We start from the raw sequence: 144,179 nt of genomic DNA, 5'->3' as shown, positions 1-144,179 counted from the left end.
TTCTCTTCCTTTAAGTACAGTACAAATGAACTCTCTTTCCTCAATTTTCTGATCTGTGAGCAACTCCTATCTTATTCACCCCCTGCCCAAAAGTCCAAGAAAGGGGGGGGTGGGGGGAAACCAGCTGCCTTCCAAGTTTCACAAGATCCATATAAAGGGAAAGAAGAAGAAAACGGGAGTAGACCCATTCTAGATACTCATGTACCTAAGAGGTCATATGCTCATGACAAGAGGAGGATGTTCCTTTGAGGGGCAGGAATTGCACTTTTAGTTGATTCCTTAGAATTTCAGTTTAGCAGTCAATTAAAAGAATATCCATAAGTGGCAGAATGCCTTCTCAGAAGCATGAATTTAGGACTCCTTAAAGGAATACTACCAAAAAAATATACATGTTTGCTGAGCTTTCAAATTCCAAATCTTTGAACTTTTAAATTCAGAATTTAAGTTTTAAAAAAAGAGAAGAAAAACTACATAGAATCATGCAGTAAGAAAATTGCGGATTCCAAAGACTAATCAAAAAAACAAAAATTATGGAAAATGCAGCCTTCAAGGACATAAGTAATTTTTGTCTAAGAAAAGCAGAAATAGAATTATTAAAACTCAGAGACAACTGGTATTTTCAACAGATTTTCAGGAAAAAAAATTCTTAACTGTTTTTGTTAGCATCCAGAAGAGTTGTGCAGTTGAGATGCAGGGGGAGAAGCAGACAGGGTTGTTTTGATGACCAAAGGCAATGACATTTCCACCCACACCAAAACATTGGGTCTACTATATTTAAAGAATGAGAGGCAGTGCAATCATTGCTGGAGTGTGTGAGATTGGCTCTTCAGAATCTTGCTACATAACACTGCAGTATAAGGAGAAAGGGGATAGAGGGCAGAGAGGGCTATATCTGTAGAGCCAAACTGTGCAGCTGCAGAGAGCTTGGTCGCCACCCCCCACCCCCTTAGCAACTGCCTTTCTTTGCATGGATCAGTATGCTCTGCTGGTTCACTGACCCTGATAGTAAAGTAAATATGGAAAATGTTGCCAAATATCAATAGGCAAATCCTACCAATTTTGCAGAAGAAAAATGGAGAAGAAAATGAGATGAATTCAACCCAAAAGAAAAAGCAATGACTGGGGCAGCTAGGTGGCACAGTGGATAAAGCACCGGCCCTGGAGTCAGGAGTACCTGGGTTCAAATCCAGTCTCAGACACTTAATAATTACCTAGCTGTGTGGCCTTGGGCAAGCCACTTAACCCCATTTGCCTTGCAAAAAAACAAAAACCTAAGAAAAAAAAGAAAAAGCAATGATCTACACTAATTAATACTTTTAAAGAAGATATTGGAGGAGTGTGGTTCAGATAGGAGAGTTTAGAGCTATTTGACAAAGTTAACTATTCCCACCTCCTTCCCCTCCCATCATTTATTTACTTTCCAAATAGCCAACCTTTAGTCCCTCTACTCATATTCCAAGGGGAAGCAGCCCAAGCAGTATAATTACAGGGGTGCTCTGTCTAGAAGTTGCCTGTTCCTTTCAAGCAATTAGTAGAGTGATAAGTAATTAACAATCCACCTGAGGAAACAATTTCCAGCATTCACTAAGGTCCTAGATCTACTGGACATAGTGAATCCAAGTTATCCATAAGGTTTCCAAATTTTTGGTGGTGGCTAGGCATGTTGTTTCAAAAATCACGCCTAATATCTTCAAAAACATTCCATTCCCAGATAAAGATCTGTTGGGCTCTTTTCATAATATTTTAGTAGTCTTTTCTTTTATTTGAGTCTCAAGGTAACTATCTAATAATATTTTTATGGTGCTTTAAGACTTGCAAAGTATCTTACAAACATTATCTTATTTCATAAGAATAATGGGAAAGAGACTTCTTTAAGAATTACAAGGAATATAGTAGAACATAAGCTCTTTTATGGCAAAGTCTATTTTAATTTTATTCATATTCCCCAGCACCTAGCTTCTGACACATGCATAGCAGAAGCTCAATGGATACTTGTTAAATTGAATTGAATTTTCCTAAGGCTACTAAATCCCGTCATCAGGGGCACCTTTAAACAACTACCATCCAATATGAGATAGACTTCCCCAGCACTCAGCAATCCTTGCTTCTTAGAAGAAATCAGTAAGAATCCTTTTCAAAGAACATTTTCAGAAGTCACCTAAAATGAGCAATATATCAAAAATGCCTCGCCCCCAAACACTTCAGTTTTCTCTCCCTCTTTCTATTTTGCTCACTCTTGTAATTTATGCATTATAGAGCCACTTGCAGGATGACCTCAAGAACAAAACAAGGACATAACTGTCCACTTCAAGGATTAAGTGATATTGGCCTTGAGTTCAGTCCCTATAGCCTCTTTAATAAACTAGTCCAAAGATTCCTCTATAGCTCATTGAGTTTTGTGAGGCTTTAACAGAAAATTGCTTTCCTATATATCACTCTGGGGTGCTTTGATTATGGTATTCTATTTGATTTGACATTCAATAAATATCCTTTAATCAAAAAATTAAAAGTTCTTTACAAAGCCCATAGTACTAGAACAAAAACTATATGACTTATTTGTGTCTTTCCAATATTATCCTAATACCTTGTAATATGCTTTAACCAAATCTGAAATATATATACTTATTTTAAAAATAAGTTAATGGGGACCGCTAGGTGGCACAGTGGATAAAGCACCAGCCCTGGAGTCAGAAGTACCTGGGTTCAAATCCAGTCTCAAACACTTAATAATTACCTAGCTGTGTGGCCTTAGGCAAGCCACTTGATAGATAGATAGATGATAGATAGATAGATAGATAGATAATAAGTTATTGATATTTTATATCTCCATCATTTCTTCCACTATCGCTTTCTTCTTCCTCTCCCAGAAAGACATCCTATATAATAAATAGCATATTTTTAAATATTAAAAAGAGAGAAAGGGAGAATAAGAGAGAGAGAGAAGAGGAAGAGAGAGGAGGAAGTAGCATAACTGTTCAAAATACATATATATATATATATATATATATATATATATATATGTATTTGGGTTTTTGCAAAGCAATAGGGTTAAGTGGCTTGCCCAAGGCCACACAGCTAGGTAATTATTAAGTATCTGAGGTCACATTTGAACTCAGGTCCTCCTGACTCCAGGGCTGGTGCTCTATCTACTGCACCACCTAACTGCCCCCTAAAATATATTTTTTTAAAAAGACTGAAAATATGTACAAAATCTGTGGATACATCCCACCTCTGCCAAGGGATGGAATGGGTATGTCTTCTCACATTTTTTTTTCTTTCAAATCATGCTTGTTATTTGTAATTTCACAGTATTCACTTGATTTTTTTCTTTTCTTTCTTTTTACATTGCATGTATCATTTTATTAATTCTGCTTATGAAGCATTTACATTAAAGTTATCCTGCCATCAGATAATGAGACTGTTTCCATTTCGATCCATATTCTGGTCTTTTTTATAAGCACAAAAGATATACAGGTTCTTTGGAGATGTCTTGACTTGGTCCATTTCTCATTTTGCTTTCAAAGTCAAGGCCTTAATTCTCAGGGCACTATATCTGTTCCTACTGTATTCCTTTGACCTTGTATTTCTTCTCTGCAAATTGATCTCAAGTGACATGTAATAAAAAAAGTGTCCTGTAAGGAAAAGAAACCTATTAACATTAGACCATTTTGCCATTTTCATCTCTGAGCTATAACACCTCAAAAATAAAACTTGAATAAGTCCAACTCATGTATAATCTCTATTATCACCCACCCTCAACAGGCAGCAAATGAGTTTGTCTTCTTAAATGACAAATTTGGAGACTATTATGAAACAAGACAGACCTTAAAGATTCAAATTGTAAAAATGATTTCTAGATCTAAGGACAATTGAAGTTTCAGACTTTCCATTTGAAAGACAAACTGTCCTTGATACACCCTTTGCAAAGAAACAACCAGAGAGCGAGTTCCGTTAGAACATGTGTGGGTGGGTCCATTATGTAAGTATGATATCACAGTGTGAAATTCTTCCAGAGTTTCATCCACAAAGAAAAAAGACTGATAGGAAAAAAGTCTATGTTTTTCTCTATCACTGATCACATATTAGTTGAAAGCTTTATTGAATTTAAGGCAAAATGGGGGATCTGGAGTTATTTTGTTGTTCAGCATCTCAGCTTTGTCTGATTCTTCTTGACCCCATTTGGAATTTTCTTGGCAAAGATACCAAAGTGGTTTCATTTTATCAGATGAGGAAACAGGCAAAAAGGTAAAATGACTTGGTCAGGGTCACATAGCTAGGAAGTGTCTGAGGTCAGATTTGAACTAATCTTCCTGACTTTAGGTCCAATGCTTTATCCAATGTGTCACCCTCCTACCCTATATTACTAACTAGGTGCAGAGAAGATATATAAAGAGTAGCTAGACTAAGTCTATATGCCAAAGAGATCAACAAAAAGGTTAAAAAAATCCATATGTACAAAAATATTTATAGAAATTCTTTTCATAATGGCAAATAATTGGAAATTGAAGGGACGCCCATCAATTAGGTAATGGCAGAACAAATTGTGGCATATGAATGTGATGGAATACTGTTGGTCTATAAGAAACCATGGGGAACAGAACTTCAGAAAAGCCTGAAAAAACCTGCATGAGGCAATACTGAGTGAAGTGAGCAGAACCAGAACAACACTGTACACACTAATAACATGGGGCAATGATCAACCATGATGGACTTGTTCATTTCAGCAGTACAATAATCAAAGACAATTCTAAAAGACTTATCATAGAAAATATCATCCATATACAGATAAGGAACTGTGGAATTTAAATGCAGATCAAAGCTTACTATCTTCAATTTTTTAAAGTTGTCTTATCTATTATGTTTTTTCTCTCTCTGCTGTTTTTTTCCATTTTGATTTGATTTTTTCCTTCACAACATGACTAATATGGATCTATGGCATGGTTATACATTTATAGCCTATATTAGATGCTTTATGTTGGGGGAGTCTGGAGGGAAGGGAGGGAAGGAGAAAAATGTGAAACTCAAAATCATGCAAAAAATGATTGTTGAAAACTATCATTTCATGTAGTTGAAAAAATAAATAAATAAAATTATTAAAAGAAAAAAAAGAGTAGATGGAAATATGGAAGAGAAAGGCAGTTGGTAGATCCTAGAAAGGCTTTCTATGGAAGTCTTCTATGAAAGTTGGATTTTGAGTCCTGTAGGAAGCCAGGGAAATTAAGAGGTAGAAGTGGTATTCTAAGCATGGGGACAGATGGACCAAAGACACAAAATCAGTGGATGAAGCATGGTGTTCCAGATGAGTCCTTCAGTCTAAATAATCTGCCATTGGTTCTTCCTCACAACCTATCAGCTATGACTTGTAAACTTGATGAGATTATTTCTCCTCTGAATACCACAAATGTGTATTGAATATTCCTGTTTTAGATTATTCTGCTATTTGCAATGCTATTCTAAACACTAGAAGGAAAAAAAAACTTTAAAATAAGAAGTAGGCTACTGACCTGAAAGAACTTAGAATTTATCTATACTATCTATAATACATGTGATATTTCTCAAGTCTAGATAATCAATAAAACAATAAATCAAGACTTGATCTGTAGTATTTGTTGATTTCTAAGGCTCACTCTAAAAAATTTAACAATTAGTTCTCTAAAGTAAGTTAAAACTGACTCCACTACACCCCTAGAAGACACCCAGGGAGTTCACAGGACCATGTCCTAGAGTGTGGGGGGAACTGAGAAGAGCATATTGGCTATTCTGAATACTTGAATTCAACACCTGCCTCTCACTGATTCTCTTCCTCCTCATCCAACAATGTGGGTTGTGCTGGAGGATCAGAAGTATGCTCTCCTCCTATGCTGGCCAGCACAAGTGGGTAGGAATTCCCTGCCCAGGTCCCCAAAGAGAAAGTGAGCTCTTTGAGAGCAAGATTGTACTAATAAATGCTTCTTCATTCACTCAGAGAGTTACTTCTTTACACAACTTTATACACATCACACTGTTCTAAGGTTATTGCTGGAGCAACCTATGAATTGATAAATTTCCAGCATGAGAATTTAAACCTCAGAAATTAGCTAATGATCATCTCTCAAATATATAGGGAACTGAAACAAATTTATAAAAATAAGAGTCATTCCCCAGTTAATAAATGATCAAAGGATATCAACAGTTTTCAGAAGAAATCAGAGCTAACAATAGACGCATTTAAAAAATGCTCTAAATTACTGAGTAGAGAAATGCAAATTAAAACAGCTCTGAGATATCACCTCACAGCTAACAGATTGACTAACATAACTGAAAAAGAAAATGACAAATGTGAGATGTGAAAAAATTGGGACACTCATGCACTGTTTGTAGGTGGAGTTGTAACCTAATCTAACCATTCTAGAAAACAATTTGGAACTATACCCAATAAACTGTAACATCATCTATAATCTTTGATCCAGCAATACAACTACTAGGTCTGTATTGCAAAGAAATCAAAGAAAAAGAAAAAAAGAGCAAAGAAAAAGAAAAAAAGAGCCTATTGGTACAAAAATATTTATAGCAGTCCTTTTTGTAGTGGCAAAGAATTGAAAATCAAGGCAATGCTTCACATTGGGAGATGGCTGAATGAGATATGGTTGCAATGGAATCCTATTGTGCTATTTTAAAAAATGATAAGCAAGATGCTTTCAGAAAAACTGAAGAAGATTTACATGAATTCATGCAAAGTGAAGCAAACAGAGCCAGGAGAACATTGTACACAATATTATAAGAATGATCAACTGTGGAAGACTTGACAATGAATGAAAGACTTGATAATGAAAAATGTTATCACTTCCAGAGAGAAAGAACTAATAAACTCTGAATGAAGATTGAAACATACTTTTAACTTTATTTTTATTGTTTTATTTTGCTTGTGTTTTCTTTTACAATATAGTTAATATGTAAGTATATTTTTCATGACTACATATGTATAATCTATATCAAATTGCTTGCTTTCTCAAAGAGGTAGAAGGAGTGGGAGAGAGGTTGATAATTTAGAACTTAAAATTTGTTTAAATTATTGTTAAAAATATTTTACATGTCATTGGGAAATATTTATCAAAATAAGTAAAAACAGAAAAAAGTCAAAGCTAAAAGTCAGGACTTGATTAATCATTTTGATTGTTTAGACTTAAGAAAATGATGAAGAAAATATTAATACTACAGATCATATTTTAAAATGTACTATAAATATTTTTCCAGCTAATCAGTTGTTAAGGATTACCATCCCTGATTCCATGTATTTAACTGGAATAATAATAATAATAATAATAATAATAATAATAATAATAATAATAAAGTTATCCATTATTATCAATGATAAAGGTAATGCCTATTAGATTAAGAGCTTTATGAGGATAGGGAATGTATCCTAGTTCATTTTTGTCTCTATGGTGCCTCACAGAGTAAGTTTAAATGCATGTGTGTTGAACTGAAAATTTCAGTGCTCTGTAGTAAGAGACCACAAGGTTTAAAATCAGAGAATTGGGAGTCAACATCCAGCTCCATGTTGCATGAGTCTTGGGACCTTTAGCAAGTCTTTATAGGTTTCCTCACTTACAAATAAGGGGGTGGGACTAAAGGATCTCTAAGGTATTTGCATTGAGGAAGAGGGATAGGGAGATTAGGAATACTGATTTCTTGAGTTTTCTGCCTGGCAAAGTTCCAAATCACACAGTTTTTACAATAAGTGGGCAGTTGTGAATAAGTTGCAAAATAAGCAGTTGTGAAAAAAAGAAAAGTGACCAGTGGCAAGGGTTCTTAATCTTCATTTGATCATGGACTTTTAAGTCCATGAAAAGAACCTACTATGTGCTAGTTCTTGCTGTGCTAAGTGCTTTACAAATTTCTCATTTGATCTTCACAACAATCCTGGGAGATATGTGCTATTTTTATCCCCAAGTGCTCTACCTACTTTGCCACCTAACTGCCTCTGAACCTCCTCTCAGAATAAGATTTTTAAATAACTGATGGAAATGCTAAATTTCAGATAAAGACTAGTGAAAATAAAGATGTCACTTTTTTCCCATTCAGATTTACAGACTCCCTAAACTCTATCCATGAAGGATGGGGAAGTCTATGTACTCCAGATTCAGAACCTCTATTTTATAGGTTTCACATAGTTGAAGGGAATTACATCAGTTGATCCTGTGACAAAGTAGTGATTTCCTCTGTTCCACAATGTCTGATGTAGTAATCTGAAAAACCTCTTGATTTTAGAGATGATTCCTGTGCTAGGTCATCTCTACAATAAACATGTGCCTTCCACCTACCCAATAATTCCCAGTTTTCTCTTTCTCTTCCAGGCTAGAAAAGACTAGCTTCCCAGATAATTAGCACCAACCTGTCTATGACAAAAGGAGTGAGAATCTCTTTATGTCTAAGTATAAGATATGTCTGAGGAAGATCCCCTGCCCTCTTAGATCTCTTCCACATCCCATGTCTTATTGTTTGGGACATCCCAGATATGTTTGTATTGAAGTCATTAAGAGTCTTTAATAGGAACCACAAAGGGGTAGAGAAGGATAGTCCTGAGCCACATTTTTAGAAGTATAAGTAGCCACAAAGTTTAGGAAACAATCACCTTCTGGGGATCCAATCTGTAAGTGCTGATGCAAGTTGAGAGAGAGAGAGAGAGAGAGAGAGAGAGAGAGAGAGAGAGAGAGAGAGATATATATATATATATAAATGCATTTACATATACAAATATATACATATATATGCATATAAATATATAATGAGGGAAGAATAAATTTAGAACTTTAAAAATAAAAGAAATGGAAGAAAATTTTATAGTTCATGCTTTAGGCATAAGCTGCCAAAATTAATTTTGATGAATTTTGGTTACTCTAATCTAATCATTTGTCTTAGAGACAGCAAAAGACCTCATGACTCTGAAAATCTAACAAGTCATTTTTGAGGATATAATTTATAGTATCCCCAACAAGGAAAATACAGGAGTATAAACATAGTTACAGAACTCAGGGTGAGATAAAAGATGAGATAACTTGCTTCGTCAAACAGAATAATAGTCACTTATCTTTCAGTATGTCCTTGGAGAATCATTTTCCTGAAACCATTCCACTCCTCTTTGAAGAATTTTCTTTTAAAGGTTCTCCTTTCCAACCTGTCAAAGGTAAACTTACATTTCCTGAGGCAATCAAAGAGATGTCTTCCTTTTCTTCGTTTTCTGATTATCCTAAATCTAGTCAAGGTGGATCTATCAGGGGCCTTTATTTACCCTTGTCCAGTTACCATCCTAATTGCTTCAAGGAGTCCTTCCTGGGCTCTCTGGAGAAGGATCCAGGATAATTCAAGAAATCCATGCTTTTATCAGTGAGAGAACTTCCTCAGCAAATTCCTATTACAACCGAGTTTGTATTCTGTCCTCTCCTCCTTATCTCCATCACCTAGTGACTAGCCTTTTTCTGTAACAAGTCTCTCTGAAGGTAACTTGACCTGTCCTCAGGCAAAAAACCCATGGTTACTTGTTCACTAGCACCATTCTTAAAACATTTACTTCTTGGTGGGGGCAACTAGATGGCACAGTGGAGAGAGCACTGACCCTGGAGTCAGGAGAACCCAAGTTCAAATCCAACCTCAGACACTTAATAATTACCTAGCTGTGTGACCTTGGGCAAGCCACTTAACCCCCACTGCCTTGCAAAACCAAAAAAAAAAAAAACCTTTGAGAACACACCATTGCCTCTAGGCCATTTACTTTTTGGTAGAACCTTCCAGACATTGCTTTTCATAACCTTTTTGGAACCCAGGTTCACTTGCCTAGAGACAGTTAGGTAACCCAGTGAATAGAATACTGGGCCTAGAAGTAGGAAAATATGAGTTCAAATCCAGCCTTAGACTCTAGCTGTATGAAGCTAGAAAAATCACTCAACCTGATTCCTCAACTATAAAAATGGGAGCAATTACAGCTTTGACTCCACAGAGTTACTGTGAAGATTAAATGAGATATTTATAAAGTACTTAGCACAGAGCCCCTCTTCCCCACCTCAACATCACAGGAGTAGGTAAAGGACATTAGATCTAGAGCTGAAATGGACCTTGGATGATTTATTCTTCTGATTCCTTCATTTTCAGGTGAAGAAACTAGGTCCTAAAGAGGGAAGGGATTCAGTGATTCAGAGGGGAAGCCCACTGTAAAATGGTAAAGTAAAATAGCTCAGAATTTGATTAGGATGATGTTTGTCCTTCATTCTTGAAAAAGTCCATGACATCAGGGAGATGATGCCATGACATGAAGTCTTTGCCCAGCCAGGAAGTGTCTAAGGCCAAATTTGATCACAGGTCTTCTTGACACCAGGCCAGGCATGCCATCCATATCACCACCTCATTGCCCTTACAACTATTAGGAAAGCATATTGGTGCCCACATTTAACCTGAAGTTCCTTTTCTTGGCAAAGTTATAAAATTTGGAGAATTTCGCTTATCACTGAAACACACTGACAGTTTAATTACAACAGGGAAAATGAGACTCTGGAGTAGAAAGGCCTATTATTACAGATCCTGTGTTTGCATTTCCAACAGCTTTCTTTTTGTTATTTTTTTGTTGTGGTAAAACGACACATTCATTATGGTCCTATTTCTTCTATTATTTTGTTAAATTGGCTTTATTTTCAAACACCTTAAATGCCTGCCAAGAAGGAACTCTGTGCACTTGTTCTCCCATTATTAAACCCTATTTATTTTAAGCAGTCTGTACTTAAATTGATTCCTAAATTTTTCTCTTTTCTTATCATATATACAATTAGTTCCATTGCTATTTTAAGATAATCACTTTTTCACTTGGTGGGTTTTCCCTTCATTCGGCCTCCTCTGTCTTTTTCCTACTAATTCTAATTTACCTCTGGTTCATATTCATCTTCTGTCACGTATAGGCTAATATGTCACTTAATGTAGATAATGAAACAGAGTTTAAGGGGTGACCAAACAACTTGTCAAGTGTAAATTGGGAACTGAGTTTTTTTAAAAGGTGTATGTTCATATGTGTGTAGTATGTATGTAGGTTAAATGTATGTACATGTGTAAATATATGTGTATGTAAATGTGTTAAGATGTCATATTCTTTAAGAAATATTTTTTATTTTATTAATATATTAATTTATATATTCTGTATAAAATTAACCTTTTTATCCATAGTTAATACATTTGATGAAAGCTTTAATTTCATAATAGTTCCTGGGGTGTTTTAATTACATTGACACAGAGAAAAAAAGTATTGGATGTGGAGTTCTGAGATCAGAGAACTGCCACTCAGTTCATTTAGCTCATTTATTAATTGTATGGAGAATCCAGGACCCAGAGTCAAGTCATGACTTGAGTTCAAGTCTAACCATGTGACCATGGTCAAGTGTCTGTCTCCCTCAGCTTCTTCAGCTTCTACCTAAAAGATTATTTAACAACAAAATACAATTATATTTATTAAGGGGGTTGTAAACCTTAAAGTGCTATATAAATTTTCATTATGATTGTTATTGTTATGCACGAATCTGTACTAAGTGATAAAGATACAAAAACAAAACAAAACCCAGCTCTTCTCTGCCTTTGAGGAACTTTCCTTATCCTGGAGGAATGAAATCTGAAGCATTGGTTCTGGAGTCAGATGATCTCAGGGGCAGCTAGGTGGATCAATAAATAAAGTTCCAGGTCTAAAGTCAGAAAGACTTCATCTGAGTTCAAATCCAGCTTCAGATACTTACTAGCTGTGTGATCCTGGGCAAATCACTTAACCCTGTTTGCCTCAGTTTCCTCATTTGTAAAATGAGCTGGAGAATAAAATGACAAACCATTCCTGTATCTTTGCCAAGAAAATCCCAAATGAGGTCACAAAGAGTGGGACATGGCTAAACAACAATAATAACAAATGATCTGAGTTCAAATACTACCTGTGACACTTATTGCTTAGGTGATCTTGAGCAAGGAATTTCAGCTTCCCTAATTTTTCATTTCTGTAAAATGATGGAGAATTTACTAAATGGTCTCCAAAATCCCTTCCCACTCTAATTATAACTTACATTCTATAGTACTACTCAGGCACTGTGCTAAATATTTTACAATTATTATCTCATACATCATAATAATCCTGAGAGAGGTGTTATAATTATCCCCATCTTCAGATAAGAAAACTAAGGCAGATAGGAACAAAGTGACTTGTCCAGGGTCACACAGCTGGTCTGAGGCCAGATTTGAATTAAGGTTGTCCTGACTCCAGATCTGGCACTTTATCTACTACCATCAGTTGCCTAGATTTAGGATACTAAAGGAAACAAGTAAGTAAATTTGAGATAAATTGAGGCAGGAGAGGGCATGATCTAGGTTTTTTGAAAGATAAGAAAGATAATTAGCTAACTATTTTTTTTTCATTTATTTATTCTAAAATGCAGAAGAGGGGAATGAACATGTAAGAACTTTGCAAAGAGAGTTTCCAGTTCATGCAGTACCAAAGAGTTCTGAGTTACGTTTACATGTATCCAAGCATGGGTGCCTCCCTATCATCATATACTAAGTTTGAAGATACTATATGTATTTCTGGAAGAGTCTGCCCCAACTTTTGGCAGGGAAACATTTTGTAACTACTGTTCATGCAGTACTTCTTAGCAAATGCCTTTTTTGAGAGTTAATTTTATCTACTGGATAACTGTTATAGGATTGGGGGTTTCAAGGGGAAGGAAATGGTTCATAAGTCACAGTTTTAAAAGTAGAAGTAGCCACAAACAAGTTACTCTGAAAGCTTAGGAAGGAACCACCTTCTGGGGATCCAATCTGTGAGCAAGCCTGGTGGAGAAATATAGAGAGGATATTATTAAATGTGGGCATATGTATAAGTACATACCTATATATATGTGCATAAATGCCTACATATGTGTGTGCACATACATATGTTTGTGCATAAGTAATCAAGAAGGAATAGATTCAGTGCTTTGGAACTGAAATACATTGCATAAGAAAATTTCTTACCCCATATTTTAGACACAAGTCTGCCAAAACTAATTTAGATGAATTTTGATTATTCCAATTTGTTCATTCCTATTAGAGAAAGAGAAAAACCAAGGACCGAGCCACCCTTTGACACTAAAAATCTCTCTACAAACCATTTTTGAGGATATAATTTATAGTGTCCCCAACTAGGAAAATTCACAATAGGATAAACATAGTTACAGAGCTCAGAATGAGATAAAAGATCAGATAACAACTTGCTTCATCAAACAGAATAATAGTCACTTATCTTTTAGCATGTCCTTGGAGAATCATTTTCCTAAAACAATTCAACTCCTCCCATACCTTTTAAGAATTCTCCATTCCAACTAGTCAAAGGTGAACTCAAGGGAAACTTCCATTTCCTGAAGTAATCAAAGAGATGTCTTCCTTCTCTTGGTTTTCTGATTACCCTAATCCAGTCAAGGTGGTTCTATCAAGGGCCCTTTGCCCTTTAGTCACCATCCTAATTGCTTCTAGGAGTTCTTCCTGGGCTTGATATGGAGAGGGGAACATGACATTGTTTCAATAGAGATGATTAAAGAAAGACTCTTAGATTAGTTTCAAGATTCTAGACTAGAATAATATTTAAGTGCTTTCTTAATAATTTTAAAAGAAGGATTACGGTAGGAGTGGAGAAGTAGAGAAGGAAGAAGGAGGACTTAGTCTGCTTCAGTATCTTCCAAGTAGTAAAACATTTGCAACATATCTTAAATGGTGCTGTAAACTCAAGTTTACATTTTCTTAGGAATCCATCTCTATTGTGCTAACTTAGGAATTTAGTTATTAATTCATTCATTCAAGAAGGATTTTCTGAAGTGTCTACTATGCTCCTATGTTGGAGTTACAAAGCCAAAAGAAAAGAATTCATTTTCTCAAAAAGCTTGTATTCAATTTGGCAAAACAATGTATAGAAACATAATATATATATGTATGTACAGTATGTATTATATATATATATATATATATTACTATTATGAGTTGGAAGAAAGATTTTATATAGAAGGAATGGCATCTGAACTGAATTTTAAAGGAAGTTTGAGCTTTGAAGAGAAAAAAGTGAGAAAAACCTATAATAAGCATGGGGGCAGCCTGTTCAAAGGCAGAAACCAGAGATGAATTGTCATTCACAAAGAATGCTATCTAGAAGTATAAAATAAAAGTTGGAAAAAATAATAAAAGAAAAAGCACTGAATCTATTCCTTCTTGATTACATATGTACAAACATATGTATGTGCATACACACATATATAGGCATTTATGCACACATTATACATGTATACACTTATATATATGCCCACATATTTATAACCAATCCTCAGTAACATTATTGGGAATATGCCCTGAGAGAGTCTTATCAAATTTATATCTTGATCTGGTCCCCCTCCTTTCAGATAGTATAAAGGGGGAAGGAGGACCTTGAAGTTGTGCTCAAACCATCCCAAAGTTCAAAAGAGCATAATTTACAGATTTTTGTTATATATTAATCCCAATTCACATCCTGGTAATATGTGCTGAATCAGAGAATGATTACTGACAGCTGCTACAAAGTCTGAATTCTAGACAAAATTCACACCTCCAAAGTTCAAGACCTGCTGGTTCAAGACCATCAATGAGATGTTGATAACTGTAAGAGGTAACTTTGAAGCTTTACCAATAACTTTGAGAAGAGTTGGATATATTAATAAAATAATGCTTAGGTGGGGTGGGGATAGGGTGATATTGTCAGACCTTCACCTTAGACATACCATTTTGTCAACAGAGTAGAATATGAATTGAAGTGAAAATAAATTTTAGATGGGGGAAAACAAATAGAAGGCAAGAGCCTGTTCTAGTGTGGGAGCTATGTGAACTGAGAGAAGAGATGTTAAGATTGAAATCTGTGATAAAAATGAACTGAGGCAGCAATGTTCTGAGCACAATCAATTTATTAGCAAAGTTAACAAGTGTCAATAAATGGAATCCAAGGCTCCTTGGTAGTCAAGGACACCTACTAAGGGTTAACAGAGAATCTTAAATAAATAATATAGCAAATTTTCATAATCTTGGACAATATAGGTGTTGCTTCTTTCTGACTGACAGATTCAGAACAATGATACTGGGGTTGGAATAAAGAAATTGCAGTTTGAAATATTTACATAGAGGAAGTTGTGGTTGGGACAAAAAACCTTGAAACATTCTGGACATGTTCTGCTTACAAGAATGCACATGATTTATTAGGAATTTAGTTCAAATGAAGAACAATAATTGATTTGGTTCATAAATGGAATCCAATTATAATTATAGTTCAAAGGGACAGATTGAACACATGGCATGAGTGAAAGGCAAGTGTCAAGGATGATGGTGAGGCTGTAAACCTTGAAGATTGAGAGGATCATGGTCCTGAGTAATTCTTGGGGAGATCCTCCTATAAATCCTCCACAGTAGAGCTAAAGCTATCTTTTTAATCTCTTGATATTGCATCGATATGGTATAAAAACAACATTTAAGTAGTGACTGGGGGTATCCCTCAGATTTTCCAGGTTCAAGATGTTTTATAAGCCCATACTACTAAATGATAGCTCACAAGCCCCCATCAGCTTGTCACTAAGATGAGGACACAAATTGTTGGAAGCAAAGATATTTAATATAATAGCACAGTAAGAAAAGTAGACACAAAACATGTCCCCCCATAAGCCTTGGACACAGTCATCCACAAATATAGATAGCATCAATGAGACACAAATGAAGAGGCATTTCACATAAGAACCATGTGTAGAGAGTCAACTCATTCCATCAAGCTATAGGAACACTAACAACTTCTAGTGTTGTCATTACTCTTCTTCCACAGACTCATATTCTCTGATAAATGAACCTACTCCACCTGAAAGGACACATTGTCTCTTCAGGATGTTTCTCCTTTGATTTTCACAGGATGATGATCTGCTTGACATACATGATTTCTACTTGCTCTAAGATAAAATCCTCAACTATCTCTCCCTCACATACACCAAAAAAAAAAGGCTACTACTTATTCTTTCAAGCTTAGAGTTTGCACAAAGATTTTTCCCAGTTCTTTTTTAAAAAGGCAGGGAAAAACCCTGACCCTAGGATGAGCAGAATTACTTCCTTGTTTTATTTCCTTGGCCCTTCAGTTGCTTCTGAGCCTTTCTTCTCCCTAGCAATTAATGATGTCCAGGTGCAAGACATTTTTGAGCAAAAAAGCATGATCAACCTATATAGCTAACATCTTTCTTTGGGTTTTTGACTTCTCTGTCATACTTACCCTAGCCCATAGTGAAGATACAATATACTACTCAAACCGAGTCTCAGATGGCAAAGTTATAAGCTAGGTCACTGTTATTTGTTTAATAACTTACCATTAGGGCTTTGCCATTCACAGTTTTTTCAAATTGTAAACATCTATTCTCCTATATACATGAAAGGGTAAAGCTTCAAATATCTAAAAGGCCATGAGATAATCTTTGTTACATTTCAGAAAGGGAAGGAAAAAGACCACATGGGAAAAAGAAAGCAAAGTCATGACTCTGCAACTAAGATCTTAAATAACTTTCTAAGCATAGCCCATAAAACACATTCCAAGTAACAAGGTAAAAGTTGCCCCAGCATCTATGTTTCCCTCTCAGTTCTCCGTTTCAATCAGTGACTTCCAGGAAAAGTAAATTGGAAACAACCATGTTACTAGACTTGCACATATTATCAAACCACTTTCAGATAATTTGTATAAAAGATCCAATTTTGTCAGCATTTTACTTACCTGGAAAATTTATTAGTGAATAGGGTAGTCATTCTATCTGGCAGTAAAAGATTTTTAAAAATTAGGTTCAACTACATATGAAATTCTTTAGATCTTTCACAAGGGATAGCACCAGTTTCTAAACCACTGTTCTATTCAAGTACTAACATTTCTTCAAATTTTCCTTCATAACCTAGAGAGCTAAAGGTTATCTTCCTGAGAAAGAGGGGGGGAAGAGCCTGGGAAGTGAAGAGTATATCAACCTTTTTTTTGCAAAGCTGTTAACTTCAAGATTCAATTCAATAAACATTTATTGAACTGCACTAAGCAGCCACAAGGAATATATAGACAAAACTTAGTTTGTCCTAATCAGAGACAAGTATTACATTTAATCCTCAAGAAAAAACAAAACAATTAGGTTAATAAGCATATTTATTGATATTTCTCTAAGTTGTGGAGTTAGATTCCTAAGACCCTAAGTTTATTACAATCTCCGGAGGACAATGATCAGAATGCTAGAAGACTTGCCCTGCCAGGAAGAGGCAACAAGAGACCAGATAATGTTATATAAGGATGATGGGCTTTGAGGAGCAGTTTTAGGCAAAAAAATATTGTACACCTTTCATGGTTAGACCTCAAAGGAGGTTAATGATTTTCCCTATTCTCTGCTTTTGCATAAAAGTCCAATTTTTTCCCAGTTCAGTGTGGTCACTTTATTAATGGCCTCCACCTTAAGATTTAAAGGTAAAATCTTAAGAGAATAAAACTTAAAAATATCTAATATATTTTCTTTCATTTTATCTTAACCCTTTATTTTTAAGAATTTTACAGTTTTAGGTTTAACAGTTTTAAGAATCAGTTCTCTTCTCCTTAATGTTAGCTCTATGTAATCTGATTGAATCACTTTTCTAATCCTTTCTCTTAAATCTTACTTAATATGGATTTCCCAGTCTGTAGTCTTATTAAATCCATTAAGGTTCAATGTAGCAAAAGAACACCAAGCAGTCAGGAAACCATAATTCTGAGTTATGCCACTAACTAAATGTGTGACTTTAGGCAAGTCATTTTACTTCTCTTAATCTCAGTTTTCTAATCTGTAAATTGGAGAAAGGATAGAGTAGTTGACCTTCTAATGTTCAATAGCAATTCTATGGTTCTGCACCCAGAACTAAATTTAAAAGCTTTTAAAGGCTTATGACTGCACTGAAACTTTTGGGACACTCTGTTTAGTTTTTACTGATTTCATCTGCTAGAGAATAACTATTTAACCTAGTATTTTGTGCAGAAAGAATGTATTATAAAAATGGAAGCAAATCATTTTGCAAACTGGTGAAGAAAACATACCACGAACCCATATGGCTAGATATCCCCCCACCCCTGTTCAAAGAAGAAAAAAGCCTGATTCTAAACCTAGTTAATGAAAATTATGTTGCCCACTTGAAATGGGTTCAGATATTTTCAGGTTTTAGGTTGGTTTTTGAGGTAAGAAGAAAATTGAGCTTAATATTTTAGTAACTGATGTGAGAAATATGATGTGTTTGGGTTCCACAAGAATGTGAAAGGAGAATTGTTAGTTTATAATACAAAGCCTGGGATCTGCCAAGTATGTGACTTAAGACAAAAGATTTAGCCTCAATCTGATTAAAATCTGAGATTTGTCCAGGTTTGCCCCACCTATTCTGAGTTAACCTAGGGTCTGCAACCTTCTCCTTTGCCTATCTCAGGGAGGTAACTGTTCTTGCTTGTCCCTTCAAGGCAGGGAAAAACATATGGAGACAAATGTATCAATTAGATTTGTGATCCCAGCCAAAGCTTGGCATGAAGAGACAGGAGCAAAACTTTCAAACTGCAAATAAGACCTAACATTCCTGGGATTCCTCGCCCCTTTCCCCCTTTGCCATTTATTAAAATATCTTACTAGTATCTAACATAATCTGAGTTTCTTTTTTTTTTTAATTTTTGCAAGGCAATGGGGTTAAGTGGCTTGCCCAAAGCCACACAGCTAGGTAATTATTAAGTGTCTGAGGATGGATTTGAACTCAGGTACTCCTGACTCCAGGGCCAGTGCTCTATCCACTGCACCAACTAGCCATCCATAATCTGAGATTCTTAAGAAAAAAGTGTTAGTGGTAAGCTTCCAACTAAATCGTCAAACTCTCTTCAGGCAGTTAGGTGACAAAGTACATAGAGCACTAGGCTTGGATCAGAAAGACATATATGTCTGTATTCAAATCTGGCCTCAGACATTTGTTAGTTGTATGATCCTAGGCAAGTCACTTAACACTAAGTTCCTTATCTGTAATATGAGCTGGAGAAGGAAATGGCAAGCCATTCCAATTTCTTTGCTAAGAAAACCCCAAATTCCGTCATGAAGAGTGAAACAATTGAAGCAACTGAACAATGGCAAGAGCTCTTTTCAAAAAAGCTAAGTCATTTTAGCCAATTCTAGTCATAATCATTGGGGAAAGGGAAAGAGACTATAACAACTGAAATTCTTTCAGAGAAATCTTTTCTTCATATATATGATCTTATGACATCTCATCCCTTTGACAAAATAATATGACTAAATACTACTATTTAAAGAATCATTTGGGATAATGAGCTGCAATAAATGTCTGCCTCTCTAGAGGAAGCCAGAAGTATGAGCAATTTTTATCTGTAGTTATATCATTATTAGTTTCAAATATCCAAAAGGTCACAAGGTAATCTTTGATACATATCAGAAAGGGAGGAAAAAACACCACATGGAAAAAAGAAAGTAAAGCAAAGTCATGCAACTATGCACCTAAGATCTTAAATAACTACCTAAGCATAGCCCATAAAACACACTCCAAGTAACAAGGTAAAAGTTGTTCCAGCATTTATGTTCCTCTCAGGTCTCCCTTTCATTCAGTATCTTCCAGGAGAAGTGAATTGGTAACAACCATGTTACTAGACTTGCACATATTATCAAACCACTTTCAGATAATTTGTATAAAGGGTCCATCTTATTCAGCATTTTATTTGCTTAAAAAGCTTATTTAGTGAATAGGGCAGTCATTCTATCTGGCAGTAAAATATTCAAAAAAGAAATTAGGTACAACTATATACGAAATTCTTTAGATCTTTCACAAGGGATCTCACCAGTTTCTAAACCACTCTTCAATCTAATAACTTCTACTTCAAAGTTTCCTTCATAACCTTGAGAACTAAAGGCTATCTTCCTGAGAAAGAGGGGGGAAATGAAAAGGCTAGGAGGTGAAGGGGAAAAGGGATGGATATCAACATTTGTTTGCAAAGATTAACTTCAAGATTCAATTCAATAAAAATTTATTAGATAACTATTTTGTAGGAAACCTCACTAGGAATGCACATGCAATACATAGAAAAAAAGGAAATAATTCCTGCTTTCCAAGGAGCTAAGGTTTACATAGAAGCAAGTAATTTAAGGGTTTGGGGTTGGTTTTTATTTTTGTTATTGCTGTTGATCTAGAACTATTGGAAAATTTCCAGTGAGGAAAATAGGCATAGCAGAATTTGGTCTCCAGCTCAGTTCATAGAGAGGCCATGAAAACTTGAAGAGACTTGCTCAGTCACAAAGAAAGTCCATATCATTCAGGATTTCAAATTCAGTCTTTCAGATTCTGAGACCAGCTCAGTCTACATCATGTCAACAGTTTCCACAGGAGGCTCAACTCACACTTACCTTAGGACTAGTTATCAGGGACAGATTCAGAGACTCTAGGTTGGTCCAAATCTGAAAAAATCTTTTTTTTTTAGGGTTTTTTTGCAAGGCAAATGGGGTTAAGTGGCTTGCCCAAGGCCACACAGCTAGGTAATTATTAAGTGTCTGAGACCGGATTTGAACCCAGGTACTACTGACTCCAGGGCCAGTGCTTTATCCACTGCGCCACCTAGCCGCCCCTAATCTGAAAAAATCTAATAGAGATAAATTAAATTGTTGATATTTGGATTTAAAGAATCAAGCTCATAAATATAAAACTGGAAAGGAGTTTTTACCACACTGCAAGTTCCATAAATCAACTGTATGATATGGTAATCAAAATAGCTAGGATTATATTAAACTGCAATAAGACATAATGTCCAAAGTTAGGGAGATGATAATTCTAACATGTATTGTCTTAGTCAGATCACAGTTCAAATGTTGTATTCTGTTCTAGGTGGCACAGATTAGAAAAAATTTGTTTTTTAATTTTTTTCAATTTATAAGCAATTTTTCTCTTCTTCCCACTGTGATAATAATATTTCTTCTCTGATTTCTTTTTGTTAATTTTTATTATTTGGGAAAAGGTTAATGCTTTTCCTCAGGTGGTAGGTTATTGAGCTGGCTGAAACTATCTCATGGGAGGTCTCAGGTAAGAAATCAAAAAGGGAGTCAAAGCTTCCTTTAATTCAACCTGCCTTATTTGAGAAAGGGATTCTACTGAAGAAGACTCTACAGAAATGTAAATAAATCTCTTCCTCATCCAAACCAGGTAATCCCTGGAAATGGAGTTTAATCTGTAGCCTGACTTAGTTTACCAGTCTGTTTAACTAGGTTTATTTCCTTAAGAGATGTACAAGATAATAATCCTGTTTAAATTTATTAAACTTTTATTGAAAGAAGCATGGAATTATGAACTTGTCTTTTTTCTTAATTTTTATAGCCTAAAAGAATGTACAAGAGCATAGTATTAAAAATGAACTATTTTTCTGTCACTCCGACATAATTAATCATGATTCAGATGTTATTTTTCTACAGAAACACCCAATCCACCCCCAAACCTGTGCTTAACATAATAAAACCTAGGTTTTTAACTCCTATAATTTCTGAGTTGTGGGAGATTTATTTCAACAACAGTAACCTATCATGTAAATTCAAAGAGGAGGTAATTCTCCTGTACCACCACTTACCTGACCTCCCCCCTCAAAAAAGAAAAAAATATTTGCAACAAATGTGTAACATGGGACTCTAGACCATTTGCATAAGACTCTCCTTATTGCTAGAGAACGTTTACTCAATGCTTCTTGCTTAAGGATAGAATTGACACCTTCAAAGAGGAGAGTTCTTGTTCTTGCTTTGGGAGAGGCTCTTTTCTGGAAAAATTCCCCCCCGAAGGAGAGGAAACACTCTAAGAAAAATCTTCTCTGTTGAAGAGCCAGAACCTGAAGCATATCTCTGGTATTAACTTTACGTTGTAGAAATTCAGAAATTTGGGGAAAGTGCCCTTTGGTTGAGATCAAATACTCTGTCTCTCTCTCCCAGTCTCTTGACTTTCTCTATCTGCCTCTGTTTCTGTTTCTTTCTGTTTTTTTTCTGTCTCTGTCTCTGTCTCTGTCACTCTGCCTTTGTCTTTCTTGTCTCTGTCTCCCTCCTTTCCTAAAATATCTTAGTCCCAGTAGGTAGAAAGAGTTCATTCACTTTACATGTCTGGTATAGCCTTATTTGTATAACCTCTTCTATTTGATATCATTTTGAATAACTGTGTTTATTTACTATTGTGAAAAATCCCAGAGTGCTCGGTTTCCATAAGGAGGAGGCTGTCTAAAATATACATCACAAAACTGGTGACTATTACGCAGGTTTGTCAGAATAAAACAAAAGGGGAAATAAAAGAATAGACCCTAAATCTGCTCCCACTTATGCTGGTCTAACTCAGGGTCTCTGACCTCTGCAAGTGTCCTTGTTTTGGGGGATTTTTTTTGTTTTGTTTTTAGATTTTTACAAGGCAAATGGCGTTAAGTGGCTTGCCCAAGGCCACACAGCTAGGTAATTATTAAGTGTCTGAGACCAGATTTGAACCCAGGTACTCCTGACTCCAAGGCGGGTACTCTATCTACTGTACCACCTAGCCACCCTCAAGTGTCCTTGCTTAATGAGATCCATACACTTACTATATACTTCTCCTGTGGAGGCTTATCAAATCAATTAGATTATGCCCCTGATGATTCAGACCAATGGTTTGGAGGAAAGGAGAAAGCCTTTCAAATTGTATATTAGACTGGACATTGTTACAATTTGGGACTTCTATTAGGTGAGATAACCCTTTTCTGCAGAAAAGTTAATGAAAGTTAATTCAACCCCTCCAGGCTGAGTTTTTTTATAATTATGACCCATTTATAACACTATTCACTATGTGCAGTGATCTTTCTGTAAATAGCATTTGATAGGAATGGAGTCAAGCAAATCTAGTTATGACTTGGACACTCTTTTCTTATTAAATGGAGAGGGCCTATGAGTAAAGCTGGAAATTAAATATTCCCTCTAGATGAGCACATTTAGAGGGGCAAGGAAATAGAATTCTAACTCTATAGCCCCTTTCTGAGAAGAGAAAGTGTTCAGACTCATGCAGCTAGAAATAACCTAGATGGGCAAAACTTACACACATTACATGTGGTCGTCTATGCACAAGAATATATTAATTTTTACTGGTCACTTATTTTTGCAAGAATCTAGGAGAGTGGGTGTTTTTTCCTAAATAGTCCCAAAGAGGCAGACTTTCAGAACTGATCTCCATTCTTAAATTCTAAGAAAACTTTGTTTTAGATTTGTTTGGTTGTTTTGTTTTGCTATAGATTTATGAGATGTTGGATTTTTCCTATTTATATATGGGATGTTCAAAGAGATTTAACATCTCTAGTGTCTTGTTGGTCGGCTCATTTAGCTTTGGCATCCAGCCAGTCACCTGGTTCTTACTTGTGGCTCCAAGACGCTGTAGAATGCTCAACAGGCGATACCCCAGTAAAACTGTCTCAGCAGACAGGCTAAACTATGTTGAGAATAATCAACAGGCCTCAAAATTCATTGGTGAATTAGGTGAATATAAAGACTTCCCCCAGTAGAATGGGCAGATGAGAACAATTTCTTTCAATAGTCATGAAGACAACTGAAGCAGTAATTGCAGCACTTTTAGAGCTTGGTCAGACATTGAAGACTTCAAGGTCATCCACCACATATTGAGCTATTGCCAGTCATTTTGACTTTTATCTTGTCACTGGATTTGTATGTTGAAAAGAAAGTAGGATTGATGAATTTGTGCAACTGCCTCATTTAAATCCAGTTCAATTGTAAGTCAAGATATCTTCCTGAGAAGTCACTGATCTTCTTTCAAAACAAAAAGCAAATAACTATTGCTAGCTTTGAATGAGTTTTAAAACAGTTCAACTTGTAGTTTAATTTTGCATGCTTGCTATTTTTTTTTAAATAACTTTGAATAAAAGATTTTTTTTCCAGAATTCCCCCCCACCTTTTATGGTGCATCTTACTCTTATGATGAATCCTATTGGTTTCTCCTTTACCTCCATTCCCTAAATATAAATTATAACAGAATTAGGGGAAGTCATCTTTCACTTAGATACTAAGAAAGTCCCCTCTTAATTAGAACAAATTCGCAATTGTAAACGGTAAACCTTGTCTTTAAAAATATACAAATTTAAATGTAAATATGTCAACTTAAAGAACAAAGGCTTACCTGCTAGACTTCCAAATTCCATCAAGATAATAATGTGGCTTGGAAGGGGAGGATCCCCACACTTCGTTAAAATCTTTAGCACAATTGATGGAGCATTTCTTTTACTAGAATGTCCCATGTTCAGTCCCTACCCCATCCTGATTTGCCCCCACTTCGTCCTAATTTGGGGGCCATTCCCTTCTTTGATTGGACAAACCAGAAGTGGGTTTTCAGATCCCAGCTTCTGTTAATCAAAATTATAAAAACTTAGTGCAGGACTCCACTTTGTGGATCTGGCTCTCTAGGCAGGGTTCCCATGCATGCCTATAGAATCAGTGAACTTAGAGAAATATTAACAAATGCACATGTTAATCAAATTCTGTTTTGTTCTTTCATAAGAATTAATACTAACTCTGAGGGCTAACACATGTTTAAAGCAATCATTATTTTTAAGACCAAAACTCAGTGAGAATCCCTCCTCAGTTTGCAGCTTTTTCTTAGAGGCACAGAACATTTTGTTTCCTTTTTTGCTTTTTTTAATGTAATTTTAATTCTTATTCTATTGTTATTTTTTAGAGGTACAAGAAATTTATCCAAATTAATTTAATTTCATCATAATCCAACTAACTTCACATAACTTACAGCTAAGTCTCCACTTTCCATCAGTTGCCCTGCTCAGGTTGAACTCCAAGGAACATAATACCTTTGTACTAGGTAACCTTTGATGACCCTTTATCCCTGTTTTGCAGTTTCCTTTTGTGTGCCAGGTCTGTTAAAAACAAAACTTAAACCTATAAATGTTTTTAGGAAGAAATTTATTAAGTGGGTTCAGTCTTTTCTGTTGTCTCTCAATTTTGCATTGTATAGAGTTCTAACAAGTATACAGGGGATTCATATGCACTTACTAAAAAGAGCAGTTCTCAGATATTGCCTGAGTTACACATCAACAGGTAAGTATAAATAGTTAATAAAATTTAGGCTAAACCAAAACACAAGCTGTTTGGTTGGGTCCAAAATAAGATGTTATCTAAGCATTCCTTACAACAATCTCTGGAGTCTTTGGTGTCAATTGGACCAAACCAGCCTCTAACTTATTAAATGGAGAGGGCCTATGAGTATAGATTGAAATTAAATATTCCCTCTAGATTAGCAATATTTAGAGGGGAAAGGAAATAGAATTCTAACTCTATAGCCCAGCCCCTTTCTGAGAAGAAAGTCAAACAAAGTAGACTAGAGACAGGAGAGTCAGCAATCAATCAGAAGTTTAATTTCAAAGTGGGGAAAACAATTTGCAAGCAAAGTCTTATTTCCTAGGAGGGCTCACCCATTTATGCCAGGGTTACACTTTTTTTTTTAGGTTGTTTTTTTTTGTAAGGCAAATGGGGTTAAGTGGCTTGCCCAAGGCCACAGATCTAGGTAATTATTAAGTGCCTGAGATCGGATTTGAACCCAGGTACTCCTGACTCCAAGGCCGGTGCTTTATCCAGCTGCCCCTAGGGTTACAATTTTTAAGCATGAAAACCACAAATAGCTGGACCACAACAGAGGCTTCTTAATTCTTGAGCAAACAAGTTACAAGTCCATGGTTAGACCAAAACACATAGTCTCCAATTTTTTAGTTTGGTTGAGTCTTATGATTGTTTAGCAAGGCACAGAACCAGGGCTTATATGATGGTTAAAAGTGTTGGAGATTATTGGCAATTACAATTATGGAGGAGTGCTACTATGCCAAGCTCAAGGCACAGCTTGCTTGTTGGATCTTAACTCTAGAAAACAGAGAATTTCCAAATGTTGCTTTGGCATTCCCTATTTTGGCCAAAGGAAGAGAGTTTTAAAGATCCCCTTTCCTTCTGGCCAACAAAAGAAAGACATATAATAAACCAAGATGCCATGAGAGGTCAGTTGAGTCAGAACAACATATGGAGTTGAGGGACAACTGTAGGTTTAAGTTGGTGCATTTTTATCCTGAGAGGTTAGTTTCTTGAGGGGACCTATTGAGGAAGTATTACTGCAAAACTCTCAATAGGACAAGAGCATAAGCAGATAGAGAAATAGGTCTTGTCTAACCATTGTTTGTTACAGCAGAAAAAGAGATGAAGGCCAAGAATCTGTAGGCAGAAAAGCCAGTACATGCTTAAGTCAAGGTTTTGGTGGTTGAGCCCATAGTAGAAGGAAAGAGGGAGGAAGCAAAAAAAAAAAAAAAAAAAAAACAGGATAGTATATTCAGTCCTTGTCCAGAATCTTAGGACAGCTTTCTCCTCTGGTTGTTGCCTACTTCTGGGTCTGCACTAGATGAACCTTGAGGACCTGGATTCAGGAGCTGGATTTTCTTCAGATGATCCAGGAGATTATACCCATAAATTTGGCAGCTATGGAAGTAGTCAGAAGGACTGGTAGGAGCCTTTGGAAACAATGATTGATTGATTACTAGTTTTCAGATAAAGCAAATCTTACTTGAGAAGTACAATTGTGAGAAAACTCCTTGGATCAGTCTTTGAATCTGAGTTTCTGATCAGCATCTTCAAACAGTGCATAGAGATAATCTAATTCCTAGCCATTCAGGAGTAGGTCAAATAATGCAGTAAGGTTTTTTCAGAAATTCCCATAATTACATTAATTACATTAATGTCAGGCTACAGATTATACTATTTAGAGGACACACAATGGACTAGATTTGAAAAGAGAAATTTACATGTCGTCAAGCTAACCAAAAAAACTTAAACATAAACATTTTAATTATCACCAATATTTACAAAATTAAATCTTCTTGTATTCTAGTGATCCATTCTCAATATCCCCAATTTTGAAACTTCAGTCAGATTTAATTTTATATACCTTTACTGTTTCTATTATTATCTAAATCCTGTACCTGATTATAAGAATCTTTTAAAAAATTATTGAAGGTATAACTGTAAAATGAGCTCATCTGCCTTTAAAAATTATCAGATGGAGGTGGCTAGGTGGTGTAGTGGATAGAGCACCAACCTTGGAGTCAGGAGTACCTGAGTTCAAATCCAGCCTCAGACACTTAATAATTACCTAGCTGTGTGGCCTTGGGCAAGTCACTTAGCCCCATTGCCTTGCAAAAACTAAAAAAAAAAATCAGATGCTTTAAAAATGGGAAAATAATTTCATTTTCTTTATCATTATCAATACAATTTATGGTTAAAATTCTAATCCAATTTTGAGAACTTTTTATTAAAACACACTCAAAACCTGAATTTCCATGATAGATAAAATTTATATATAGTTCTTAAAGAAAATACTGTTGCTTTCTCAAAATTTACTTTTCCATTTATTTAGAAAAGTTTTTACATTGCATCTTTGTTTTATTACTTTGTCTAATCATTTTCCCCTTGGGAGGATATAATTCCTATATTAAAATTTGACCACAAATACAGGTTAAAATTGTAAGATGTTCATACTTGCATCCTATTATATTATATATAGAAATGTTTCAATAACAAACTATTAGTTAATAGATTTAATAGAAAACTTCTTGATTATAGAAATTTGCTATAAAACAAAAAGAAGGAACATGGTTAAAACAATGTTTTATCATGGGGGAGGGGGGACTTCTTTAATTCTGTTTCATTCCAAGCATGAGTCATATCTGAAAGTCAATCATGTAGTTACCAGGTTTTAAAAGCAAGGCTCAGGATTAATCAGGTGGGAATTTTCTTTTTAAGAAAGGAAATTAAAAAATGGGGAAATAAAGAGATGAGGATCATATCTTGGACCTTGCCAAAGCCAACCTCAAAACTTTTCCCTGGCACAGATATCACTTATAGCAGTTCCCAGACTGCCACACTTACCATCTTCTACTATTGGTTTCATGACAATTCAGATAACTATCCCTATAATCAAAGTTCAAAAGGATAGTAAATTATGGTCCAGAAGAAACTTTTACCTTAAGTAGTAGAATTTCACTAACTTTCACTAATTTCACAGTTTAGGGTTTGATTCTATGTCCAGCCATTTCCCCAACAGCTAACATTTCATTTATCCTTTACTTTTAAATTAAAACTACCCTTATTTAGACATACAGCAAATACCTGATAGTTGACTCATCATTAACATGTTAAAATTCATCTTAGGGAAGAATTTCACATGAAAATTTGCTATTATATATTATTATCTGCTTTATAAAAAAATATATGTAATTAAATATTTGTTTTCAAATATTTATCTTAATCACATACCTTTAAAAGTCCAATTCATGTATAATAGCATCCAGATTAAAAATTTGTTTTTGCCCAACAGCATTTCTGTTATAAGGGTCTCTCAAATTTCACAATATAATTTAGAAATACGGTAATAACACAAACAATATAGTGTATTTAAAACATGAAAGAAAATTACAGATGACATCTATTGCAATTCCAAGTTATCACATATAAAAATCATTGATCTTATTATCTTTGGCATTTTAAAAACCATTTTAGAGTTATCGATTGCATTCAATTAAGGAAAAAAGAAAAATATAGTACTTAGCATATGCCAGTCACTGTATTAAACACTTTAAAGTTATTATATCATTTTGATTCTCAATAACCCGAGGAGGTGTGTGCCATTAATATTTTTCTATTCACAGATCAGGAAACTGGAGTAATCAGAGATTTGCTTAAGTTTACAAAGCTAATAAATTTCTGTAACCATGTAATTCAAGTTTTCCTGTTTTGCAGCATCTTTTTTGTAACCTGTATTTGGAGAAGGAAGGGGTCTCAGTGTGATCAAGGAAGGATTAATTTTAACTAGAGGTGACAGTAAGATGCAAACCATTTACCTAATTTTTTTTCACTCTGGGATTACTTCCAAACTAACTGTGTCATCCTTCCTCATCCCAGAAGAATGAGGGTATTAATTCTGCCATTTACTTTTAAAACTTTTTATAAAATTTTATCTTATTTTTCCTTAAAATTATTCTACAGAATGGCATCCCAAAATTTGCTAAGATATTTCAAAAGGGAGTGAAACTCAAAGTCTCAGGAATTCTGTCCTGCAATCTTAAAACAATTAATCTCCAAATCTTCAAAATCTACCAAGATGATTTTAGCAGTTTTGTAACTTTGGTTATCTGACTTTATTTCTATAATTTCAGTTTGCTAATGTTGAAATGACAGTAGGGAGAAATGTTTTACATGTTTCCTTTTCTTTTTCTCCTTTCTAATAATCTAATCTTCCTTGGAAAGCCTAAAGTAGGAGTTAGTTCTGCTTACTAGGACAATTGCCTCAAGTGTTCATTATTCTTTCCCAGTGTTTTAAACTCTTTGGCTACAACCCAAAGAAATTTTTCTGACTGGATGCTTTTAAATCTTTCAAGGAAACAGAATCCACAAGCAGCACAAGCATGACACAGACATTTCATATTTTACAAAGGCATAAACAAAGATAAAATGGCAAGACAGATATAAACAAATACAAACAATTCTAAAACTTCACTTAGTTTTAAAAGAGACACACATGGGGGTGGCTAGGTGGTGTAGTGGATAAAGCACGGGCCCTGGAGTCAGGAGTACCTGGGTTCAAATCTGGCCTCAGTCACTTCCTAGATGTGTGGCCTTGGGCAAGCCACTTAACCCCGTTTGCCTTACCAAAAAAACCTAAAAAAAAAAAAAAAGAGACACACACAGTTACAGAGTTGTATAGTTTAAGAAATAATAAAAGGACACAGTTACAATTTTTCTGAGCTCTTCAATTTAAAAACACAGAGGCACACAGAGGTTAATTAAGAGATATGCAGTTTAAGAAAGATTGTCCTTAACAGTGATTCAAAACAAATTAAGTCCCCAGAGGACCCTAGAGTTTTCCACAAAAAAAGAATGGCAAGCTTGACCAAGACAGAACCTTAGAGACTGTAACAGAGAGAAAAACACAGGATTCACCAGATATGGGGGAATCTGACTCTAAAGAACTACATCTCAGGTAGTTCCTATTCCATTCTCACTAGTACCGGTATAATGACCTGGTTCCATGTCCAATCCCATTTCTGACACCAATTAATGTCAATTAAATGAAACTGGCCTCTAACTTGTGGATGGGTAGAGCCAAACAAAATTGACTGGAGAAAGGAGAATCAGGAATCAAACAGAAATTTAATTTCAAAAGGTAAAAGCTTGCAAGTAAAGTCTCCATCCTAAGAAGGGTATCCTTATATGGCTAGGGTTTTAAGTGTAAAAACTACAAATGACTTGACTACAACATAAGTATTTTTGGATCTTGAGAAAACAGTCTCTAAGTCCACCACTGGACCACAACATGCAGTCTTCAAGCTGTTAGGGTCCTTGAACCTTGTGGTTGTTCAGCCATTTGCAGAACCAGAATTCATTTGGTGGTTACAAGTATTGTTATGCCAAGCTCTGGTATAGTTTACTTGCTGGACCTTAGTTCTGGAAAAAAAGGGTATCTCCTAAATCTCCTAATGGTGTCTTGACATTATGATCAACAGGAACCATGCCTCACATTTTGGGTTAAACAATATCTAGCCACAGCTAGCTAGATTCAAATAAAATTAATAAATAAAATACTGAACTAGAAGTGACAGACACTCAGAATTTTCTATGACTCAGAATGATCTAAAAAACACTACCTCCTTAAAAAGAGGGACAGGAAGGAGACGGGAGGAGGGAGGGGATTGAATGGGGTAAATCTCATTACACTAAGAGGTACAAAAAACCTATGGTAATAGAGGGGAAGAAAGGAGCAGATGAGAAACACCTGAATCTTCTTCTCATCAGACTTGGCTTAAAGTCAACCTACACATACTCAGTTAACTTATAAAACATTTAACCTTTCAAGTATTGAAAGCAGAAAAGGGGAGGGGGATAAAGAGAAGGGGAGTGGGGGAAAAAGGGGGAAAATAACAAAAGGAAGGGAAGGGGGAAAAGGGAAAAAGGGAAAGGGGAAAGAAAGGGGAGGGGGTGATATAGGCGGGCAAACACACTGAAGAGGGTGGTATAGAGAAACAAAATACTGGGGGAACATGGATAAAGGGGGTGAAAGGGGGAAAATACAAACAGAGGGAAGATAGCATGGAGGGCAATAAAGAATTAGTAATCATAACTTTGAATGTGAATGGGATGAACTCTCCCTTAAAAGTAAGCAAATAGAAGAGTGGATTAAAAACCAGAATCCTACAATATGCTGCTTACAAGGAACTCATTTGAAGCAGAGAGATACATATAGAGTAAAGGTAAAAGGTTGGAGCAAAATATATTTTGCTTCAGCTGAAGTAAAAAAAAGCAGGGGTAGCAATCCTTATCTCAGACAAAGCAGCAGCAAAAATAGAGAGTATTAAAAGAGATAAGGAAGGAAACTTTATCCTCCTAAAAGGTATCATAGACAATAAAGTTATTTCAGTACTGAATATATATGCACCCAGTGGGACAGCACCCAAATTCTTAGAGGAGAAGCTGAAAGAATTACAGGAAGACATAGACAGCAAAACTCTACTAGTGGGAGACCTCAACCTCCCACTATCAGATCTAGATAAATCGAATCATAAAACAAACAAGAAAGAAGTTAGGGTGGTAAATAGATTGTTAGAAAAATTAAATATGGTAGATTTATGTAGGAAACTGAATGGGGATAGAAAGGAATATACCTTTTTTTCTGTAGTACATGGAACTAATACTAAAATTGATCATGTATTAGGACATAAAAACCTAATGATCAACTGCAGAAATGCAAAAATAGTGAATACATCTTTCTCAGATCAAAATGCAATAAAAGTTATATGCAATACTGGGCCAAGGAGATATACACCCAGAACAAATTGGAAACTGAATAACCTCATTGTAAAAAATGAATGGACCAAAAAACAAATTATAGAAAGAATTAATCATTTTATCCTAGATAATGATAATAATGAAACAACATACCAAAACCTATGGGATTCATTCAAAACAACTCTCAGGGGATATATTATAGCTCTAAATGCTTACATGAATAAATTGGAGAAAGAGGAAAACAATGAACTAAACCTGCAACTAAAAAAATAGAGAAAGAACAAATCAAAAATCCCCAATTAAATACTAAGTTAGAAATTCTAAAAATTAAAGGAGAAATTAATAAAATTGAAAGCAAAAAAACTATTGAATTAATAAATAAAACCAAAAGTTGGTATTATGAAAAAAACCAATAAAATTGATAAACCTCTGGTCAATTTGATTAAAAAAAGAAAGAAGAAAACCAAATTGCTAGTATCATAAATGAAAAAGGTGAACTCACCACCAATGAAGAGGAAATTAAAGTAATAATTCAAAATTATTTTGCCCAACTCTATGCCAATAAATTTGATAATCTAAGTGAGATGGATGAATATTTACAAAAATATAAGTTGCCCAGGTTAAATGAAGAAGAGATTAAATACCTAAACAACCCTATCTCAGAAAAAGAAATTCAACAAGCCATTATTGAACTCCCTAAAAAAAAAATCTCCAGGGCCTGATGGATTCACAAGTGTATTCTACCAAACATTTAAGGAACAATTGGTTCCAATTCTATATAAACTCTTTGGAAAAATAGGGAAAGATGGAACTCTGCCTAACTCTTTTTATGAAACCAATATTGTGCTGTTACCTAAACCAGGAAGAGTTAAAACAGAGAAAGAAAATTATAGACCTATTTCCCTGATGAATATAGATGAAAAAATCCTAAATAAAATCTTAGCAAAACGATTACAACAAGTTTTCACTAGGATAATACATTATGATCAAGTAGGATTTACTCCAGGAATGCAGGGTTGGTTCAATATTAGGAAAACTGTTAGTATACTCAATTATATCAATAACAAAACTATCAGAAATCATATGATCATATCAATAGATGCTGAAAAAGCTTTTGACAAAATACAGCATCCATTCCTATTAAAAACACTAGAGACAGTGTAGGAATAAATGGACTGTTCCTTAAAATAATTAGCAGTATCTATCTGAAACCATCAACAAGCATTATATTCAATGGGGAGAGGCTAGAGTCATTCCCAATAAGATAAGATCAGGGGTGAAACAAGGATGCCCATTATTACCACTACTATTTAATATTGTATTAGAAATGTTAGCAGCAGCAATTAAAGAAGAAAAAGAAATTGAAGGAATTAGAATTGGGAAGGAAGAGACAAAACTCTCACTCTTTGCAGATGACATGATGGTCTACCTAGAGAATCCCAAGAAATCATCCAAAAAACTACTGGAAACAATTAGCAATTTTAGCAAAGTTGCAGGTTATAAAATAAACCCTCATAAATCCTCAACTTTTCTTTATATGTCTAGCAAGATACAGCAGGAAGAGCTAGATTAAGAAATCCCATTCAAAGTAACCTCTGACAATATAAAATACTTGGGAGTCTATTTGCCAAGACAAACTCAAAATCTTTTTGAAAATAATTATGAAACACTTCTCACACAAATTAAATCAGATTTAAATAACTGGGCAAATATCAACTGCTCATGGATAGGGAGAGCTAATATAATAAAAACCACAATTCTACCAAAACTAAACTATCTGTTTAGTGCCCTACCAATCAAAATTCCAAAAAATTACTTTAATGAGTTAGAAAAAGTTGTAAGTAAATTCATATGGAGAAATAAAAAGTCAAGAATTGCCAGGAGCTTAAATGAAAAAAAAGGGCAAAAGAAGGTGGCTTAGCCCTACCTGATCTAAAATTATAATATAAAGCATCAGTCATCAAAATTGTTTGGTATCGGCTAAGAAATAGAGTGGTAGACCAGTGGAATAGACTAGGTGTAAAAGCAGGAGATTATTATAGTAATCTGCTGTTTGATAAACCTAAAGAGTGCAGACATTGGGATAAAAACTCCCTCTTTGATAAAAACTGCTGGGATAATTGGAAGTTAGTATGGAAGAAACTTAGATTAGACCAACACCTCACACCCTTTACCAAGATAAGATCCAAATGGTTACAGGACTTAGACATAGAAAACAATACTATAAGCAAATTAGAAGATCAAGGAATAGTTCACCTGTCAGATTTATGGAAAAGGGAGCAGTTTATGACTAAGGAAGAGTTGGAGAACATCACCAAAAACCAATTAGATGATTTCTATTACATTAAATTAAAAAGCTTTTGCACAGATAAAACCACTATAACCAAGATCAAAAGAAATGTAGTAAATTGGGAAACAATCTTTACACCTAAATTCTGACAAAGGACTCATTTCTAAAATATACAGAGAACTGAGTCATATTTTTAAAACAAAAAGCCATTCCCCAATTGACAAATTGTCAAAGGATATGCAAAGGCAATTTACAGATGAGGAAATCAAAGCAATCCATAGCCATATGAAAAATGCTCTAAATCATTAATTATTAGAGAAAAGCAAATTAAAGCTTCTCTGAGGTACCACCTCATACCTCTCAGATTGGCCAATATGACCAGAAAGAATAATGATCATTGTTGGAAGGGTTGTGGGAAATCTGGGACACTATTACACTGTTGGTGGAGCTGTGAACTCATCCAACCTTTCTGGAGAGCTATTTGGAACTACACCCAAAGGGCAACAAAAATGTGCATGCTCTTTGACCCAGCAATACCACTACTCTGTCTATACCCTGAAAAAATTATGAAAAAGGGTAAAAACATCACTTGTGCAAAAATATTTATAGCAGCCCTGTTTGTGGTGGCAAATAATTGGAAATCAAGTAAATGTCCTTCAATTGGGGAATGGCTTAGCAAACTGTGGTATATGTATGTCATGGAACACTATTGTTCTATTAAAAACCAGGAGCGATGGGAATTCAGGGAAGCCTGGAGGGATTTGCATGAACTGATGCTGAGTGAGATGAGCAGAACCAGAAAAACACTGTATACCCTAAACAGCGACGTGGGAGTGATGTTCAACCTTGAAAGACTCACTCATTCCATCAGTGCAACAATCAGGAGCAATTTTGGGCTGTCTGCAAAGGAGAGTGCCATCTGTATCCAGATAAGGAGCTGTGGAGTTTGAACAAAGTTCAAGGACTATTCCCTTTAATTTAGGGGGAAAAAAACATATCTTATTGTCTGATCATGTTACCTCTTAGACTTCTTGTCTCTTCTTTAAGGATATTATTTCTCTCTCATCACACCCAATTTGGATCAAGGTACAACATGGAAACAAAGTAAAGACTGACAGATTGCTTTCAGTGCAGAGGTGGGGGGAGGGAAGTAAGATTTGGGGGAAAATTGTAAAACTCAAATAATACCTTTAATAAAAATAAATTTTAAAAAATCTGAATACTACTATATGTATAATTAATTGGTATATACTAATTGTGGGGAAAACTTCATTGTAATAATCTTTTTATAACATTATATTGTTTGTGTCTTTGTAAAATGTAGGAAAATCTTTGTCTTACCTCTTGTTTTGTGCTGTATGTAGATTCTGTAATCTTGAAAGACTAAAATACAATCAGACAGAAAAGCTGTTAAGAGACTGCACGACTTTTTCTTATGTCATTTCAGCTTTAACCACATTGGAATTACAGAAATAAAATCAGATAATTAAAGTGTGTAGAACTGCTAAAAAAATCTTAGTAGATTTTGGAGGTTTGTGGATTAAAGAGATATGGAGATTAATCATTAAGTTGTTTGGAAACTAAACATTTTAAGATTGCAGAGAACTCTTGGGGACTTTGGGTAATTCCAGGATCTCATCTCCTTCTGAAATATCTGAGTAAATTTTGGAGTACTACTGTGTAGAATTTGTTTAAAGGAAAAATAAGGCTTAAATTCTATAAAATTTTAGATGTAAAATAACATTTTTCACTGAAGATTGATGGCCTTATTGTTTTATGCAATGAAAGACAGCTAGTTCAAGTGTGAAGGAAAAAAAATTAGGTATATGGTTTGTACTTTATAGCCACTACTTATTAACCATTCCTTGACTATGATAAAATTGTTCAAATCAAAGATCTTATGTGCCTCCCCCTACTTCAGAGACTCTCTCTCTTTTATCCTATTAATCCTTCTTATTTTAGATAGGTTCCCAAATCAAAATGTTGGGAAAAAATGCTGGAAAAAATATAGGGAGACTTGAGTTAACATTCTGGTTACAGAAATGTATTAGCTCCTTGATCTTAAGCAAATTATCTTATCTCCATTTGCCTTAGTATACTGTTCTGTGAAGAGAAAAGCAATAATGGTACCCACCTCCCAGAGTTGTTGTGAGGATGAAAATAATATAATGATTGTAAAGAACCTATTACAATGACCAGTATATGGTAAACACTATATTATTATTTCTTTGATTAAATGTAATTGTCCCAATCCTGATAATTCTAAAATGAATTTAAAATGCCAAAGATAATAAGATTAATAATTTTTTATGTAGAATAATTTAGAAATACATTCAGATGAATTGATGTCATCTGACTGGTAAGTTTTATTTCATGTTTAATTACATATTATTGTATTTCTAAAATCTCTTATATTGTGAATTTTGAGATTGAAAACAGAAATGCTATTAGACAAAATAACTTTTTAATCTAGATGCTGTTAATATGAATTTCTGACACCATAAATATCAACTGGATGAAGCTTAGTCTAAACTGAGTTGAAAGGAACTTGTGACCCAGAAGAGACAGAGGATCATGTTTGAAAACCACAAAGGGGACGTTCAGGGAGGGATTGCGAAAAGGAATAAACAATCTTTGAAAACCAAACAGAACATTTTATATTTGATCATAGAGGCAATGGGAAGCCACTAGAGTTTAATGAGTATAATATGATTTGGTTTGATCTTTAGGAAAATCACTTTAATGGCTGAAAAGAAGATATATTGGAATGGGGAAAGACTCAACAGAAGCAGATGCACCAACAGGCTACTGCAACAATCAGGTATGAAATAATTGAGGGCCTACACTAGAATGGTATGTCAAGTCCTTCCTATGTCTTGTAACCTTTTTAACAAATTTTTGTTTTATTTCCATCCATGCTTTTCCAAGTCAGAATAATGATTCCTCATAGGCAGAACCAAATACAAGATGCCAGCGGCTACAATTGGATGAGATGAATTCTGAGTTCCATTCTTTTGTTTGTTTGTTTGTTTGTTTCAAGGCAATGGGGTTAAGTGACTTGGCCAAGATCATACAGTAAAGTAATTATTATTAAGTGTCTGAAGGTAGATTTGAACTCAGGTCCTCCTGACTCCAGGACTAGTGCTCTGTCCACTGTGCCACCTAGCTGCCCCTGAGTTCCATTCTACAATTAAAATTCTGTGAACATAATGGTTTGTAGTTATCAATTTTCTACCAAATTCCTACTCAGAAACTTCATCATGGCTTGCTGGTGCCCCTGGATTGATGCAAAGAAACATGGGCATAGGGGGTGATGAGATCAGTTGGAGACAAACTTTGTAAATCTTTTGTTTGCATTGTAAAGGGAATCTTCCTTTATCATCTAATTAAGGCCACACCTGAGGGCCTGACCTTCAGCCTGTATTTCTTTGCTTTTTGGGGGCAGCCAGGGAGCACAGGCCCTGGAAGACCACCCAAAAGAGACCCCTCCCCAAAAGGCAAAATCTCCAATGAGGGACTTGGATCACTCCCAGGTCACCACCCCTTTCTGTGGACTCTGGGAGAGATTTAAGGAGAACGACCTTCCAGGCTCCTGCTGAACCTTGTCCAGCTGGCTGGACCAAAATTCAATCAGCAATCCATGGAGTGTTCTCTTAAAATTCTTTCTAACATTTCTATCCCTTTCTTAATATTCTGTAACTTCCTTTAATAAATCTCTATTTTCTTTCCAAAACCTGCATTCCCAAGTCTGAGTCACGATTCCTCAAGGGCCAGAATTGAACCCAAGAAACAAATCAGCAGTTACAGGATGACTGAAAATTTTGCTATCAGAGGGTAAACTCAGGAAGGTCTTAGCCCAACCTGGAAAAACCCAGCATAGCTCTGGCAATGAACTGGGCTCATGCATCTGAAAACCAGTCTAGAGAAGTTTAGAGAACTTCTTCCCCAAAGGCCAGTCACTATATTTTTTTTCAGGCACAGCAGCTCATAATGATTGTCTGCTAAAGTGTGGAAAAGTTGTAATATAGTTGCATGGGTGTAATATAGTTGCATGAGAATCCACATTATTGAAATCACAGATCCTCCAAGCAAGAAATAAACCCATTAACAAGTAGAATCTTACTGTTAAAATTGTTTTATTACATTTCCTTCCCCTGATATAGAAAGTAATCACTGACACAAACTCAACTGGAATAATTCAAGTGGCTATAGCTAAAGACAAATGAAATTTAAATCTGCAACACTCATATTCAAGTAATCACACAAATATATAACAGAAAACTGCAATGACCTAAATTGCTAAGTGCAATCTAAAGAGAAGCAATTTCTAAGCAGCAAATACAGTTGATGTTGTTAATTGAAACAGGTAAAACCAAATCTCTTGCAACATTAGCTACAGTCATTAACTGACTTAAAATATTTGTGTTTCCCTTAGGCAATTCCCATGTTGATTTGATACTCAGCACTTGATTAAATTTACTTTACACTTAAATACAGACATTTAATTCGACTCTAGATACTTCCTGCACCTATACCGGAATGCAATAGGCAAAAGTGACTACCATTTCAGAGTAATTTTTAAGTTATTTGAGATTTGTGTTTCTCTATATGGTCAAACAGTTATTACAAACTATTTTGTTTGGGTTGAGAACCCCAGGGGAAAGGCAAACAGCAATACAGGGAAGAGGTAGCTTTGGTACAGCTGTCTATAATTATTAATTACTTTCCTCTTTAAAGAATATTAAGATGTTCCTGTGACATTTGTTTCGTATGGCAATGTGTAAATCTAACCCCTAAGTATGTCTGTGACAGAGTACAGAGTGGTGACTGAGTAAATGAGAGAAATACAATGATTGTGTGAGACTGAGAGAAAAAGAATGGAGGGTGAACAGCTTCCTGCATGTAGAAAGTAGGGATAGAATATTAGGGAGCAAAAGTAAGCTCTGGAGTCAATTCCATGTTCTGAATGAGTGACTTGAAGATGTCCACATCCAGGCTCTCATAATCAACACTGCATTCACAGGGAGTTGTGAGTGCTTGAGGAATGTAGACCAGAGGCTGATGACTTCCATGAGTTTAGCCTTAATAAAAATTAAATCAAACATGGCATTAAACTCCAGCATTTGTCTTAATAAGGGACAGACAGGACAGCCCTTAGGTTCCAGAATTTGGTCTCAAGAAAGAACAAACAAAATTAGATTAACATACATCTTTATTTTTAAAAAATAAAAACTTCTCTAAGCTTGCTGATTACATAGTCATACGGGTAAGTTCAACTAGAAAATAGATCCTTAAAATGGAGTTTTGGAGAGGGATTTCTATACAATTTCATTATCAGAAGACTGGATCTGAAAAAGCTGCTTCTAACTGGTCCATCAAGGGAGCAGCCCTCAACTTAGAAATATGGTTTATGTCACTCAGAAGTTCCATTAGGTCCCCCAGGAATGTCCTCTCCCAATTCAGGTTCTTTGTGATTTATTAAAACATATGAACCTTCACCTTCTAGGATGTAGGCACCATCTACAACATCCCATGGGGAGATTCATATTTTTTATTAGAGAGAAAAAGAAGAGCTCAATTTTTTATATTTGTTTTAGGTAATGTCAACAAGATTAAGAAAGAAGCAGGTACTATCTACCTATGAAACTTTCTGGAGTTTTTGTATGGCCCTGAGTCCTAGAACTGATAAAATGATATCTAAGAGTCAAGGTGACACACCCTGGTGGAAGTGAGGTATCCAAATGGCACATTTTTCAGCCCTTAGTTGCCTCCACTCAGTAAAGAATACTTTTAGGGAAATCAAAAGGCCACAATTCATGCGAAAGTAAAATGAATAATAAGAGGTGAAGTGCTTAGGAACATGTGTGAGTGAATATACAACACATTTGTTGTTTTGCTCTAAGTCATGAGTTTCTTAGAATTCAACATTAAATGTACTGCACAAAATGCAAAGTGACTTTAAAAGAGCAGCCAGCTGTGGAAGAAAAACCTAGCAGAATGGAAGAAGCACTCACTTTGGAGGGAGAAGACTTCAGTTACTAACTCTGCTATTTCCTACTTTTGTGTCCTTGGACAACTCACTTTACAAGTCTGGTACTCAGATTTCTCATCTGACAAATTCAGGTGCTAGCCTAAATGATCTCATGATCCATTCCAGCTCCAAATCTATGAATCTATAACTAGACAACAAATCAGTTCCTGGTTCTTCCACTAAACATGGCATTGGACCAAATTATTAGCTGCTGGTAGAATTTAGAGCTTAAATTATAACAAGTAATTTAGATGTAATTTTTGATTCTCATCATAACCCTTCAAAGTAGGTAAGGTAAGGACTTTTTTTTACTCCTGAGGGCCTTCTTTGTGGACATAGTGACCTTCCTCAAGCAGCACTTATCACTCATCTACACAAAAATCAACAAGGATACCTTTGTACTAAAGTCTCAATAAAATCTCACCTCACCCTAAGCACTGAATGATTTCTCCAACCTAATATATTATTGTTCAGCCATTTTTTCAGTCTAGTGCAACTCTATATTACTCCATTTTTTTTTTTTGGCAAAAATACTTCAGTGGTTTGCCATTTTCTTCTCCATTTATCTTACAGATAAGGAAACTGAAGTAAGCAGGGTGAAGTGATTTGCCCAGGCTTACATAAAAGGATCTGAGGCCAGATTTAAACTTCAGGTCCAGTACTCTATCTACTACACCACATAGCTGTCCTTCAATCTAATCTATTGTTTCAAGATAGCAGTCTGAATCAGTAACCAATAGCCTGCTAAGTCAATCATACTTGCTAATTCTCACGTTGATATCTTTGCATATGTTCTTTTGTCCACCTAGATCTCTCCCCTAGCCATCAAAATCCTTCTCTTTCAAGAAATTATATAAAATATTTCTGGACTAGAAGCGCAAAATGAGACATTGCCTATAAGTTTATTTGCTTTGTATAATTTGGATCACAAGAGATAACATTATTGGTTGGGTAGGGGAGGTTGTGAGAGACCTTAAAAAAGGTTGTGATCAGAATTGCAAGAATTTTCAGGGTCCTTGCTAACCACTGTCTGAATAAGCCAGTATAGGCTATACAGCCAGTCAAGGGCACTCAAGAATATGAAACACCCCATTAGCAGATGATGGATATGTCTCACAGTTCCACTGAGGACATTGCTAACCTCCAGTTTGGCCTTAATAAAAAAACAAAACAGAATTAGGTTAATGTACATGTTTATTCGTTCTTCTAGGTTTGCAGTCAAGTCATGCATGAAGGAGAGCCCAGTTAGGAGCCAGACTCCAAGTGGCATTCTGGAATATTATTTTATATATTTGTACAATCAAAAGGTGGGATCTTCAGTATTTGTCCATCAAGGGAGTACGCCCTCCTAACTCAGGATGTTACTTCAAGTCATATTTATTAGGGGCAAAGAGGAAGAAGGAAGGAAGGAAGGAAGGAAGGAGGCAAGAGGGAAGGAGGGAAGGAGGGAAGGAGAGAAGAAGGGAAGGAGGGAAAGAGGGAAGGAGGAAGCTGTGTAACCCAAATTGCCTACAGAGGTTGTTGTTTGTCCTTCATCAAGAAGACCATGACATCAGGATGGTGATTCCATGACATGCAAAGTACATGTCTTTCTTACTTGGCCATTCACTGAATGGGCAATGCCTCAGTCAGACTGAAACCTGTTAAAAAGACTTTAGCTCAAAAAGACCAAGGTCTTCCACTGCAACCAGAACCATCTCCTGTAGCCTCTGGCTACTTGGGTTTGATTCTGCCATGTGAAAAATCACTATTCAGACCTGGGAAAGCAGGGGTGGAAAGAAAATAAAAAATTATTAAAAGAAGTTACAACACATAAGAAAATGGTAGGTAAAGAGAGACAGAGACAAAAGGGCACTCAAACAGAGCTCACTGGGCCAGCAAGTCAGAGAAGACTGACCCTGAGCAGGGATCCAACCCAGATTTTTCATGTCTTGTCGTTTATCTAGAGGGCAAAAGGGGAATCCCCTTCCCCCTTACAGGACCTGGAATTAGGTAGAGGGTTGAAGGGTACAAATTTTGCATTAAACAATGAAACAATGATAGTCAATTTACAAGGGTGGGAGAACCTCCACCCAATTTAACAAGTCTAAGATTATAAATTTTGTTTCTGCTATATTCTGCTACATTCATAATCTCTACATCTTTTCCCTGCACCATTCCCCTCTCAAAATTATTTGGGACCCAGATTCTTCTGGTCCTTTCAGAGTCCATTTGGAGATGAATGCTTCACAGCAAGAACTTCATTGAGTCACGGTCTAAAGAATGATTGGCTGACACAGTTGTTTAGCATCCTGCAGAGGCTGGTCTTAGAGATATACAGCTAGAGAAACAAAACTCAAGCGAAAATAATGGAGCAAGCAAAAACCAGAGATATTGTAACAGAGAAGGCTATTTAACAGATGTCCAATAATTAGGGAAAAACTAGATCTATAAAGAGCAAGAATGATATTTTATGATCCTAAGCCAGTATCAGAATACCTTTTATAAGAACATGGGTCCAATATAACACAGATTCATTAATTAACCACATTAAGTTGTAACAAAAAGTTCAAAAATGGTATAAACAAATGTATTGAATAAGCATTTTTAAAACTACACATGTCCAAAAGGTAATTTGCAACAAAATTTTCTATTTTTGCTTTGGCCATGTTTAGAATGAGCAAAAATTCCAGTTGAAGAATGAATCTCTCTTTTAAAGCAATTAAAATATATTAATAAGGCATTATCCTGATATAAACAGTCATATTGATATTTCTTTTCCTTAAGGGAACTTATGGTTAAAAAGTTAGTATGTTAAATAGGACAAGACAAAATACTTGTCAATTATTTAAAATTTAGAAGATAGAGTTCCAGTGGCTCAATCTCATACTTAATTTTGATGCACCTGGAATGATCATGGCAATTCATTATTATGGAGCAGAGAGGGACACAAGGACATGTTCCTTATGAAGTCAAACAGACAATCCTTTTCAACGAGCCAGGTGAGGGATTCCTTTAAGAGAATCCTATCACAGTTGAGGCCGGGGCTGTTCTTTGGATAATGGCTTCTTTGGCATATTGTCTTTCTATTTTAACATACTTGACGCCAGACAGATCAATTATCAATACATTGTAATATAACAATTACCTATAACCAGAGCTTCAGGTGACTTGAGTACTAAGGAGAACCAAGAGTATGCCAGGCTGTAATTTGGTATAAGAAATCCAGGGAAAAAAATATAATTCAATTATTGCTCATGCACCTAAGGACAGTGCTGTAAATGAAATGCAATAAACAGATTTTGAGATGTAAAAAAAATTGCAATAACCCTAATTCATATTTTTTTCTAAAATTAACTTTTTGCAATGAACCCATTTGGTTATTAACTGTTTAAAATAACTAAACATCTCCTTTTGGCTAGGAGGTTGCCCATCATCTCCATACTTCTCACATAACAATTGGCTTGAGATTGCCACAGAGAAATCTCAAATTATCATCATTATTTCATCTTCCTCGTGTTACATAGGTGCTTTTCCCTCAAAACAAATAACCACAGTTTAGTCTCAGTTTATTTATATGAATATATATATATATATAAACTTCTATACATAAACTTTTCATTACTAGTCATCTTCAGAATGCAAATTAATACTTTCAGAATTCTTTAAAAAAAAATTAGAACATCTTAGGTAGATAGCTTTAAATTTCTAACATGTGTTATTGATCCCAGTGCAATTAAACAAAAGTAAAAACAACCAGGTATTCAAATCAATTAATAACATGAGTTATCATGCATGAATTCACAGATTTATCCCAGAAGGAGTCATAATTTGTGATACTTCCCTTACCACCCCTTCAAAGAAACCACATTTTAATTCCAGGCTTTAACATTACAGTATTCAAATAGCTTAAATGTTCACAAAATATATCTAAACAATATAAATATGATTTCTTTGAAGTTACAAAAGAATATTACATAACTTATAAATGCATCCTATTCACCAATACGTTACCTCACAGAGAAAACACATAATTGCTATGTTTAGTAAGTCAGAGCTGCCTGCAGTTACCATGAAAAAGTCCATATTCTTGACTTCTTTAAAATTAAGCATACAGGGGACAGCTAGATGGAGCAGTGGATAGGGCACCAGCGCTGGAGTCAGGAAGACCTGAATTCAAATCTAGACTCAGACACTTAATAATTGCCTAGTTGGTGTGACCTTGGGCAAGCCACTTAACCTGATTGCCTTAAAATATTTTTTAAATTAAGTATACATTATTAATTTATGTTGAACATAAGATTCTTATTTAAACATTTCATTCGCCTTAGAACAAGAACAAAATGCTATAAATGCTAGACAATGTTAATGTATTTTCTTATTTTCAAATAACAGATGTTAAGTTGATTTTACTTTTAATCATATATATGTATATATACATATTTATATATATTCCCTTCCATAAACATGTGATAAGAGACAAAAAAATTATTACAAACTTTCTTCCTTTACCAACAAAAGACTTTGAGATGTTGACAATGTATTATCAATATCGATTTAACAACCAAAACAAATCAGATTACAAAATTTAGTACAATATTTCTCTTTCCCATAAGAAATCAGCAAATATCAATATTCCCAAATTCTTCGTCATTCTAAATTACTCTCTGATTTAGCTCTCAGTAGTTTTTCCTTTTTTAACACAAGGTGGGGATCTTTATCTGTCAAAGGCCTTCCCTCCCTCTTTTCAAAGCCTCTTGAAGGCAGGAAGTCTACATTTACTAAGCCTTAAAGTCTTAATGAATATAAATTGAATACAGCCTTCAATCAATATTAGCTTGACAAAAACTTACTTCATAGCTGAGATCATTTCACAAGCTTTGCAACTTACAAACTTTCAAATGTAAAAATGGTATAAGGGGATAAGCTCAGATCTCAACTTCATTAATTACTTAATTTTAAATTAGACCTTTTTAAGCAATTAAATTCAAAACTAAAAGGAGTAACATTTAACTCAAGTAACTGTAACTATTTCAGATCTGAATTACACACACACACACACACACACACACACACACACACACACACACACACACAGGAGTTTAGACACAGTCACAATTCTTTTGTATAAAGATTTCAAACTTACCTAAGTGAGATTTCTGGATACCCTAGACGGCACCAAAATCTCAAAATATAGAAACCTTTTCTTACCTCTCCAGGTCAGTGGAGAGATGTGAAAGTGTCCTATTGATGTTTAAATATACACACATTAGTACATTATATTATATTAATTATTGAAAAGTCCTTTGACTTTTCCTTTTGGACAGCCAGGTCATACCTTTTTCCAAGGTCTTCAGGGTGCTGCTGGACACAACCAGCATGTTCAATAACGAGAGTTCAAACCAGGAGAGACAAGTAACAAGTTTTATTAACAGGCCACTACATCTCTGCATTTGCAAGCAGACAGTCCTTTTTTATACATGTAAGACCACTCTATATATATGTATATATATATATATATAACTCAAAGATCACTCCCAGGCTTCCTCTTTCACACTAGATGTTCTCTTTTCTATGAACTTCAAAGGGGTAATATAATGGTTAAGTAAAGAAGGACCAGAGCTCCTCCCTGAGTACAGAGCACGCTCAGATATTTGCTGTTATCAGAGCATTCTGACCTTGTGCAAGCATCTGGGTCTCATGTTTTCTCAAGAGAACTTCATGGCCAGCATTCTTAACTTTAACCTTTTACAAATTATATTGATTATATTAATTATATTAATTATATTATTATATTATATATAATTTGAATGTACCAATAAAGACCAGTCAGTCAACAAATAATTTTTAGAATAAATCAGAATTTGAGGAACCTCTTATATATAAGATTTTGAAATAGCCAATCAATAATTAAAATTGAATGCAATATTAAGTAACTTTATAAAGTTCAAATCCAGTTACTCTATTACAGAGATATTAGTTGTTAACACAGGCTTAATTGAAAGATGAAATCTGAATTTACTAGTCCCAGAAAAAATTATCTTCTTAACTAATTGACCGTGAGGCTTTTCAATCAAACTGCCGATTTCCCCTTCCCCCTACCAAGGGTGGGACTTTCTCAACCCAGCTAATGTCGTTAGGGAACAGGCTTGGAATTGATAAACATGTGTAATCTAAGGAAAACATGATTCTTGCTCAGCCTCCCTCCTCCCCAAACCAGGAAGAAGTCATGGGGGGAGGAGGTCTTCTAAACAATGAAGCTAGAATAAGTTTTGGGGGGATCTTACCCTTCCTGCAGTGAAGCATGCATTCCACCTGAGCCAAAGGTTTGAGTTTTGAAGTCTAAAAAAAGGAAGATTTTCCTTCTTCCTCCCCACTCTTGCAGAGGGTGGGGGCCACAGAGAATGAGAGAGAGCATTTCAAAGAGAAATAGAGTTCCATCCAAAGATAATTTCCTGGAGCTCAGGTGTTTTGCTAATAGCTAATACATAGCTGGGGGGGGGGGGGTGGGATGGAAGTCTTCAGAACCAAAATTTCCCCATGTTTTAATTCTCCTAAACTTCTAGGTAGGCAAACACGTTAGTTGAACATACATCGAATGTTCTTTCTTAACAACCCACTACTCCACAGTGGAAGGGAACACCTCAGGACTGCCTTCACTGTTCAGCCTGAACAAAACACAGGGCAGATCCACATAAGGGTAGCCAAAACAACACAGGGCAGGCCCACATAAGGGCTACTGTGAAAACACACACAGAAGTAGGGCTAGAGATCCAATAATTTTCCTACTTTTCAAAAATCTAGGATCTAAAAAAGGAGTGTGCTTCTCACCTATGGAGTTCGATCCAGTTTCCCAAGTCTGGGCTGAGACTTTATCAAAGCTGGCTTGCCATTGTGTAGCCACTGGCTACTTGGGTTTGATTCTGCTATGTGAAGAATCATTACTCAGACCGGAAAAAGCAAGGGTGGAAACAAAATAAAAAATTTATCAAAAGAAGTTACAACACATAAGAAAATCGTAGGTAAAGAGAGACGGAGACAAAAAAAAAAAAAAAAACAATCAAGCAGAGCTGACTGGGCCAGCAAGTCAGAGAAGACTGTCCCTGAGCAGGGATCCAACCCTAGATTTTTACTGTCTTGTACCTTATTCAAAAGACAAACCGTAAAATCCCCTTCCCCTTACAGGACCCGGAATTTGATAGAGGGTTGAAGAGGAGAGCAGGATACAAATTTTACATTAAACAATGGTAGTCAATTTGCATGTCAGGAGTGGGAGACCTCCACCCAATTTAACAAGATTTAACGGTCTTTAATATTACATATTTTGTTTCTGCTACATTCTGCTACACTCTTACCAGTCATACTGATCTATATCTGACCCCGGACCCAGATGTCTCCAGAAGGGAAAGTGAGATTGATGACTTTTAACAGCCTCCCCTCACTTAAATCCATTTCACTTGCATCAAAGGTATATATGATTAAGTCAGGAATATGTGCCTGAAGGATGGAGGACAATTATGTTGGAGTTTTTTTTGGCTTAGTTTTTGTTCCTGATACCTTTAGTGGCCTGTCCATCAAAGAAGATTAGAGGAATAAAGAGCACTATAATGACTCAATGTATGGAAGAGTTTAGGAGTGAATCCTTGTTTAATCCTTGATTAAATGGAGTTACAAGGAATTTTCTAACCCTAAATCAAATATTTTTTTGGATACCATGGACTTCAAATAAGCACCCCACACTGGAAGTTCAAAAAACTAAATCTTAATTTGAGACACTGATTGGTTTCTAAGGACTGTCCTTGGATGGGCATGATGGTTTATGGTTTTAACATTTTAAAAAAGCATATTTAACCATGGTAAAAACATGGACAACTAGGGGGCACAATAGACAGCTAATGGTCTTGGAGTCAGGAAGACCTATTTTTCTGAGTTCAAATCTGACTTTAGACACTTACTAGCTATGTGATGATGAGTATGTCACTTAACCCTGTTTGCCTCAGTTTCCTCATCTATAAATGAGTTAGAGAGAGAAAAGGCAAACCACTCCATGTCTTTGCCAGTGAAACCCCAAATGGGGTCACAAAGAGTCTCACATGACTGAGAAACAACTGAACAACAACAAAAGAGCTAAAAAGAAATTAGTCCATGTGTCAGTTATTAGCCCATGTCAGAAAGATTTTCTATCCACTGATTCCAGACAAATGGGAGCAAAATGGCTAGCAGATGGCCCTAAAGAGCTGAAACCCTCAAGTTTGGGCCACCAATAATAATCATTATCAACACCTACTATGACAAGGCACTGTATTTCCAGATCTAAACAACACCCAAAAGAAAACTTAAAAGGAAAAAGGGGAGAAGAGGAAAGTACCTAGGGAGGGAGGAAAAAGAGTTGACTGGTTAGGCATTCTTTTTAAATGGAGACTTTGGGGGTGGGGGCCACTTTCCAGTTATGCAACCAGATGGGCAGAAAGTACTTATAAGGTGTGAGTACCAAAACTGATGCAATCTCTCATGATAATGAGATTTCCTGAAAGCATGACTATAATAAAATCCAGTCCAAGGAGTGTAGCTGGTAGGAAATAGAGGTTTTGGGAAGAGTTCTTTGCTCTACCCTCCAGCCTCCATATCTGAAGTGCATAGATAAGATAGGAATCACAAAGCTTATGGAATCTCATGGGATGATGATGTTGCTGGTGATGAAATTTCCTGGGAACATGATCTTGGTTGAATCCAGTTGCTCCAAATTGCTTGCAGAAACTTGAGAAAGCCTAAGAAATGAAACAAGACAAAATCATTCTTCAAAGGATCATGAAACCAAAATCAAAAAGCCCGATACAAAAACTTTACTAGAAGACTTCAAATGTAAAAACAAACTTGTATTTTGTTAGAATAGTGGTCTAGATGGACATATGTTTCTAGAAAGATGAAAGGGAGAATTGGTTGTCAAAAACAGTGATGGGTCAGGTGAAATCCAGTACTCAAAACTACTTAATCTGTGCCTACCAAGTTACTATAACTAGAAATTTTCCATTCAAACTCAGAGGAGACTAACAATTGAAAATATGACATGTCCTGCTACACTGAATAAGGGATTTCAAGTAACAGTGGTATTTCAGTCATTTATGAAAGGTATTTGTAATATATACATTATATATGTTATATATACACACACACACACACACACATAAATGTATGTATGTGTATATAAGCATCTATCCACCTACTTTCCTTTAAACCCTATACAGGAACTAAGGGAGTTGCCATTTTTCTTTATAACTTGGTAGATCTAGATCCAATAAATATCTCTGCTTTGTTAGTAATGACTGTCACAAGAATTACATTCTTTTCAAAGGATTACAGACTGCAGACTTCAATATATGACATTCATACCTGCTAGGCAGAAGTATGTAAGAAGAGAGAAACCAAAGTGACCTATCCAGGGTCTAAATGATATTATCTACAGTCCTCCAAGGCATTTTCCCTCTTTTCTCTAGGAGGTCAGTTTCTGACAACTATTCTTCTTCATTCCAATCTCTATCCTTATAGCACTAAGAATTTAATCTATAAGATATCCCCATAAATAGTGTTGCTTCTTGGTAAATTAGGGCCATTTAAGTGAATTTTAGAGATAGAAATCTGGGTGAATTTTAAAATTTAAAAATTAGAAGATCTAATCAGTTTCTCCTAATTTCAGTTTCTACATTGGGTGTCAAAGACCCCTTCTAATGAGTGATTAACAAGATAAACCAAAATCTTTACTTAGAAAGGGGGGACTGTTGCAAATGTATTCCTGAGGCTTTTATCCATATGAGATTTATTAAAGGATACTGTGGCTGCAAATGAGAGGGTCCTTTGAATATGCCCAAATATTGGGAAGGTGTTGTGGCAGCTCCCAAAATGACTATTCTAGTCTTCCCCTTTTGTACAGTAAAAGGTCCTGCGTAAGGTTTCCAACATGTGTTAGGTACCACTTAGTCACTTTGGGGTATCTTGGAGATGGTGACTGGTGGAGAAGCAAAATGTTATCTATGACCTCAATTACAATTATACGTTGGGATCTTTGAGCATTATAGATGATTAAGAAGGTTGAGAGGCATAGGCCTGCATTGTCCTGCCCCCATTTTCTCAGGTCTGAACATAAGGTGGATTGTGAAAGATCTTCTCTATATTTCCAAGTGTTATAGGGTCCTTGGGTCTCTATAGACTCTTGTGGAGACTTAACTCTGAAATTATAGTTGAGAAGAGTAGGAAAGCTTCCAAGTCAATTATAGGAGTAAAGCAAATAAAAGTGAAAAGTCTTTAAGGCTACTTAAAACTGTGACTAATTTATAGAAAACAGAACTTTTGGGTAATAGCTAATAGCTTGATCATTGCCAGGAGGTGATCTTAGGCTGTTCTCTCAATTGAGAGAACAAAGCCCTTCTGATGAGGATGCTTACAACTTCCCGCCCCCCTCAGATTCTACATTTGGGATGCAAACTCAAATTCAATAGGGGAAGAGGAAGTAAACTTCCAGTGCACAAAGATATTGTGGGGGAGGGGGGTTGTTCTCAGGTATTAATGTAGCTCTAAATAATTGGGTTTTTGCATGTATATGTATATATATATATACATATATATATATATATATATATATATATATATATTCTCTGGAAAGCATTATCAATTTGCATTCTTTATAGCAGAGCTGTCCAAATTGTGGCTGCAAGAGTGTGATTTCATGCTTTAGTAAATGAAGCAGAGCTCTCACTAAAATGGCAAATCAAACTATATTATCTATTGTTTCAATAAACACTTTTACAAGTAAGATTGGACAGACCTGTCTTATAAGAAAGATGACACTTGTTACAAAATTTTAAGTAAATCTATCCTTGTATAGAAATCACAAACCAGACACTACTAAATTAATCAAGGTAGTCAGCTGAACAGGCTCTAAAACATCCTGTTTATAAATTTCAACTCCCATAACCTATACTCTTCACTTCAACCTTGCCATAAACCAGGCTGGTCATATACTTGATCTAAGATCAGCTTCCCCCATCCCACAATGCATAACTCAGAAACCCCTGAATCTGAATAAATATATTATCCTTAAATATTTCCCTGTATTTTTTCCAATCATTCTATCCTTCTCTTCCTCCCAATACCATCATTTTTGTCCTGGCCTTATTTTTCTCCTTTAAAACTTAGACCCATTTATTGATCCATCTTTTACTATTCTCTAACCCCATTGAGTCTCTCACCCCATTGTCCAATACTACTCATCCCTTCCAAATCCTGGATTAATTCTACCACATGCTTCCTCCAACCCTATTTCCATGTTATAGAATGCCAAAAGAAAAAAGTCACCCTGCCCTGCTGATCAGGTCCTCTATAATTTGTTATCCCTGCTCAACTTGATGAATTCACTGTTGCAAACCAATCTTACTCTTTTTTTCCTGAGGAAATGTTTAGTCTCATTTCTTATTTGAGATATTTCAGTCCTTCTCTTCTTTTTCAGTCCACTCCTTTACCTTCCATCACTTCCCTGGGTCTCTCTCTCAGCAGAATACTTTCCCCGTAATTCATTGAAAAAATAAAAGTCATTTGTTCCAAACTCCTTCTCATCCATAATTTCACACTTCAAATTACCTCAGTTTCATTCCTCATCCTTTCCTCCTCTACCTAATTTCAGAGACTTAAGTAGCCCTTTTCTAAGGTATCTTCAATACTAAGCTCCCTTCTCATGCCCCTGAGATATCCTCATCCATTGGGGGGGGGGCCTTGGGGGGGGCTTGCTACTTTGATCAATGCCTCTCCCTCCTTAAATTTCAAACTGTTCTTAAATACACTTGTGCTGCCTACAAACATGCCCGTATTTTCCCCCATCCTTAAAACAAAACAAAATTTTCAGTTGACTAGACCAAAAGTCTCTCCTCTCCATAACTAAACTCCTGGGGAGGGGGGAAGAATCTAAACTTATTGCCCATAATTTTTTACCTCCTCTTTACCTTGCAATCTGACTGAAATCATTCTCTCTGAAGACACATCTTTGATGCAAAGTCCAATGACTTTTTTTCACAGTTTTTATTCTTCTTGGATAAAACTACAACTAGACCTCTGTGATGACCACTTTTGCTTCCACATTACTTCTTCCCTGAGTTTTCATGACACTGCCCTATCTTCTTCTTAACTATCTGACTAATCTTTCTAAGTTTCCTTTGAAGGATCACCACCTATGTTCCTCACCCTATTTGGGTATGTCTCCAAGATTCTATCAAGAACCTTCTCCTCCACTCTATGCTCTCTCAGTCTCTTTTTGCCTCTCTGTCTCTGTCTCTCCATCTCTGTCTCTATCTGCTTGTCTGACTCTGTTTCTCTCTTATTATCTGTCTTTGTCTCTGACTCTGTCCATCTCTGTCTCTGTCTGTATCTCTCTCATTGTCACTATCTCTCTTTGTATCTCTCTCTCAATGATCTAAAAAGTTCTCATGTGTTAAACTGTAAGTTCCATATATATTACAAAGAATCATACAGAAAAAAGGAATCATACAGGAGCAAAGAATGTTAAAGTTTCAAGAGACCTCAACAACCATCTAGTCAAACAAATATTACATAGGAATCTCTACTATAAGAATCTGATAAATGATCATTCAGCCTCTATTTGAATAACTCCAAATGAAGGGGGAGCTACTATCTCCCCCAGGAAGTCTATTCTACCCACTCAAATTATCAGGAAGTTTTTCTGACATCAAGTCTAAATTCTTCCTCTTTCTGCAACTCCTGCTTCTTCCTTCAGAGAGCAAATAGAGCAAGTCTAATCCTGCTATTACATAATAGCCTTTCAAATACATGATGAAATCTATCATTCTCTCCCCACCATAAGTTTCTCCCAGGCAAACTATCTCTTTTAGCTTTAATCTATTTTTATCTGACAGGGGCTTGATGCCCTTCACCATCCTGTTTGTCTTTCTCCAGATGCCATCCAACTAATCAGTGTCCTTAAATTGTGGTACCAAGAACTGAGCTCATTATTCCAAATTTGGTCTAAACAGGGGACAATGCAATATATACAAAGTACACAGAATCACCTTGTTATTACTAAGGAGCTCTATCTCTCTTAATGCAATAGTGGGTTTTGGCTATAGTATCACCTATAATGAGCTTGAAGTACATTTTTTTAAAAGTCAAATTTTGATAAACAAGCATTTATTTAAATATCTAATTCCATCTATATTTATGAAGTTGATTTTTTAAACCCAAATATCCAAACTTTACATTTATCTATATTGGATTTCATCTTAGATTCAATCTAATGTCTTATCAAGTCTATCAAAATCTTTTTGAATTCTACACTGTCATCTAATAACTATGAATGATTTTTTCATGCACTGTGCTATTGACTAGGAGTACAAACAAATAGTTCTTAACCACAAGGAAATTATATTTGAGGATAGAAACATAACACATATAAAGGACCTAGAGTTGAAAAGAAGGGGGAACAAGGGTACCAGGGGAGGGAGACTGAGTTCTAGTTGGAGAAGAAAACCAGAGTATAAACTGCAGTGCTTGGAGATAATAGAGAAGAAGTTTGATGAGTGAGCCTGAGACAGATTAAGACGAAGTGAAAGCTCATGTAGGAAAAATGATTTGTTATAGTGTTCAGAAAAAATCTATTATTCTATTTAAAAATAACATTATGTGATTAAAGATTGGCTATACCCAGAAGGGCTGAGTGGTATTCTAAGAATAATGTAGAAAACTACAAGGCATTCTGGGTTTACCCAGGTCTTAGGTACACCTTGCAATGGCTCCACTTAAACTTGTGCTTTGGTTTCACCCAAATTTTATTGAACATATACAATTAATTTCAAGTTGTTCTTTTAGCAATTTTGCTTAAATGTGTTTGAGTGGTTGTTTCATGTACAAGCACCCTTGTCTAAATTTTATGTAACGTAAACCCTAGAGAAACTGGACAAAAGCTACACTTCTTTTCTGGTTGCTCTCTTTGAACAAGCAGTCTAATAAATTTCTTTCAATAACTTTCAGATCTTGGGGTCTTTTTTCATTAACAAGATTCATTAATTAGGTCTTAATGTCCCTGAGGCAATGATTCAAGTGGAGATGATCTGAAGCTATGCTTCCCTGCATCTTGACAAGCACACTCTTGTTTTTGTTATAACCACTATTGATGTTGATGTTGTTATAGAGACATTTATTGTCTGACTCTCTGTGATCCTATTTGGGGTTTTCTTGGCAAAGATACTAGAGTTGTTTTGCCATTTTCTTCTCCAGTTCATTTTACTGCTCAGGAAATTGAGACAAAGAGGATTAGGTGACCTCTCACACAGCTAGTAAGTGTCTGAAACCAGATTTGAATTCAGTGCTTCCTGACTCCAAGTCTGACACTCTCTCCACAGAACCATCTAGTTGCCCAATAGGCATGCTACCAATTGATAAATTTTTTGAAGTATAAAATCATTAAAGCATTAACAACTTCTCTTCAAGTCTGACTATATGGCCAATTCTGAATCCTCCAGGTTTTATTTTCCTCCAATCCAGAGGTGTTAAACACACAGCCTGGAAATTGATTCACAACAATTGCCAGGACTGCCTTGATAAAAAATTGAAATTTAATTGTGGAGTCAAGATGACAAGTGAGAGCTAGCAATTTTGTCTTAGTTCCTTCATATCCTCCCCTACAATGAATGATAAAGAGCACCAGACCAAATTCTGATTGAGGAAAGCTAAGAAAAAAATCATAAAGAGTCATTTCGCTAACCCAGGAAAGCTCAGGAAGTCAGAAAAGGTCGGCAAACACTTGATTAGGGGCTGGACAGGAGTGCAGTGCAGCAGGCAGAAATAGTAGCAGGCTGTGGAGGTAGCAGTGAGCATCAGGGAGCTGTCCAGAGCTTATGACTGATCACCTAGGCAGGAGATCCTAGAGGACACCACCCCCTTAGGCACAGGAATGCATGCCATCTGGCTGTTTAGTCGCTCCATTACTCAGTTCCAGTTTACAATTCCCAGGTAGAGAGGAGCAATCACGGTAATGAAAAAGCAGACATTATACATGTGTAAGGAACAAGAAACAAGTTCCCAAAATTTAACTGATTCTTAATTAAGGAACAGAGGAGGGAAGCAGGTCTAACCCTTAGTTCACACATAAACCTACAGTGGAATAGATCAGGACAGAAAATCAAAACCCAAGGGAAAACTAGAAACTTAGTTGGTCAGAAACAACAGAAACTCCCAGTGGTCTATAATGGAGTCCAGTAGCAGTATATAGAAACTTAACCACACACAAGTCGGCATATCCAAACTGGTTCAACAATTTGCAATCTAAGAGTAAATGAGCAATGAACAACCTGCCACCAGTTCACATGACTTTCAAACTTACAAGCCCCAAGATTGAGTTATTTAAACAGTAGGACATAAAAGACAAAAATCTCAGGTCAGAAAGCTCCCCAGAGATGAGTAAAGAACAACACTAACATAAACTCCAAAGTCAAGAAATATACTGAAAAAATGAGTAAACTAAAAAAAAAAGAATCCAAGCATATAAAGCTATTGTGGTGTCAAGGAAGTTCTAGACATGAACATAGAAAATAATGACCTGAAAATTTCTACGAGCAAAGTCTCAAAGAAAAATGGAGTTTGGGCTCAATCAATCAATAAATCTTTATTAAACATCTATTACGTGCTAGAACCAACAATAATTCCTTGAAAAGTTAAAGGAGAGATTGAAAAAAAGAGAAAAATTATTTTAAAGTCACATAAAAGCAGTAGAAGAAAATTGGGGAAAAATAAGAGGCATGCAAGAAAATTATGATAAAAAAAATTAACAGCTTGGTAAAGGACATACAAAACCTTGCTGAAGAAAATAATAAAAGATTGGCTGAGTGAAAGGTAATGTCTCCATGAGACATTAGTAAACAGTAAAACAAGGTCAAAAGACTGGAAAAAATAAAAGAAAATGTAAAATATCACATAGAAAAACAACTGAGGAGAGATAATTAAAGAATAATTGGACTACCTAAAAGCCACAATCAAAATAAAAGGGGGCCTAGACATCATATTTCAAGAAATTATAAAACTGCTCAGATAGTTTAGAAACAGAGGGAAAAATAGTAACTGAAAATATCCCCTGCTCACTTCCTGAAAGAAATTCCAAAATGAAAACTCTTAGGAATATATTATAGTCAAAATCTGAAACTCCTGGGTCAAGAAGAAAATATGAGCAACCATAAAGAAATAATTCAAATATACAGAACCACAACAAAGTTCACACAAAACTTAGCAGCTTATCAATATAAAGGAGTGGAGTGCTTGGAATATGATATTCCAGAAGAAAAAGATGTTAGAATCATAACCAAGAATAACTTAGCGAAATTGAGTATAATACAATGGGAGGGCAACAGGTATGTAATGATAGAACTTTCAAGCATCCTTCATTTAAAAAAAACAGAGATAATTAGAAAATCTGACATTTAACATAAGATAAAAGAAGCATAAAAAGATAAATATGAGTAAGAAATCACAAGGAGCTAAGCAAAGTTATGCTGTATTCATGCTTATATGAGAAGATGATATATGCAGTCCATCAGAATTGTATCATTACTAGAGCTTATGGAGTCTATTTGACATAAGGGATGGGTGTGATTTTATTACTTTGGAAGGATCTCAAAAAGAAAAATGGAAGGTTTAGAAAAAGGGATAGTGAAAGGGAGAGAGGAAAAATGGGGTAAATTATCTCATATAAATGGGGCATTAAATGAGGAATTAATACACTAGACGGGGAAATAAGATAGGAGGAGGCTTGGAACAAGCAACATTTCATCTTCACTCTCATCTGAATTGATTTAAGGAGGGAAAATCGACATACAAGAGGTGGATAAAAAAAATTATCTTACCCAATAGAGAAATAAAAGAAAGGGGAAGTGATGAGAGGGGTGATAGATTAAGAAAAGAATTGTCAGAAGCAAAACAGATTCTTGAGGAAAAGAGAGGATTAAAAAAGAGACATATAGGAGAAAGTATAAGAGAAAAAGATGAAAAGGAAAAATATTTAGCAATCATAATTGAGATTGAATGGAATGGCTTTGCCTATAAAACAGAAGATGATAGAATAGATTAGAAATCAGAATCCAACAATAAGTCATCTGCAAGAAACACACTTGAAGCAGAAAGATAAACAAAGAGTTAAGATAAAAGACTGGAGAAGGATCTATTGTGCTTCAGTTGAAGTAAAAAAATAAATAAATGTGGGGACTGCAATAATGATTTTAGCTAAAGAAAAGCGAACAGATCTAATTAAAGAAGATAATTAAGGGAAATAATATCATGCTCTATGAGACATCAAGAAACAGTAAAACAAGGTCAAAAGACTGGAAAAAATAAAAGAAAATGTAAAATATTTCAGAAAAATAACTGTTCTAAAAAATGGATTGAGGGGAGATAATTAAAGAATCATTGCACTATCTAAAAGCCACAATCAAAAAAAAGAGACTAGACATATTTCAAGATATGAAATGAATTAATGAATAATGAATAATAATAAACAAGGAATTAATAATAATATTGAACATATATGTCCCAAATGACAAAGCATCTAAATTCTTGTAGGAAAAGTTTAATGAGTTACAGGAAAAAATAGATAGTAAAGCTGTAATAGAAGGGGATTCAATTTATTCCCTCTCTGATCAAGAGAAATCTAACCATAAAAATGAACAAGAAAGAAGTTAAGAATATTAATAGATTTTTGGAAATGTCATATATATATATATATATACCTCTGGAGAATATTGAATGGGAATAGAAAGGAGTCTGTTTCTCACCTGAGTTATAATAATTGATTATTCATTTGTTTATAAAAATTGATTTTTTATTTGTTTATAAAAAACTTGCAAACAAATGCAAAAGGTAAGACATGGTAAACATCTTTTTCTGATCATAATATAATTAGAAAAAGATATTCTTTGAAAATGAAGGACAAACATTATTATAAAGGGTCTTGAAAGTATAAATTAAAATTAATTGAAAATTAAGTAACCCAATTTAAAGAAGGGAATCAAAGAACAAATCATAAAAACATTCTATAGTTTCATTAAAAATAATAACAATAATGAGACAGCATACTAAAATTTGTGAGATACAGACAAAGCAGTACTTAGGAGAAATTTTATATATTTGTAAATGTTTACAGTGAAAGAGAAAAACAATAAATTGGACATGCAACAACCAAAAAAGAAAAAACTAGAATAACCACAAACTAACAACTCCCAATTAAGCATCAAAATAGTATCAATGTTTGTGAAATTACTATATAGAAGGGGTCCCTGACATCTTTCTGGGACCCAAGAGACTCCTCAGAAATAGAACTTTAGCTGGGCACCTTTGGGTCTGAAAGTACTCTGATAGTACCCAAGTGCTTGACCCCATGACCTGGGGGTCATGGATATACCATAAAATTGTTTAAAGATTTACAAAGCACCCTTGTTAGCCTAATTATCTTGCTGTATCTGTTAAATTCCAGGACTGCCTCCCCCTTCCCCAGATGCAGCTGGAACCATAAAATAGTAAATTCCACTCCCTCAAACCTGTAGGAAGCCTGTGAATATGTGACTCCCTCCATCTCAGGAAATATGTTCAAACATAACACAAAGACCCTGACCCTTTCCCACTCTGTCTAGTTCCCTATCTATGTTTACATATGTTTGTGACAAGACAATATATCTAACTGCTGTCTTTGCTTCTATATCCTTCTTACTGTCAGTATGCCCCCCCCCAAAAAAAACACTATAAAAACCCTATCCCTTGAACACTCAGGTACTGTCTGATTTGGTACTCTTCATCCCCAGGCAGTTCCTGGGAAATAAAGATCTCCAAACTTATCCAATTCTGGTCTTCATCTAGCTTTTTGGGTTCAGCAATAGAAAGGCTAAAAAAAATCAAAGAAATTTTAAAAAATTGAAAGTAAAAACTGTTTTTGAAGCAATAAAAGTGGGGGCTTTTTTTAAAAACCAATGAAATAGGTAAGCCATTTGCCAATTTGATTTTAAAAAAAAAAGAAAAAAATCCAAATTAATAGTATTAAAAATGAAAAAAGATAATTTCATGACTAATGAAGATGAAATAAAAGCAATTCTTGGGAGTTATTTTGTCTGACCATATACCAATAAAACTTACAATCTTAATGAAATAGATTAATATTTTTAAACATATCAATTGCCCAGGTTAATAGAAAAGAAAGTAGAATACTTAAATAACCCTTAGAAAAAGAAATTGAACAAGTCATGAATAAACTCTCAAAGGAAAAATGAAACTTAGCAAAAATTTTAAAAATACAGTGGTACCTCAATACTCCTCAATTTCAGACTTCATCAAACCAGATACTCATAGCATTTTGATGAGAAAAAAAATGTTTCAATGCTTGGCACTTGCTCAAGATTTCTTGGACTTCTTGAGTCACTACAACACTCCCCTTCTCTCATGATGAAACAGAGGTTGAATGTCAGTCTCAAGGTAACACATAAATAGTGCAGAACCCTAGGTTAAATCCACTTACTTATTGTTTGGGGTGGGGGGAAGGGGGAGGGATTAAACAAAAAGTGGCCATTCTTGGTCTCTTTGCCTCTTCTCTTGCTTATTAACTTTAATCACTAAATAGGCCTTGCCATAGTCAAACTTGAACCTGGGAAGACCTTAGCTTTAAAAAGCCAATATCTCCCAATGCATTCTCGACTATCACCAGCTGTCCTGATCCATGTCTGAACACTGGGTCCAGAAGGCTCTAGAGGAGAAAGTAAGACTGGTGACTTTGCACAACCCCACTCCCCTTAAATCCAATTCAATTGCCCACCATGGCATCACCTCCCTGATGTCATGGTTCTCTTCAAGAGGACTTTCAGGAATGAAGAAAAACAGCAGCCAGAAGGTCCTCTCAGTACAGGTAAAGTGAAGTTAAATTTTATTTTATTTTTATGTAATAATTTCTTTTTTTATCCATGTCTATTTAATTTTAAGTTTCTGAATTACAAACCAACATCATTAGTTAACATTAGTCCAGTAAAATGTGAACGTTTTGGGGAATTTTCATGAATTGTTTCTTTCTTTTTTTTTCTTTTTTTTTAGATTTTTCAAGGCAATGGGGTTAAGTGGCTTGCCCAAGGCCACACAGCTAGGTAATTATTAAGTGTCTGAGGTTGGATTTGAACCCAGGTACTCCTGACTCCAAGGATGGTGTTCTATTCACTGTGCCACCTAGCTGCCTCATGAATTATTTCTAATTATATTTCTTAATTTATTTGCAACTTGTGGTTTCAGCACTCATGAAGAATTACAGAACAAATTAATGCCAAGTAACTAGGTACAGAATAGATAATATATATATAGCTTTTCAACTCAATAATGCAGTCCCCAAAGATGTATCTTCCCCATCTTTTCCACGGGAATAATAAGATATTTTACCAAATGCTTTACAAAAATTTACATAAAATATTTCTATAATTTTGAAAGGTGCACCAGCTACTTTGAGAGTCCTCTGCCAGCAGAGGACCATTTTCAGCTACAGTGGATGAGATAGGAGCCAGAGATGGTGAGCACTCCAAGTTTATTAGGTTCAGATAGCAGCCTATATCTTAGTCTACTTCCATACTCATAAACAACTCATGCAACCAGCTTAAGCACCAATAATGTTAAAGGTTACACATGGGTAAATCATTACACATTGGTTAAACAGTTACACATTTTTATGCATACTTCATTGTTCCTATGGTCCAATGTCAGAAAAAAACAAAGGAATTGGGTCATGCTGAGCCAGTAGTCAGGAAAAACGAAGGAGTTAGGTCATGCTGGTCTCCTGAGAAACCGAACCAGTATATTTGCAAAACAACAAGAGGCAAAAAAGGGTCTTTTAAACCTTTACCCTTGTTATTTCACAACTGTGGTCCACATGGATCCCTAACAATTCCCACTTTTTTGTTTTTCCATAATTGGACCTTTGTCTGATCAAGATTGTTCTGCAAAGCAGTCCATGCATATCAAGCGAGAAATGATAGTATGATTCAACACCAGAAGGGTCATTCCTATGGTGGAAGCAATAGTGTGTTAAGTGTGCTGTCCCCAAGAAGGAAAAGATAAATGACTAAAATAATCAATGATTTTTTGAGCTGTCTTATCTGGTAAAAGATCTTGTTTAAAAGCATCATTAATCTGTTGTGCTAAATCATGTAAATATTCAATATGCATAGAAATATTACCATTATCTATAATTCCATTAAGATGATTCTTAATTATTTCCCATGAGTGATGAGACTCATTATATTATAATTTTGTGAAGCAGAAAAGATGAATATCAATAATCACATGCCAAACTAGCCTTATATTCTATCATATCTACTTTATCCCCAATATTCTCAATAGTATCCCTTAGTGCTTTGATGGCCTTATAAAATTCCTCATCTATAATTCCCTGTTCCTTGAATCCCAGAGAGACATTCTTAGCTAAATCTTCTAGGAATTGAGCCTGTACTATTTCATTGTTTACAGTGCTTACAGACAATGCTAGAGAAATTGATGAAGTAATAATAGATATTAATAAAGATATTCCCAGAATAACACATTAAATGCATCTTTTTTCTCTTTTTTTATAGGATATTGAGAAATCTTTTTTTCTGTTTGAGAAAACACATGATCAGCCCTACTTTGATACCAACCCTGGGCTTTTCACATACCTTGGCTTAGTAATGATAAATACTGTTCCTAGGGTTTTATTACTAGTATATTCTGTTACAGTACAATTTAGACAGGATACATTGTAATAATCATCCATTACTGATATATTTACAGTAGACCCATGCATAAAGGCAAAATTGTTCCCCAGAGAAGCCCTACCCATCAATATCTCATTTGAAGTGATTCTGTTGAAAGTATCTCTTCATGTGATGTTGCTTGGTCCCATAATCATAGCTATTTTCCAGCCTTCTCCTAAAGTTTTTCCCCCACCTATCCATATATAATGGAGCAGGGAATCCATGATAGAGTGTCCTATTACTGTTTGGTTCATTGTGCCGTGAAACATATCCATTATAGCAGGTGGATTGTTGAGTACTACACTTGATCATCATATAAGGGTATAGTTCTGGATGAAAATATCAAAATCCTATAGTGCACGGAGGGTAATATCTTTGTCTGGTTTCTTTACATAAGGTTTCTTAATTCCAAATGTATCAAACCATATCATATAATTCATAAGATTAGGTATAATCTGCGGAAAAGGAATAGTGTCATTGGGTATTTCTGTTACATGATAGGTTCCCAGGACTACTGGAATACACATGCGATTATTTTTGGAGAAACAGAGAAGAGATTTTGCTGATAATCCAGTAAAATTAAATCAAACAGGAGCATTAGTGTGATTGTAAAATGGATCATATTCAAATTCTGGTTGAACTATTTGTGAAAGATTTCCATGTATTATTATAGGAGGGGTCTTTTTCTCCTTCTTCCACAACTCAGACCCAAGGCAGTTGAGGATAAAAGCCCATCTTTTTTCTTCCTCTAGGCATTCCACCACACTAGTCTGCATTTGAGATAACAGCATCACAACAATCCATAGTTTCTGTGTAATCTGCTTGTTTTTCCTTTTTCCCTTTTTTTATGTGATAGTCTTCTCCATGTCTTTTGCTGTTGTTTATTCAATGACAGATCTTGCATTTCTTTGAGCAATCCAGCATTCATCTCCATCTGTAGAAATAAAAAGAAAACCTGGCCCTTTTGTTAGTACCTCACCAGTCCATATATACTGGGCTGCAGCTGGAGACCTCTTTTGTCTTCTAGAGGCTGATCCATCCCATGGTTGAAGGAAGTCCTTCTGTAATCTTCCCCTAATCCTCTAGGGGACGCCACGTTGGGTGCCACCTGAAAGGTGCACCAGTTACTTTGAGAGCCCTCTGCCAGCAAAGGACTATTCTCAGCTACAGTGAATGAGATGGGAGCCAGAGATGGTGAGCACTCCAAGTTTTTTAGGTTCAGATAGCAGCTTATATCTTAGTCTGCTACTGTACTTGTGAACAGCTCGTGCCACCAGCTTAAGCACCAATGATGTTAAAGATTACATATTGATTAAATCATTACACATTGGTTAAAAGTTACACATTTTTATGCCTACTTCATTGCTCCTATGGTCCTGCAACTCTTGATCAAAGTCAGAAAAAACAAAGGAGTTGGGTCATGCTGGTCTCCTGAGAAACCGAACCAGTATATTTGCAAAACAACAAGAGGCCAAGAGGATCTTTTAAACCTTTACCCCTGTTATGTTACAACTGTGGTCCTCAAGGATCCCTAACATAACTTCCCCTTGATCTATTTGTATCTTATCTCTGTCTTAAATAAAATTAACTTAAAATGATTAATCCTTAAGGTAAGCATGCTGCTTTTTTTTTTGTAATCATTATTTCCCTTGTTATATATTCACTAACAACCTTTAAAGATGTTATAGAATTTTCCCATAAGTCAAAGTAAATTTCTGTGTCCTGTGGTTTGTTGAATTTATTCCTTTTTTTTGAAAATCAGATCAATATTTGCTATTCTCTGATTTTACACCACCAAATAGGTGATTTAATGGATAGAGCACAAGACCTAGAGTCTGAGTTCAAAGCTGGCTTCTGACACTTATTAGCTAAGTAGGTAGTCCTAGGTAAGTCACTTAACCCTGGTTTATCTCAGTTTCCTTATCTGGAAAATGAAATGTCAAATCATTTCAGTATCTTTGACAAGAAAACCCTACTGGGATCACAAAGAGTTAGACACTACTAAAATAACTGAACAATGATAACAAAGTCAAATATAACCTCTCCTCCTTACAATTTTTTTTCAAATAATATTGACAGTGACATCAATCACATATTTAGTATCTAGGGATATTATTCAGCTAAGCCTAGTAGTTTTAACTCATTAAGGGCAGATGGTGCTCTCTCATTATCTCCTTAATTTGGAACATCAATTCACTTTTATCTTCTCTTATTCCATCATTTCTAGAGTACAGATCATTGTCCTTGAAAAATAAACCAAAAGAAAAATTAAAACAGAATATTTTCTATGGGGAAAATATTTTTGATGTATTATTTATTAATATTGTTTGAAACTAGGTTTATATGGCTATATGTTGTTGAATCAAGACTATGAAGTGTGGGGCAGCTAGGTGGCGCAGTGAATAAAGCACTGGCCCTGGAGTCAGGAGTACCTGGGTTCAAATCTGGTCTCAGACACTTAATAATTACCTAGCTGTGTCACCTTGGGAAAGCCACTTAACCCCATTTGTCTTGCAAAAACCTTAAAAAAAAATGTGAAGTGTCAGTCATGTTGACTACAGATTGGTGCATGAAATACTTAAATCCCACACAAATCTTGTTTGGGGTCCATTAAAATAGTGTTTTGGCTTTGAATAAACTTTACTTAATGTTTATATTTAACTGCTGATATATAAATCTCAAGCAACATCTGGAAATCATCCTTTTGGAAACTGTCTGTGTGTTTATAGGTTGTTCAATTTGTATCCTTCTTTGAACTTTTAGATAATCAGAAATTTATTGAGAACTAAAAAGGGAGTCACACCTTTTTCCAGCTCTTTTTTCTAAAAAACTGACAAAATTCTTTATAGAAATTGTTTTAGGTTTGGGGCTTTGTTCTCAACTGGCACTGTGGCTTCTCTCTTTTGTCAGTTATCATCCTCTCGTTCACACAAGTCCTGGTTCCATAGTTTCTTTGATCTTCCTTCCCCCACCTCCAGTATAATTTCCTAAAAAATAAAAACCAAAAAAACAAAACCCCTCTTTTTATGAATCTTAACTTCTCTTACCAGTCAAGTTCATTCTGAGCTTGAGCACACTTTAAAATATTTTTGAGGACTGTGATACATTCATATTCCTCCCCTGTTACCTACCCTTGTGCCCCTCTTCTGTACATATCTTTTTTAAATATGCTGCTTAGAGAATGCCCTGTAAAGACATATTGACCTTTTCATACAACTCCTACTCTTGTCTTCAGAATTTCATTCTTAAGAGTTTCACATCTCTCCTGGCCCGACTTGCCCTGTAGATTTTTATTCCATAGGATCCTACTACTCTTTTCTTTGAACACTCTGGAAGCTACTTTCTTTCAACCTAGGGTACATATAAGACAATGCCTCAATTTCCTAGCCTTCTCTGGCAAAAGCCCCTAGAAGAGAGGGACCATGATTGACCCAAGTTCTCCATTTCTACCCCAAGAGCCAATTCCTAGCTGTTAGCAAGAAGTTGAGACACTAGAGCATTTCCCCTCATTGGCTCCTATACCCTTCAAACTGCAAAGTTCTCATACCTCTATGCCAGAATCTATTATGTCTTTACTCCAGACTTGATATCTCTTTCCCAGACCCTTTGTCGATTTTCTCTATCTCAGTGCTCTTAAGAGAAAGAAGGAGGAAGGAAGGAAGGAAGGAAGGAAGGAAGGAAGGAAGGAAGGAAGGAAGGAAGGAAGGAAGGAAGGAAGGAGGGAGGGAGGGAAAGGGGAAGGAAGGGGAAAGGGAGGAAGGGAGGGGAAAGGGAAGGAGGAAGGGAGGGAGGAAGTAAAGAAGGAAGGGAGGAAGGGGAAGGGAGGAAGGGGGAAATGAAGGAAGGAAATGGGGGAAGGGAAGAAATGAGGGAGGGAGAGAGGAAAGGAGGGAGAGAGGAGGGAGGAAGGAAGGGAGGAAGGAATGAAGGAAGAGAGGAAGGGAGACAGGGAAGGAGGGAGGGAGATACTAGGAGCAAAGTAGATACTATTTTACATATTACAAAACTGAAACTGAGAAGAGTCTAGTGCCCAGGGATTAACAAGACAATTTTAGAGCGTTTGTAAGGTCAAAAACTATTTTAATAATAATAATGACATTTTAATTTCTAATATAAGAAGTACTGATAGATAATCTATATAAACAAAAGTTATTTGGGGAATTCTTCAATAATTTTTTTTATTTAAGTTTTTGCAAGGCAAATGGGGTTAAGTGGCTTGCCCAAGGCTACACAGCTAGGTAATTATTAAGTGTTTGAGGTCGGATTTGAACCCAGGTACTCCTGACTCCAGGGCTGGTGCTCTATCCACTATACCACCTAGCCGCCCCTTTAATAATTTTAAAAGTATATCTCAAACTTGCTGAGAACAAAAAATTTGGGAACTATTGTATGCTCCAAAACCAAAATTATTTCTGTTTCTACCTTCCATTAATTTTTACCCAAATGCTTTCCACCATGCTTCCTTTTCTGATTCCTGGATTTACTCACATTGTTAACCATCTCACGGTCCCTTCCCCCCTTACCCATCCTATTTCTTTGAATAAGGTATATCCCCTCCATATTTCAATAGGTTTCATTCCACTGTCTCAATTATATTTATGAGCTTGATCTTGCCTCCATGCATTATTAGTACTTGTAGGCATTTATGTATAGATACTTGAGATAAGAGGTTTCACCTTTGGACCTTTTCTTGGATTTTGTCTCTCATGAATTTTTAAGTGTCTCAACTGCTATTATTTAGTGTATGCTTTATTTTTCCCAACTAGATTCCTTAGCTTCTCAGAAAATAAAGTGTATCTTCTAATTATTTTATATTCTTTATTCCCCTTCCTCCAAATGCTTAGTAGGCAATCAATAAATATTTATTAAATACTTAACCATAGTAATGCTTCTTTCTAGGAGGGTCATGGCAGAGGAGAAAGGCATAGGAATCACAGACTGCAGAAAGATTTCCCTCCAAGAGGGTCACAACTCTAGATTTGAATGCCAGATCCAACTCATAGGTCAGATTTTGAAGAGCCTTAAAAGAAAAGTAAAATCCCCTTATTTACCAGAAAATAAAAGAATGACCTAGCCAACTGAAGAGAATTGTTCAATCTCAGAAAGACAAAGAGCCAAGATTCAAATGCAGACTCTAAATTTCATACCATTTCCCCAAAAAAAATTTAGTATCATTTCCTCCAAAATAAAATCACAGGACAATTGCCACTTTAAAACTATGCTAGTGCCACTTGGTCTATTACTTGTGCAATTGCCTATAGTATTAACTTCAAAGATGGTCCAGTACTTTTCATTATTTTATACTATTTAGAGCTATAGCAGTTTTTCTTAGAAAATACAAGATAATTTTCCCCACTCAGCCTTTATCATTTCCCACCAATCACTGGCTAACTGACTTTTTCTTAGACTGTTTAGTTTTCTTAAAAGTTAAAAGTACTTCCTCAAGAGTCTCAGTGGTACTTGTCTTCAACAGTGCTTTCAAGTTTTTGAATGAAATGAAATCCTTGAACATAAATTTTAAAACTGGAAACCTACTATTAGTTCACACAAGTATTCTCATGCACAAAAAGAAAAGTTAACTTCAATACCAGAAAAGATAAATGGAACAACACATCAAAGATTCAACTTTCACCCTCCCAGAAGAACACAAATAACCAAGATGATTTTATAATTTAATTTCTTTCTAGCATGATGACAGGTCTTGTTGATGGGGATACCTGGCGAAGTTGTGAAGTATGCAAATTTTGTAAACAGAACCACACATCTAATCCTTTTCTGAGTTTTTTCCTCCCCCATACCCACCACCATCAATGGGTCCCCGACATTATGTTCCCACCAGTCTTCCAGTGCTCTCATTGCTATTAGTGTCTTTTCTATCAGAGAGGAAAGAAATCTGATAAATGAATTAAAGCTATGAAGTTAGTTGCAATGTGTCACACCTAGAAATATTTATATTTTAAAAAGAAGACTTTAGAAAGAAAGTAATACTCCACCTAGAGGAGTGAATATCTAATACTGAATATTTTTTGACTTGGGTTCTTGAGTAGTGAGGATGGGAGAATTCATGATATCCCTCATATAGTACATGTGGACTTCTTTAAAAAATTGTATTTAATCCAACAAGACATATATATATATATATATATATATATATATATATATATATATATATACATATATATATATATATATATATATCATAAATAATGGCATTTAGTGGAAACTATGATGAAAGTATAACAAGAAGCTAGTCCCCTCTCATCCAGAGCCAGCACAAATAAGAGAGTAAGTGTTAACTGGAGACAAGCTAATGAGCACATTCCTCACAAACATGTGCAGAGGACCAGTTGATGCAATTCTAAACATAAAGAGTGTGGGGAGTCTGACTCCTAGAGAGCAGTAAGGAGGTATAATAGGAAATTTTTGCCTTGGAAAGATTTGGAACATGGCAGATATTCTGATCTGGTTCCAGTCTGCTAACCTTATGTGAACAGGCATCCCTTTCATTAGCTACAGTTGTGTACCCAGAACTAAGGCTGCCTTCAAAGGTATTAGCTGGGGGCAGCTAGTGGCACAGTACAGGAAGACCTGAGTTCAAATATGGCCTCAGACACTTAATTGCTTAGCTTAATTAAATAATTTTTTTAAAGTATTAGCTGATCTCATTCTTTCACCTTCAAAAAATCCTAAATTTAACCTATGTAGCTTTATTTTGTTGTGGAATTCTGTCTCTTGTTTTCATATTATCTGTATAATGTAAGAAGGATTGCTTGGAAGAGAGAGAATTCCAATTAACTGGAGAAATGTTTCCAGTTTAGATCACTTTCTCCAAGAAAGAATGCTTATCGCTAAATTATTTCTAGCAGACTTTGGCTAAAACTCAGAGTACAGACTTTCCCCCCCCCCACAATGTGTTAAATGATTTCTCTAACTTTTAAGGTGGTATAAGTGTTGCTTTTCATTAGGCCCAGTTGAGATGAAACCTACATGCGATAGAGCAGACAAAATAACCCATGACTACTCTGATCAGACATTCAGGGAACCCTAGAAATTTTGTGAAGCAAGAAATTATATTCAGTTGTACTAATAGTGATAGTATGTTGTGTTGTTCAGTTATTTAATCATACCCAACTCTTGTTGACCCCATGGACCTTAGCATGCTAGGTCCTTCCTTCCTCCACTATCTCTAAAGTCTGATCAAGCCCATAGCAATAGTATAAAACTGTTTAAATATTTTAATATTTAAATATTTTATCAAAGGTGAAATTAATTAAATTTAACAAATATTTTTTAAAAGTACCTAATTGCAAGAGATACTAGGTTCTACAGATTTAGCAAAAATAAAACAGTTCCTGCCCTACTTTCAACTGTGAGGACACAAAGCAGGAATAAAAGATATGAGGAAAGTGATAAAAAAAAAAAAGCCAACATTTTGGTTGTACCTAATTTGTCTTAACTCTATGTGTGTGTGTGTGTGTCTTTCTGTCACTGTCTCTCTGTCTATCTGTCTCTCAAAGATTTTGAGTAAGGAAGAAAAAATGCTGTGGGTCTCAGTCCCACTGCAGGAGGGGTTAGAAGCTATGTGGTCATTAACACACAGCACTACTGTTCCTTTGCATTTGTTGTGATTATTTTTTCTGATCTTATGTGAATTAGTTTTAGAGACAAAAATGGACCAGGTTACCACCTTGAGAGTTTGGAGTTTAAAAAAGCCACCAAGACATAACAACTAGAGTCCTTAGTCAAAAACTGCTGGTAGTCAGAATAGTCAAATCCAAAAAAGAACCTTCCTTAGAGAACCAGCCCAATAGAAGCAGATTGACTAATTTAGCCAATACAGGACCCTCAGAGGCTCCTCATCAGGTTAAAAGCACATGAACTAGGAAACAGAATGTGAGGAGTGGTTGAAGGTTTTTGAAGGAGATTGTTTCACTACTCCCCCCAACCCATCATAGCAGTGATCTCTTCTAACTATCCTGACTACGAATCTCTTTCCCTAAACACAGCTTTCCATTCCCAGTCATTTGGATTCCTGAACTTGATTGAATGGAAAAAATGAGGTCTCTAATTTGGTCTGACTTTTGAATTACAATTTGTCTGGATCAACCAAAAGAGGGCTGCTGCCCACTATCCCTGATTACACTAATCACTGACACATAGAAGATCCTTTTGGGGGAGGAATCACAAGGAAAACTATATAAGATGATAAATTTCTAATAGATACTAGGTGTTCATGTAACATTTATCATACTTTGCTCTGACTGTTTGAGGCAAGAGTTGGTTTAAAAAATTCAACAAAAATGACAGGTTTTTATTAAGTTACTCTCTCTAGGCACTAGGGACAAGAAAACAAATTAAAATGTCCCCTTGTTTTCAAGGAGTTTATATTCTATTTTTGGAGTATAACATGTACCTGAATGAATATAGTACAAAGGAAAATTGAAAAGGAAGAGGGGTTCAGCATTTATAAGGGAATCAGGGAAGGCTTTGGAGGAAGAAAGTGACACTGAGGATTCAGAAAGTTGGCTATGAATAAATGTTATATTTAGGCATGAAGAATAACTTTTGGGAGTGAAGAGAGACAGAAGATTAAATATTACAATTTATTACCAAGACAGTTTCCTTGAAATAAATATTGAAAGGTAAACTCACCCAAGACATAAATAACAGAAGAGGGGAAAAAAAGAATCTAGCAAAATTGATAAGAATAGTCTATTGGACTTTTCCCTAAAAATGAAATTCCTCATTAAAATAACAAAAAATATTGATTTAATTCTAATTTATTAGGCTTTTCAGAACAAATTTAGACCCATATACAACTAAAAACAATTAAATAAAAAGATTTTAGTATCATTTAGAACTTTCATTACTAATTTAACTGTTTTTTTAATTAAGCTTTTTTTCAACTGTTTCCAATCACTGACTGTTTTAACCTTGATTTTCTCCATCAAATCTAAGTAGAAACAACTCTGACCCCCTACTAGACTATTCTTGGGCATCAAAAAAATCCTCTGGATCACCACTAATGGGTTTACTTTGCTGTTTGAGAGTTGCATTAAAGTTTGTCCTTTCAAGCTTCAAACATTCTTAATTATCTTCTTCCTCTAATTATCCTAAAATTTCCTTCAGTTCTACATCTTACCTTTTCCTCCAGAAATAACTATCTTTCTTCTACCTGACTTTTTTTCCCTAGCTCAAGATGCTACATGATCTTTGCCTTCTGGCTATCTGTCAGAAAAATATAGGAAACATGTACCACTGCTGACATCTGCAGCCTAACTTTCCCATGAATCTAGGTTTCCTTTGCTAGGCAAGTTAGGAGTCATTTACTCCTAACTCCTTCTCTATCAATATCTATTTTCCACTATATTACTTAACATCGCATGCCAAATCACTATTTTATTTTCAACTTGATTTCTTTCCAAAGGTTTCTTAGGAAGGTTTTTCATTTTTTTCTTATTGTAAATCTTTTCCACATTGACACAAAACAGAAAAATTTAGTTTTTAACTTTTTTTAGGACAATTATTTAGCAGTGTCCTAAAAATAGCCATAGAAGTCAAACAATACTAAAGATTCTTACATACTGTGCTCACTGTGCTCGGTTTTTAGAGAAAGAAGTTAAGTACTTGTATATTCCCGGCTCAACACTAAAAAAAGGAAAATGATATTCTGTACCAATAAGATTTGGAGAAATAAAGGGATAGAATTCATATAAGTATGACAACTCCTCAAAGAAACATCTGGCCAAGCTACAAACAAATAACATTCATTGATCATTTCAGCAGGAAGATGAAAATAAAACACATTTCATCTTTCCTAAAATCACTAAGGAAATACTTTTTGAATTCTATGCTATATTTTAAGTATTTTTATTTCATTTTAAGTACTTTTAGATTGTGAATGACATTTGGAATCAAGTAAAATCAATTCATATCATTTAACTTTATTATATGTGCATATTTTTAGTATCTAATGAAAGGGTTCTCTATATGCAATATAAAATTAGATCTTTCTTTCTAAAGAACTGAAAGATGCAGACAAGGGAACCAGAAGAGGCTTCCTTTCATTTCTGTTATTTACATATGTTCATTTGGGCTGTTATTTATTTTTTCCTGTTACTATTTTTTATTTTACTTAATGCAAAAATCCTTACTCTGTATATAGAAATTAATAGAGGATTTGGGTCAATATTTTTTTTGTTTCCTAATCAGCAATGTAATAATATTAAAGAAAATGTTTGAAAAAGGACCTCCAGTTTTCTTTTAGATTAGATATTTTGAATGCATGTTTACAATTCAGGAAGTGCTGCAGGGCTCAGGTGGACTCGAACACTGTACTGATCCCACTTCCTATGATGCCTGTTTGCTTTGGACCCAAGTACAGAGTTAAGACTTGAATTTATCCCTAGGGAAGCCTGGAATTTAATGAAAGGGATTAGAGGACTCTCTTTTTAAAACTCTTCAACAATTTAAAACCCAACTTCCTTACTCTAGAAATTATTTAGTTTAGGTTTTGGCTCCTGTCTGGATCTCCCCAAATGATGAAATAAAAAAGGCATTCAAAGCACAATGCAAATAAAGCATGTGATAGGTATTTTTTCCTGCACACAAAAGAAATGCTAAAAACACAAAAGTGTCTCTGAGTGCCCATTGACACAATGACTTAAGATATGATTAAGTAACTTAGCCTGTAACTACCAAAACAATCAGTTAATTTATATTTTTTATATTATTTTGAATGCTTATACTAAGCATTCTCACTCTGTACCAGTCAGTGTGTGAAATACCAGGGATTCAAAGAAAGGCAAAAAAATGATCCCTCACAGTCTAATGAAGGAGACAACATGCAAACAATTTCGTACAAACACATTATTTGCAGGATAAATTGAGGGTAGCCTCAGGAGGGAAAACACTAAGATTAAGGAAGAATAGGAAATGCTTCCTGCATAAGGTAGGACTTTAACTGAGTCTTGAAGGGAGTCAGAAAAACTAAGACGCAAAGATGAGGATGAAGAGCATTTCAGAGATGGGAAGAATAAGTGAAAACACTTGGAGTCAGGAGATGTCATGTGTTAGGAATAGCAAAAAGGCCATTGTCACTGGATTTCTAGGGATTTGATGTAGAATAAGGTACAAAAAAGAAGGAAGGGTTACAGTTATGAAGGGTTTTTATAGGATTTTTGTATCTGATACAAGAAACAATAGAGCTGCTGGAGTTATTTCATGGCATCTATAGGGTCAAAAGAAGGGAGTGAGTCAGAGCTATCTCTTTTTTTTACATTGATGCAGCAGCATTGCTCTCCTCTGGCATGTCATGGGGCACAGGAGGACTAAGGGACCATTAAGAATATGCCACATCATATCAGCTCATTTCCCTTCAATACTGGATCACCATATAAACAGAAGCATCCAGGGAGTTTGTCAGCTTCAGTCCCCCTAAATGCTAGATTTTACATGTGGCTGGCTCAAAGCAAGCAGTAAATATCTGTGAATGTTCTATTCAATGTTTGTTAAACATGTCATATATTTGTTCACATTATACATGCTGCAAAGTACTGTGACATAATGTCTTGGAAGTCAAAAAGATCTCTGACATCTTAGGCATGTGATTTAGACTGTTCATGTCCCAGGTAACCCTCTAAAATTATTAGCTGAAGAATAATTCTTGTTTTTTCATTATTAAAAAAGGTTTCCTCATCAAGAACTTCCTACACTGATAAAATCACATATCTAGAGAATTCCCCCAAAAAATCCATTCTATCTTAGAATAGCATTTTACATATAGAACTTTCTCAATATCATTGAATATAGTACATTAACATGTTTATGAAATACCAAGTATTGGAGGATTTTTTAGTGGTTCTATATAAAATGGCAACAAATCTAGACAACATTCTCTCTCACAGCATAGTATTTGCAAGAACAACATATAGAATACAATTCTTTGGCAAGAGCAGCATCAACAAAAGGTTTCTGGAATAAATAATATTTTCATTCTTTAAAAACTGAAGTCTGCTTACATTTTTCCTTCTCATAATGAGGCAATGTGACAGATGCAACTTCTCTTTTTTACAAAATTATTAACCTAATGTTAGAATCTTGGAATTTTTTTCTTTTTCTTTCCATATAATGCAAATGATAACAGGATGCTACCATCTTGTGGAAGTTTTGGGTTATACATATAATTTAGGTATGGTCACTAGAATAAATCTTTAATCCAAGATGCTCCATATTTTCTAAAGTACTGAACTTAAGAAAGCATAGATACAAATTTTTGCTATGGAAGGGAACTTGGACAAGTTATCTAATCTTTTAAGGTCTCAATTTTTTCATCTGTACGATGAGGAGATTAAATTAGATGATTTCTAAAGTCACAGTTCAAAATCCTATGGTCCCATGGCCCTATGATCTAACATCCTCATTTTATAGATAACAAAATTGAAGTTTGTATTTTACTTAGGTTTTGTAAGTAGCTAGCAAAAATAAGACTTAGATAGCATAAAAGATACATCAATCAATCAATCAATAAGCATTTTTCAAAATGTCTATAATGTGCTGGATATTATAATAGTCTTGGGCTACGGATAGTCAGTCCCAGCCCTGAGTGACTTGGTGTGTGCGGGGGGGGGGGGGTGGGCAAGAAGAAGTTCACAAATTAGTCAATGCATAGTATTAAATAGTAAATACAAACTATATGAAAAATACAGAGTTTTTGGTAACATGTGAGGAGGTGACTAACAACTAGAACAATTGAGAAAGGACTCCAGAGGAGGGAGGGAGGGAGGGAGGGAGGGAGGGAAGGAGAGAGAGAGAGAGAGAGAGAGAGAGAGAGAGAGAGAGAGAGAGAGAGAGAACGTATCAGTCTGTTACACCCTAAAAAATGCATGAGAAAGCATAAAGTGCCATAAAATAAGATGTGTAGAAATGTGTTGCTGTGTCATTTTTCTCTCTTTTAGGAGTTTACCCCACCCTCTTTTCTCTCTTCCTGATTTTAAATCTATCATTTGGACTGGGTTGCTTCCATCCTTAAAAAAAAAATCTTTATCTGATCTTACTTGTTTTCTGAGTCTGAATAGGTGTAGTTGAAGATGAAACCGCTACTCTTGGAATGTAGGTCATACCATTTCCAAACTTGTTTAAAACACAATCCCACAGCACCTTCTTCTGACCCTAACTTAATTCTCCCATAGGATATTAAAGATTGAAGTGGACTTGGAGTTGCAGTGATGGTTAAGCCAGTTATCTTCCCCAAACTCCCATCCTGCCATCTATCTGCATTCATTTGCTCTCCATTTTTCCTAGGCTCTACCATACTCTGTCTATGTAGATTGGTAAATGTGCAATTTTTTTTTAATCTTAAAAAGCAGACTGAGGCAGTAAGAGGTAGATAGTATGGGGAGTTCAGGAAGGCCTAGGAAGGATCTCTGGTCTGGGGGCTTGCTGAGTCCCTTTTAGGACTGCTCATCCATCTTTGGAGTCTACCTTTCATCCAACTCTTATCTAAGGTTCCAAGATGCTGCAGCATGACCAGTGGCCTCACCCTGGTAAAACTGTCTTGGCTGACAAGCTAAATCAGATTGAGGTTAACTAACTTCAAATCTATCTGTGAGTTAGGAGGATGTCTATCCCAAGCATGTTAAGTCTTTCCCCAGGAGAACAGATGGATAAGAACGATTTGTTTCAAATGGCAGGAAGGTAAATGAGGCAGACACTATGGAGAACTTAGAGCTTGGTCAGACTTTAAAAATGCCAAGGTCATCCATTGTATCCTGAGCCATCAATAGTTATTCTGACTTTTGTCTTGCCACTGGACTTTGATAACTCTACTCTATGCAACTCTATCTCACTTAAATCCAATTCACACTGAGTCAAAAAATGATCCCATGATGTCATTGGTCCTCTTTGAAATGAAGGATGAACAACAATTTATCAAAGACAGGATTTGGTCTTCTGAAACATGACTTCTATCTTCCACATCATAATCTTTATATATTTTAGAATTAAAACATATTAATATAACAATACATTATTATAATATGTTATGGTACTATTATAATAATGTAAGATTATATTATAATTTATATATTTATCCTGAATATATGCTTTATCAACTATAACTAAAATGTAAGATCTCTGAATTCAGCCATTTCATTTATTTGTTTGTTTGTTTTATTGCTTTTTGTTTGTTTTTCCATCTTCTCTATTGCCAAGCCCAATGCTGTAATCTATAATAAGCATTTAGAAAATATTGGGTCAGTGAATGGACGAGTGAATGAATGAATTTGAGAAAAATAATCCATTTTAGTGGTCAAATTTCAGCAGATTCTAGGAAGTCAATCAACAGTTGCAAAGGTAAATTTGATAGGCCTTGGCATATAGGCAGTGGATAGTGGGAAAATGAGAATGACACCTATAAGTCTGAAGGTGAGAGAAACTAGTGTTGTTTACAAAAATGGTATTGCTTTTGACAGTAACAGGGAAGTTAGGAAAGGAGGTTTTAGGAGGCAAAATAATGAATTCAGTTTGGCACAGATTGAGTTTAAGACATATACTAGACACCCAGTTTGAGATGTCTGAAAGGTAGTCAGAAATGTAATAATAGCGATCAGCAGGGAGATTAAGTCAGGATGCTTAGATTTAAGCATCATCAGCATAGAGATAGTAATTAAATCCAAAAGAGCTGATGAGATTACCAAATGAAGTAGCAGAGAGGTTCAGGACAGAATTCTGGGGAATATCTATGGTTAGAGGGAGTGATATGGATGAGGATTCATCAAAGGAAGGTAATCATTAGGAAGAATCATCAGAAGAGAATGAGTGGCATCCTGAAAACCTACAGAGATGAGAATTTCCAGGAGAAGAGAGAGAGTGATCAACAGTGAAGAAAAAAGAGAATTAAGAAAAGGTTACGGGGGGCAGCTAGGTGATGCAGTGGATAGAGCACCTACCCTAGAGTCAGTCAGATCTGAGTTCAAATCCAGCCTCAGACACTTAATAATTGCCTAGCTGTGTGACCTTGGGCAAGTCACTTAACCCCATTGCTTTATAGCAAAAGAAAAAGAAAGAAAGAAAAGTCACTGGATTTGGCATTTAAGACATTTTTGGTAACTTTGGAAAGAGCAGTTTAGTTGAAACAATGAGGTCAGAAGCCAGACTGTAAGAGGTCAAGAAATGACTGAGAAAGTGAAAGCAACTATTATTATATTTTTCAAGGAGTTTGGTCACCCACAAGAAAGTAGTATAGATACAAGACAATATTAGCAAGGATGGAAGGGTCAAATGAGAGGGATTTTTTGAGGATGAAAGAGACATGGGCATGTTTGTAGTTAGTAAGGGATAGTAGACAAAATATTTTGAAAATAAATCATAAACTGGGGGTGAAAGAGGGCTCAACCTGTTGGAGGAGATGAGATGGAATGGAATTTGCTTATTACAGGTGAGTCCTGCTAAGGAGTAAGGTCACCTCTTCATGTGAGATGGGTGAAAAAAGGAAGAGATAGCACCTGAATAGAGGAAAGAGGGAAGAAGGAATTCACAACAAATGGCTTCAATTTCTTTCTGTAAAATGAGGGAAGGTACTCAGTTGAGGGAATAGAGGAAGGTAGAATCATGAGATGTCTCAAGATATCTCATGAGATATCTCTGTGAAAAGTGGCACTGTCAATTAATAAGGAAAGTATGGGGGGGGGGGGGCAGAGCCAAGATGGCGACAAGAAGGGATCGCGTCTTAGGAGCACTCTGATAAAACTCATAAGCTAAGGACTCTAATTAAACTTTTGAGAGACAGAACCCACAAAGGGACCCAGTGAGGCAGTTCTCCTACTCAAGGTAACCTGGAAAAGAGCAGAAAGGCTCTGCTCCCTGGGTCGCAGAGGCGTCCTACCAGAGGGGTAACCTGCCAGAGCCAAAGAACTTCAGCCTCCCAGAGGCAGCCCCAGGGCGCTGGGAGTCACAGCTCACAGCAGCGGGGGGAGTCTCCTGAGCTGCACCCCGAGGAGCACCGGGCACAAAGTGGGAGAACAGCAGGGGACCTCTGCCAGAGCGAGCACATGGAGCCCAGCCCTCAGGGCACACAGCCAGCAGCTTGGTCTTTCTGGAGCCCAGATCCGAAAACAGAAGGAGGCGAGCCAGTAAGCAGGAGCCCCCAGGGCATGAGCCCATTGAGCTGAGGGGAAGAGAGACTGCAGAGCTCTGTCCTCTGCCCCTGGAACAGGACTCTGGGGCTCTGACCACATTCAGATCCTGATCGCAGTCTAGCCCCCCCCCCCAACAGAACAGCAGGGCCCCCCCACATCAGCCCCATGGCAGAGCGGGGTGCTTATGCTCATTCACAGACCAGGAGGGAGGACAGAGCCTCACACACTGAGACCCTTGTGGGAGTGTCCCAAAAGCTCAGGAAGCACCCCAAAACCAGGCCCAGGCTGGGAAAATGAGCAAGCAGAGAAACAAAAGGAAGACTATTGAGAAATATTTTGCAAATGAGCCCAAGAAGGATCAAAATACTCAGTCTGAAGATGAGGAAGCACAAGCTCCTGCATCTAAAGACTCCAAGAAAAACAGAAATTGGTAGGGGGCGGCTAGCTGTCGTAGTAGATGAAGCACTGGCCTTGGAGTCAGGAGTACCTGGGTTCAAATCCGAGTCAGGAGTACCTGGGTTCAAATCCGGTCTCAGACACTTAATAATTACCTAGCTGTGTGGCCTTGGGCAAGCCACTTAACCCCATTTGCCTTGCAAAAAACCTAAAAAAAAAAAAAAAAAAAACAGAAATTGGGCTCAGGCTATGATAGAGCTCAAAAAAGACTTTGAAAATCAAATGAGGGAGTTGGAAGAAAAAGTGGGAAAAGAAAGGAGAGAGATTCAGGAAAAACATGAAAATGAAGTCAGCAGCTTAGTCAAGGAAATCCAAAAAAATGCTGAAGAAAATAGCATGCTAAAAACCAGCTTAGGTCAAATGAATAAAATAGTTCAAAAAGTTATTGAGGAGAAGAATGCTTTAAAAAGCAAAATTGGCCAGATGGAAAAAGAGATAAGAAAACTCTCTGAGGAGAACAAATCCTTCGGACAAAGAATAGAATAGAATTCAAAACCAAAAAAATTAGAAGAAAATGTGAAATATCTCATTGAAAAAACAACTGCTATGGAAAACAGACTTAGGAAAGATAATTTAAAAATTATTGGAATACCTGAAAGTCATGATCAGGAAAAGAGCCTTGACATCATTTTCAAAGAATTACTACAGGAAAATTGCCCTGATATTCTAGAAGCAGAGGGCAAAATAGAAATGGAGAGAATGCACGGATCCCCCTGAGAAAGAGATCCCAAAAAACCAACCGCTAGGAATATTATAGCCAAGTTCCAGAACTCCTAAGTCAAAGAGAAAATATTACAAGCAGCCAGAAGGACACAGTTCAAATATCGTGGAGCTGCAGTCAGGATCACACAGGACTTACCAGCAGCTACATTGGAAGCTCATAGGGCTTGGAATACAATATACCGGAAGGCAAAAGAGCTTAGAATGCAGCCAAGAATGAACTACCCAGCAAGGCTGAATGTCCTCTTCCAGGGAAAAAGATGGACTTTCAGTGAACCAGGGGAATTTCAAATGTTCCTTTTGGAATGTCCAGAGTTGGACAGAAGGTTTGATCTTCAGATACAGGACTCAGGTAAAGCATAGAGATTGGAGGAGAAGGGGAAAATATGAGGGGCTTAATGATAATGAACTGCATGTATTCCTGCATAGAAAAATGACACTGATAATACTCATATGAACCTTCTCAGTTAATAGAGCAGGTAGAGGGAGCTTTTATAGTTGAAGCACAGGAGAAAGCTGAATTTGAAGATAAAATATGGTGTAAAAATGGAGTCAATAGAAAAAAAGGGAAATGGAATGGGAGAAAGAAAAAGGAGAGGGGGAATAGTCCAAGATATTTCACATAATAAGATTTTTTTTTATTACAATGAGCTATTGTAATGATATGGAAGGGGGGAGGCAAGGGGGAATGAGGGAACCTTTGCTCTCATCAGAGATGGCTAGGAGAGGAAACAGCATAAATACTCAAGGGGGTATAGAAAACTGGAGTAAGAAGGGGGGGCAGGGGGAAGGGGGGCGGATGTGAATAAAGGAGGAGAGGATGGACCATGGGGGGAGAGTGGTCAGATATAACACATTTTCTTTTTGACTTCTTGCAAGGGGCTGGGATTGGAAGGCCTGCCCAGGACCATAGGGCCAGGTGGATTCTGGGCCTAAGGGGTGGTATGGGGGCTCAGGGCTTCTTGGCCCCAGGACCAGGGATCTGTCTGCTGCGCCACTCAGCGACCCTACAGCAAAGTCAGAGTGAAAGGAGAGAGAAAATAGAGTACATGGTAGTGGAGAAATAAGAAAGGAGGGAGTTGCGATCAGCAATGGCAATGTTGGAAAAATATGGAAGTAACTTTTGTGATGGACTTATCACAAAGAATGTGATCCACCCGTGACAGAGTTGTTGGTGTTGGAACAAAGACTGAAGCACATTTTTTGTTATTATTATTTGGGGGAGGGTGCAGGGCAAGTGGGGCTGAGTGGCCTGCCTGGGGCCACATAGCAGGGTGATCTTTGGGTATCTGGGGCCGGATTTGGACCCGGGTGCTCCTGGCTCAAGGGCCAATGCTCTGTCTGCCACCCAGCCACCCCTACTATTATTACTATTTTATTTTATTTTTGGTCTTTTTTTTCTTTTCTTTTTTTTTTTTTTGGTTTTTGCAGGGCAGTGGGGATCGGGTGGGTGGCTTGCATGTCACATGGCTGGGTGATTGTTAGGTTTACCAGGCTGGATATGGGCTCGGGTGCTCGTGGCTCCAGGGCTGGTGCCTAGTCCATTGTGCCACCTGGCCATACCTACAATTATTACTATTTTTTTATTTTAATTTTTTTTCTCTCCCCTTTACTTTTTTCTCCCAAGCAAGTCTATATTTATGGGGGGAGGGGTATTTTGTTTACTTGTAAACAAGAATATTTTATTAATGTAAAGAAACATTTGTACAAAATGAGAATAAAAGAATAAATTAAAAAAAATAAGGAAAGCATGGTAGAACTGTCTAGTAGCAATGAGAGTCCAGTTGAGATTGTGTAACATAAATTTGTAATAGATCCTTGTGTAGTTTTTTCCCCCACCTATATTCCCAGCATGTGTGTAAGAGCTGAGTTATCCAATAGTAAGAGTTATCTTAGAGTAAGTAATCTAAGAGTCATCCAAGTCTGAGACTTGACAGGGTGGTCAAAACAAAGGATTCAAGAGAAGTCAGAGAAAAATTGGCTCACAATGGAATCAAGATAGGGAAAAGAGGAGAGAGTGACTAGGCAGAGGAGATGACCTGAAAGAGAACTGAAGTAAGGAATCAGGGGATTAAAGGTCAGAATTTGGATAGATGGAGCACTAGCCCTGGAGATAAGAGGACCTAAGTTCAAACCTGATCCCAGGGGCAGCTAGGTGGTGTAGTGGATAAAGCACCGGCCCTGGAGTCAGGAGTACCTGGGTTCAAATCTGGTCTCAGACACTTAATAATTACCTAGCTGTGGCCTTGGGCAAGCCACTTAACCCCGTTTGCCTTGCAAAAACCTAAAAAAAAAAAAAAAACTGATCCCAAATACTTATTGGATAGTCAGTTTAACCTCAATTGCCTCAAAAAAAAAAAAAATTAGAGTAGGATTTTGTAAGGGAAAGCTAGAGAGGTAAAAAGTCAATAGGTTATAATTAGAGAAAGGTATTTCTGAATCCTTGAAGGTGGAGATAGTGCATTTTTAATAATGATCTTTTTGTGTGACTGAGGTAGTAGATATGAATAGTACAGACCTTCAATTTAAATATTTTCTTCTCCTGTTCCTTCCATTTTCTAGTTTCTCTCTGATGACAAAGCCTCTCTGGTCACCTTTTCCAGTACTGCCTGATCCTTTACTTATTCTCCTTGGCTCACTGGTTGCGGCAGGGGAGTCGTTCATTATCATTCCTTGTTCCTTGTTGCCACTTCCAGGTACTCCCACTAAGCTCAAGTGTTCTAGAGGGCACAATGGAAGGGGCTGGTGGCTTTAGGCTGGGATGGTTAAAGGGAATAGGAATAAGGAGGTGGTGGTGGAGAATAGAGTTTGGAGGTTCATCTAAAGTCTGAGTTACTGGACATGAAGGATATGATTAGATGTGAGAATATTCCTCATTAAGTGGAATGTGCCAGTCTCTTTTCTCAGAGGAGGCAGGAGATAGACAAAGCAGGAGATGGAAGACATACCTTCACAGAAGATGAAAGATCTGCTCTCCATCTGCTTTTCTCTTTCTATTACTTCAAGAGTCAAGTGCACAGGACATAGAAGATTTTTCTTCTCACCTGAGACTAGGGTGATACAACAAGAGGTGGAAGGCTCACATGCACAGTAAAAAGAAGACCAAGCTCTTCTTCTCACCTTTGAAGGTCCCTGAAGGAGTATGGATTGCAGCCTGGTAAGACACAAGGGCAGAATGAGAGAGCCTGGAACAGTCAGGTCTCTGCTTCCAAAGATTGGTCTTCCTCCCCTTAATGATTATGGATGCAAACAATTTAAGTGACTTGCCATTTATGGTTGGATAATGACAGTAGTCTAAAACCTGAAAATACTAAAGGAATAAGATACTTAAGAGAGACTGTCCACATACCCACATTTAGTGGTGCTTTGTGGTATTGCCCACAGGGTCAGAAGTGAGGAAATAGATGCAAGTTGCACAATATGTTAAAGTCATTTCAGACATGCTCACACCCACACAAGATTCTACACTGATTTCCTGTTAACAGATTCCAAAAAAAAGTCAGAGTAGAGATTTTTTGGGAGGAAAAAAAGTACATGTGAGGGAGTTTGGCATTCAATTCCACTGGGAAGTTCATAAACTGTCACAGTTTACAACGTAGTCACACATAGAAAAGACATTCAGATGTCCTGTGTTACCTAGATATAACAGGTATCTAAGTGATAAAAAGAGCAATGTGATGAGGAAAAGATGAGGTGAGGCAAACAGAAATGACGGAGCAGTTTGAAAAAGAAACTTCCCAGTCTAAAAGTAGAGGTTCTTTAAATATATAGAAAGCAAAAGAACATTAAACACTGGATAATCATACTATAATGTGGAGGGGAGGGCAAAATGGAGGAGGGTCAAAATATTTGGGGGGGGGGGTCCCAAGAGGGCCATGAGAATTGAAAAGGAAATAGCAGAGGTGTGAATACTAATGGAGCAGCCAGGTGGCCCAGGGGATAGTGCCAGGTCTGGAATCAGGAAAAATTCAAATCTGTCCCCAGATACCAGCAGTGTGACCCAGGACAAATTATTTAACCTTGCCTGCCTCAGTTTCCTAATTTGTAAAAAAATGAGAGAAAGAAATGGCAAACCACCTCAATATCTTTGTCAAGAGAAGAAGTAGCGAGGAGGGGAAGAGAAGTTGGGAAAGAAAGGGAATTATTTAGATTGATATAGCTACTGTGAGTCATATTGTGTTGTTCTAATTAAGGCTGCCATGTACCCAAATAGCAAAGATGGACTGGAGGCAGGCAACCAGACCACCAACTGTTAGATGTTAAATGTTTAAAATGAGCATTATACACCTTAGAAAATCACCAATCATTACTGGTTTATTGTATTTTTTGATATTTTGATGTTTGTCTAGATCATGTTAATAATATTAATAAGTAACATTAAAAAGTAATCATGACTAATAATTTCTAGAAAATATTAATAGTTCAGATTAAACTTAAAAGTTTAATATATGTGTATATATGTCTTTCCCTCCCCCTTTCCCCTTGGTCCTCTAGTTAAACATTTACCAGCATACCTCTGTATTTCCCTATAAACATTGTTCCAACTCAGAGAATAAAATCATCACCAGATGACTAGAGAGATCTAGTGAGAATAGGTAAATAATTAATAAGGACAGTGATAATAATTGGCACTTAAATCTCTGCTTTTAAGGTTCATTATCTCATTTTAATCTCACACCACTCTTGCCAGATAGCACTGTCATTTTAAGAGCTTGTGAACAACCTGGGGACCCTTTTACTCACACCCATGATTATTCACATATGTGGAAAACTAAACATGAGCTTCTGAGGTTCTCAGAGGAAATGGGGGGTAGGGGTGGAGACTCAAATAAATTAACAATCGGTTCTTCAGCTTAATGACCATTTTAAGTATTAAAAAAAAGATATACCAAAAAGGTAGTTTAATATTCCATGCATTTATATTCAAATAAGAGCAATAAAAGAGGCTCACCAAACTAGATTATGCACAGCAGCCAATGTTGGAACATTTGCAGAAACAAATCTCATTCTACCTCTTCTCTTTTTTTTTTCTTCTACTTCCATGACTTCTGAAATGAGCAATAAGATAACCTTTGAAATCTGTATTTCTATTGGTTCATTGTATCCCAGCTTCCTATTGGTTTCACCTTTCAGGCAACACCAGCACATTCAAAATATCTCGAGGGAATTTTGGGCATAACCCAAAGCAGAAACAAATGACAACTTATCATGGTTGTTTGGCACCTTTTCTCTTTACATTAAATATTTGTTTACAAAAGTACAAAAACAAGGGAATTAAAATGTAGTATTTCATCAAATGTATAATGAGTTTTAAGAAATGAATAAATAAATAATTAGAAGCATAGTTCCATCTTCTTTTTCACCTATGGACAGAATGAACATTACAACAGGCACTTAGAAAATGTTTTCTGGTGCAGATGAATTTTCTAATGCAGATAAACATTAAAAAAGAGTGAGGATTGTAAATTTGTGATTTTCAAATCACGAAGCTGCCCCAGTGTCCACCTTGGAGAGGACCCAGGTGCCATATTAACAACTGCTAAATTCCAATACTGGGTGGAGGTGGCAAAACAAGCCAATCTGATAAGAATTATCAGACTACCAGGTGAATGAAGTTGGCCTGTTTGAACCTAGGGCTATGGATCACAAGTTACAATTACTCTCCCACTTTGACTAATGAAGCAGGTAATAATGCTCAAAAGGGTTGAGTGTTGTTACCTAAGAGTCAGGATTCAAACTCAGGACTCCTGACTCTTATTCCAACAATCCCACAACATTAAGACTGAAGGAAATCATAAGTCTATATTCCCCTAGGATTCCAGGAATATTGCTGGAATTTAATTTCCTGGGAAGTTGGACACTAGCCTAGGGCAAATCTTTACATCCTGATGGCAATTTCTGGGAAAATTCTAGAACAAATTGAACAATCATTAAAGGGATAGTGAGAATTTAGAAAATGGTAATCACTATAAGGTAAATGGGGGTCACTTTCCTAGGCCTTACCTGCCCTGAAAGTAGGAAACCATCTCAAAAGGTAAATCATAGAGCAGTTAATTGAATTTAAGATTAATTTAAAGATAGAACCCAAAGAATAGTGATTAATAGAAGGTTACTCTCCAAGGAAAGATGCCAGGTATCTTTCCTTGATCTTTTTTTGTTCAATATAAAAATATAGAGCTAGCATACTTTGTATATTTGTTTATTTTACAATGTCATGGACTCAGAAGGTAGTTCTCAGACCCATGATTAGAAGATACAGTGACAATGATTTTGGAACAATTAAGAAAAACCTCATAACAATTTGGCATCCAAGAAGATCTCAACAGTAGTGAATTCTAACAACATTATATTTAATAAGAATAAATAGAATTATTGGGGTAAGGACTACTTTGGGGGGGGTTGGGTTGTTTGTTTTTTTTTAGATTTTTGCAAGGCAAATGGGGTTAAGTGGCTTGCCCAAGGCCACACAGCTAGGTAATTATTAAGTGTCTGAGGCTGGATTTGAACTCAGGTACTCCTGACTCCAGGGCTGGTGCTCTATACACTGTGCCACCTAGCCATCCCAAGGGCTACTTTTTGATAAAAAGCTGCTAGGGAAACTGGACAGCAGCAGTATGATAATAATTAAGTTTAAACCAACAATCCACACCTTAAACCAAGAGAAGCAAAAATATCTGACATCAATATCATATCATAAACAAAAGTCATATCATAAACAAAGGAACTAGAAAGAAATGCTTCCGAGATCTATAGGTATGAAATAATCAAACAAGGGACTGAAAGATTCATGGAAGACAAAATAGGCAATCTTTATTATGTAAAAATTTTTTAAGTTATTATATAAACAAATCCAATGCAATTAAGATTAGAAGAGGAACAGTTAACTTCAAAGAAATCTGCAGAAAATTTCTCTGACAAAGTTTTCATTTCCAAGGCATATAAGAAACTGATTCAAATGTATAAGAACTAGAGTCATTCTCCAAATGATAAATGATCTAAAGCTATGAACAGGTAGTTCTCAAGGGGAAAAAAACCCAAACCAGGTGAAAAAATTCTCCAAATAATCAGTAATTAGATAAATGAAAATTAAAGCAATCTGAGGTTCTCACCTCCCATAAATTATATTGGGAAAGTTGACAAAAATAGAAAATTACAAATGTTGAAGGGCAAGCTGGAAAACAGGCACTATTGCTATACTATTGGTATAGTTGTGAATTCCAAAGAGCATTATGAAAAATAATATGGGAATCATGTCCAAAGAGTAACTAAACAATATACATTCTTTGACAGTTTATAACACTGCCAGGCTCATACTTCAGAAAGATCAAAGAAAGAGGAAAAGATCCTATATGTACAAAAATATTTGTAGCAGTTCTTTTTGTGGTACAAAAACAAACAAACCAAAAAAGCCTTGAAACTAAAGCTTGCTCAAGGCTTTTAGATGGTGAAGTGAAACCAGGAAAGAATAAGGAAGACTCATCTTCCTGAGTTCAAGTCTAACCTTAGATACAACTCATCAGTAAAACGAGCTGGAGAAGGAAATGACAAACCACTTCAGTATCTTTGCCAAGAAAACCCCAAATGGGGGTCACAAAGTCAGATGCCTGAAAAAATGCCTGAACAACCACAAAAAAGGGTACCCATCAATTGAGGAAGGGGCTAAACAAATTTCTGTGCATGGATATAATGGAATAGTATTGTACTATTAAAAAAATGAAAAAGTGACAGTTTCAAAGAGTCTTGGAAAGAACTGGTACAGAGGGGAGAGAGGAGAACCAGAAGAACAAATTATATAATAACATAAATACTGTAAAAATGAACAATTCTGAAAGACTTAAGAACATTGATTAAAGTGATCAACCATGATTCCAGGGGAGTGATGAAGAAAGCTGCTCACCACACAAGAAGATGGTTTAACATGCAAAATAAAAAATACATTTTTAAACATGGCCAAATGAGAATTTATTTGATTTAACAATGCTTATATAATACAAGGAGTCATATTTTCCTTCTTTCCTTTCTTCCTTCCTTCTTCCTATTTTTTCTTTTATTTTTCCATTCTTCCATTTTTTTCTTTCTTCTTGCTTTCTTTCTTCCTTTCTTCTTTCTTTCCTTCCTTTCTTCCTTCACTCCTTCCTTCCTTCCTTTCTAGTAGTTAAAAGAAGATGAGAGTGAGGGGAGAAAAAAATAAATTTTTGATAAATAAAATTTTAAGCCATCTAAAAAAATGAAGATTCCTTCCTTTATATTCAATTAAATGAGTATAAGATAACAAAGACATACTAGAGAGCAACTAAGATGAAAAAGACTTGAGAATTATAGTGAACTATATGTTAAACTTGAGTCAGTGTTGTGATATATCAAAAATACAATAGATATCCTAAGCTATTTTTCTATATGAACCTTGCTATAGGGAATTTAAAAAAGGATTTTAGCCCATCCCTTTTAATAAGCAGGAACATGGCCAAAGTAAAACAATGGGTCTGGAAGGGGAGTGGGAGTGAGAAATTGAAATCTGAAGGAACTAGGTATGTCTAAATCAGAGAAAATAGATCTAGGGAAGGACATGATAGGAGTCTTCAAATATTTGTGGAAGAAGGATTTTACTTTTTACTTTCTTTTTTACCTCAGAGAAAAGTTCCAGGACCCATGAACAACACAGACATAGGAACAAAGATTTTGATACAATTTTAAGAGAAAACTTCCTAACAATTAAATCTGAAAAAAAAGTGAAACAAGATGCCTTGGAAATGGGAGTTGGTTCACCTTTAGTAGAATGTAAGATGGTAGGATGCCCATTTAACCAAGAATATTATAGTAGGAATTTGTACTTTAGGTAAGATTTGAATTAGATGATTTTTCAAAAGCTTTTTCTCTCTAAGAGTCTTTCATTCAATGAAGGTACATTGAATTTTCAAGATCATTACAAGAAAAGAATTTCTTGGTTGTAATAGAATTTTTCCCAAATTAGCTTAAAATACTATTAGTTTGTTACTTCTCAAAACTTTCTTTCTCACATCAACTATCTTTCTGTAGTTGATATGTGAAAAATACAATGATTCCAGATTCCTAGCAATAGCTCTCCATTTAATTCTATTAAGTTTAAGGAATATGTATTCAAAAACAAGCCTTTTGTCATCATTCCATAAAGCATTTAGTGAGGTTGAAAGGAGGGGCTAGGAGTACCTTGAAGCAGATTGCAAAGGATATTGCCCAACAAGGCTTCCAGATTTTGCATTGCTAATGGGTTCTTGTTGTTACTGTTCAGTAGTGTCTGACTCTTCATGACCCATGTAAGGATTTCTTGGTAGAGAAACTGGAGTAATTTGCCATCTCCTTTTCCAGCTCATTTTACAGATGAGGAAATGGAGCCCAACAAGATTAAGTGGTTTGTCCAAGGTCACCCAGCTGGTAAGTGACTGAGGCTAAATTTAAACTCAGATCTTTCTAACTCCAAACCTGGCACTCTATTTTCAACTGTATGTCAATACTTCTAAGTTACAAACAAAGTGAAATCTTAAAATCTGCCCCAGTCAAATCCACCAGACTTAGGTAAGGAATTTGCAGAAAAAGAAAAACATATATTATACAAGATACTCCATCTCTTAGCTGTGTTATCACTGGCATTCTAGGTGACACAGTAGATAGAGCACTGGGCTAGCACTTATCCCTATTGGCCTCCATTTTCTCATCTGTGAAATGAGTAGGAAAAGGAAATGGCAAACCACTCCAATATCTTTGCCAAGAAAACCCCAAATAGGATCACAAAGTCAGACGCAACTGGACAATAACTAAAGCTGTACTGTGTTACATCAGTAAACTGCATGGATTTGTTAGAGGTTGCACCTACTCAGGCAGGTGGTTGCTGTTTTAGTGATTCTTTGTCAAAAATAAAACAATTGCCTACAGCCAGAATATTCTATCACTGTGGGTAAGCACCTCCATTTTGCTAAAGTCATGTCCTGTAAGTTCAGGGAAGAGAGGCAAAGTTTTCCAGGGGCAGACACTCAAGAGTTTTTGTTTTTGTTTTTTTAAGTGTGATCCACCATAGTCTAGGTCTGTTATCATCAGGAATAAGCCTATCTCCAGAGAGGAGATGCATTATCTGAATTGCCCACCAGGTGGAGACCTACTTAAGCCACAGTTTAATAACTTGTAAATTACTTTCCAGTAATTCTGTGCCTCTAAACAAGTCTTTTCCTAAAAGTAAAGCATATCCCCGGAGGACATTAGATTACCCCTCAGCGGGGGCCGCTAGGTAGTATAGTAAATAAAGTACTGGCCTTGGAGTCAGGAGTACCTGGGTTCAAATCCGGTCTCAGACACTTAATAATTACCTAGCTGTGTGGCCTTGGTCAAGCCACTTAACCCCATTTGCCTTACAAAAAAAAAACTAAAAAAAAAAAGCTTACCCCTAAGCTAGCAAAGTCTGAAATGAATCTAGGGGACTGAATGAAATATTGCTCAAAATATTATAATACTAAAGCATCTATCTGTAACCTAATTCATGAGCCTCTACTCTATCTAGATTCTACTTTCTCTGTTCACTATTCCCTGATTTCAAAGATTCAGAATATTAGCAGGCTGTATTCATATAACTTATTGTATATAGAATAAAAAGGGAAAAGAACTAGATCAAATCTTCCTATATGGCAGAGATCACCTCCAGTCATCTCCTGACTCGAGTTTTCCCAGTTCTTGGGGGGCAGGGAGAATCAATTCCTATATGGTGATGACTCACTGAAAAGGAAAAAGCAGAAGGGATATATATCAGGATCTTAAGATTAGTAACAAGAGAAAACTAAAAAGAAAGTGTTTTACCCAGTTTGTCCTTCTGCAGACCAGACATGTGGGAGTTAAGCTGACTGCTGACCTTTGGTTGTTTCTAAATGGTACTGATTGTCCAATAATTCCCTTTTGCCAATTATGCCACGTATACTTAATCTCTGCCTCTGGCATTGCCAAGATCAAAAAAAAGGTGAAAGCAGCAGGGAAAAAAAAGTAAAAAAAAATCCAAAAAGGGACCTTTTATACATTATTTACTCTCTTTAAATCTATCCTTGGCTTTTTGTTCTAGAGTTCCCTCAAAGCAGAGCAACTTTTACTGTCCTCCCCTCACTTTGGATGGTGCTTCAAAAATGATCCTTTAATCATCTTCCTCTGTGTAAAATTTTCTGCTTACCAGGATATTCATAGAAATTGGAGGTTGGGAGGGGAGAGACATATAGAGGCACCAGCTGTGACTAGATCAAATTGACAATAATTCCTTTAGTTCACTTCTCACATCTGATTTAGGGACTTAAGAATTAAATCCACGTTAAGTGAAATCAGAAAAATATTAATTAACTATGATATGTGAGGCACTGGGAATACAAAGTAAAGCTAAAGACAGTCTCTGTTCTGAGGAGGTCACAGACTAATGGAGGAGACAACATGCAACAGTCAAATACAAACAAGCTCTATACAGGAATATCAGAAGGAAGGCACTAGGATTAAAGGGGACTAGGAAAGACCTCTTATTTAAAACTAAGACTTTAAACCATGTAGATAGAGAGGGAGAGAGAGAGAGAGAGAGAGAGAGAGAGAGAGAGAGAGAGAGAGAGAGAGAGAGCATTTATTGAATCTCAAGCACTGTGCTAAGAAACTGGGAATATAAATTCAAGCAAACAAAACAAACCCTGATTTCAAGTATTTTACATTCAAAAGGGGGAAACTATAAACTACATATGTTGATTATCAAATAGATATTCAATAATTATTTGCTAAAAAAAATACTATGCTGCCACTCTCAATTTTGGATTTTAAGAGACCTAATTAATGTCTGTGGAATTCCAGATAGTAGGTCAGGCAGATGGAGAAGATACTATTACTAGGGGAATCTTCCTGAAATCTTTCAGATCCCTTTTTACTTCACATATACATATGACTAAGGTCATAAACTGTTTTTTTGAGGCAATCAGGGTTAAGTGATTTGCCCAGGGTCTAGTAAGTGTCTAAAGTTGGATTTTATCTCAAATCCAACTGACTCCAAGGTCTGTGATCTGGCCAGGGTGTTGTCTAGCCAGGGTGCTGTCTAGCTGTCCCAAGTCATAAACTTATGGAAAAATTTAGACATTCAACTAGCATTGGAGGAATATTGGAATATCAAAAGTGAAGAAGTCCAGTTTGAACAGATTACAGAATGTATGGGGGAAAGGTAGATTGAGATCAAATATTCTTTCCTAACTATAAATCAAATATGGAGAGAGAGAGAGAGAGAGAGAGAGAGAGAGAGAGAGAGAGAGAGAGATGCACTCAATGTATGTATGTATGTATGTATGTGTGTGTGTTAAAAAGCCATCATGACCATTGCAGAAAGACTTGGGTTCAAGTCTTGTCTCTAACAAACACAGTGACAAGTCTCTTGTGACTCTGGACACAACTCAGCCAGTAAGGCATTCTCTAAGGCTCTATATTGCAGAGAAGGTGCCAATCTACAATGGTGGGCACCATTCAGGAACTCATTCAAGAATTCTCTATCAAGAAATCACAAGTCGGGGTAGCTAGGTGGCACAGTGGAGGTTGGGAGCACCAGCCCTGGAGTCAGGAGTACCTGAGTTCAGGTCCAGCCTCAGACACTTAATAATTACCTAGCTGTGTGACCTTGGGCAAGCCACTTAACCCCATTGCCTTGCAAAAACCTGAAAAAAAAAATCACAAGTCCAGTCTCTATCTCTGTGACAAATGTACATATACACAAACACACACACACACACACACACACACACACACACATATACATTTTAAATTCTTCTGTTATACTCCAGCTGCCTACTTCCATCATGAGCTCAAAAAAATGAATGGCCATTTTAGGTTCCCTAGGTAAATTGTGAAACGGCTGAGGGAAGGCACTTCTATCTTAGCCAACTTCCATGCTCCCCATTCACATAGAATTTGGCTTGCAAATAGCAAATATATGGCACTTAACAGGGGTTGATTGGTGGGAGACTTAGTTCTAGGTCACAGCAGTGTGGCAGTTAAGGGGAACAGCCAGAATGGAATCAGGGGGAGAGCTCAGAGTTCTGATTCTGTCCGTTTCCAGAGTGACACCTCTGGGTTGGCAAGGTCAGTCTTGGTCTGAGAGGGTCCCCAGAGCTCTGGCGACTAATGGAATGATAGTAACCAACAGCTCATGCTGATAGGAATATTTATTTTCTGAGACAGGACTGTGAAGGAGGAAGGAGGCAGAACTGTCCATAAGGCTAACCTCCTCCTGGGGGATTCCCAAACATTAATTCAGGCCCAGGTCCAGAGTCTTTCCACTGATCATCACCCTGTGGTAACTAACCCTGGAGCACCGAAGCCGCCATCGAGTTCTAGGTCGAGCGCCTGGGCTCCAGAGTCGACCCACCAGACCCCCACTCCCTCTCCATGTGGAACAGGAAGCAAGGGAAGGAGAGGATGTGGAGAGAGAACGTGAATTACAGCACCATAGAGCCCCTGTCTTTCTGGCCCAAGAGAATGAGGAATTATTTGAAAGCATCTTTGGTAAGAACCCATATTTCCCCATGCTCTAATGTGTTCTGACTTCTAGGAAGCTGTTTTTATCCCCTTCCTCCTTGCCCTTCAAAAACATTCAGCTTCTCTCCACCTTTTTTTAAAAGTCTGAATGACTTTATTATAATTTAATTCAGTTCAATATCACAAACTCTTATTACCTCCATTGTGTTGGGCACTGGGGATCTAAAGACAAAAATGAAAACTGTCTCTTTCCTCAAGGAGCTTATATTTTATTGGAGAGAAACAGCAGATATACAGATCAGTACAAACAGAAAGTAGAACCCATCTCTCCACCTACTGAACCCAGACCATGAAAAGGCAGAAAAAGGCAGATGCGTGAGCACCTGAGAAGCTTTAGACTAAAGGGGTATTATCTAGATTAGTATGTTCCATGCCACTATAACAAGAGAAGTAGTATAGAACTGAATCAAGAGCTGGAAGGGACTTTAAATCTCATCTAATCCAATCTCCTCATTTTACAGAAAGGGGAATTGATGCCCAGGGAGGAGACAAATTCAGAGTCAAACTCAGATCCGATGACTGCAAATACATTGTTTATTTTTCTTACTACCATGGTTAGATACACTTAACACAAGGGTAGGCCAAGGCAAAACTAGGGACTTGGGCAGGGATTTGGAATCAGAAAACCTAGGTTTGTTTTGGTCTTTAGGCTCTTGATAACAACTTTTGGTGTAATTCTGAGCAAATCTTGAAACAAAGGAATTGGACTAGATGAGCTTTATGGTTGTTGTCAGCTCAGAATTCTTAGTTTTTCTTTGGTTCCTCTGTCACCTATTACTGGCCTTCTTTCTTCTTTTAACACTTTTGAGCCACTTTGAAACTTAAATTTCATTTCCTCATATACTTATTCTCTCAATGAGTTGTCACTATTGGAATGTATGGTATGAATGGTAGGTTTGACAGACCCATCTCATGAAAGATTATCTCATGAGATGGGGTAAAGTTCTACCCATTGCAAAACCATGTCACATTCAGGTTTTTTCAACCTGTAGATTATAATGTCCTCTGAGAAACTTTCCATAAAATACCTAATATACTGAAGGCCTTCTTAAAACCTTATGAAGGGTGGCTAGGTGGCATAGTGGATAAAGCACCAGCCTTGGAGTCAGGAGTACCTGGGTTCAAATCCAGTCTCAGACACTTAATAATTACCTAGCTGTGTGGCCTTGGGCAAGCCACTTAACCCCATTTGCCTTGCAAAAAAAAAAAAAAAAACTAAAAAAAAACCTTATGAAGATATTGGAGCATAACTGTTCAATGTATTTTTTAAAAGATAGCCAACTTTTAAATTTACAATGTTATTTCCTCATGGTAAACCAGTGAAGGAGCTCATATAATTTATTTATTTTTATTTTTATTTATTGGTATTTTTTGCTAAATATTAAAATTTATTAATATAAAATTTTTCTTCCTATCAGCCCACCCCAAGGTGTTTGTCTGCCTAACTCCTTCAGACAAGGAAAAACTTTGATATAGGTAAATTTTTTTTGGAAAGAATGAAATCCTAATACTGTCATGTACAAAGTAGATAAGATAAATTTTGGCAAAATTGAATTGAACTCATTTTGCATGGTGGATGATAAGCAGAGATAAATAATGGGAAGATAATGAAAACAATTTCTTTACTCAAAAGCAGCGGATTTAGGGAGGTTGAGAAAAAACTTAAGCAGGGATTATTTCATTTTTATCTTTGTATCTCATTTGCTTTGCACCAAGTAGGCACTGATTGGTTCTTTGATTGGACTATTGATAGTGGAGTAATATGCAAACAGGATGCCAGCAGGGCAAGATACTCAGAAAGGGTAAATGTAGGAGGGGAAATGCTGCAGTATGTGAGAAAGTTGCAGTATCTTTGGTTGCTCTTTCCTGTTCTCCAAACTAAGCCCCTGAAATGCTTAAACTCATACCCAGCAGCTCTAGGGAAGGGACATAGAGTGTATAAGACCCGTTTCAATTCAACAAAAACTTGGTAAATGTTTGCTTTATGCATAGCACCATCAGAGAAACTGCAAGATGCCAGACACTGTGGGAACAGAAATTAGGAAGACAAAAATAAAAAATTTAACAGTCCCTGCCCTCAAGGAACTTATATTCCATCAGGGATGCCTACAATTGTTAAGAATATACAAAACATTTAGAAAGAAATAGAATGCTAACACGAGGGGAAGTGAGGAAGTGGGAAAGTAGAGAGAAACTGGAGAGCCTTGGGTAGGAGGCACCAGAGATGTGTGAATAAGATGAAGGAAGTGTTTTGTGAAGTGCCTGCCATTCTAAGGGAAAAGAGAGGTTATGAAAATATAGCTATTAAAGTCTTTTATAAAACATTTATTAAGCACCTAGTTTGTAAGGAGGTGTTAGACATTAGGAGTTATAAAATTCAAAGTAACCATGGTCCCTTGCCTTCAGTCTAGCAGACACAGATCCTACAGTCTAGAAGCTCATGCATAGAATAATTATTTGTCTTAACAACCACAGGAAGAAAGTTGAGAGAAAGGTTAGAATATGCCAGGTTGTTGAATAAAGTTTGAATATGATCAGATATTGTCATAGTTCCAACCATCACAACTCAAAGAAGATTGGCCCAGGGCCATTAGGTGGCACAGTGGATAAAGCACCAGCCCTGGAGTCAGGAGTACCTTAGTTCAAATCTGGTCTCAGACACTTAATAATTACCTAGCTGTGTGGCCTTGGGCAAGCCACTTAACCCATTTGCCTTGCAAAAACCTAAAAAAAAAGATGGTTGATCTGTGAGGAAAAGATCATACTTACAATTAGTCCATTGAAAAATGGATTAGAATGTACCAGGTTATCACATATTATCATCACATAGCACAAGCTAGTGCTTTACCTGGCATTGCTGATTTGCCCGGGTGTCTCACTGACATGGGATGGAATTGAAACCATTTAAGACCAAGAGGTACCTGCAGTAGCCAGACCATCGCTAGTAGTTCTGTATCATAAAAATTAGGCCCTGGGAAAGATTCTGGTAAAGGCAAGTGAGAAGGATTCTCTATAATAAACATAATTGTGCAATTCATGCCTCCAATCATTTGGTTGATTGGTGCAGTGGTCTTTGTTCTTTGAAGGATGGTAGCCTAGCCTAGGTGCAGACAAGGAAAATGTTGATATAGGTATATAAAATTTATTTTCTGTGACCTAGTTATTTTATTTTTTCTCTGAAATCTCTTCTGGTCCTTCAAGGGTCCTTTCCTGATGCAGAACTCCCCTAAGAAAGAACTTTTTTTTTTTTTAGGTTTTTGCAAGGCAATGGGGTGAAGTGGCTTGCCCAAGGCCACACAGCTAGGTAATTATTAAAGTGTCTGAGGTCACATTTGAACTCAGGTACTCCTGACTCCAGGGCTGGTGCTCTATCCATGGCGGCCACCTAGCCGCCCCTAAGAAGAACATTTCTGGGGGAAAAAAAAGTCCTGCCAGTCAGTGGAGCAATGTTGGGATAAATTGACTCAGTAAAATACCAATGCTAATCTGTCCTCAAATTTTAAAAAAAAATTAACAAGTTAAGGTGATTTCTAATATAAAGGAATGAGACTAGAATGGTATAACTTCAATTATCAACCAGCTCAATGAGGTTGATTTGATTTTATTACAAAGGTTCTGTTCAGGTCAACACTGGCCCACTCATATGATCCACTTGACAACTCTAATATAAGTAAGATACTTAAAGCTGTAAAATGAGGCAATTGGGGGGCTCAAGCAAGTCAAGGCCTCCATTTTCACAAAATACTATGTAAAAAAAGTCAGTCAGCATTATATATAGATAGATGCAGATGCAATGTTGGTTAGTTGATGGGTTCTTATCCTTCATTATGGAAGATGACCAAAGGATGGTCTAGAAACAAGTTACAGTATGTCGGAAATATGAGCCGGGAATGCTCTACCACAGATCTGGCACAAATAGTTCTTGTGAACACCCGGGGTGGGTTCTCTAAGCTTGCACCTCACACTTCCTTGGAGCTGCTTCCATTTGGCCTTGCTCATGGAGCCTAGTACCCTCTGATGAGGCCGTGCCATGCTGGGGGGGGGGGGTGTCCTGTGCCAGTGTCTCTCAAGGTGGAGCCAGTGGTCCCTGCACTTCATTACGGGTGCTGGCATAACAAAGGACTTTGGATTCGAAAAAAGTAAAGAAACACAAAGGGACCCTTTTTGTATCTCATTAGGTGTCTTCTACCGGTGCATGGAAAATGTTTCTCTATTTAGATTCCACATTATTTGGCATGCGTCCTTCTCTTTTAAAAAAATCATTCCTCAAAACCTGGCTGAAGAGGGCCGGCCTCGGACATTTAGTGTGGCCTTGGGCAAGCCACTTCACCCCATTGCCTTGCAAAAACTAAAAAAAGCCTAGTTCTTGTAAAATCAGGGGGCTGCGTTTGAATGTGCACCGCGTAACCGCTGCCTGACTCAGTTTCCTCAAATGTAAAATGCTAACAGCGCCTTCGTCCCGGGCTGTACACCACACAAACCTGATAACCAAGTACGAGTGCGGCACGAGTCCGGGCTGACCCCGATCCTCCGGCGGGAGCGCGGCCGTGCACGCGCACCGCGAGGCGGCGCGCCCCGGGAGCGCGCCTCGCCGGCGCCGGCGCGTGGCTTCCTCCGTCAGCCGCCCGCACGCGTGCGCAGCCCGAGCGCGGACCGCCGTTCCCCCAGCGTGGCGATGGAGGTCTCGGGCCGGCCGGGCGCCCCGGGGCGGGCCGCGCCGCTGCCGCTGCTGCTGCTGCTGCTGCTCCTGCAGGCCGCGCCGCTGCCGGGCCGCGCCGGGGAGCCGGCCGAGCAGCAGCGCCCCCGCGCCCCCGACGGCCAGTGCCACTTCTACGCCGGAGGGCAAGTGTACCCCGGGGAGGCGGCCCGCGCGCCGTCCTCCGACCACTCCCTGCACCTCAGCCAGGCCAAGAGTAGGTGCCGCCCGGCGGGGCCCGGGCCCGGGGGCGCGCCAGACCGGCCTTTCCCGCTCCGCGGAACAAAGGGGCTGCCCTAGAGGGCCTCCACACCCGGCCCCCGAACCTGACGGCCGCGGACTGGGGGGCAGCCCGAGAGCACCCCGAGAGCCCTTCCAGCCCCAGGGCCGCGGTCCCGTTACCCGCGAGCCAGTCGAAATGATTGCTTTCTGCGCAGTAACTGGGGGGAGGGGGCTCCGGAACGCGGTGTGGAAGAGGCCGTGGGATGGGGGTGGCGTGGAGACGCCTCGACCCGGGCGTGACCACTCCGGTCACACTGGGAGGACACTTCAGTGTTTGGGGATGAAGTGAGTCTTTGCATCAAAGTTAGATCCGCGGCTGGGTGCCGAAGGCAAACTTTTGATTGCATATCCTGATTGCAGCCACAAAAACTGGTGTTGAGAAGACACCCTTTTCATTTAATTTAATTTAGAAAAGTCTTGAGATAGCGAGACCAATTTGTCAACCTTAAAATGCAATATTAGGGGAGGCTAGGTGGTGTAGTGGATAAAGCACCGGCCTTGGAGTCAGGAGTACCTGGGTTCAAATCCGGTCTCAGACACTTAATAATGACCTAGCTGTGTGGCCTTGGGCAAGCCACTTCACCCCATTTGCCTTGCAAAAAAAAAAAAATCTAAAAAAAATGCAATATTAAAGTGAACTGTTCTTTTTTACTATTACCACCACGTGGCTACACTCTCAAATTGCAAGATTGTATGTAATGAGAGAGAATGCTCCCGTTACTGAAACAAGTTCCAGAGTTTTAAGTTGATCTATCAGTTTGCTTTCGAAAAACTTTTATTTTCAGGTTATTATGAATAATTCTATATGTTTGCATGCTTCCAGGAAAATCATTCTCAGATGGAGTATCATGACACGGAGGTGAACCTTAATTCTCAAAAACTATGAGTTTAATAATTTTTCTAAGTTTAAGGAAATTTCATCAGCTTTACTGAGTGATATATTTTTCAGCCACAGTAAATTTCAAAACTACTAGCTGTGTGGCCTTGGGCAAGCCACTCAACCCCATTTGCCTTGCAAAAAAAAAACGAAAAAAAATTTCAAAAATAATATATGAGACTATTGAGAGAATGCTACCTGTGTTGAAGAGAATTCCCACATCAACGGAATTAAAGAGCTTTGAAATATATAAATGTTTCAATACTTAATATTAAAGAAAATTTTTATAAGCCTGTTATATCAGATTCCATATCATTAATAGTGAATATATTTATTAGGTATTTCATTTTTTTTAAATTTTAGTTTAATTTTTGCAAGGCAATGGGGTTAAGTGGCTTGCAAAGCCACACAGCCAGGTGTCTGAGGCTGGATTTGAACTCAGGGACTCCTGACTCCAGGGTCAGTGCTTTATCCACTGCATCACCTAGCCACCCCAGGAGGATTTCATTTTTTAAAAATTACTGTCATTCCAAACTATTATAATTTCCAAATCTTAAAGAAATGTTCGAAATGTTTATGGCAACTAGGCATTTATGAAAAATTACACCAATCCATGACTTCTCATGGAAAAAAATTTCCTCTTTGCTTGAAAACACATTTTTACTTTTATGTATTTCCTTCATTTCTGCATAGCCACTTAGTAAATTTATGTTTCAAAGAACTGTAGCTGAAGTTTTACTATCAATATAATTTTGGCTCTGAATGCCTAGATGGTTTTTCCAAGTACTTATATTTCAAGTAATGATAAAATCATAATCCTGACTTTACAAAAATCAAAACTTGCTGAACAAGTCAGCATTTTTTTTCTTTTACCATTTAATTAATTGGCATTAATCATTTATGAGCGTCCTCATATTCTGCTCCCTAATGACTCCTTATTTTGATAATTTATAATAGTATTTTATCATTTGTTATAGTAATCTTTTAAGATGCAGAAATCTTTCTGGGCCCAGAACATAAAATTCAGTTTAAATCTGCTCTTTGATTCTCCTTACCCATCTTTGAAACTGCCACTTTTTCGGAGTTTTGTAAGTAGGTACTAACTTTGGAAAGTTATTGTATTCAATATTCAAATTTTGGGTCAAAAATTAGCTTTCTAACTAAGCTCTCCTTCCTATTCATAACATCTGTTTAAAAGCCAAACAGCTGCCTAATGTACATGTCATTATCAATTTTAGTGAGTCTTAACATGCTAATAAATAGTATCAAGATATAACATTATTAACAGATTATGTTAACCAGACACAGAAATTTCTGCTGGACCTCAGAACCATCTTTCTAAAAACAGGGGCATTTGAAACCTGAGTCTTCAGTAACTCAGTGGGCCGTGTTTTGTGTTAAAGTGTCCATTAGCTTGAAAGATGTTTTTCTAAGAAACAGCCTTGGGCAGTTCCTCCAGCAATTCAATAACTTTCTTCTTGCAACATAACCAGTCAGATTAATAATATGCATTCTCTCTTTTTTTTAAGTTTCTAAGGCAGCACCTCATTGGGAAGGAACAGCTGTGATAAATGGAGAATTTAAGGAACTAAAGTTAACTGATTATAGAGGAAAATATTTGGTTTTCTTCTTCTACCCACTTGACTTGTAAGTAAGACTCCAAAATACTATACATTAAAACTTGAATTAATTAGTATCCGACAAAGAAGAAGTTAGTTAAAATGGAGATTTTTCTCAATATTCAGCTTCTGGAAGTGATGCAAGCCCAAAAGCGAAATTTTGTCGTCCCCCCCAACAAGCTTTTAGAATATATCCCAGAGTTGGTACAAAGTAATTCCAGTTTCCTACACATTCTTTAACTATAGTGATTATATTTACAATTGCTAGAATGCCTTGGAAGTTTTGAGGAAAGAGTGTGGGGCATCAGGAGAAAGGTTTGGGTTTGAGTCCCATAGGTCCCAAGTCATTTGACCATGAGCAAATCACTTTACTGCGTGATTCTAACTGAGCTTTAGCTTTCTCCCAGGAGTATGCTCAAGTGTGATATTTACAAACTACTTGAAAATAAGAGTATGCAAAAATAATTTCCATTTGAATACAATAACTTTCCAGTCCCCCTTTAAAGTCCTTTTAAAGCACTTCATCACGACTTGGAGATAACTGGGTTCTTGAAGATCATACTAGGGGAGCATAAACTCTGGCAGGTGCAATTAAGCTGAAAAGGGTTTGAGTTCAGACCTAGTGATGATTGTGTGCTGTCAGAGACCAGCTGAGCTAACTTCTGCTAGCATCATCACCATGTACGGTTGGGGATGGTATATTTTTTTCAGCCCCAGCAATTTGAAAGACTGTCAGCCAAGCCATAGTGGAGGGAGTCTTACCACATCCATAGAGGGAGTACCCACAGTTTGTTTATAGTTTTATGAGGCCAAAAAAGGAACTAGGAGAATATTTTATTTTCTGGCTTATCTGCCACAAATTAATGATACTGTTTTTTTTAGAATTAGTTGACACATAATTTAAGTTTATTGGGAGACTACATAAGCCCATTTCCATTGGTTCCTTATTAGATTCTTCCAAATTAAAAGGATTTGATATTTCCTTCTAAAAATTCTACCAGATCAACTTAACTGACACAGAGCATGAGTATGTATAATAATTAAGCTATTTAGCTGAACAAATCTGTAAGAAAAAGTTTTCTAATCAAAATAATATTTGAACAGCTGCAGTTTGTAACATGATAATCTCTAATAAAAGCCCAAACTAAAACTACTTATACATAAACATACATAATAGATAAGGGTGTACCAGTAAATGTTTAGCAACCAGGCTCTCCTGATACTATACACTTTTAAGTATAATCTGCATTATTCACACTTTTTTTTTCTTAACAAATCAATAAATCAAGCCCTGAATTGTAGCAAAAGTCAAATTTTAGAGTGCAAGTGCTCGCCCTGAAAATTTAGTAATCGGGTTCTCTTGTTAATTAACTCTGGTACACCTTTGCCTATAGATCAAATAGGAATGAACTTTTCCAATTCCCTATGAGATTAAGACTGGGCTGTTTTAAGGACTAGGAAAAAAATGTGAATTGATAGAACAGATTTTTTAAAAAAGTATTCTAATACAATTGAAAATGTGTTTGCAATTCTGATTTTTTTTTTGTTTGGTTTTTAAAACTCACTAGGAAGCAAATAATAAATATCATTCTACAAGTACAAAGTAGTTTCAAAGGATATGTCCTGACCACATATCTAAGAAAGATCCCTGAGATTCTGTCCTTAAAGCTAAATTTTGTGCCCTTCAACAAAGAAATGAAACATCAGGGTACACAATAATCCACCAAGAATAGAATTACTGATATAGGCTTTTTTTCCCCATCAATACTTTTTATTTATCTCCCCTAAATCAGTTGAGAAAACTTGGTCTGAGAAACCAGTGTTAGAGAACCTAAATTGAGCAAAGGAGACAATTACATCATTTCCCCTGCTCCCCACCCCACAATATACCTAGTATTTCTCCCAAGGAGGGGAGATGACACAGGGGTGTAAAAACCCTTAATTACCTGGCAATTGGATAACTAACTTCCTTGCTAGAATCAGTCAGTAAACATAAGTTCCAAGCACTCTTCTAAATCACCCAAGATTCAATAAAAAATAAAAACCATTCCTTCTTACAAGAAGTGGAGATGGTTTGCAAATAACTGTACAAACAAGCTATAAACAAGATACACTGGGAAATAATTGGCAGAAGACTGGCATTAAGAGAGACTTGGAAAAGGCTTCCTATAGAAGATGGGATTTTGGCTGGGACATGAAGAAATTCAGGGAACCTTCTGTGAATGGGGGACAACCGGTGAAAACACGTATTCAGGATATGGAGTATCCTGGTCAAAGAATAATAAGAAAACCAGTGTCAATACAGAGCAATGAAACTGATGATGTAGGCAGGGTGGGGAGGAATCAGAGTAAAGGATATGAATGAGTTAAAATGAATTCTGAGATTAGTAAAGGGAAGTGGGTCTGTTAAGGATCTTTGATAAGCTTTAGTTCATAAAAGTGAATATAATTGGGAATCCTCTATTATTAAGTTATATTTGATCTAAAGTATCTCTTTTAAATTGATTACTGATCATAATTTCATATATAAAATTGGTATTTTAATGTATATTATATCTTTTAGAACCTAAAGAATATTCTGGAGAAAAAGGAAAATTATTTTGGTACTAAATAACTATTCTGAGAAAATTAAATTGCTTCTTTCTTTTCTTTTTCTGACTTTCAGCACTTTCGTGTGTCCTACTGAAATTATCGCTTTTGGTGACAGAATTGAGGAATTCAGAGCTATAAATACTGAAGTGGTTGCATGCTCTGTTGATTCACAGTTTACCCATTTAGCATGGTATGTGATTTACCTTTACATGTTTTGTGGGTTTTTTTCAAAAAACAAAAAGTACATATTAAATTTTAGGTTGTATTCCTTTATGACAATAAAAATGTACTCAAGACTTTATACCAGAATATTCAGAAACAAATTTATAAAGTAGAAAATTAACTACTGGTTCAATCAGATTAAAATATGAATACTTAAGAAGACTATTGACTTTTTAAATTGAGGCAGAGGTGATTAAATGAAAAAGTTATGAAAAATGAAAAAAGTTATGAAAAAATGAAATATATATATATATTTTTGGATATGACTAGTGTGGGATGAGTCAAACTCCTCCAAAGGGGAGGAGAAAGTCAATAGTAAGAAAACCAGAGGAGAAAGCTTAGAGAAAAGAAGGGACTGAAAGCATGAAACAAGTGCAACAGAATTGACTCCTCTTTTGCTTGACCATGCACTTTTATTACATTACATAGTTTTTTTTAAAAAAGAAGTGAAGAGAGAGATGGGTGGAAAAGAAAATTGTTCAGTTAAACTGAATTTTTTTAAAAAAGGAAAACTGAAATTGACTGGGGGTGGGGGGGAACCACTGGAGTTTTTAAATTGTGCTTGTATTTGATTTGTAATTTTGAGCTGAAATTTATTATTTTCTTGGCAAACTTTATTATAGCTGAAAATAATTGAACTTGGAATCATAGAGTTTGAGTTCAAATCCCAGCTTTTCCTTTGTGAGATTGACAAATTACTTAACCTCTAGAGACTTCACTTTCCCTGCTAAAATGAAGGGATTGGCCTAGAAGCCCTCCAAATACTTTTCACCTCTGGATAAATGAGCCTGTGATTGTCAAGAAGAAGCAGTATGGGGTTGGGCAAAAACATCTTGACTTTTCAAAATATATAATCTATGTTTAAGCCATCACTCTCCCTACTTCCACTTCAGTTTTATATAAAGACAAGTTGGCATCAGTAATCTCTTTAGCCTTCAGTGCTACTACCTATGGTAGACCCATAGCCATCAAAACTGAGACTAAAGTAGGAGTGAAGAAATCTGGACTTAAGTGGGCAAGTTATTTCCCTTCCTGGGCCTACTCCCCCTTTGAGAATGATAATACTAACCAGGTGATTGTTAGAAAAATACTTCATAAACTAAAAATGCCACACAAAAGGAACAAAAGACATTAGGTAAGTCAGAATATGAGCATGCAGCAATGAAGGTAAAGGCTAGTACTACTCTGCCAAATCTTCAAAGTGTCAGGCATCAATTTTAACACTAAAGACATAGGGAATTAAGGGTGATGAAGTTCAGTTAGTTGCTTTTTTTTTTGATATGTTGCTTTCTACTTTGTTGTATATAAAATGGAGATAATTCTAAACTCAAATACTATGTAGGTTTAACTATTTTTTAGCTAATAAGAATCACTGTCTCTTAGGAAATATTCACTTGATTTTTTTTTTTTTTAAGGATCAACACACCTCGGAAACAAGGTGGCCTTGGGCCAATGAAAATTCCACTTCTCTCAGATTTGACACACCAGATTTCAAAGGATTATGGAGTTTATCTGGAGGACTTAGGTCACACTCTGAGGTACTTTCTTATAAATATATTTCCCATTGATACTTGTCTGAAAAACGAATGTTCCTTGGCTTATTAGTTAACAAAATTTATTTTTAAAAAAATCTGCTGTAAATGCTCTAGGAATGTTAGAAGACTATAATATTGATAAATAGCTATATCTTTATGTGTGTATATTATAACCATATAAATATATATCTATAGTATACTAAGAAATGAATCATTTCACTACATCATATATGTGTGTACATATACCATATACTGAAATATGCTATAAATGTACAGTAAACACATGATGTATTGAAACATCATTGACACAGATGAAAATTAAAGAGCTATTTTCATTGAACAATTCACTAGGTCTGTAATGTTAAAAGAATTTTATAAAAATCTGATTCAGGGGTGGTTAGGTGGCGCAGTGGATAAAGCACCGGCCCTGGAGTCAGGAGTACTTGGGTTCAAATCCGGTCTCAGACACTTAATAATTACCTAGCTGTGTGGCCTTGGGCAAGCCACCTAACCCCATTTGCCTTGCAAAAAAAAAAAAAACCTAAAAAACAATCTGATTGATTGAAACAGCATTTGATGGACGATGATCATCTAAGAACTTAATTTGGATTTGTAGGTAGAAAATGTTTTTGAGCTATGCTTTTTAAGATTAGTTTCTTTTTCCAGTTAATTTTGTGTCACTTTCTAATTTCCAGTTACAAACTTCTGATGTAAGCTGCTTTGAACCAGTTATCCTCCCCATGTATAGGAGGATGATACTAATTCTATCATATCTTAATAACATTAATAGTATGAATTATTTTTTCTGTTAAAAGTGATAGTTACCTCATCTGTCCTGTCTCATGCATATTCTAGAGTGTCCTATTCAGGATACAGTATTATGTCTTTTGTATCATGTACCTATACCATTTGTCTTGATTAGTACTTTCTTCTATTCAAATGAGTTAATCTATTATAGACACAAATATGAAAGAACATTGAAGGAGGGAAACTCCAATTTTAACAGGTGTTAATGTAGTAATAAGTCATGTAACCTCTGCCTCAATTTCCTTATCTGTAGAAGAACAATAATAACAACACTTACTTCCCAGGGTGGTTGCAAGGATAAATTGACATGACATTTGCAAAGCTTTGAAGTGTTATGTTAATTTATAATTACTGATTTATCTTTATTCTTATTCCAATGCCTTATCCTGGTGTATCAGTGATCCTGAACTCCTCAGAACTATTACAGCAGAGGCAAGCCTTTGCAGGAAAGGCTTTGAATGCAGGCTCAATGATGGACTGGGTGTCTGTCTGTGGCTTATCCTAGCTAAGTTAGACAGATAGTATTGAATATTTTAGCTTTAGCTAAACTCTTAAACACTTTCCAAAGCTATAGAGGAATTGAATTTCCCTTCATGGAGGAGATCTTTGCTGATAAAATTATACCTCCTTGAAGAATCCAAATTAGTAGTAAACCAAACAGAAAAATATTAATCAGGTAGATTAAGAAAATGGAGTGATAGCCAAAACTTACTCTTCACTTCACATGATATGTGGTTCCAATCTCTAGGACTGTCCCCTATCCTGGAATAAACTCCATCTTGATATGACTCCTCCCTTTAAAACTCTGCTCAAATTGAGTCTTTCTTCCTCAACTTTCTTCTTCTCTGAATGTGACATATATTATTTATATCCTATTTTTATGCATGTTTTGCCCATTGGAAAGCAGGAATTACTGTGTTTTAGCCTTTCTTTGTAATCCCAGTAATTAGCATATTGCCAGGCTCATAGTAAGGGTTTAGCAATGTTGATTAATAATCAGTTTACATTGAGATGATTAATATATACAAGGTGCTGAGGCCACTGAGAGTATAAAGCATAAAGAATAAAGTATAAAGAGTATAAAGAAAGATTGCCCAGGAAAAACGTTTCTGGGAACACACCCACAGTTAAAAGTACTGAGGTTGATGAATGGCAAAGGAGATGGAGAGGGATCAGTCAAACAGGAAGAGGGAGAACTAAGAGAGAATATTGTCTTAATTGTTATCTGTCCAAGAAGAGAGAGCACTATCAGGTGCTTTGTACAGCTCACATTAGATGAGACCAGGGAAAAAACTCTGGAGGGCAGTTTGAGTTGAGAAGTGAAGCTGGAAGTGAGACAGCAGAGGGTGGTTGAAAGTAGAGGAAGGAAGGTGGAAGCAATGAGTAGACAGATTTTTAGGAGTTCGCTGAACAAAAAAAAGAAATGAGATCATAGCTTGAAGGAACAGGGATGGGGAAAGGTCTAGTAGAGTTTGGGAGAGATGTAAGGAAAGTTGCTGGAAAGAGGAAGAGAAGGATCGCCTCTTTGAGACAGAGGAGAGAGCACTTGAGTCATTTTTTGATAAAATGAAGTAGAACTGGTGATAAAATTTCTTGGATGACCATGTATTTTATAATTTACTTTTATTTCCCCAGTATATATTTTATCATGTTTCTGTTTACATAACTATTTGCCCCCTTCTGTAGTTGTTAGCTCCTCAAGGGCAGGAAATGTTTGGTTTTTGTCCTACTTTTAGTGCTCAGCATTTAATCAATGCATGACAGAAGCTTGTTGATTAATTGTTTAGCAGAGAGACTAAAAAAATGGTAGGACTGTTTCAGTTTTTGTATTGGAGTCATATATCCTGAAAATTGTACAGAATAGAATATTATCTTCACTGAAAAGGAATTTCATTTTTCTTAACTATTCTTTAATTTTCAGAGGTCTTTTTATTATTGATGATAAAGGAATCCTACGCCAGATTACAATGAATGACCTTCCTGTGGGTAGATCAGTTGATGAAACCCTACGTTTAGTCCAAGCATTCCAGTACACTGACAAACATGGAGAAGGTACCACTTTTTTTTTTTTTCTGTTTTAAGAGTTGGCATCTATCACAGGTCTTCTGTCTTATTCGTCCAGATCAGGGGGTGGAGAACCTTTTTCTCCCCAAGGACCATTTGGATATTCATAATAATAATCATTCAAGGCTATTTAGTCAAACAATTCATTCCTAAGAAAGCTATTAGATTTATTGAATTTCAGGTCTCCCCTGCTGTTGCTTTGACAGTGCCAATCCAAAGGCAGGTTCCCTTTCCTTAGTGCTTCCTTTCTTGTGCTGAAATAAATTGGGATACAGGAACTCCAATCTTCTAATTAAATTGTTGCTCAAATTGAGAGCTAATTAACTTCCACTATTTGAGGACAAATTGAATTTGTTTATGGAATTCATTTAACAGATTGTTACTAATACATTTTTCCTATCAAGGGGGAAAATAACCATCAAAAATAGTTATAAAAATGAAAAATTCAAGTATTTAAATGCCATACAATTTAAAAATGAATTACTTTCTCAAGTTTTATGGAAAGTAGTCCTGTATCTGTAATAATATATTTTTTTTCAGATTGGATTTTTATACTTAACAATGTTAATTCTTCCTGTAAGGAAGCACTCATTTGTAATTGCCTTTTGTTCCAGTTTTTTAAAATACAATGATTTCATAGATTCTTCTTGTTGTGACAATGCATGGAAACCTATCATTTAAGCCCTTTTTCTTCAGGGAATTTTAATGGTAACTAAACTAAATGAAAATTTAAGGTTGCACAACTTTTGGTACAGATCATAATTTCCTTAAAACTACAACTCAGTATCTGGGTCAATTTGCACTTTGGTTAAAAGGAGAATTTCCTTTTTGTTTGTCTTTCAAATAGTCTTTTTGATGGACTAGTGAACTATGCCATTGGGTACAAAGTACTGATTTTTATGTGGCTTACATTTTGGTAAGAATGCTGTATAAAAATAGCTAAGCTGAAATACCCCCAGATTTTTACTTGAACAAATTTTCTAACTAATAGTTGATAAGCATTTGATTCAGTCCAAATTTTCATTGTAAATTTAACTAAATGCAAACCAGTTTTCTGCTGGTCAATTCAGCATCTTAAATTCCTTGCTAAGGGAAAACAATCTCACATAAAAATAGAATGCTCAGTCCCCTAGAAGAATTATATTATAATTGTGTAGCAGTAGCATTCAGTTCCAATATTAAAAAGAAACAGAGGATACTTTTTCTTTAAAAGGATTTAATTTTTTTTTTAAACTTAAGTTTGTGTGTTTCCTTTCTTCTCCTGTTAGTCTGCCCTGCTGGTTGGAAACCTGGTAGTGAAACGGTAAGTTAAATTGATTTGACTTGGGACTGGATGCAAGGTAGATGGTGAAGCAAAAATCAGCTAAGCTTAGATTGTTCTTTTTTATGGTGACACCATCTTGATTTTGTTAAGACAGCAAAATTTCTTGGGACTCTAATGAAGGATAATTGGAGCTGGAGGAAACAGAAAACCAATTTTGATATGGTAAATTTGAATGCCAAACATTAGGAGAAATGTGCTTTTTAGAAGTGAAAATGTTATGGAACTATTGGGATAAGTTAAGAGAATCCCTCAGGCTTCAAATGTGAACGCTTCACTTATTGGATTTAACACAATGAAATTGTTTTCTGTAGTCCAAATCAATAAACAGACATAACAAACAGTTCCAAAAATTCAAAAAAAGTGTTTTGTGTAAACCTGGCTTTATGACCTTATTTTTTTGTTACCTGAACCAAAGGGAGGTCCTTTAAGTGAGAGCTACTTATAAATTTTAGGATAAGTCATTTTTAAGGATAAGAAAAAGAAAGTTGAGGATCACTGTTTTAAGCCAGTTCTACTATTTTGCTGTTCAATTACAACAATATCTTAGAATCTGTTTACATCTAATATAATTTCCCTATGGAGTAGAGCTCATGCTTGTTTATTATAGAAAATACCAATTTGCTATTCAGCTAGTTAGTGGCAGAGCTGGGACTAGAGATCCCAGTCTCCTGACACTCCTGTCAGTGTCACTAGTCAAAATTCACATTTATATATCTATTTACATTACAAAAAGTACTTATAACAGAACCAGAGAAGGTCAGGATCCATTACACCAAATTCCTCCTCAAATTGTAAAGCCTAATGGATTCTGTAAAAATTCCTAATGAAATGCAAAAAGGCATATTTTATAGTGTATGCTTTAAGATGCTAAGATGTATTGGTATGTTTTTCAGTCCAAGATTACTAAAATAATATTAGGAATTATTTGGCATACAAATTGTTCATTTTGCATGCAACTTGTCAGAAACTGCTATTGTGAGATGTAACATTGTATCATAGACCTCTGGATTTATAGCCACTAAGGTAAAAATGCACTTCACATTACTTTTTTATTCTCAATTAAAAAATTTATTTACAGGATAGCACTTGTGTCCAAAGTATTCTGCTTAGGTGTTATATTTTTTTTTTCATTTGGCAACATTCCCCCAACATTATAAATTTGAAGAACTCTAATGCTCCTAACTAAAATTGAGATAATTTGGATCATTTGACTAGAAATTTCATCTGGGAGGAAATTAATTTTAAAGTACATTAACATCTGTAGACATGCTCTTTCAATGTGCTTGATTTAATTAGATCAAACCTGAAGAAGCTATGAAAGCCTGGTGGCCAAAAGAAGATCTGTAAGTATATTGAGGGGATTTGTATACAGATGTTAATCTATTAAATGAATTATAAATTTGACATTGGAGCATTTTAAATGGATATGAAAAAAAATTTTTTCATTCCATGCTAACTGTACCCACCTGCTGGTAAGTGTCTCTGATTCTGGACAAGCCCCTTCACTTTGCTGAGCCCCAGTTTCTTCTTCAGTAAAACAACAGAATTAGGGTCTCTCAGGTCCCTCCCAGCTCTAGGCTTATGATCCTTTGGTCAAATATGAAAATGCTGTTTAAGTGATAGGAATAAGCATCATCTTCTACAGACAAATGAAGGACAAGTGTTAAGTCAAGTGGTTTTTAGCTGTGAAGCCCATAGAAGTGCATAGACTTTGTGCTTTACGTAAATTCACAGTATGCAAAAACCATCTCTGTTAACTGCTCCTCTGCCCTACACACTCTCACACTCTCTCTCTCTCTCTCAGCAAATTCACATTATTTTAAAAATTGCTTTTCATAGAGGCTGCAGAATGATCCACTTAGGTAAAGTGATAATGTCTGTATTTTAGATCTAATAATGTACTTTGTTAATAAAATGGCTTTCTTCTTTCTTAATACAGATAATTCCTGATCCAGCTGGAAAACTGAAGTATTTCGATAAACAAAATTAAAATGTTTGCTCAGTTTATGTCTAGTTCAAAAGTTACAAATAAAATTTTATTGGTTTTGATATTACTCTGTGTTTGTGCTAATTGGGATGCACCTTACTAAGATGAAAAGGAAGAGGACATGACGCTGTTACATCACCAGAAAGCACTGTTCCTCATAGCCCATACATATCCATACTTTGATGAATTATATATGGTACAACAAAAGCTCCAAAGTAGACAGTATGTATCCTGGAGGACTCACAGTAAAGGAAAACTTACTGAGAATTCTTTTGTCTTTATTTGGAAATATGAAAGGAAAAATACTCAAGCTTTCAAACCCTGCTGAGAAGAAGCCAACAAAGATATCCTTGTCATGTAAAGGCACTGTGATGCTCAAGTGGTGACAACATGGTCCAGCTGTGTGACAGATGGGAATTCCTGTAGGAACTGCTTAGCATATACAAATGAAACATTCTTTGTCATACCCCCCAAAAGTTACTCAAGTGCATAATTAATTATACATCATCTTTGACTATATCTATGCCCTTCCAGTTCATATATCTAATTCTGGTCACAAGTGATGTAAATTTTGTACCCATGGAGTCCCTTTTTACTTACCCCACAGCATTCCTTCATACCAAAAATATGATCAGTATTTATTAAAGCACTGATGCACCAGACATGCTGCTGGTGCTAGGGATTCAAAGACCAAAACAGTCTCTGCCCTCAAAGAGCTTGCATCCTATTGAGAAGAACTCTACATACCAAGATATATACAGAATACAAAGTGAATCCAAGATGTTTTGGGAGGTCCCATGCATTAGCAGCTGAGACAGGAATCAGGAAAGGTGTCACATGGGTCTTGTCATATTGAGCTGGGTCTTGAAGGGATTTCAAAAGGCAGAGGTAAGGAGGAAGTTCATTCCAGGATTGAGGGACAGTTGGTGCAAAGGTACACACAGGAGACGAAATTGCATATGCAGAACCATCAATTGGCTAATGTAGCTAGATATATGTGAACTGGAGTAACAGAAAGATGGAGCTAGTTGCCTAAACCTCTTGCTTTGGAAACATTAAAACATACCTCTAAATGAATTCTGGAGCAACAACCTACTAAAAAGATGGGAGTTATTTTCCAGTTTAAGACAGACTTCAGGAAAGGTCTGTCTCACTTGGATGAAAGGAGAGTGAAACCCAGCACAGATGGTGTCCAGGCAAGCCAGCAGGAGACTTGGCATAGCACAAATCAGCAACCAAGGCCCCTAGGTCCTGGCTCAGCAGGCTAGTGGCACAACCAGCCAGCTGGAGAAGGGAGGGAGTGAGCATTGTTTGAGCCTTAACTCTTAATAGATTTGGCCCAAAGAGGGAATAACATACTCAGTTGGGTATAGAAATTTATCTTGCTTCATGGGGAAGTAGGAGGGGAAAGGAAAAGGGGGGTGTAGATTGAGGCGGGTGGCGGTCAGAAGACTGATGAGAGATGGGATGAAAGAAAACAGTATAATCAGGGATAAATAGGATGGAAGGAAATACACAATCATCTTAACTGAGAATATGAATGGGATGAACTTTCCCATAAAATGGAAGCAGATAGCACAGTGGATTAAAAATCAGAATCCTACAATATATTGTTTACAAAAAAATACATTTGAAGCAAAGAGATAAACAGTAAATGTAAAGGCTGAAACATAATATATTATGCTTCAGCTGAAGTTAAAAAAAAAGATTGGAAATTCTAACTCCCAAACAAAACAAAAGTAAAAATAGATTTAAAGAGAGAAGGAAATTTCATCTCGCTAAAAAGTACCATAGACAATGAAATAATATCAGTACTAAACATAGAAGCACAAGTGGTACAGCATCCAGATTTTTAGAGGAGATGTTAATGGAGTTATAGGAAGAAATAGACCTCAACCTCTCCCTCTCAGAACTAAGTAAATCTAACACAAAAATAAACAAGGTGAACAGAATTTTAGGAAAGTTATATATGATAGACCTCTGGAGAAAACTGAATGGGGATAGAAAGAAATACTTTTCACTTAGTGAAACATGGCACTTTCACAAAAACTGACCTCACAATCAAATGCAAAAAGGTAGTTATACTAAATTGCATCCCTTTTGGATCATGATGCAATGGAATATGTAATAAAGGGCCATGGAAAGAGAAGAAAAGCTTAACTGGAAATTAAATAATCCTAAAAAAAAAATGAGTGAATCAAAGAACAAATCATAGAAAATTTCATCGAGGAGAAAAATGACGACACAATAGATCAAAAATTTATGGCCTGCAGTCAAAGCAGTTCTTAGAGGAAATTTTATGCTTTTAACTGCTTATGTGAATAAAATAGAATCACAATGGAAATATTGAAGAAGAGCAAAATCCCACCAAAATTTTAGGTTAAAAACCCAGGAACAATGCAACAACGGTTTAACAAATGGTAAAATGAGCAGAGTAAACTTTTAATATTAAAATGCCATACATGTACAGCAAAATAATGTATCAAGTATTTAGAAAACTCATCTTGTCCTTTGGCAGAAAATAAAATGGAAGCAATATAGCATTAAATTAGGTTAGAAATACAATTTAAATTATTTTAAAAGGTTTTTAAATCAAAAACTGCCTTTCTCACAGTTCTTAAAGTTAAGATCCTTCTCCATGAAGACGAGAATGCTTTTTTAGGCCCCACAATTGTTTTCCTACCCTCCTAGAAGACCATATTTTTTTTAGCCTCAGTTTCCAAAAGGCAGCATATTGTGTAGGCTGTCACTTGATAATACTTTTTTCTCTGGCTTTTTGAAGCATTGTAGACATAAAATGTCGCTGACCATCTAAATATAACATGGAATCTGAAACAAAACAAAGGTGAGAAACTTACAAAACATCAGCAAATTTGTCAGGACATAAGCAGATAATGGAAAACAAGTGAACTGGTGACAGTGATACACCACCAAAATCTTCAAAGTGGCTTCTCTGATAATCATTTGCTAAATGGAAAATCTCCCACAGTATCCCCTAGTTCCAATTTGTCATCCAACTCATGTTAGAAAATGAAGGGGAAGACAATAATAGTAACAATATCTAATAATATAAACATTTTCTATTTCCCTGTTTAAATGAAAGCTCCTTAATCATTTTTTATATAGAAAGTTGGGAGACTTTAAAAAGTGGTATGAGAAGATTCCCACTCTTCTGCTCAGGCTGGATGTTGATTGTTGAAGCAGGCTCTGGGTTACAATATACCTCCCTCCCTTTCTTTGCAGAACTGAGAGACTACATATACTTTTTTTAATACTTTTTTTTTTGCAAGGCAAATGGGGTTAATTGGCTTGCCCAAGGCCACACAGCTAGGTGTCTGAGACCGGATTTGAACCCAGGTACTCCTGACTCCAGGGCCGGTGCTTTATCCACTGCACCACCTAGCCACCCCTGGGAGACTACATATAAAAAAATGAAAAACTACATATACCACGACTTGCTTTCATGTGTTGGTTAATTTCAGATAATTATTTTTATTTTACTTTCTTCTGTAATAAAAAAAAAGATGACTCACTGGGAAGGGAGCAGGGAAAGGAAAATGAAGGTGATGTTAAAAAAAAAAAACTAAAATTAAAAAAAAAGTGAAAAATAATAGCAGGAAAAAACAATGCTAATGCAAGTCAACATGACTTCTTTGACAAGGGCTCTCACACCCAAGCTGGGAGCTAAGGAACAGGGATCTTAAGAATTCACTATACAAAATATTGTGTCCAGGAATCAGAATAGAGAGCCATGTGAATGGTGTGTATGTAGGTGTGTTTGTGTGTGTGTGTGTGTGTGTGTGTGTGTGTGTGTGTGTATATGTGTGTGTGTGTAATCAAATAAGTAACAAAAATATAAAATTCTAACAATGTTTCCCCCCTTCCTTAAAAACACTGATCATTGTTGCTTACCTCCGTAAGTTTTGGGAATCACCGCTGGCACTGCTTTTTCAACAAAAAATGTGAAATGGAAAACATTGGTAGTCTTGTGCTCTTTAGAGCCAGGGAAACATACTTCACTGTGTACTCTAACTTGAATGTAATTTTTTTCAGTATAACAAACCTAAGAGAGTATTTTTAAAAAGAAAGAGTAACTTAGTCAACTACTTTACTAAGAATAAGAGAAAAAATAACCTTAAGATATAGAAATATATCTTCCTTACTTTACTACCAATATAAAGAAATGAAATATATTTAATTTTTTATTTCACACCTACCTGAGAGGAAAGGAAGAGCAGTGATCCAATTTCAACAGGACTCTGAAACATGATATCATCTACAGCAACTAGAAAAGGTCTGGAACCACTATTGATGGAAGAGAGGATTGTGTTTCAAGAGTCTACAGAGAGTAAAGATTATTTCCATTTCTCTTTGGCCTCAGGACCCCATCGTGATGTAGCCTTTTCTGACCCATTATTTCAGGAAAATCTCAGGAAATGATTCCCTCCATTCCTTACTGCCCTGTCCTCTTGTATCCTTAGGTTTCCCCTTCTCTCCAGTTCTGCAATCATGATCAAAATCATCTCTTCCACTGTTCTACTCCCATAGAGCCCCACTCAAGATCTCTATAGCTTTTAGGACTGAAGTGCCCTGGCCTAGGACCACAACTTTCCTCTATATGTTGATTTCTCTATTAAAATGTAAGCTCTTAAGACAGTCAAATGGTGCAGTGGATAAAGCATTGGTTCTGGAGTTAGGAGGACCTGGGTTCAAATAATAATTACTTAGCTGTGTGACTTTGGGAAAATCGCTTAACCCCCATTCCCTCACCAAAAAAAAAAAAAAAAAAAAAAAGTAAGCTCTTTCAGGGCAGAGCTGTCTGCTTTTGTATCTGTATTTCTAGAACTCAGAACAGTGCCTGATATAAAGTAACCATTTAATAAACGCTTTTTCATTCATGCTTTCTTATTTCAGGAAGACTCAATATTAAATGAAAATCAGTTTTAAAAAGAAAGAAATTATTATCACATTGGAAAGGCAAGAGGATGCTGACACCAGACCCATGTCAAAAAGCACCATCCTCTCAGCTGGTCTAAAATATGAAAATTAAGAGAGGTACTTTTCTTAAATGAAAACTCAGTTCAAGCATGTAAACTGGTAACCTGTCTTCATTTTTAGGAAAAAACACATCTAGACCTCACTAAAATATTTAGAATTCTAATAATGTATAAAACACAACTTACCTAAAATTACAAGCTGTAGCCCAACCAAGTTCAAAGGCTTTTCTCATAAGGAATCCTCCAAAAATTCTATTGAAAATGTTCCGTTCCTGTATTTAAAATATACAAATTTATATATAACATACAAATAAAAGAAAGAATTGAAATGAAAATGGAAAAAATAAAGCCATAAGGAGGACTCTCAGAAAAGTCACACATATGTATGTGTGAATAATTCACCAGTAGGCATTCCATTTATTTACTATTTTTTCCCCTCTCTAACATACAAGTAAAGACCAAAACAATTATAATACCTGAGGATGGCATATCTGCAGGCTCTTCAGCTTTGTATTTTCCATCCACACGGAATCGGGAGGTAAAACTCGACTTTGAAAACTTATAGTCCTGTGCAATTAAGATTTGTTCAATTATTTCAGTATGAAAATTTTACTAAGATACAAATATCATCAAGAGACTTCTGCAACAATCAAAGAATCAGAAAATTGCTACATTGTACCAGATACAGACTGCATTTGTTTTTGGGTTGGTTTGTTTTATGGGGTGGGGCAAATTCGGCCTTGTACAAAAACAAAACATAAAACATAAATGTTACTCATTGGCATATGCCTCAACAGATTGTGTTATTTTTCCTTTCAAAAAGAACTCACTTTAAAGAAGCAGCCTGTTCTTTGATCAATACAATAGCTTTAAACAGTTCTAAGGTTAATAAATGTGAAAACAAAACAACAATAAAACAGGTAGCAGTCCAAGTGAAGAGTAACAAATGCCAGAACTAGAATGGGGGTAGTGTGAGTGGAAAAAGAATGACAGAAGCAAGAGATCTTGCAAAGGGAAAATTGCAAAGACCAGAAAACCTTTGGTTATGTTGGTGCTGTGGAAAATGGAGAAGACTCAATGACCTTGTGAATAACAGACATTTTATCAACAGTATATAATAAAGTAGCACAGACAATTATAGCATCATGTACATTTATATGATAAGTCTTATGTATAAACATGCAGGCCCCAAAATCAATCAGACTCACTGAAATTTAGGGTTGGAAGGAACTTTGAAGATCATGTAGTCTCTCATTTTAACAACTGAAAAAAACTGAGAACAACAGCTAAGGAGCACACTGGATACAAGTGCTAGGCCAGGTGTCAGGAAGATCAGAGTTCAAATTTGATCTCACGGTTACTAACTGTGTGACCCTCAGCAAATTGCTTACTAGTTGTTACCCTTCTTTCTTTCCTCTGCTTCAAAGAATATTGGGCTTCCTTCAAAGTTCAGTTCAGGTACATGAGGTCTACTAGATAGGAAAACTCAGCTGTTTTTCCATTAAGTCAGACATCAACGTGATTTGAAAAAAATATTAAAAACAATATGCTCTTCTCATCATTTTTTGTTTTGCTTTGTGAAAATAGTTACTTTTATTAAAAGGTTATTTATCTTAACATGAGATTTGCTCATTGTTGCTATAAGTCAATAAATATCTTAAAATGTTAGTTTTAAGTTTTAATATATAAATAAATATTGATAGATATTACTTCCATAAATTAAGGACTTCAAAATTTAAGAGTGTAAAGGTACATGAGAGATCAAGAAATTTGAGAACCACTGCTTTAGGGACAAGGATTATTTTAGTGTTATCCCTATATTTGTAGTGTTTAAATAAGTGCTGGACAGCTGGCAGATGTTTAATAAATATTTGCTGATATTTATAAAGCTAGAGCTTATAACAGATTGCTTTCTGTCACAGGTAGAGGAAGGGAAGGGAGGGAAGGAGAAAAATTGTAAAACTCGAAACCTGGAAAAAAAATAACTACTAAAAAAATTACCATTGCATGTAGTTGGAAAAACAAATAAAATATTTATATTTTTAAAAATAAATAAATATTTGCTGAATAAGTAAAGTCAAAGGTTCACAACTTGGAACAGCCAAGAAAATGCAATGAAATGCCATTACCTACAATACCCTTCTACAATGTCCATTTCATTTTAGAATAAAAACTAAAAAAGCAAGACTTGGAAAAGCAACTACTTACATTAAACTAATCTCAGATTTCCTGAAGTATAATTAAGATCAGAGCTTCTGAAATAAGTATGGGAAAAAAAACCACACTCCTTACCTGAGGCAGAAATATAAACTCTTGAGATCCCTTCCAATACATAATAGGATCTAAAAACTTTCTATCCCTGAGATGACAGAGAGAGGTAAGGAAATATCCATGAACCTATTGGTAGTGTGTTCTTGGATCAAAGTCATTTGAATTGTGTGGTCCAGGGTACCCCAAGAGCTACACAAAGCCGTAGACACATTTCTCATATACAGCTGTATTTTTGCTACACAAAGTGGAAAAATGTGTGGTTTCATAGACATGCCAATTCTTCAAAGGCCCTGAGATTTCATCAGTGAAGGTGCCGCCTTCACCAATGCACACCCATTCAGAAGGTTTTATGGGTAGCCTGAAATGAAAAATTCATCCCTTGGTGGCCAACATTCTGGTGATGGGATTCTTCAAACCTAGACACAATGATTCTTGGACCACACATATGCTGACATTCCAATTCCTAGAAGGAAACTGTTCCTGCTAATGGTCGTGTCCCACTGACTTTAGTCTTTAAGATAACATGGCTACCTCCATTGATAACATAAGGAGAATGTGTCTGCAGACATTTAAAATGACAATTTGAAATGAATTAAACTTGTCTCATCAAAAAGTCCCATATTCAAGATGTACTTTCCCTCTTTCCAAGTTGCCAGCCCCTACTTGCCTTGGGTCCAATGTATTAAGGAACATGTCATGAACTGCATTCCTTTCTTCCGCAGTAGGGGCCATCTTCAGTAAGGATGCAGTCATGGAGTCAACCCTCTTCCCTTTATTCACTAGAAAGTGGGAAATTCAAAAAAATCACAACATACCATTGAGTAGCAAGAAGTATCTAAGAAGTCTATACTATAAACTTACAGTCATTTGCAACTAATACAATCTTCTCCCTCTCTCTAAATGTCTATATCCTTGCAGCATTACATAGTATCAAGAATAATAGCTGGATCCAAATGAATTACAGGTTGAGCTGCATTGATGTTTTTGTTATATTCTAAACTGGAAGTTTAAGGAAGCATAGAAGATAGAGTTTATTTTAAAAGCTGATTTATTAGTTTTTTTTAAAGGAGGCAATTAGGGTTAAGTGACTTGCCCAGGATCACACAACTAGTATATGTTTGAGGTCAATTTGAACCATATGTCTTCCTGACTCCAGAGACATTTCTCCACCTAAGATGTCCTTGATTTATTAAATCTTTATAGTAAAAGAAATAGAAGTGTCTTCTCCCCACTAAAGTACATTATCCCATGAAATATACAATAACACTTCCTTGATCTAAAACCATTATGTGGATATTTTCATGCAAAATGGCCCCGATTCAAATATCACCTTTTCTAAGTAGTCTTCTCAACTTCTCCCAGTCAAAAGTGATCTCCTTTATCTCCATAGCCCTTAGTATCTTTTATACACTGTCATATTCTGTTTTGTGCTGTCTGTATCATTCCTGTTCTTTCCCTACCTCCCAACCATCCACTTCAACCCATCTCACGTTCCACCAAGTACCCACTAGACCACAGTCTCTCAGAAGGTAGAGGTTGTATGCTATCCTCATAATTTTGTTGCTCTTTATGCTTCACAGCTCAGAAGTCATTTAATGAATTTATTAAAATACATCAAATCATCCTGGGGGGGAGGGAAGATTTTGGCTCAGTTTATAAATTGGTAAAAACTTATTAGCATTTGAATTTGGGATTAAGCAAATTAATACTGTAATCTGGTTTGTCAAATACCTGGTCAAAGCACGTGAGGCTTCTAAAAGGTAAACCTGAAAAATCAGCAATATCCCATGATTTGATTTGCATATAGTTCCAATAGAAAAAAAATCTTAAAATCTCCCCAGAATATTCTATTTAGTATGTTTTCTTAGGCTATATAAATATAGAAAGTGACATACATTCTCCTTGCTTGAAGAGTTCCTCTTCCTCTGGACCTTCAGGGATTAGTGGGTTTATAAAAGCTGGTCTGAAGAGGGGAAAAAAAATAAATCATACAAATGTAGATATATACATATATATATATGTATGTATATATATATAATATATATATATATATAAAAAGAGAGAAAGAGCCAAAGATATATATACACATGTGTATGTACACACATATATAAAATAAATATGTAGGCTTCAACATTTATGTATGTGTGCATTCATATCAAGATATGCTATTATTTCGTGAAAGTTGAGGTTAAAGAATTGTCCTTTCATTTTTTCCAAGTATTCTACCTTTTTCCTCTGTGTGGCTGATAAAATGGAACAAACTTTTGGAGACTTATAATACAGGTGTTTGTTGTTAAAAAATGAAATTATGTTTCTCTCTGAAGCATTTTAATATATTTACTCATACATTTATTTTTAAATATTTATATATTATACATCAATTATATAAGCAATAGTATATATATTTTGACAATCTTACCCAAGAAATTCAAGTATTAATACCAACTAACAAGCAATTTAATGTTTCCTAACCCTCAACCCCTTTTTCTGGTTCAGGATTATGATTTCAAAAGTAGGAGGAACATGGAAATTCCATCCACTTATTCAAATTTGCAATATCCTTCTTTCTTGTAGTCATATGACTTTCTTGTGACCCCCCCCCCCAAAAGGCAGAATTTGAATCAAAATCCTCCTTGCCAAAATAGAAATGGAGACTGAAGAAAAGATGAATTTGGCCTGGAAGAGGGATCATTTTTGGAGATAATCAAGCATGGAAAGGGACAGCTACCGAACTTGGGTTCTCATTAGTAAAATGAACTCTCAGGTAAAGAATTGCCTTCTACTACATTTCTGTCACATATGCAGAGCAAGTCGCCCAGAGCACTGAGAAATTAAAAGTGACCTGCCTGTTTACTCTACAGGGTCAGGGCCAGGGCTTGGCCCCATGACTCCAGGACTCTGAAACTGTCCATAGGCCAGTGCTTCTCAAAGAATGATCTCAGATCTCTGAGGATCACTGAGGCCCTTTCAGAGGGTCCTCAAGGTCAAAACTATTTTCATAATTGTACTAAAACATCATTTTCTTATTAATATATTTTTGTCTAAGATGTGGCCATTAAAACTATTGGGGGATACCCATCAATTGGAGATTGACTGAACAAAATTATGGTATATGAATGTAAAGGAGTTGTACTATTGTTCTGTAAGAAATCATAAGCAGCCTAACTTAAGAAAAGTCTGAGAAGACTTATATAAAGTGAGCAGAACCAGAACATTGAACACCTTAATAGCAACATTGTGTGATGATCACTGAACAAGGATAATCCTGTGATAGAAAAATGCCATTCACATCCAAAGAAAAAAGCATGGGCTCTGAATTGCAGACCAAAGCATATTAAGTTCAGTTTGGGTTTTTTTAGGTTTTTGCAAAGCAAATGGGGTTAAGTGGCTTGCCCAAAGCCACACAGCTAAGTTATTAAGTGCCTGAGACCGGATTTGAACCCAGGTACTCCTGAGTCCAGGGCTGGTGCTTCATCCACTACACTACCTAGCCACCCTATATTGTTCATTTTTTAAAACTTGTTTTATGTCTTTCTTTTTTTCTCATGGTTTCTTTTCTTGTTAGTTCTGATTCTTCTTTCACAATATGACCAATATGGAAATATGTTTGTATATATAAGATGACTCATTATCATGGGGAGGGAGGAGAGAAGAGAGGGTAATAGAAAAATGTGGGGGTGGCACAGTGGATAGAGCACCAGCCCTGAAGTTCAAAACCTGAATTCAAATCCGGCCTCAGATACACCTAGCTGGGCAAGCCACTTAACCCCATTGCCTTGCAAAAATTTTAAAAAAAAGTACTTTTCATAAAAATCTGTCATTTATGTTAAGGTGTAATATAATAGTTTGTTGTTATTTTTGATGAATTAATAAATATTTTATCAATTTTAATTTCTAAGATGGAAAATACCAATGTGTATATATGTGTATATTTGTATATATAAAGCTCTTTGGGATCCTCAGGGGCAGCTTAAGTGGAGCACTGGATAGAAGTTTGAAGGTGGGAAGAGCAGAGTTTAAATCTATCTGGCCTTATTCACTTACTAGCTGAGTGATGCTGGACAAGTCACTTCACTCTTTGCTTCAATTTCCTCCTCTATAAAATGGGCCAGAGAAGGAAATGGCAAACCACTTCAGTATTTTGCCAAGAAAACCTCAAATAGGAATATGAGTCAGACACAACTGAAAAATGACTAAACAATAACAACAAATTTTGGGTCTTCAAGAAGTTTCAAGTCTTGTAAAGGAGTCCTGAGACCAAAAAGTTTGAGAATTGTAACACTAGACCACACTGCCTTTCAATAAAATATAACATTCCTTAAAAGTCTCATATAGCACTCATTCTTAAATAGATTTGGATTAATTGTCCTAGACTATGTCTATTAGTTGGATAAAGTGAAGTTTTTACTTTAACTTAACCATATGATATTTGTTATTTATTTGTCCATTCAAAAATAATCTAAGAATTTGATTTTTTTTCAAAATTAATATATAGCTAAAGGATATCAAGATAGAACTCAAATTTCATTTGTGGTTCACTCTACTGTGAATAAAATACTGGTAACGAAGATTCTCAAATGTGAATTTGAGAATAGCCTAAATATGCTCAAAGTGAATTTAAGGAGGGAAGATTAGGAGTATATAATTAAAGAGTTTACAGGATTTAGCTTTTTCTTAACCAAATTGTTAGTCAATTCCTCTAGAAATAATTAAATCAATTAACTTAGAAATTCAATTTAGGTCACATGTAATAAAAATAATAAAAAAAATACTAGGGATATATTGCATAATTCTAAATTAATAATTACCCTTTGTTTTCAGGATCACGGGCCACCATTACAAATGTTGCATCCAAGACAGGATGGTAAACCATATCCTGTAACTAAAATAAAAATTAAAGAGTTCAGATAAACACATATTGACTATAAATAATGTTATACATCTAAACTAGTACTATGACTTTAAGAAATAATCATGCACAGAGGATACAGCACCAGCCCTGCAGTCAGAAGGACCTGAGTTCGGATCTGTACTCAGACACTAAATTGCTTAGCTGTGTGACCTTGGGCAAGTCACTTAATCCCATTGCCTTAAAATAAAAGAAAAAGAAAAAGAAATTAAAAAAAAAGAAATAATCATGCAGAGAAGGAGAAGAACCAAGAGAACATTGTATACATTTACAACAACACTGTGAATTGATCAACTATAATGGATGCAGCTCTTCTCAGAAGTTCAGAGATCTAGGACAACCCTGGGAGACCTGTTAGGGACAATGCCATCCTCATCCAGAGGAAAAAAGACAACAGCAACAAAAACAAAAACCACAGAATCTGAATGGATACTATTTAATTTTTAGAAAATGTCTCTTGTGTTTTTCCTTCATATCCCATGGTTTTCTTTCTTTTCCCTTAGTCCTAATTCCTCATATACAAAATGATTAATATGTAAATGTATTAAACACAAAAGTACATGTATAACTTTTACCAAACTGCTGCTGAGGAGATGGGGGTGGGAAGGGAGGGTGGTAGGAAAAATTGTGTAATTTATAAATATGCAAGTTCTATAACATGTAATTGGAAAAATTAAATTAAAAATTTAAATTAAAAAATTAAATTAAAAAAAGAAATCATGCAAAAACAACTATGAAAGGCTACATCAGCCCTAAGTAGTCATCTGACTGTTAGAATAGTGGAGAGTCTAAGAATCAGAAACACCTAAATTCAAGTCCTGCCTCTGGCACATATTGACTAAGGGACCCTAGCAGGTCCTTTTAGATAATTGTCTGAGATTCTAAATTACACAGCAAATGTTAATCTGCATCAGTGGAAGAAATTTCTTTGCTAGGAGTTCTCTGTAACAATAAAATCAAAGGTTCCTTAAAAAAAAACCCTCTCAATATACAACATTGCATATGTTTTCACAAATGTTAAATTAATCTTACCAGTAAACTGCCCTAGGCCTATGGCTAGATAAACCTTTTGAAGTTGAGTCTTTGACTATCTTTACTGAGACCTAGCTAAACAAGCTGGTGACACTAAAACTAACATAGATTATCATCAACTGGGTGTTACAATGGATAGAAGCAGGATTTGGAGGCAAGAAGACCAGACTTTAAAATCTGCCTGAGATATATAACCACATGACCTTGGACTTAAGCTTTCTTGGTCTAAATTTCTTCATCTATAAAATAAGAGATTTAGATCAATGGGTTCAGAAGCCCCTTCCAACTCTAAATCTGTGACCTTATACTCTTTTACCAGCTCCTAAGGAAGTTTAATTTGTTTAAGTGAATTGGATTGAAGGAGATGACATAATCACAATGCTTTGTAAGGCAAAAAATTTCTAAAATGACAAAATGAACTAAAAAGTCAAAGAATTCACATTAGTCACCAAATGCTTGGCCATTTTGCAGATCAGAAAGACACAATAGACTAGAGAAACCCCTATTTTAAAAAAGAACATCGATTTGTAAATCTTAAAAAGGAAGATAATGGGCAATCACATGCATATGATACTGCTACAAAATAAGTTTGAAGAAAGCTTGACTTAGAGACTCAAGTGAATGAGATCATCCCCAGAGCATTAAATGTAAGAAACTAGAAGGAATGAAATAGATGAAATGAAGAGAAAAATGGTAAAAGGTTTTAAAACAAATTGTCTGCTCCATGACTGACAATGGAAGACCCATGTGCAGGGGTAACCCTTAACTCCAGTCTTTGATCAACTCAATTCTTTGATCAGGTTCAAGTTTGGAACACAATGAGGTACCTGAAAGTCACTGACCATTTAACACAAGGAGGCTGAATTTGCCCTAACATGGCAAGAATGTCCAACAAGGATACAGGGGAACTTTGCTTCTTTGGGCACAGTACTCCTTGCCTCTATATGCATGCAGATACATCTAGTCAGAAAGGCAAGGGAGGGCTACTTGAATGGACTTCAAGAAATCTACCAAGTCCAGGGGGTCTATAGAGACTTTCTATGCTCTTAGATGACCATGAAAGAGGGAAGAAGCATTTCTGAGGGCACAGTGCTAATAAGCACTTTACAAATATCTCATTTCTTCAGAGAATTCAGGGCTAATTATGCATAACAATCTTCCTTTAGGTAAATCTTCCCCATGCTGGTCCTATCACAATCCATACCCATGAGATCATAGATACACTGAAGTATTCAAAAATTAGTTTAAAGACAATTGATTTTGTGGTTTCTCTGAAATATCTAAGTTTTACAATAAAAGCATAAAAGCTAAGGCCTATGGGTATTTCTTACTATCAAATCTCTTCCTCTTTCCAATAACTACTCAGAAAAATAATGGTTCTCAATTACTACAATAAAACCACTTACACAAATATTTACATTTATGTAGTGCTATACAATTTATAAATCCTATTCATCATAATAACTCTGTAAAGTAGGCACAACAATATCCCCATTTAACAGAAAAAGCTAAAGCTAATAGAAACTGCTAACAGGCTAAGAAGAGCCTGGTCTGGGCCTCAAACATTTATATCCTGACTCCAAGGTCAATATTCTCTCCACCATACCATACTAGTACTCACATTTAGGATTGAATGAAGTTGGGGTTATGTCAGGAGCATATGAGGTAGCATATGCAAAGCCCTTTGTCAGGGATTTACCTGCTATAGAAAAATCAGCTGTAGTTATTACTACATCTGGCTATTTCTATTTATTCTTAATAAATTTCAGTTTTGTTAATTCTTCAAGTCAAACTAGAAAAATGGCTTAACTAGTGCCCATTATTTCAAAAAGGTAAGGAAAACATAAATGATGTGGCCTCCAATATATGCAAAGAGGATGCTATTATGGCACAATCAAGTATATTTTCAACTGTTTTTCCTAGGAAAGGTAAGAATCATTTAAGTCCTCATTCTCTACTGCCACCCACGAGCAAGTTGCTAGAAGACGGCAGTTCTGATAAAGCATGCAATTTGTTCCTTTATTGGCCTCTCATAAAGCTAGAAGAGTAAATATAGGCTCCCTGATTCCCAGATCTGGAAGCAACCTCAGAGATCATGAAGTCCACCCATTGCCCTCCTTTTACAGGATTTGCATAAGCCAGGTATTCATAAACAAAGCTGCGACTCACCTGACTCATGTGCATCTTGACCTCCATAGACGTCTTTCCAACCCAACTCACATGTCCAGTGAATTTAATATCACTTTCTGGACTTATAATCTGCTTACATAAATCTGAAAAAAATACAGAAAAATTTAAATGAATAGGTTCCTTTTCCCTACTCTGAAGCTGAACAAAATGTTTAGGGAATAAAGTGAAAAAGATAATGAAGCTATAGATTAAATTTATACTGAGTGCTTAATAAATACTTGTTACAAAATAAATTGAAGAGAGGCTACATAACTGCCATCCTAGCTGGCTTCCCCTTAGAGGAGAAAGGAGCCTTGGCAATGTCTCCAAAGAAAGTATACTATACACTCAGTATAGAAATTGGGAAGGAGAAGTCATCTTTCCCCTGCCCCTTTCCTCTTGTAACTCTCTAGAGCAAAGTTTCTTATTTTTTTGTTTCTCATCAGGCTGATGTTTTTAAATACATAATAAAATACATGAGATTAAGAAACCACTCTTTTCCTATCCAATTCATAGATTACCCTGAAATGTACCTTAGCTTAAGAATCCCTACTCTAATAGGCAGAAAAATGCAGAGGCATATGTATTCAAAAGAGCCCATTTCTATTTCTCCTTGTTCACATTTGGTTACAATTTAAGTTAATTGCTCTCATTTATATGAGAAGTCTATTTCTTCAAAAGTTCTAAATACTTTATAGGGAACATTATATACCAGAGAGAGGCGATATTTGACTCAGTATAATGATATATTATTATATTATGACATGGACAAGAGTCATCCAAGATGAGAAAGCTAGGATGAGTTTTACAATCTAGACCAGCTAAGTACTTATGAAATCACTGATCTATCAAGCATATGAAAAGGATCTGTAACAAACCACAAAGATGGAATGCTCTAAGGGTTACCAAAACACTTTCAGCCTAACCACCCTGTGAGGGGAGTAGTGCAAGTATTACCACAGATGAGGAAATGAAGATTAAGAGGAACGATGTGATTTGCCCAGAATTTCACAGCTACTAAGTGTCAGAGCTTGATTTGAATCTGTTTCCTGACTCAAATCCAAAGTTCTTTCCATTGCACCAAGCCAAGGAAAAAAGATTTTAAACAAATAATAATATGAATAATTTCTAGCATTTACATCATGTCTTAAGGTTTGCAAAGCGCTTTACAAATATTATCTCATTTTATTCTCTCAACAACTCTGGAAGATAGAGGTACTGTAATTAATCACATTTTACTTATGAGGAAACTGAGGCAGACAGCAGTTAAGTGACTTGCCTAGGTCACATATCTAGTAAGAGTGCCTGGCAGTTCTTCCTGAATCCATGTTCAGCACTCCATCCAATGTGTTACCCAGCTGCTTGCTATGTATAAATGGAACAGTTGGTTTTGTTACTAGGAAGCCCTCCTTCACTGAGTATGTGCAGAGCACAACTCCATCATATATGCTCTAGCAGAGATTCCTATAATGAGCAAAAGATTAAACTATAGATGCTCTAAAATCTTCAAAACCTAAGACTATGGGTTTTTTTATGTTCATATTTCTCAAGAAAAGTTTCATTTTTAAAAATTTTATATATATGCATATATATATATATATATATATATATATATATATATATATATATATATAAAATTTAGGAGAGTGTCTATATAATTCAAGCAACTAATTGATGAAGAAGATAACTAGAGATGCTTTGTTTTGCTATTGCTCTCCTCACCGGAGATCTAGGCCAGATGGCTCTGGAAAGGCAGATTGAGATGCTAACTTTTAGAAAATCAATATAATGAAATTTGAAATCAATGCCAAACAAACACATGAAGAGTTAATTCTATCTTGGAAAGGGTTTACTAATAAACTGGGAAAAAATAAACTGAAGCATAATAAAATTCCACATGAAAGGAAATAATTTTTGCTCAAAGCAAGCAACATCTATTGACTATTTCTATATCCAATTGAATACTGAAGTTGAACTGAATTCAATTGAAGCTTAGACTGACGATATCACTTACCAATTTTGTCAACCAAGGCCGTCACAATAGAGAAAGGGGACATCTTGACAGACTCCATTTGAGTATGAGTATAGCAAATAAGAACTAAGAAGAAATGAGAGTATTTGTCAGTGACAGGGAAAGAGTAAAAGCTCCCTTACAACATATAAACATCAGATATCACTTTGTGAAGTTCTGGGTCCTCATCTGGTAACACTTTATGGAAGATACTAATCTCATCTTAGAATCATAGCCTGTTTTGACTGAAAAATGCCTTGGATAAGGTCAGTTTAACTATCTTATTTTAGGGGAAAAGGAAGAAAGGTTCAATTCTGTTTTAGTTCTGGTTTTTGGTTTTTTGTTTTTTTTTTTTTACCAAAAAGAATAACCTTCATATGGAAAGCACAGAAGAAAAATGGCCAACAGGGAACTAGGTGAAAAAAAAAATGGTAAGAGAATTACCTTCAATAAAGTTCTTAGGTCCAGACAAATTGCATCAAAGTTAAAGAACTTAATGATATAACAACTAGAGACCATGATTAGTAAAATCTGAAAAATTATGAAAAATGGGTTAAGTGCCACAGGATAAGCCTTCAAACTGGATGAAGCATGGGAATCAAAGAGGATTATCATTCTAGGTTATTATGAGGATATTGTTTATCCTTTGTTCTTGAGGGGGTGTTGTACTAAGTCACCAGTTTCTCTTTCTCCTCCAGAGCCATCATATCTCCAGATATGAATCAGGAAGACTGGAGATGGCTCTGAATACAAGGCAAGCAGGGGTAAGTGACTTTCCCAAAATCACCCAGCTAGGAAATGTCAAGTGTCTGAGGCTGGATTTGAACTCCCATCCTCTTGACTCTATCCACTTCACCACCTAGCTGTCCCATTCTAGATGAAGGACTCTAATGGTGTAGCAAATAGCTTTGGCCTTATTCTTATAACTCAAAGTAGATGGAGGATTTTCCAATGGAGATTTCAAGATCACTTGTCAGATATATTGTAAAGGGTTTTTCCTGTTTGGTATGAGTTGAATCAGTTAACTTCTAAGATACCTCTTAATTCTGATTCATGACTTTATGAAAAATGACCTCAAATTTGCATCTTTTTCAACTTTTCTTTAGTGTCCCATATGAATGATGCAAATGCTTTGATTTTATAGTGCTGTTAAATCTTAACTCTTCTAATACCTCTCTTTGCATTTCATTCTTAGTTCATTCAGCAAATATTTGTCTAGCACCTGCTCTATGCAAAATAATAGAGGTAATTAGTTCCCATCCAACCCTTCAAACTATATATATAATCACAATTGCTGGTAAGTTACTTGATAGACTGTGTTAATATACTATTTTCACCTTAATAAATTAGTTGATTTATTCAACTACTAATGTACTCCTAAGAGTTGGAAGTACAAGAGTGTATGTGGTACTAGAATGAATTGTGTGTATGTATTTAAAACAGCATTGCCAACAAAAAGGGAAGCTTAAGCACAAAGTTTTACTTTGTAAACTGTTTTTACATGTTAAAAACCCCTAAAACAGGTAGATAATCAGTTCAAGAAATATTTTGCTTAAAAAATAGAAGCATCGATTCAGGCAAAGTCTACTAATTTGCAGAAAGCTGACAAACATTATTAGATCAGCATGTTCATCATACAGACATTATTCCAAGGCAAAACAATAAAATAAATAAAAATAAAATAAAAATAAAATGCATAAAACACAAATTACTGCTTTCAAATAACTCAATTAACATAAATAAAATTGCCAAGATGCTAAACTCTAGACATTTGATAACAGTCAGGACCACAATGCTAATGAAGAAAGACTAAAAAGAAACTGGTTTGTTTGGTTTAAGGAAAGGAAGCCTGGGGATATGTCAAAAATGGTCTTCAAATTCTCAAGAAGGTGTCCCCACAAATCTTGATGTAGTTTTAAGCCTTAATAGCTTAAAATAATAATTTACATTTATTATAGTTACTTCTACTACTACTACTAATAATAATAATAATAATAACAATAACAATAACAATAGTAATAGTAGCTCTTAGAACACCCTATGTATTAGAACTAGACCCTAATTTTCTTGAAACTGAGGACTGTATCTTATAAAATCATCTTGAATCATGCTAAATCATAAGAAGGATGTGAAAAGGAATAAATAACTTCTGATGGTTCCTTTCAATTACAGGGTTCCCTGATTCTAGTAAACACTGATATTTACAATGTACAAAGAAATGTTGGCATGCTTTAGTACCTCCTAAGCTGTCAAGATCCTCAAGAATTCTGCCAAATCTGTAAAACACAGGAAAAGGGGATTTAAAAGTGAAAACCACAGTCTATTCATTTCCTTTTAAAATTCAAACCACAGATAAAAACCAACCCTGTTACCTTACACTATTGAATACCGTCAAATATTTCTCCCGTAACATGGGTTGACTTCCTAAAGGCAAAATGACTTCGATATAACTATCTTTCATTCTCCTTGGAGGCAGCTCCTTCTGGTTCTTAGGCAATAGATTATGGAGTAACTTTCTCTCCTCCATAGCTTTCAGATGGTCACTGGGAAAAAAGGAAGCAAGATGCAAATAATGTAGAATCAAGTCTGAGGTCAACACACTCCTGCAAACCAGGTTCCCCAATCTCTCAACGATATTAAGGCCTCTTGTTTCTCAAGGCCCATCCTTTCCCCAGTATTCCCTCCTCCACCAAAAAAAAAAAAAATAGTCATTCTAGGAAATGTTTCTAAGACAATTGGTCAAAAGAACTTTAAAATAAAATTTAAGATTTAATACTTTACCTGAAAGTACTCTAAAATATCTTAAAAGTACTTTTTTTTAAAAAAAAAGGGGGGGGATAAGGAAGATTTTCATACAAATGAGATAACTAGATAGACACTTTAACCATCAATAATATCTGACATGTATAAAGTACTTTAAGGTTTACAACATGCTTTATTCAGTTTCTCACCTCTCAAGCCCTAATGAAAGAAAGGGATTATTATTTCCTTTATACAGGTAAATAATCTGAGGTTCAGGAAAGTTGTGACAAGCCCCTTTGTCAAAGCCTGTTTGTTTGGATCACCATCAAAACAATAATAATGATGGTGGCTAGCATTTATATAGAGCTTTATGGTTTGTAAAGTGCTTTACATGTTAATTCATTTGATGCTCACAACCCCAATGTAGAGGAGTATTAGCTCCATATTATAGATGAGGAAACTCAGAGAATCTTACTAATATGAGTTTCAAAATCAAGAAAGGTAACTGAAACAATTTTCATTTTATGTTTAAGAAAATAGATCCAAGGGCAGGCAAGGGTCTCAAAAAGGGATCACCGAGCTGTGAACTAACAAGTGAAGGAATTAATCAGCACTGAATCAGTGTGTATAGCTAAGGAGTCACTTTCCTAGAAAGAACAGATTTACCTAGAATCCTAAAATTGGAACTGTAAGGAACCTAGGAGGTCATCTGGCTCAACCCCTTCATTTGAAATGTGAGCAGACTGCAGGTCCCAAGATCTGCCCCACGGTCCACAGGAAGTAAGTGGCCTGGTCCACTGCACCACATTTAGTCCTGATTTGAACTCACTGACATAGGGAACTCCTGGTATGGAAATTCTCTCCACTGATGCATAGCATAAGGCATCATCTTATCTGGGGTACTGAGAGGTGAAGACATTTGCTGGTCTGTCACATATCAGAGACAAGACTTAAACCCTGGTCTTCCTGACTCCACTGCCAGTCCTCTAATAGTCACAAGGTCATGCTAACTCTGATAAAAATACTACAATTATTATCTTTATCATTTTACAGAAATGTTAAATGAATGCCAATGGTCACCTTCTGGCTGGCCTCCTTGCCTCAAATCCCTCCTCACTCCAAGCCATCCTTCCTTTAGCCTTCCCAATACCTCTTAATTTCAAGACCTTCCATCAGTTAATCATTTCCTAGCTATCTTGAATATAGCTTGCTTTGTAAATATTTGTTTGCATTAGACTGTAAGCTCCTTAAGGACCGGAACTGCCTTTTGCTTGTTAGTATCCCCAAGGCTTTACATAGTGCCTACTGTTCGGTCACATCCAACTCCTTGTGACCCCATGGACCACAACACACCAAGTTATCCATGAAGTTTTCCTTACAAAGATGCTGGAATGATTTACCATTTCCTTCTCCAGGAGATGAAGGCAAACAGAATGACTGGTGATTAGTCTAGGATCACCCAGCTAGTAAGTATCTTGAGGTCACACTGGAACTCAGTCTTCTGGACTCCAGACCCAAGACACTTTTCACTGAGTCACTCAGCCATCTCAACATAGTAGACACTTAAAAGATGCTTACTGATTAATTGCTATTACTCCTCCCTCTGCAATAAATTCCAATGACTCACCATCACATATAAGATCAAATATAAAATACAATATTGGGACTTTAAGGCCCTTTACAACATTTCCAGTCTTTTCACACTCTATGATCCAGAGGCACAGCTTTCTTCTTACACTCCATTTGCCGTCTTTTTTTTATCAACTGTCCCCTATGCCTTTTTCACCTCTACTTCCATGTATTTCTGACTACATCAATAATCAGCTCAAAGCCTCTACCCTGCGGAAAGCCTTTGCCTTCCCTCAGAGACAAGCTCTCGTGTAACACAACATATAATTTACATGTTTGTGGCTATGGGCATGTGACTTCTCCCATGAGAACGTGAGCCCCCTAAGCTATGTTTTCCCTTTCTTCCTATCTCCAAGGCTTAGCACTAGGCCTGCCTCATTGTAGGTATTTAATGAATGTTTGTTGGCTGACAGATACCATAAGACTATGTTAGAGATGGGATTCTAACATGGGCCTCTCCTGACTCTAAGTACAACACACACTCTACCGGGCACCACATGCTGCCTCTTCTGATCCCACTTTCTCTTCCTACAGCAAAAGAGCTACAAATAATCAACCTCTTCATCCAAGGTTCACTGATGCTACCAGGAACCCAACCAAGCAAGGCACCAATGATCATCAACATACCTCCAGTGTGTGGATACTCCTACTATCTCCCGAAGTTTATGCCGAACTAAAAGAAATAAAGATCAGTTACAAAACTTACAGAGGGAAATTAGGATTAAGCTCTTATGCTCAAACCCGATGCAAAAAGACTCATGCATAGCAGAATATATAGACAGAGATCCAAATTAATAAGAATTAAGATTAATTTTAAGGCTACCATTTTAAGTCAAACAGTAGGCCTAGAACCCCTAAAACCTCCCAAGAACTGAAATGCCCAAGAATGTGTGTGTGTGTGTGTGTGTGTGTGTGTGTGTGTGTGTGTGTTTATATGTTACTCATTACGCCTTAGGCCTTATATAGACAAATATAATAGGGCAGAACAGGGCAGGGAAATAAGGATTTAGGCAGCACCTACTATATCCTAAGCACTTTACAAGTATCATTTCATTTGATCTTCACAACATCCCTACAAGTTGGGTCCTATTAGTATTCTCATTTTATAGATGAGGAAACTGAGACAAAGATTAAATTATTTGTTCAAGGCCATATAGCTGAGAAGAGTCTGAAGCTATATCTGAATCTAGGTCTTTCTGACTACAAGTCACTGCATTAATAATGATGATGATGATGACTATCATTTTTATACAGGGTCTACTGACTTTATATAGGGTCTGTGACTTTACATTTTCTCATTTAATCTTCACCACAGTCCTGGGGAGATAGGTGCTTTTTAATTCCCATTTTACAGACGGAAAAACTAAGGCAAACAAAGGTGAAGTGATTTGCCCAAGGTTATACGTTTAATAAGCGTCTGGGGCCAGATTTAAGTGTTCTACTGGCTCCATCTACTTCTCCACCTAGCTGCCCTTAATAATAGTACAAATTTAAGAATTTAATTAGATTATTCATCTAGTGTACCTCTGTTTAATGGGAACCATTATGATGAGACTATTATGGACAGCATCAACACCCAGAGCAAAGGCAAAATCACTGTACACTTTGCTTTTCCAACTTTAAAGTCTACCTCCAAGGTATCTCTGTGACACAACATTCAACCTGTGTTCTTGAAGCCTGTCTTACCTGTTCCAACATGTTCTGACAACCTAGAAAGGCTTCAAGCTTCAAATACATCCCCAGAAGCAGTTGGACTCATTTTTTTCTTTTTTTTTTAATCCAAACTTCAACATAGCTAAGTTCAGAGAGGCCTTATTAGCAGGGTCTTTAAAGGGTAATGGAATTTTTAACCATATCAATCTATGAAGGCTATCCATGAAGCTACTAAAGAGTTGTAATCTGTGTAGATAAAGGTAGTATTCACCCCAGGGAAAATCACAGATTCTTGAAGTATTAGATTATAAATTCTATTTCAGAGAATATCATTTGATCCATAAAAATATCCAAATCTGTATAATAACAAGCTGATTTACAACAAGACTCTAATGTAATTCTCCCTTAGTTGTTGAACAAGTTTAAGCAAAAAATTCAAAGAATTCAAGCAAGGCAAGATAATTTTTAAAAATTTATTTTTTAAAATAACTTCCATTTTCATCATAAAAAGCACAGAAATATTAATGTGAAAAGCCAAAAGTGAAAAGAAAAAAAAGAAATATTCACATAGCTTACTACATACCATCAGACATAGGCATAGGTGAGCCTGCCAAAAAAATGGAGGAAAAGAATGTTGATAATCAGTACCAATAGAAACAGAAAAAACAAATTATACAATGTCAAATAATGAATTGATTTCTTTTATCTTTCTCATGATATTTCACATTTTATATGTCAGTACTATGAACTAGAATGAAAGTAAAATTCTTGCTCCCTTAGTTTAATTTGTTTGAAGACAGCTGCACTTGGATTAACATTTTGTGCAAAACACAGGTGATTATTCTACCCAAAGGCATCATGAACATTTCAGGAGATACCACCAATTAATATCTTAAGGAATTTCAAAATATAATGAGATCTAAAAATTAATCTAATTAATCCTAATGACTAAGAGAAAAAATGAAGAGACAACAGTTCAGAAAAACAGGCTACAATTAAATAAAAACTATAATATGAGCATGAAATAATAATAATGATGATAATAATAATAAGCATTCATATTATACTTCATAGTTTACCAAGCATTTCCTCCCAAAAGTACAAGGTGAATATTCCAATGGATAGATTATTAAAGTGAGTCACAGAGAAATTAAGTAAATTGCCTCAGAACATGTGATATAGTCAGAATTTAAAACAAGGTCCAAAGCTCTTTCCACATTGCACTGTGACATATCCATCTTGTTTTATTACACCACACCAGACTCTAATAACTGTAAGGAAGCAAATGGCCAATAAATGTTCACTACTAAAATGCTACTCAGTGAACAAATTAGTTTAAAAAATATTGAACCTGTGAGTATGTGTGTGTGTGTGTGTGTGTGTGTGTGTGTGTGTGTGTGAGCATTTGTAGTTTTCACGCTGGACTCATCACAACCACATTTCGTGTTTTCTTGGCAATGTTAATTGAGTAGTTTGCCATTTCCTTCTCTAGCTCATTTTACAGATGAGGAAACTGGGGCAAATAGGATTAAGGGAACTGTCCAGGAACACACAGCTAGTAAGTATCTGAGGTCAAATTTGAACTCAGGAAGATGAGACTATGTACTCCATCCACTGCTCATCTAGCTGCTCATATACTTACATATACTTACACCCGAAATTCAGCTTTCCCTCAAGGCAGCTCCATCTCTATGCAGGTAGAGGTTAGCATTATGTCTGGCACAATCCTAGGCCCTTAGCACATTCTTACTGACTGAAAAATCTATCTTTAACATGCCCATACAACTGTTTTATTATATGGGGGGGGGGGTATTGCAAGGCAATGGGTTTAAGTGACTTGTCCAAGGTCACATAGTCTTGAGAGCAAATTTGAACTCAGGTCCTCCTGACTCCAGGGCAGATACTCTCTCTACTGTACCACCTAACTGCCCCATGTTTTATCTTTTTTATATTTTATTTCTTTATTTTTCCAAGTACATGCAAAGATAATTTTCAGTAATCATTTTTTGTAAGGTTTTGATTTTCATATTTTTTTGCCTCCCTCCCTCCCTTCACTCCTTACTCCGTCTTGATAGAAAGCAATCTAATAAAGGTGATATATGTATAACCATGCTAAACATATTTCCATATAAAACATGTTCAATAAATTGTTTTATAAGCCAAACAATGTGCAACAGAATTCTAACTTGGATAAATGAGGCATATTGGAGGTAGAAGTGACATTTTAGACATATCACCACCAAAGACTGATCCAGCAGCACTCACCTTCCAAAACGAAGGTTCCTTTGGCTCTGTTACAAAATGTCTCTTGGCCAGGTATCCTGCCAAGAATTGCCCGCCCTTTGTTTAATGTACAGAATCTGCAAGAGAAAATAAATTGAATTCAGAATTAAGATTAAAATGCAGGGAAGCCCTTTCCTGCCCACTGAACAGGAATCTTTTGTTTCTATCCCAGTTTTCATCAGCATCCAGTAAATTAGATACTACCTTTCATTGTTCTCTTGTGTTGACTCATTTCCCTAACTAGATCATATGGTCCCAGAGTCTTGAACTCTTAATAGTTTGGCACAGACCCTTTTGGCAAACTGGTGAAATCTGTGGACTCCTTCTCCGAATGATGCTGTTAAATGTATAAAATAAAATCTAATAGGGTTACAAGCTGTTGTTCTGTGGCTTTTCAGTCATGTCTGACTCTTTGTGACCTCATCTGGGGTATTCTTGGCAAAGATACTCTAGTGGTTTGCCATTTCCTTGTCTAGCTAAGTTATTTTACAGATGAGGAAACCAAGGCAAACAGAGCTAAGTGACTTGTCTAGAGTCAAACAGCTAGTAAGTGTCTGAGCTTTACTGAATTCAGGAAGATGCATTTTTCCTGGCTTTAGACCAGGTATTTATCCATTTAACCACTACCCTGAAGGATTACAAAGGAAGGCAATAATTATTAAAACTTATTTTTAAGAGTTAGTTCACAGGGGCAGCTAGGTGGCATAGTGGATAAAGCACCGGCCTTGGAGTCAGGAGTGCCTGGGTTCAAATCTGACCTCAGACACTTAATAATTACCTAGCTGTGTGGCCTTGGGCAAGCCACTTAACCCCATTTGCCTTGCAAAAGACCTAAAAAAAAAAGTTAGTTCACAAACTTAGTTCAAAAACCTGTCCTAGAGAGAATAGAGGCTATATGTTCCATAATTGGCACTACTATGTTTTTAAATGAATGAGAATTGTGATCCATCATATAAGTAGGTGTATGTTTGGTCTTGCCCTTTTCAGTTTCTCAGTTTCATGAGTATTAAATCTATCTGGTAAAGTTGATATCATCACATTAAATGGTCTGAGTAGATAAGTTAATTTTTCTTTATTATTGGACCATATATTCCTAGTATGTGACCTCTCCCTCAAAAGGCAAATCTGAAAGATGCATTGAAGTTAAAAATCATGGACTGAGAGGTCTGGAAGGTAAGGATGCAAAGTCTCAGTGAAGCTGGTTAAGTGACTTGCCCACATAGTCATATATCTGTGGTATAGCAGTTTGAATTTGAAGCCTAATTTTCTGACTTCACATTACAGTGGGGGGGGGGTCACTACACTTTCTCTTTCAGGTCAAAAGAATTAAATGAAGCAATCCTTTACTGAACAGTGTCATAGCTGACACCCCCCCAAAAAAAATCAACATGACTTCAGAAAGATTCCTAACATTCTCAATAAATAATCAACTTTTAGACTAAATAAACTGGACTTACTGTTACTTATTTTGAAAAATGTGGTTTTTACCAACATAGGTACCATATCATCACCAATATACAGCATATAACCCTTCTATGTCTTAACAGATGGACACAGGGATAGCTGTGGCTAAAGAAATTGACTGACCACCAGTGGCCAATCTTCTGGTGAAAAACCTCTCTGAATTTGGCTGACTTGGCCTAAGACCAAGAGAGGCAGAACGTCAGTCTTTCCAGCTTGGTATGATCTCCTTAAAGCTCAGGTAGTATAGAACCAGCTGGATGACCTTAAGAGAAAAAAGAAAAAACAATCACACAATATCCCTGGGTCTCACTTTCCTCCTATGTAAAATACTGGGGTTGTTCTCCTTTTAGTTCTAAATACTATGAAAATCGTGGATCCTCTCTATGACAATATGAGTCATCCGGGTAGCCCATTTGGGGAAGTGCAACCTATTAATAGCAGTTAAGAAAGAATATTATATTACTTTCCACAATCGTTACCATAGTATGGGGTGGATCCTTGAACCTGGGTTCAAGTATTGGCTCTGATACTAATTATATGAGTAATCAGTCTTCCTGTCATCTGAGGTTAACTGTTTCATCACTATTTTATGGCTATGTGGAAGCTACAGAATGTCCTTCAACAAACATTTCTCTAATGCTTACTCTGGGACTAAAGCTATCTCCAGACTATAGCTATGGGAGAGAGAATGTGGAAGGCAACAAAGTGTGAGAGGAAGCTTTTTCTGTCTCCTGGCAGGTCCCAAAAGTTGAAAGGAACACAGCTCTCACCTGGTCCAAAGCTCTTCCTCAGAAGAGGAAAGTGATCTGTCCAAATCAGAGGTAAAGAGCTAAGTGATGAGGATGGAGGGGGTGGGGGAGCCCTGTGTGGCTCAGGAGGGGGTACCCTCCCCGCTCACACCCCCGTGAGTGTGGGGGCACAAGGCCACGGCTGTCACCAGTCATGCCTCCACACCGCTTCAACCACGATGCAAGGTAGAACCGTGCTCCCTGGCACCGCGGGCCCTTCTCTAGATGGCAGTGCCAATGGGCCCAAATTAGCATCCGCTCTGCCAAGTTCCCAGAGACCAGCGCGGGCCTTCTGTTTGGGCAACATGGGCCCAAATCCTTACTTTTTAAGAAAAGTACAACCGGGTTTCCGATCGCAACCTGCGCCCAAGGAGACGCCGTGCCAAAGAATGGCCTCACAGGACCGCCCGGCCGATCCCCATCAGTGGGGGCAGAAGCCCACCCGGGGCCACAGCCACGTGTCACCCGCGGGAGAGGGTGTGAGTCACCCTGGCATGCCTCCCCGGGCGGGGCGGGGCCTCCGGGGGGGCGGGGCCTCCGGGGGCGGGGCCTCCGGGGGCGGGGCCTCCGGGCGGGGCGGGGCCTCCGGGATGGCCCGGAGCCTTTCCGATTCCACCCAGATACCTAGCCCAGAAGGAGAAGGTGCGGGCGCGGGCAGCGCGGCACCGCCCCGGGGGCCTCCCTGCCCCACACGCTTCACTTCTCTGAGCCAGGGGCACACGCGGAACCGAGGGGCCCGGGCGGGGGGAGGGGAGCATATGAAAACAGGCGGGAGGGCAGGGCGGAGGCTGGGGGGAGGGGAGGGAGGAGCAGAGCGGGCCCCGCCCGCCCCCGCGGGGGCAGGGGCGCTGCCCGGTGCTCGGGGGCCTTACCGCGTCGCCTCCCGCCACATGGCGCCGCCGGCCCAGCCGCCGCAGCCGCCGCAGCCGGAGAAGCGCGACTCCGCGGCCGGCCCGGTCCTGCCCACTCCTGCCCACTCCTGCCGGGGCGGGGACCCTCGCGGCCCTCCCAAGCTTCTCTTCCCGGCAGCGCCCTCCCAGGGTGACGGCTCGCCGGGGCGGGCTTGCGGGCAGGGGCGGGGCTTGCGGGCAGGGGCGGGGCTTGCGGGCAGGGGCGGGGCTTCTGCAGGGGCGGGGCTGCGGTCCCTGCATTCGGAGTCCTTCCGCGTCCGGGAGGCGGGGACCGAGGACTCCTTCAATACTGGGAGAACTTTTTTGAGTTTTACAATTTCCCCCTAACCTTACTTCCCTCCCCCCACCCCCCACAGAAGACAATTTGCCAGTCTTTTTTGTTTCCATATTGTACATTGATCCAAATTGAGTGTGATGGGAGAGAAATCATATCCTTAAGGAAGAAACATAAAGTATAAAAGATAACAAGACCAGACAATAAGATAGCAGGTTTTTTTTTTTTTCTGAATGAAAGGTATTAGTCCTTGGTCTTTGTTCAAACTCCACGGTTCTTAATCTGGATACAAATGTCTTCTCCATTGCAGACAGCCCCAGATCGTCCCTGATTGTTGCACCGATGGAATGAGTTGATCATCCCCACCATGGTGCTGTTAGGGTGCACAGCGTTCCTCTGGTTCTGCTCGTCTCACTCAGCATCAGTTCACGCAAATCGGACAACTCTTAAAACACGATCCATTTCCTCATCATCCAGCGCCTGTCACTGGATGCGGCCAGAGACTCCAGCCTGGGGAGGGGGCCCTGGACTGGCACCGGCTCGCGCCCCTGGACTGGCACCGGGCTCGGCCGCAGCACAGGTTAGGACCTCGTGCCTCGGGACGCGTGGCTGCGGTCGCAGGGAGCTTTTCCTACTTCTTTGCAGTCGGTGGGCCAGCAGATATCGAGGAAGAGCTGTGGGCCAGGGGGTGTGGGGAGCACTGCGGGCTCACCGCTGCAACTAAACACTAACTCACTCTCTCTCTCTCTCTCTCTCTCTCTCTCTCTCTCTCTCTCTCTCCATATATATATATGTACTCTCTATATATGTATATATACACATATTTTATATAATATATGTATATATTTTATATATTTATATATTCATGTGTATTTATATGTATATTTATATATTTGTATATATTTATATGATATATGCATATATTTTATATATTTATATAGTCATTTGTATTTATATGTATATTTGTATATTTGTATATTATATATGCATACATATATGCACATATTTTATATACATACATTGTTAGAAATAACATTTTTTTTGCAAGAAATAACATTTTACAAGCAAAGATTCACATGCAACTATTCCCCTCCCGACACCAACAATACCAAATACAAAGACTTAACCTATCCTGGAGAGAATCATGTACTATCCTTCCCTTCCCCAAACTGTCTTTCAACAATTCAAGCTGCCAGACCCAAGAAGAAATTATACATTAGTAACTATGATATCCAATTACATTCAGTTTTTCACTTGTACTTTATACTGTGTGACTCTTTAAGGTGTGTTCTTGCCCTTCCAAACGATGGAAAGCACCTGGAGGGAAAGAATCTTATCCTAAGCTTTCCCCCCCCAGCCCCCAGCCTCAGTGGAGGATTAGTTAAGTGGTCAGGTACTCCTGCTGATTGAATTGGCTCCTCCTCGTTTGGGAAGAGGAGGAGTAAAGCTAAGTCCTGCCTTCCTTTTTTGCCACCTTTTTTACCATTCCAAATCCTCCCTTACCTTCTAAAACCCAACTAAATCCCACTTAAATCTTCAAGCCTTAGCTGAGATTATTGACTAATGCTAGGTTGCTCAGGAGATAGAGTACCTGCCCTGGAATCAGGTGAACCTGAATTCAAATCTGAATTCTGCCACTTACTAGCTGTATGACCTTGGACAAGTCACTTAATCCCAAATAGCTCCTATCCAGGGCCAGTTTCATTAGGCCTGATCTATAGCTGGATCCTGACAGCTCCAGAATAGAAAGTAAGGTTGGTGACTCAGCATACATCCAATCCTCACTCATATCCAAGTCATATTCATGTCTTGGCATCACCTCCTGACACATTAATCTTCTTCAAGAATAAAGGATAATGCACAAGGTAACTTGAAAGAAGTATGTTGGTATATTTATCATCCGATACAAAGTTTCTTTCAATAAAAGTACTGATGAGGGGCAGCTAGGTGGCACAGTGGATAGAACACCAGCCTTGGAGTCAGGAGTAGCTGGGTTCAAATCCGACCTCAGACCTAGCCCTGTGGCTTTGGGCAAGCCACTTAACCCCATTGCCTTGAAAAATCTAAAAAATAAAAATAAATAAAATTACTGATAACAAATAAAAAATGAAAACAGCAGTATTTTTAAACTGCTTTCTCATAGATTTGCTGTCTTAACTATATGTTTTCTTTTTATCTTGATGTAAGATGAATACAGTCAGAATAAGTATTGACTAAATACAAATTTTGACAAAAAAGAATGAAGGCTAAACAGCAACAGCATCTTGCATATATAAAATTCTATCCTCATTACATATTTAGCTCTTCTGGGCCACATTACCCAACAAAAACTTATCAAGGGTCACCTATAGAATTGAATATTTATCTATGTTAACAATGAGTATAATAATAAAATGTAATAATGTCACATGAACAGGCCTTGAGAGTCACATGTGGCCCATGGACCAAGGGTTGGACACCCCTGCCCTAGCTGGTAGGGACCCTGTTTTTTGCCCTTCTTTGTATCACCATTGAAAGCATAGTCCTGGTTCATAGTAAGCATTTAATAAATGTTCAATAAATGCTGACTAAAATCTTTCTAGATTTACCTACTCCCACCTAGAGATCTCCAAAGCTCACTTGTTTGATAGTTACTTGTGTATCACTTGTTGACACATGCTTATGTTGTACTTCCCAATGTACCTAACATAATGCCTTGCCCTTAATAAGCACTCAAACATCTTGTGATTGATTTTTGGTTTTCCTTGTGGCTTAAATTTTTTATTGAACTTAGGGAGATCCTAGGGGCAATACATTTGGAAAGGAAAAGATGTGTAATGTGAAATTATGTAATGGAGTGAGCTTTGGATTTGGAGTCAGAAGTCTGGCTTAGACACAGTCTGCATTAGCACAAAGCTATAATAATATTAATATTAACATAGCACTTTGAGGTTTGCAAAGAATTTGACATATCTTGTTTGGAGTGTCACACCAGACTTGTATATCTGTGTTATAAATGTGAGAATTGAGTCTCAGAACTTTTAAATACCAGATCTTCCTGTTTCCAAATAGTCACAGAATCCCTCTGACCCCATCTGTAACTTGGGAATTATATGTACAGCCTTCACTTCAGAATATTATTGTAAAGCTAACACTCTGTAACCCATAAATTTGAGTTGTCATTAACTACTACATGATGGCAGTGGGTTGAGCTTGCAATCTTATGCAATGAAATAAATGATGAATTCATTGTCAAATATGTTTGGGGGAGTGTAATAACATCTATTAGTAGAATATTTAATTAGATATTAATGCTAATCAGAATATTTTTTTTGGAAGCATAGCTGCTGCAGAGTGGATTCTACATTCTCTGAGGGTGGGAGTTGGGATCGTCCAAGAATTCATTGATCCAAACAGAACATAGTTTCCAGGTGAGATAATTTACCTTAAGAAAGAATCAACAAGGGGTGGCTAGGTGGCCCAGTGGATAAAGCACTGGCCCTGGAGTCAGGAGTACCTGGGTTCGAATCCGGTCTCAGACACTTAATAATTATCTAGCTGTGTGGCCTTGGGCAAGCCACTTAGCCCCATTTGCCTTGCAAAAAACCTAAAAAAAAAAAAAAGAATCAACAAAACATTTTGCTAGAAAGTAATCCTCCTCTAGAGTACACTTAGATTCATCTTAGTAGTTCCACAAATGGAAGGCCTAAAAGGATCTTCTTTGTTCTCTGTCAGAGTATTTTCTACTCAGTAACTAGTTAATTGGACTAAAGATATTGTGTATTTAATCGGAAAGCTCTAAAAATGCTTCTTGGATCTTGTAGGAGTTTTCTTTAAATCCAGATTATTCAGATGTGAATCACTACCTGTTAATGTCAACTCTGGTTTATCTGATTATTCAGATCAAGCTTCATGTTTCTCTTTTAATTTCAGGGTATAAAAAAGTACATTAGCTTTGGAATCAGAAGACCTGAATTCAAGTCCTGTTTCCTGGTTAATCATTCAGCCAGTGATATGGGTAGAAAAAAGAAAGGGAATGATTTCCTCCCCCTAACCTAATGCACATGCCTCTTCTTGTATCTCCAGTAATTAGGATAGTGCTTGCCTACAGTAGGCATTTAATAAATGCTTATTGATTGACACACCAAACAATTAGTACATACCAGCAAACTTATTAAAAAAT

General features: G+C 36.5%; 2 protein-coding genes and 1 long non-coding RNA gene across 5 annotated transcripts; 1 reads left to right on the top strand and 2 right to left on the bottom strand.

The window, feature by feature from the left end:
* Positions 1–86,113: 86,113 nt before the first annotated feature.
* LOC141507000 (uncharacterized) lies at positions 86,114–92,756 on the bottom strand. 2 transcript variants are annotated; one of them, XR_012474045.1, is made up of 3 exons: positions 92,134–92,756; positions 89,983–90,059; positions 86,114–87,467 (listed from the first exon to the last, which is right to left on the bottom strand). It is a non-coding gene; the product is annotated as an uncharacterized LOC141507000 (long non-coding RNA). The 2 variants fall into 2 exon arrangements; XR_012474044.1 differs by lacking the exon at positions 92,134–92,756 and adding an exon at positions 90,141–90,516.
* Positions 92,757–97,462: 4,706 nt separating this feature from the next.
* On the top strand, positions 97,463–110,951 carry PRDX4 (peroxiredoxin 4). 2 transcript variants are annotated; one of them, XM_074214251.1, is made up of 8 exons: positions 97,463–97,792; positions 100,264–100,381; positions 103,019–103,135; positions 104,583–104,705; positions 107,431–107,561; positions 108,842–108,876; positions 110,194–110,240; positions 110,837–110,951. In XM_074214251.1, the coding sequence occupies exons 1-8, from the start codon at positions 97,555–97,557 to the stop codon at positions 110,838–110,840; spliced, it is 813 nt and encodes a 270-aa protein (XP_074070352.1). In that variant the 5' UTR covers positions 97,463–97,554; the 3' UTR covers positions 110,841–110,951. The 2 variants fall into 2 exon arrangements, with proteins under 2 accessions (XP_074070352.1, XP_074070351.1); XM_074214250.1 differs by lacking the exon at positions 110,194–110,240.
* On the bottom strand, positions 108,027–139,873 carry ACOT9 (acyl-CoA thioesterase 9). The gene is made up of 16 exons (XM_074214249.1): positions 139,705–139,873; positions 136,563–136,657; positions 134,881–134,904; positions 133,272–133,317; positions 130,646–130,816; positions 130,512–130,549; positions 128,277–128,360; positions 126,263–126,366; positions 122,961–123,034; positions 120,048–120,115; positions 118,820–118,931; positions 116,358–116,448; positions 116,068–116,153; positions 115,102–115,189; positions 114,797–114,947; positions 108,027–113,713 (listed from the first exon to the last, which is right to left on the bottom strand). The coding sequence occupies exons 1-16, from the start codon at positions 139,722–139,724 to the stop codon at positions 113,631–113,633; spliced, it is 1,335 nt and encodes a 444-aa protein (XP_074070350.1). The 5' UTR covers positions 139,725–139,873; the 3' UTR covers positions 108,027–113,630.
* Between the last annotated feature and the right edge of the window lie 4,306 nt (positions 139,874–144,179).

This window comes from Macrotis lagotis, chromosome 1, assembly GCF_037893015.1.
Source record: "Macrotis lagotis isolate mMagLag1 chromosome 1, bilby.v1.9.chrom.fasta, whole genome shotgun sequence".
Classification (NCBI taxonomy): Eukaryota; Metazoa; Chordata; class Mammalia; order Peramelemorphia; family Peramelidae; genus Macrotis; species Macrotis lagotis.
The sequence above is the reverse complement of the archived record's forward strand: the minus strand, read 5'-3'. Positions and strand labels throughout refer to the sequence as shown.

What these genes read in the sequence shown, in the direction of transcription:
- ACOT9 (XM_074214249.1), bottom strand. Translation starts at nt 139,724, where the DNA reads ATGTGGCGGGAGGCGACGCG. An exon ending in GGCCTTGGTTGACAAAATTG is followed by an intron (nt 126,367 to 128,276) that starts GTAAGTGATATC and finishes TATTTTTTTCAG; the next exon opens with ATTTATGTAAGCAGATTATA. An exon ending in CGTGATCCTGAAAACAAAGG is followed by an intron (nt 120,116 to 122,960) that starts GTAATTATTAAT and finishes TCCCCTCTTCAG; the next exon opens with ACCAGCTTTTATAAACCCAC.
- PRDX4 (XM_074214250.1), top strand. Translation starts at nt 97,555, where the DNA reads ATGGAGGTCTCGGGCCGGCCGGGCGCCCCGGGGCGGGCCGCGCCGCTG. An exon ending in GACTTAGGTCACACTCTGAG is followed by an intron (nt 104,706 to 107,430) that starts GTACTTTCTTAT and finishes TTTAATTTTCAG; the next exon opens with AGGTCTTTTTATTATTGATG. An exon ending in GGAAACCTGGTAGTGAAACG is followed by an intron (nt 108,877 to 110,836) that starts GTAAGTTAAATT and finishes TTCTTAATACAG; the next exon opens with ATAATTCCTGATCCAGCTGG.